The sequence below is a fragment of the Coregonus clupeaformis genome, chromosome 21 (assembly GCF_020615455.1).
Source record: "Coregonus clupeaformis isolate EN_2021a chromosome 21, ASM2061545v1, whole genome shotgun sequence".
Classification (NCBI taxonomy): domain Eukaryota; kingdom Metazoa; phylum Chordata; class Actinopteri; order Salmoniformes; family Salmonidae; genus Coregonus; species Coregonus clupeaformis.
The window spans coordinates 40,882,625-41,026,075 of NC_059212.1; the positions used below are offsets into that span (position 1 = coordinate 40,882,625).

At 45.4% G+C, this 143,451-nt stretch overlaps 4 protein-coding genes across 8 annotated transcripts; 1 reads left to right on the top strand and 3 right to left on the bottom strand.

Moving 5' to 3' along the window:
* Positions 1-9,194: 9,194 nt before the first annotated feature.
* On the bottom strand, positions 9,195-30,725 carry LOC121535636 (apoptotic chromatin condensation inducer in the nucleus-like). 4 transcript variants are annotated; one of them, XR_006657178.1, is made up of 15 exons: positions 30,207-30,725; positions 29,166-30,092; positions 28,420-28,572; positions 28,215-28,300; positions 15,198-15,255; positions 12,865-12,910; positions 12,534-12,670; positions 12,224-12,367; positions 11,798-11,987; positions 11,243-11,496; positions 10,897-11,004; positions 10,483-10,771; positions 10,289-10,389; positions 9,717-10,117; positions 9,195-9,549 (listed from the first exon to the last, which is right to left on the bottom strand). XR_006657178.1 is itself a non-coding variant. In XM_045205903.1 (15 exons), the coding sequence occupies exons 3-15, from the start codon at positions 29,931-29,933 to the stop codon at positions 9,815-9,817; spliced, it is 2,637 nt and encodes an 878-aa protein (XP_045061838.1). In that variant the 5' UTR covers positions 29,934-30,092; positions 30,207-30,440; positions 30,645-30,687; the 3' UTR covers positions 9,195-9,814. The 4 variants fall into 4 exon arrangements, 3 of the variants coding, with proteins under 3 accessions (XP_045061838.1, XP_045061837.1, XP_045061839.1); XM_045205903.1 differs by having other exon boundaries at positions 9,195-10,117; positions 30,207-30,440; positions 30,645-30,687; XM_045205902.1 differs by having other exon boundaries at positions 9,195-10,117.
* A 1,066-nt stretch (positions 30,726-31,791) lies between these two features.
* LOC123481532 (MAP7 domain-containing protein 1-like) lies at positions 31,792-35,312 on the bottom strand. Its single transcript, XM_045205905.1, has 5 exons — positions 35,154-35,312; positions 34,148-34,213; positions 33,769-33,880; positions 33,526-33,587; positions 31,792-33,310 (listed from the first exon to the last, which is right to left on the bottom strand). Exons 1-5 carry the CDS (start codon positions 35,289-35,291, stop codon positions 32,090-32,092), a joined length of 1,599 nt encoding a protein of 532 aa, XP_045061840.1. The 5' UTR covers positions 35,292-35,312; the 3' UTR covers positions 31,792-32,089.
* A 2,594-nt stretch (positions 35,313-37,906) lies between these two features.
* Positions 37,907-40,540, top strand: LOC121535639 (uncharacterized protein C14orf119 homolog). The gene is made up of 3 exons (XM_041842878.2): positions 37,907-38,057; positions 39,093-39,530; positions 39,671-40,540. Exons 1-3 carry the CDS (start codon positions 38,055-38,057, stop codon positions 39,842-39,844), a joined length of 615 nt encoding a protein of 204 aa, XP_041698812.1. The 5' UTR covers positions 37,907-38,054; the 3' UTR covers positions 39,845-40,540.
* Positions 40,541-103,553, bottom strand: LOC121535637 (putative leucine-rich repeat-containing protein DDB_G0290503). 2 transcript variants are annotated; one of them, XM_045205906.1, is made up of 82 exons: positions 103,445-103,553; positions 103,149-103,279; positions 102,697-102,726; positions 101,439-101,463; positions 101,243-101,311; positions 100,353-100,442; positions 100,152-100,220; positions 99,967-100,050; positions 99,586-99,672; positions 99,308-99,391; positions 99,061-99,135; positions 98,810-98,899; positions 98,647-98,733; positions 98,461-98,550; positions 98,254-98,343; positions 98,005-98,094; positions 97,716-97,778; positions 97,463-97,525; positions 97,212-97,280; positions 97,007-97,090; positions 96,803-96,889; positions 96,561-96,644; positions 96,359-96,427; positions 87,977-88,066; positions 87,804-87,869; positions 87,590-87,682; positions 85,783-85,872; positions 85,502-85,591; positions 85,288-85,350; positions 85,076-85,138; positions 84,898-84,966; positions 84,735-84,812; positions 84,543-84,629; positions 84,322-84,405; positions 84,037-84,105; positions 83,837-83,926; positions 83,578-83,667; positions 83,363-83,452; positions 80,051-80,140; positions 79,847-79,930; positions 79,627-79,689; positions 79,255-79,308; positions 79,077-79,145; positions 78,892-78,969; positions 68,728-68,814; positions 68,511-68,594; positions 68,226-68,294; positions 68,024-68,113; positions 67,788-67,877; positions 67,573-67,662; positions 60,178-60,267; positions 59,974-60,057; positions 59,761-59,823; positions 59,530-59,583; positions 59,352-59,420; positions 59,167-59,244; positions 52,959-53,045; positions 52,742-52,825; positions 52,457-52,525; positions 52,255-52,344; positions 51,996-52,085; positions 51,808-51,897; positions 47,487-47,576; positions 47,271-47,360; positions 45,888-45,950; positions 45,676-45,738; positions 45,498-45,566; positions 45,335-45,412; positions 45,149-45,235; positions 44,928-45,011; positions 44,643-44,711; positions 43,430-43,519; positions 43,171-43,260; positions 42,983-43,072; positions 42,515-42,604; positions 42,307-42,396; positions 42,108-42,170; positions 41,964-42,026; positions 41,729-41,875; positions 41,498-41,539; positions 41,368-41,403; positions 40,541-41,246 (listed from the first exon to the last, which is right to left on the bottom strand). In XM_045205906.1, the coding sequence occupies exons 1-82, from the start codon at positions 103,518-103,520 to the stop codon at positions 40,693-40,695; spliced, it is 6,942 nt and encodes a 2,313-aa protein (XP_045061841.1). In that variant the 5' UTR covers positions 103,521-103,553; the 3' UTR covers positions 40,541-40,692. The 2 variants fall into 2 exon arrangements, with proteins under 2 accessions (XP_045061841.1, XP_045061842.1); XM_045205907.1 differs by lacking the exons at positions 78,892-78,969; positions 79,077-79,145; positions 79,255-79,308; ... (7 more) ...; positions 84,322-84,405; positions 84,543-84,629.
* Positions 103,554-143,451: the final 39,898 nt, after the last annotated feature.

The window sequence follows — 143,451 nt, forward strand, 5'->3', positions numbered from 1 at the left end:
CGGGGTTGATCAGAGAAGTCACAGCACCACTTAAGATGACGACGCAGGGGGGTCATGAGGAGATCATTCAGTTTTATCTGATTGACTCTCCTGCGTATCCCGTGGTGCTGGGGCTTCCCTGGTTAAGCGCCCATGATCCTACCATTGCGTGGCAACAGAGGGCTCTTATGGAGTGGTCTGCCCAGTGTGTAGGGAGATGTCTAGGTGTTTCCTTAGGGGCGACCTCGGTAGAGAGTCCGAACCAAGTGCCCGCAATGCGCATTCCCCCTGAATATGAGGATTTAGCACTTGTGTTCAGCAAAACGAGGGCAACACGGCTACCACCTCATAGACAGGGGGATTGTGCGATAGATCTCCAAACAGGAGCGGCACTTCCGCGGAGCCGTGTGTATCCCCTGTCTCAAGAGGAGACAGCGGCTATGGAGACTTACATAGCCGAGTCCTTGGCACAGGGATACATACGGTCCTCCACTTCCCGGTTTCCTCGAGTTTCTTCTTTGTGAAGAAGAAGGACGGGGGTTTGCGCCCGTGTATTGATTACCGTAGTCTCAATCAGATCACGGTTAAGTACAGTTACCCTCTTCCACTGATTGCGACTATGACAGAATCATTACGCGGAGCGCGGTTCTTCACAAAGTTGGATCTCAGGAGCGCGTACAATCTGGTGCGCATTAGGGAGGGGGATAAATGGAAAACAGCATTTAGCACCACCTCGGGTCATTACGAGTATCTCGTCATGCCATACGGGTTAATGAATGCTCCTTCAGTCTTCCAATCCTTTGTTGACGAGATTTTCCGGGACATGCATGGGCAGGGTGTGGTAGTATACATCGACGACATCCTAGTGTACTCTTCTACGCGAGCCGAGCATGTAGCCCTGGTGCGCCGAGTGTTGAGGAGACTGTTGGAGCATGACTTGTATGTCAAGGCAGAGAAATGCTTGTTCTTCCAGGAGTCCGTCTCCTTTTTGGGTTATCGGTTGTCCGCGTCTGGTGTGAAGATAGAGGTTGACTGTGTGTCGGCCGTGCGTAATTGGCAAACTCCAACCACTGTAAAAGAGGTGCAGCAGTTTTTGGGTTTTGCTAATTACTACCGGAGGTTTATCCGGGGCTTTGGACAGGTTGCAGCTCCCATTACGTCCCTGCTAAAGGGGGGTCCGGTTCGCTTGCAGTGGTCAGCTGAGGCGGACAGGGCATTTGCCAAACTGAAAAACCTGTTCACCTCTGCTCCGGTGCTGGCGCATCCGGATCCCTCTTTACCATTCCAAGTAGAGGTAGACGCGTCCGAGGCCGGTATTGGGGCAGTCCTGTCGCAACGGTCCGGCACGCCACCTAAGCTCCGCCCCTGTGCGTTCTATTCTAAGAAGCTCAGCTCGGCGGAGCGTAATTATGACGTAGGGGACAGGGAGCTGTAGTCCAGGCCCTAAAGGTGTGGAGGCATTGGCTTGACGGGCTCAACACCCTTTCCTCATTCTGACTGACCACCGTAACCTGGAGTACCTCCGGGCAGCTAGGAGATTGAACCCTCGTCAGGCTAGGTGGAACATGTTCCTGACCCGGTTTGTTTTTAAGATCACATACATCCCAGGGTCCCAGAACGGTAAGGCAGACGCCCTGTCCCGGCGGTATGACACAGAGGAGAGGTCCATTGAGCCCACTCCCATACTGCCGGAGTCTTGTCTGGTGGCTCCAGTGGTGTGGGAGGTCGATGCGGAGATCGAGCGGGCACTGCGTACCGACCCTACTCCCCCCGAGTGTCCTGTGGGGCGGACGTACGTTCCGCTCGAGGTTCGTGATCACCTTATTTATTGGGCTCATACATCACCCTCCTCTGGACATCCAGGTATTGGCCGGACAGTGCACTGCCTTAGCGTGAAATACTGGTGGCCAACGTTAGCTAAGGATGTGAGGGTTTATGTCTCCTCCTGCTCGGTGTGCGCCACAACGACCATGGTCCCACCTCTCGGTGGATTTTGTGACCGACCTACCCCCCTCCCAGGGGAATAACACCATTTTGGTCGTTGTGGATCGGTTTTCCAAGGCCTGTCGTCTCCTCCCAATGCCGGGTCTCCCTACTGCCCTACAGACCGCTGAGGCCCTATTTACCCACGTGTTCCGGCACTATGGGGTCCCCGAGGATATTGTGTCTGACCGAGGTCCCCAGTTCACCTCCAGAGTCTGGGGGCGTTCATGGAACGCTTGGGGGTCTCGGTGAGCCTTACCTCGGGGTACCACCCAGAGAGCAATGGGCAGGTTGAACGAGTCAACCAGGATGTGTGTAGGTTTCTGAGGTCCTATTGCCAGGGCCGGCCGGAGGAGTTGTCTAGGTATATCCCCTGGGCAGAGATGGCCCAGAACTCTCTCCGCCACTCCTCCACCAATTTAACACCTTTCCAGTGTGTTTTAGGGTATCAGCCGGTCCTGGCACCATGGCACGAGAGCCAGATCGAGGCCCCTGCGGTGGATGAGTGGATTCGGCGCTCGGAGGAGACGTGGGACGCTGCCCATGTCCATCTGCAGCGGGCCATCCGTCGACAAAAGGCGGCGCCGATCGCCACCGCAGTGAGGGACCGGTGTACGCACCGGGAGATCGGAGTCTGGCTCTCGACTCAAAACCTGCCCCTCCGCCTGCCCTGCCGGGAAGCTGGGTCGGGCGGTTTGTGGGGCCCTTTAAAGTCCTGAGAAGATTGAACGAGGTGTGTTACAGGTTACAACTGCCTATTGATTACAAGAATATTAACCCCCTCGTTCCATGTGTCTCTTCTCAGGCCGGTGGTAGCTGGCCCACTCCAAGAAGATGAGATAGGAGAGAACCCTCCGCCCCCCTTTGGACATCGAGGGGGCCCCGGCGTACAGGGTCCGGACCATCTTGGACTCGAGGCGCCGGATGAGTGGTCTCCAGTATCTCGTGGAGTGGGAGGGGTACGGTCCGGAGGAACGGTGCTGGGTGCCTAGAAGGGACATCCTAGATCCATCCCTCCTGACTGAGTTCCACCGTGGGCATCCCACGCGCCCGGGTCCGCGTCCTCCTGGCCGTCCCCGAGGCCGGGGGTCGGCGCACGGCTGGAGCCGCGGCGTCAAGGGGGGTACTGTCACGGATTCTGCCGATGCTGCTCCTCCTCCTAGTTCGGGCAGGCTTCGGGCGTTCGTCGTCCCCGGAGTACTAGCTGCCACCGTTGAATGTTTCTATGTTTGATTGCTTTTGTCTGTCTATTACACCTGTGTCCGTTTGTGTCTGATTACGTGTTCTATAAGTTGCCTGTTTTGTATTGGTTAGGTTGTGTGTTGTTTTTCGCCTGTCCGTAGTGCTGAGTGTTTGTCTCTGTTTTGTTGTTTTATTGTTTTACGCATAGTTGCGTAATTGCTCGCCTCTGTTTTGTTTTGAGGCCGATCATTGTATCTTTGCCTTGTGGTTTCACAAGTAAACTTTGTTGGACTAAGCTTTGGTGTCCTGCGCCTGACTCCCACACCACATACACCTCAGCCTTGACAATAACACAAATAGAATTTACTGTACTTGTGCAGTTTTTCCCAAACCTCTCCTCCAGTACCCCCAACCATTGCACGTATTCAATGTATTCCAGAACCCACACAGGGTAAAGGCCCTTCTGTATCGAGTGAGTATATAGGCTACACATGGCTTCATTTTCAAACAGCCATGCCACATCCTGTACAAGCTCTGATACACCAAAAAACCTTGTCATTATCTATACTCAACACCACACATATTCATTCAAATACGCAGACACACTGACACAAATACGCTTGCACACAGAAACAAAGCCACCTACACTTGTTTGTATGATATTTGCTCTGTGTGCATATTGGTGGTGTGTAGCTGGACTCAATGGAAAACAGAAAGGGGAAAGAAAGATGGTATGTCTAATATTCACTCCTTTTTTTATCTTGCTTCATTTCTCTTGCAAGTCTTCTATTACATATTATATTAGTTTCAATGGAAAAAAAACTTTCCTCACTTATAGGTCTATAGTGTGTGTGTGTGTGTGTGTTTGTTTTACTATCCTTGTGGGTACCAGAAGTCTTCACAGGGATAGTAAAACAAGGAAAATTCGGACAAGTGGAGACAACAAACGTGTGTGTATGTGTGGCTTGTATTACTATCCTTGTGGGTACCGGAAATCCCCACAAGGATAGTAAAACAAGGAAAAATCTCCCTTGTGGGGACAAAGGCTATTTTAGGCTTAAGGTTTAGGGTTAGAATTAGGGTTAAGGGTTAGGTTTAGGAGTTAAGGGGTTAGGTTTAGGGGTTAAGGTTTAGGGATTAGGGAAAACAGAATGTTGAATGGAAATCAATTTTAGGTCCCCACAAGTATAGTAAAACAAACGTGTGTGTGTGTGTGAGACTGCATGTGTGTGTTCTTGCAGATGTGCTAATATTCCTATTTTTCTCCAATTCAATAACTTACCAACTGTTTGATTTCGAATCCTTTCTCTGTTTTCCTTTGTGGCACGGTATGTCTCTCTCCCACCAGTGATGAATCTGAACACAGCTATCATGGTATGGTTGAAACGGCTGCATTAATGTGCTATGCTATGTAAGTTATACTCTCTGTCTGCACTTTGACTAGGGTGTGGTGTTAGTTCTTTTTAGCCAAACAAAGTATTGTGTGAAAATAATACAGGTGGTAGGAACTTGAGTAATATGCTTTTTTATTTTTTTTTCTCATATGGCACAGTTTCCCAAACTGAGCAGGAAGAGACTTCCCAGCAGGAGCTGCTGAATCAGACTCGCCCTCCTTCCCTCCTCTCCCAAACCCCAGCCACCCTCGCTCTGACCCAGTCACATCCGTTAGGAAACCCCCCTGCTTTAATCTGGGCCTGGTCTGGACTACTGGCACTTTTAATCTGGCAACTAAATATGCACACAATGTTAGTCTAGACCACATGAGAGGGCAGTCTTTGACCTCATGCTGTTTCCGATTACCCAGATATCACTGTCTTTCAAGTTGTCTGCACCTTATTTCTGCATTGTCCTACAGGTCAAACTCTTGTCAGAAAAAGGACTAGAAGAAAACGAAAGCAAGAGCGAGAGCGAAAGAGAGACAGTTCTGAGCTGCCACATCAGAGGTAGCCTTTGAAAGTGGCGCCGGGGGCCCCCGTCAGGGTTGTTACTGTGAGCGCTGGTCTGGACTCTGGACACAAAGGACCATGTGGGCCTAAACCATGTTTTTATTGCCCAGTCATCAGCATGGATTAGCCTGGCTCAGCTCAGTTTCCAGGGAGGGCTAGATGGGCCTGTACTGATGAGTATACTCCCGAAAGAGGTGGGGAGAGGTTCTGCTACACCTAGCTACAACCAGAGAGCCATGCATTTGAGCTCCATCTTCCCACACCAGAAGATTGCTGTGTTCGGGAACCTAAATTGAGTCAGCCTATTGGCAACCTAGAGGGTGGAAATAGCCATGTATCCCTATCCTCCTTGGCTGTGTCCTGTAGAGCACTTAGCCTACATGGCCAGCGGACCTACGTCCTTGTCTTCTTCAGTCTCTCTTTCCACTTTCCACCAAACTCCCCCGGCCTCACGGTAACTATTGTCTCATACAAGATCGCAACAGATTCCAGGCCCACAGAACATCTACAAACCCCACACCCTCCATTTTGTACACCACGGTTCCATGGTTCCCCAACTGGCAGCCCGCAGGCTGAATTTGGCCCTCAGGTGGTTTTATTTGGCCCACCAAGTTTTTTTATTTTTATTGTTGGACATAATATACTAAAAACACCAGGAAATCAGCTCCAAGTGATTTTAATTTAAGAAATCTGTTTCCAAGTATTCCCACACATAGAGAGAAATGTGATCGTATACAAATGTAAGCAAGGTTTGAAATTATGTTTTAGTCAAACATATCTGTTTGGGCTTCTTGCGGTCAATTTGCTGTTTACAAATTATTTGTAATTATGTTCCAGCCCCCCGACCATCTGCTCAAGAAAAAAATTGGCCCACGGCTGAATCTAGTTGATGATCCCTTCCGTACAGTTACCCACACTCTCAACACTTCGCTCTACCTTCAACCTCAAACCTTTATTGCTACTCCCAAACACCTCATAATGGTAGGAACAGGCTCTCATCCTTCTGTCTTCACTCTGACACGTAAATGAGCACACATGGCTGTGTTGTTAATTGAGTAAAACACTATCCTGCTTGATAACCACTTAATTGAAAGATGTGTCAAACACAATTCTCTCATTTCTATAGTGGGTTTCTCCATGGAGTGAGCTGCTCACAGGCTGGCAGGAGTGTGCCGGCTGGGCCAGGGTGCCGGAAGCAGGAGGGTCGACCCAGTTCAGTTGAGCCGCCCTGAACAGAGTTGCATCAGGGCACAAAAATGTTCAGCTCAGCGACCAGAGAGCTGTAATTATAGAGGAGCTTTGCTGAGCTCGGCAGGAAGAACATCAAGGCCTGAGAGAAGTAGCAAGGGATGGGCCAGAGGAAGAGAGAGCACTTCACCATGCACAAAATACTAATGATAGAGAGGAGGAAGGGTGGGAAAGAGGAAAGTGAGATAGAGAGGGGGAATTGGGTGTGTGTAAGGGGGAGAGGTTGTTTTTTAACAACTTTAAAAACATGGTAAGTTTCCATTGCAGTCTCTCAATTAACTTAAAACTGCATTTAGCGGTAGATACTCACACAAACTAATTAGAATTTACTACAGCACTGCAGAGCAAAATGCATGTATTTTATTGGCTTGACAAAGCCATATAGCAGGGTTCTTCAATTCCGGTCCTGGAGGGCCGAAACACTTCTGTTTTTTATTTCTACCTGGTAGTTAATTGCACTCACCTGGTGTCCCAGGTCTGAATTAGCCCCTGATTAGAAGGAGAGGATGAAAAACAGAGGTGTTTCGGCCCTCCAGGACCGGAATTGAAGAACCCTGCCATATAGGGAAATGCTATTCTAACCATCACATATTCCTCATCTGACACTCTTTTTTTAGAGCCATTTGTTTCAGTAATAAAGTACAATTTAAATTCTCCCCCAAAGTGTATGCCAGAAAACATTTCCATTCAGCTTTCCTATTAATAACTCATGTTCATCAGCTCTTTAGTCTCTTCATCTAATTCACTCCATGGCCCTTCCTACAAATGCCTATTGTCCATCACTGACACCTTGTGGATCTCCAATATTACTGCAACTATTTTTTTGTTGTTGACTGGCCTTGGTTTACAGTAAACTCAGAAAAGAAAAACGTCCTCTCACTGTCAACTGCGTTTATTTTCAGCAAACTTAACATATATAAATATTTGTATGAACATAACAAGATTCAACAACTGAGACATAAACTGAACAAGTTCCACAGACATGTGACTAACATAAATGAAATAATGTGTCCCTGAACAAAGGGGGGGCATTAAGTACTGCAGTACATCTCCTCCTCATGGACCAGATTTGCCAGTTACTGCAGTGAGATGTTACCCCACTCTTCCACCAAGGCACCTGCAAGTTGTCCTCTGTAGCTCAGCTGGTAGAGCATGGCGCTTGTAACGCCAAGGTAGTGGGTTCGATCCCCGGGACCACCCATACACAAAAATGTATGCACGCATGACTGTAAGTCGCTTTGGATAAAAGAGTCTGCTAAATGGCATATTATTATATTATTAAGTTCCTGGACATTTCTGGGGGGAATGGTCGTAGCCCTCACCCTCCGATCCAACAGGTCCCAGACGTGCTCAATGGGATTGAGATCCGGGCTCTTCACTGGCCATGGCAGAACACTGACATTCCTGTCTTGCAGGAAATCACGCGCAGTATGGCTGGTGGCATTGTCATGCTGGAGGGTCATGTCAGGATGAGCCTGCAGGAAGGGTACCTACCGCATGAGGGAGGAGGATGTCTTCCCTGTAACGCACAGCGTTCAGATTGCCGGCAATAACAAGCTCAGCCCGATGACGCTGTGACACACCGCCCCAGACCATGACGGACCCTCCACCTCCAAATCCATCCCGCTCCAGAGTACAGGCCTCGGTGTAACGCTCGATCCTTCGACGATAAACGCAAATCCGACCATCAACCCTGGTGAGACAAAACCACGACTAGTCAGTGAAGAGCACTTTTAGCCAGTCCTGTCTGGTCCAGCGACGGTGGGTTTGTGCCCATAGGCGACGTTGTTGCCGGTGATGTCTGGTGAGGACCTGCCTTACAACAGGCCTAAAGCCCTCAGTCCAGCCTCTCAGCCTATTGTGGACAGTTTGAGCACTGATGGAGAGATTGTGCGTTCCTGGTGTAACTCGGGTAGTTGTTTCCATCCTATATCTGTCCCGCAGGTGTGATGTTCGGATGTACCGATCCTGTGCAGGTGTTGTTACACGTGGCCTGCCACTGGGAGGACGATCAGCTGTCCGTCCTGTCTCCTTGTAGTGCTGTTGTAGGCGTCTCACAGTACAGACATTGCAATTTATTGGCCATCTTACTTTTGGTGTTTTTCCAGTCAGTAGAAAGGCCTCTTTAGTGTCCTAAGTTTTCATAACTGTGACCTTAATTGCCTACCATCTGTAAGCTGTTAAGACCGTTCCACAGGTGCATGTTCATTAATTGCTTATGGTTCATTGAACAAGCATGGGAAACAGTGTTTAAACCATTTACAAATGAAGATCTGTGCAGTTATTTAGATTTTTACAAATTATCTTTGAAAGACAGGGTCCAGAAAAAGGGACGTAGCTCAGCTGGTAGAGCACGGCGCTTGTAACGCCAAGGTAGTGGGTTCGATCCCCGGGACCACCCATACACAAAAATGTATGCACTCATGACTGTAAGTCGCTTTGGATAAAAGCGTCTGCTAAATGGCATATTATTATTATTATTATTATTATTTATTTGCTGAGTTTATATGCTATTTTCAGCTTCATAGTAATAGATTACTAAGAAATCAATCAGTTACTGCAACATGAAATGTGTGAAATAGTTAAAAAATGGAATCCATTTAGCTCTATTTGTTTTGCTACAATGATTGAAAATAAATATGGCCATCTCCTACTGATAGAAGTCCTCTCTTGCAGAAAACAAGTGCAAAAGCTTTTTCAAAATTTTATTTGTACATTCACCACTTACAGGAGTAAACAAAAAAAGAAAAGCTTTAATAATGATTTTTAAAACTATTAAAACCATTTGTGTGGCGTTCTAATATGCACCCCTTCTCCAGCTTGCGTTGACCGTATAGGGAGAAGCCTATTGGGGGATTTGGGGGGGTTGACAAAGGATGCACAGAAAGAAGCATGTAGAAGATGAAGACATCAGAGGAGTGTGTGTCATTTCTAATCTCTTGCAGATAATATAGTCTCATCCCTCAAACTAAACAAAGACACAGGGGACAGAACACTGCACAACCCTGTCAGTCCTCCCTAGGACACAAGGCGGAGGACGGCGGACTGGGACAGCATGCAGCAATGACGAAGCACCCCACAGAAACCAGTTGTGGAACACACACAACACTGGGGAAGGCTAAAAACCGATGTGTGTGTATACACAGAACTCTACGTAGAGCACTTACGCTTCAGAGACACATGGGGGAGGGTTGGTTGCCTTACCGTCGATCTGCCAAGAATAGAATATAAAAAAAATGAATAAGAAAACACTCAGGCAAAATGAACACAAATAAAATCTCAAGACAGATAGCAGTCTGGGGGAAAACTAAACCATGGTCCCTATCTGTATGTGTGTCAGTGTGCGTTTAAAAAAAAAGTGACAGATAGTGACTACACCTGTTGGTCTACTGTAGGGTCTTATATTGTAATGAAGTAAATGTAGTGATGGGGAATGGGGGGTTATTTTAAGACAGTTCCAGCCACACCGATTCCCTCTAGCATCGTCTGTCACGAGGTGGGGTGTCACTGCGGCTGCGGGAGCGTCTGCCCCCCCCTGCACTGCTGCCCCGAGGTCTGCGGTAGCCACCTTCTCTGTGTTTGTCACTCTCTCCGTCTCTGCCCCGCTCTCTCTCTCTGTACCGCTCCCCCTCGCCTCTTTCTCCAGATGCGGCACTCCCGGCTTTCATCCTTTCTTTCCGCTCTTCCTCCCTTTTCTTCTCCACCTCCTCTTGCTGCGCTTTCCTCCTCTTCTCTCGCTCCTTCATCCTCTCCTGTCGAGCTGCTTCCTTCTGTGCAACCTGCCACAGAGACAGAACATGGGAGAATATCAGAGGTGTGGAATGTGAACAATTTAAATCAATACTTTCAACAAATGTAAGGAAGGACATGTGGACCCCATATCATCAATAAGAAATGAATGTATTATCTTGTTCACATAGTTGAGTTGTGCGTGTGTGTGTATAACCGACCTGCTCTTCTGTGAGGGGGAGCCAGTATATACAAGGGGCTGCTTTGGTTTTATTGAACAGGTCATCCAGCAGTTTGACAGGAGGTTCGTCTGCAGCTTTCTCTGAAGAAACAACACAAACACAAAGAGTAAACATACAGTTGACCCAACAGGGCACAGATCTAAACCCCCATCTCTCCATCACCAACTCCTCACCTTTCTTGTCCGTCTTCCTCTCCTTGCGTTTCCTCTCTCTGGAGCGGGATCGTCTGGGGCCCGCTTCCTCTCCAGTTTTTCCTGGACCAAAGTCCCGGACCTTGTCCCTGTCCCACTCCCTCTCAGCCCGGGACCTCTCCCTGCGCTCCATCTCACGTTCTCGCTCCGCCCACTGGTCTCGCTCGGGCAGGAGAGGGGGCAAGGCCACCCCTCGAACAGGCACCGCCGCAGCCCCCCGCTCACACACCCCAGCCCTCTCAGGGGGAGGCAGGCATCTGTGGAAGTCCAGCTAAACACACACACAGAGGAAAAGGAGTTACCATAAGGAACACCATAAGAACTGAAACATGAAAGAACTGGGGAACGATATCCATCATAGGTAGGGCAAAACCACGAGGACCCAGACACTCTTACCTCGTCTTGCTGACTGAAGTCCACACTGAGGAACTTGGGGTTGCTCTGAGGCCATTTCACCCCATGCAGGGCTGCACGTGTGGCCATTGACTCCTCTGCACTGGAGTACTGGAAGAGACAGGAGAGCAAGACAGGACATCCATTAGGGACAGTGAGGATTGCCTTAGATAAGACAGATAGTAGGGAGATATAGGAGCTGCTCTGGGCCGCATCTCAAATGACACCCTAATCCCCCCTATAGTCAAATACACTATCTTTGACCATAGTAGTGTACTATACGGAGAATAGGACGTCGGTTGAGACGCAGCACTGGATTCAGGATGACGGCCAACAGACAGAGACGTACTGTGACGTAGCAGTGAGATTTGATCTTGTCGATCCAGAAGCCGTCCTCGAGCACAGTGCCGGTCCTGCCGAGCAGCTCCTTCAGCTGGCCCAGGGTGAACGGCCGAACCAGGTTGGACACGTGGACGATGTTGGACATTTTGCCTCGTGGAGGAGAGGGCTGCTTGGCCGTGCGGACAGGGTCGTCTATGGTGATGGACACGCCAGACTTCTGCTGGCTGATGGAGCGACGGATCAATGTGTCACTGGGGGTCACTGAGGAGAGGAAAGGATAGAGATACATCAACCTGAACTCACTCAACATATCAAAGGGTAGAATGTAGCCCAGGGTTAGAGGTTTTGATCTGATCTGATAATTAAGCACACAGTCCCCTGTAGCACAGTTGGTAGAGCATGGCGCTTGCAATGCCAGGGTTGTGGGTTCGTTTCCCAAGGGGGGCCAGTATGAAAATGTATGCACTCACTAACTGTAAGTCGCTCTGGATAAGAGCGTCTGCTAAATGACTAAAATGTTTAAAATGTTAAGTTGCTCTTTAATTTTGGATCAATCTATTACCTGTTTTCATCTCCATGTCATGGCTGGGGGGAGAGGGGCATTGTGTCTCCATGGAGTCTCTCTGGAATGAGTCGTCCAACTTCTCCCCTCTGTCTCCTTTAAACTCCCCTCCATGCTCTCGGTCTTCCTCCTCATGTTCACTCCTCTTGGACTCCTTCTGTCCATTCTCCTGGGTCACTGACGGGACCACCTACATTACATTAGAGGTGGGTGGGGAAGAGGAGGCAGCGGCACACAGATGTTTTAATATGACATTCACAAATGCTAATACCTTTGGGTCAATTAAGAATGTTAGCCGTTATAGTAAATCCTACTGAATGCACCTTTATTAATGACTGCAGCAAAACCAATTTCCAGTAATACATTCCTACTACTTGAAACTAGATAAATGTACAGTCCACAGACCAGGTGAAGTTAAACTCTGACCTGTGTGACTGTGCGTCTGATCTTGAGGTCCTGCTCGCCCTGCTCCCTGTCCTCCTCCTCCACCCCAGAGAGGTGATCCTCCTCCCGGTGCAGATCCACCACCACCTCCTGGCCTGGACATGGCCTGATGTCTGGGATCAGAGACTGGGGAGAAACAGAATTAACAGATTAGGGGTGGAAGAAAAGGAAAAAAAGCATCAAGACTCAACAACAGATAGTAAAAGGTTTGTTAGTATTCATTATGAGAAGGTGTTTTAGATAAGTAATATGTACAACAGTATTTTTTGCAGCGTAATTGATCATGCTATACCTTCAGAGAGTCTGTGGTGATGCTCATGGATGATTTCTTGGCTGTGACTGCAGTGCTGGATCCCCACCTCCTCTTCCTCCCGGCCCCAGACTCTGTCTCGCCCTCTGCACTGACAGCACCTTGAGAGAGCTTGCTGCCTGGAACACAGAAGGGAATTGAACCATGGCCAAACGCATAATCGCAAGCACACACAGACAACGCACGACACCGCATCTATAACTGGCTCTCACTCACACACAGGCAAATTAAACGAAAAACCAAGACTACCTACTGGGCTGAAGAAAACAATCAACCAAAACAGGCATGAGCATTTAGAGGGAGGTATACTCACTGCTAAGGGAGATCCTACGGGCTGTGAATGCCTTTGGTGTCAAACTCTGGGAAAAAAAAGAAATAAACACACCCCAAAGTACAGAGGGGAAAGGTGAGAGGCAGAGATGGAGAGGTGCATGGACAGATTGAAGGGAAGACAGGACAAGAGAGAGTGGGTGGGTGCACAAGGGAAGAGAAACTAGGTGAGAGAGACTGCAGGTCACTTTCCACCTCAACATATGACAACCAGACAATGAATAGCACCGGAGTCATATTGAACCGCAATATATATGGCTCTCAATGGCACACTGTAGTGAGCATACTGTGGATTATATCTATGCTTGGTCTCAAAACAGTGTGTATGGCTTTAAGATATGTAACATTAATGACTGAAGCCCCAAATGTGTTTATGATTGGTGTAGAAAGGTGTTAGGGGAGCCGAAGTCTCATACACACAGAAAGACAGATAGATAGTAGCTTGATGGCAATACTGCAGTTGAAATTAATTTCACTTTCATAGAACATCTGAATAGTGTAGCTGGTAAACTAAGTGGCTGCCAGGATTACTGAGACATACAACAAGACTATGAAATATTTGGTGGTTTACAACCGTTTTCATTCAAAACTGCAGTAGCCATAAATATGTAAATTAATCCATTTGGATTTGACAATTATGTCGGAATCAATTCCCCCATTTTAGGCTAAGAGGAGGTAGTCGACAAACTATGCATTTCCTAATTATAGTTTTTTGATAGAAAATAACATTGAGAAAATGACTACTTATTCCCTGGTACCACTGACACCTGATCCTTACTGGGTTGGATATGGCCCAATCTTGACTGCATGTACTGTATCTAGGCAACAAGGGTCCAATCAAAGGAGGTTGTGAAGTTTGGGTGGATATCTGACAGCTGGTTGACAGGATGGGCTCTGTAGTTCAGTGGGGGCGGGGCTTGAGTGGCTTTTGAAAAGGTTTTGGAGTCAAGTCCTTAAGAGCTCAGGCATCAGTCCTTTCAGATCTTTGTCCAACTGAGGTTAAATGGAGATGGGATAATCAATGTTGAACAAGAGTCACTCCAAAAACTAGAAGGGGCGTAAGCATACACCCCTTTTCTCAGGGGCATCAGAAGACAGTCTGTTGGGTGACAGGTTGTAGCAGAAAAAGGGATCCAATTGGCAAATCCCTATTTCAGCCAACAATCTGACATGTTTGGTTGTGAGTCCAAAGAAATGCTAAAAACCATTGAGAATAATATAAAATGTCCGAGATCATGTCTTTGAAAAACAGCGATGAAGAGAAGCCCCAAGTTGGCCTCATGAGAGATTCATTCGGATCCCATTCTGAACAGTTGGAGAACAAAATCCAAAAATGTTATTTCTCAGAGAAACCGTTTAGTCCAGGAAAAAAAAGATTCACCAGTTAAACTGTCCATGCATGTCCATTAAGCAGTACATTCGTGTGTAGATGATGAGAAGACAAATGTACTGAAGCGACCCCATCGGAAGCCATCTACAGGCCTGTCGTTGAAGGGTTTGAAACAGTCTATAGAGTGTCTGCCTCTTCATCTCCACTCTGACCCCTCTGTGTGGTGAGATTGTACGTGGCCATACAGGTGTGTATGAACCAGTTGAGCCAGGTGTTGGTGACAGACAGACGAGATCAGTCATCCCAAACCCTCAGCCCATTAGTCCAATCAAGTGCCATCTCCGTGACAACGTGGCCTTTGTTGCCACAGCTGTCCCACTGCAGTGCAGACTCGGGGGGCCTATCTGTGGTATACCCAGGGCTCTTGGGGACATTGGAACAGGTGCAGCAGTAGTAGTGGCAGAAGTAGTATGCAGGTACCATTAGGGGCAATGGAAGAGGCATGAGCACCTTTATAACAAAGCAATCAATGGGGTTTTAAACATCAGCCACAGAAGGAGCATCTCCTCTGCTGGTTCTGTCTGAGACAGCATCAGCAAAGGTTTAAAAAAAATACACAGCTAATTATTATTTATTGTTTTACACCTTGCTCATATTTTTTTTTTAAGGTGCAATGTCACCAAATCAGTATCTTAATACTACATAAAAAAAATAACCTAAAAGCACTTAATTGCCTACAATGAGATAGGGGATATAAAGCAAAAGGAACATGAGAGACATTGTTAACTGGAGAATACGGAGCACTGATACGCTCAATAGCACCACCTAAAACTATGACCAAAAACAAACACCTCATCTCTCATTCCTCAACGAAGTGGTTAGTTTTGATGGCTGACAACTGGAGTGATGCCTCCTCACTGGTTGGCCAGTGACAGTCCAAGCCCTCTTTAGAGTCATAAAGTTCCAGTGTTCCTCAGTGGCCTTACCTCCTCACTGCTCTCAGGAGCCCTCTTAGGCTCAGCCATGGCAGCCTCATTCACCTCCCTATGAAAAAAAGAGAGAGAGAGCGAGAGCGAGACAGAGAGTGTGTGGTTCTGGTTAGTTGCAAAAAGGTATTCAGAACAATAGGGTCAAAAAAATATGCAATATGGGGATAGGATGTACAAGCAATATGGTAGTGTCCTGTCCAAAAAAAGAATGGCCTGCCTAACAGGGTGCTCCATACAGATTGGTGTAGAAGAGAAGAGGTGCAACATCTGCTGCAAATACTACATATGACCAAATAAGGCAGGAATCCCTCATTTGCAAATGTGCTTTTTAAGCATTTACTTCCATTAGAGAACAAACCTCATTTATAAAATATTAGGCGTTTGTTTTGTGCTTAATCAAATCCCAGAACTTGCTCTATTAGAATGTAATTATGCTTCTGTAAAAACTGAATTTGATATATGAAATTAGGTCTGCTAACAAAATGACAATAGATAAATGTGTATGCTTATTATTGCCATTCGCGCATTCTCTTTCCAATTCATGCAGATTCTGCAGTCACTTCGAAAAGCAAGGCATTTTGGAATATGCTATTCAAGCGCAATCCCTTTTCATTCATTCCGTCAAGGAGCGGCACAGTACAATGAGAGCGGTGACTGAACGCCCCCCCATACACCTCCCGTCCACCCCCACACTCATTCAACAGGACTCTTCTGCTTCGGATTAATAATCTAAGAGCGCAACATTTATCGCTACAAAATTGCAATGGGTTCTAAAAGAGCTGGACGACAAAACAATGTCGCTACAATGAAACACCGCAATTTGGGTGTTAATATAAAATCCCAGCACAACCACGAGCAGTCTCTTCTCTTCCTACCTCATGCTTTCCGGCTTTTAATCCCCCCGGACAGCATTTTTACAGAGCCCGGTAGATAGCCAAATATCTCAGCCCGATTAAACTATACAAGGAGACACGCGTTGCGATAAATTCGGCTGCTGGCGGATGCAATGCTTTGTCATCGGTTACAACCAAACCATACACGCAGCACAGCCATACTGAATTGAATGAAAAATGACAGGAAAAAGGACCCTCATCTTCTCAGCCACACCGGTTTCTAGGCAGGCGCATTAAACGCCTGACGGGAATTTTATTAACCTGTGATTCTTCCATTGACAACCCATTTAATAATAGGGGGTCAAGCACTGCATGTTTTAATGGTATTGTTCTTTTCCTGCTGTTTTATCTACAAATAGGGATGGTAAATCTTGCGAGGTTGACACTTGTATTCTCAGGTATTTTTCAGATTGGCTTTATGATGGAGTTATGCGTTTGGAATGGCAAACTTTATAAGCAGTATCCTGAATGCACATAGACACCACACAAAAGTTAGCAATCTTTTTTTAAGGTAATAATTTTATGTGGAGCATGGGTGGCCTGGAAATTAATGTGATTCATCTGGGTCATATCGGAAACCTGTAGCCACTAGCCAGTTATCACCCCATTTCAAATCATTTTACTAGGCTTGCTTGAATGATGAGCCAAGCAGACAATAACCGAAATGACCTTGAGTTGATGGTAACGTTCCTTCTAAACTGACTTGCCGGGTTCAGAAGAAATATCAGCCCATGGAGAGAAGCACAAGATTGAATTTAACTCAACTTTCTAGAATTTCCCCTGTTAGTTAACACTATCAACTTTTCCCTTTACTGTGGCAATTGTGATCGAATCAACGCAATATTAACCACTTTCAATGCAACATAGTGAAACAAAACAAACTATGCAAGAGATTTTGTTGTAGCCAGAACGCATCAGAGTAGGATTCTATTGCCCACGACTCAGCCACTACTCTACACAGACCGGTGCGGCATAACCAATCAGAGCTGCAATAGGCCTATATGCAAATAGACTATTGCCATATATGGATCTGTGCAATTTATTTTGAAATGGACTGTTTATAGCTGTGGTCGTGAGTAGATGTGCTTGTTTTGAGATCAAAGCAAGAGCTGCATGTAGCCACATATGCACATTTTGTTCATATCCTTTGCTAGTTAGAGTTATTAGCCCAGTTATACATAATTTGTAGTCAGAGATAGGGGAGTGATTGCTTCCTACAAGAGCACAAAACGTGTACATTTCTACACATCTTTGAAAAGCAAGTCAGTTCTATATCGTGGAGCTCCGCCCCATAGGGGAGCTCTGCTCCTATTGGTTTACCTACTGCCCTAAGGCAGCATCAGCCTGAGACAAAATTATACACACACCTGCAGCCAATAGGAGTACAGGTGTCCCTATAAGAGGGGATGCCTCCCCTCAATCAGCCTCCCTTTATCTTCAGCGACTGGACTAGACTGAAGAAGCCAAGAAGAGACGAAGAGAAGACTCAGGACGAGATACGACGTCAATTTTCCAGTTCATCGACGTCGTCCTAAATGAGCACACCAGGAAATGTTCCACCCTCAAAAGCTCTTTTCAGAGCTCAATGCCGCTGTTCCTCCATGGTGGCTCTGTTTCGTGTGTTTGGTTGCGCAGCACGCCAAGGATGGAATCAGCGATCCCCCTATTTGCGTCAGCTGCGCCCTCCTTTCTTTAAAGGAGAGGAAGCAGCGCTGGGCGTTTTTCAGGGAGGATATACCCTTGGAGGATGTGCTCTCAGTGCTAGCCTCAGCCTCTGAGGCATCATCTGAGGGCACCGACTCTGAGGATGACAGGAAGAATGGGGAAGAGATGGATATTCCAATGGAACAATCCGTTCCTCTGACCCAGACTTTCAAGACCCCCTTTCCAGTGGAGAGTGAGAGGTCTTGTAGCTCCCTGGGCGATGACGACACAGGCTCTGAGAGATCAGTAGCCCTGTCCTTCGCAGCGGCCTCTCTGCGCTCAGACTTTCCTGGGCTCATTGAACGGGCTGCCAAACGACTAGAGATAGCGCTGCCCCCCATTCCCCCCTCTGCGGAAGTGGATATGATGGAGGGCGGACCCTATTCTCGGCCGAGAAGGGCGGCAGAGCCATTGGCTCCAGCCATGCCCTATCTCAGCAAATACGTCGGGGGCTCATGGGAGGCACGTTTAGTGGCGCGTTCGCCAGCTAAAGCGTACTGCCCATTCACTAGAGTGGAAGGAAGTATCTAGTGCCGGGTTCGAGTCCCTGGCCCTCCTCCAAAAAAGCCACTTTGCCAACACAAAAAGACAGACTTACAGCGCAGCTGGCAGAGAAGTCCTTCACGTTGGGAGCCCAAGCTGTAGCAGCAGCTAACAATATTGCCCTCCTCGCAGCCTCTCTATCCCGTTTAACAACGGGTAGAACTGAGCTCACGAGTGAGGAGGTGGAAGAGGCGTCTAGAATATCTGCCGCTATTCTTCACCTAACTCAGGCGTCGGCTGTATGTGCGGGGAGGTCCATGGCCACTTCGGTGGTCACGAAGCGACACCTCTGGCTGTCTTTGACGGCCATGAAGGAGACCGACAGAGCGTCACTGCTCAACGCCCCCCTCTCTGACGACGGTCTCTTCGGAGTCGTCGTCAAAGAGGCGACGGAGCGTTTTGCAAAGATGGACGAGGAGAAGAAGCAGCTGGGAAGACACCTGCCATTGGCAGGGAAGTCTAGCCACACGCCACAAAAGCAGTCTACCTCCAACTCCCCCAGTAGAGCAGGATCTACAGCGAGGCGGCGTGCCAGGCGTCAGACGTCAGCCGCGAGCAGCAGGCGAGTGGGCCCCGCCCCCCCAGCAGCACCTGTGGCTACGACGATTCCGCCGGCGAGGGAGGTGATCACGACGTCGACCTGGCAGCACCCTAAGGGGGCGCACAAGAGACGACGTCAATGACGGAACGAGGGGGAGAGAATGGGAGCTGGCTCGGCGTGTAGAACGACTGAGCCCACTATTCCCCCCCACCCTTCTGTACAGGGTATGGAGGAGACTGTTTTAATGTGTTTAATAAAGAGTTGGCTCCCATTGACATTGTCACAAGAGAGCCCCTTTTCCATAACACGTCTGAGAACGTTCAGAGTACTTCACGCCCTATGTCTCTAATACCTAATAGAGACCTCTCGTCACAGACTCCTAGGAGTGCTGTAGTGAGTGTCTCACATAGCAGGCAGCAGTCTCCGCCAGATAATGGCATGATGACGCGACCGCTATCTGGGGATGGCGCTCTGTCTCAGGCTAACACCTCAGTCAGTGCAGCTCAGACCCGTGCTGCGTTCACGGAGGGCCGGAATACTAGAGTTACGGGTGTAACTAACGTATTGGCGCCCCCACTTCTCTCAGAACGCGCTGATGTTTCCTCTCCCTTTCATGGGAGGCCCGCCTTGGGCTGTTCCACCACCTCAGTGCTGGGGAACAGCGGCGGCAAGGGCCATCGAGGAATACAGGTCATTCCTACTGAACGTACCACAGCTTCGCGCTCGCCCGCTTTCTCTGCATTGCTGGGAGTGGCGGCGAAGCTGTACCCTCTCACGCTGGCTAGACCAGACGTTGCAGAAGGGTTATGCCATCCAATTCCATCGGACCCCGCCCCCATTCAGGGGAGTGGTGGAGATGGTGATGAAAACGCCTGAAAAAGTGGCCGCTCTGGTGTCAGAGATTACGGAACTTTTGGCAAAGGAGGCGGTCACAGTAGTTCCCAAGGAGCAAAGGAACAAAGGGCTATATTCGCCCTACTTCCTGGTGCCCAAAAAGACAGGGGGAACGAGGCCGATATTGGATTTACACATTCTCAACGAGAGCGTAACCAAACGGCCCTTCCGAATGCTCACGACAAAACGTCTGCTGGAATGTGTCCAGAAAGGAGACTTTTGTACAAGCATAGACCTAAAGGACGCGTACTTTCATGTGCCGGTGCAGCCGCGTCACAGAAAGTTTCTGCGATTTGCCTTTCAAGGGTGGCGTACGAATACACGAGGATGCCATTCGGGTACGCCCTGGCACCTCGCACGTTCTCCAAGTGTGTAGAGGCGGCATTGGAACCGTTGCGTCGTCAGGGAATAAGGCTACTAGCCTACCTAGACGACCTACTGGTTCTCGCCCCGTCAGCAGATCTGGCGTTCACTCACACGACACAGACAGTGATTCATCTCACGCGTCTGGGGTTCGCTGTGAATTGGAAAAAGAGCGCGCCCTGGCCCAGTCATCAGATTGTCTACCTGGGGATACAGCTAGACACTAATGATGAGGGCTCGAATTTCGGACCCTCGAAGGGTAGTCTTGTTGCTAGCCCTGAGAAAGTGTCTTCCAAATCAGCCGGTAACGGCGCTGTCAGTCATGTCACTCTTGGGTCTCATGTCGTCAGCCCATTTCGTGGTTCCGCTGGGACTCCTGCGCATGCGCAGGATGCAGCGATGGTTTGCCCAACTAAGACTAGACCCAGTGCGTCAACGTCATCGGTTGGTGGTGGTTCCTCTCTCGCTCAGCGCAGATCTGAACTATTGGAGAGACCCGCGCGTTCTCATGCACGGAGTCCCGATAGGCAAAGTGTCCTCCTTACATTCCAGTGTTTACAGATGCCTCTCTGACTGGATGGGGAGGGACATGTCAGACCCAAGCGATAGGAGGGGTGTGGCCTCTTTCGAGTCACCACATCAACCTCTTGGGAGTTGGAACCGGTTCGACTGGTTCTGACCCACTTCGCGTCTACCCTTCGGGGTCGTGATGTGCTGGTCTGGTCAGACAACCGGACCACAGTAGCCTACATAAATCGCCAGGGAGGAGTCAGGTCTCCTGCTCTCCACCGGTCGGCGGAGGAATTGTGGCTGTGGGCTCATGAGCACCTTCGCTCATTGAGAGCAGCACACATTCCGGGCTACTTGAACGTAGGAGCAGACCTCATGTCTCGAGGGGGTCCCCGAGACGACGAGTGGCGTCTGCATCAGGACATTGTTCTCCAAATTTGGGAACAGTTCGGGAGAGCCGAGGTGGACTTATTCGCGTCACGCGTGAACGCGCATTGTCCCCTATGGTTCTTTCTGAGGGAACAGGACGAACTGCCACTGGGAAGGGACGCGTTCGCGCCCCATCTGTGGCCGAGAGTTCTTCTGTATGCATTCCCTCCGATGTCCTGCATTCTCCCACTGTTAGCCAGGGTGAGATCAGTCGGGCTGTCAATAATATTGGTAGCCCCCGATCGCCCAGGGGCTCCATGGTTTGCGGAGATGAGTCAGATGTTGATTGCGCCACCTTGGCCAATTCCACATCAACCGGACGCGTTGTCTCAGGCGGGAGGCTCGATAAGGCGATTGCCCATAATCGGCCAACCACTGAAGGCTTGGCTCCTGAGAGGGACAGGCTAGAGCGCCGTGGGTTATCTGATTCAGTAATCAGGACCATACAGGGTTCACGTGCCAGTTCCACTTCCAGGGTGCAACGTTTTTTTCACAATGGTGCGTCACAGAGAATGTAGACCCCATGAACTGTCAGGTTGAGAGTGTTCTTTTGTGCAGTTTATGTTTGATAAGCAGCGATCGCCCGCCACCATTAAGGTGTTTGCAGCGGCGATTTCAGCTTGTCACGAGGGGTTTGGCAGAGACACCGTCTTCAGCCACCCTCTAGTGAAACGTTTCTTATTAGGAAAGCGGCGGCTTAGGCCAATGCCTAGAGCCACGCTTCCTCAGTGGAATTTGGCTTTGGTACTCAAAGCGCTCTGTGAGTCGCCGTTCGAGCCATTTAATCAAATACCCCTCAAGATGCTGTCTATGAAGACTGCACTGTTGCTCGCTTTGACTACTGCTAAGCGTGTTAGTGATTTGTGTGCTCTTTCGACGAGACCCGACTGCCTTGCCATTAATGGCGATTTGAGCAGAGCGGTGTTATGTCCTAACTCGGCATTTGTGCCGAAGGTTATTAAGAGCTCATATAGATCACAGACCGTGGAGCTGTGGGCTTTTTCTCCCCCTCCTCATGGGGAGAGGAAAGGCTCCATCGCCTGTGCCAAGTTCGCGCTTTGGCGTGTTACGTTGAGCGCACAGCAGCGATTAGGTCATCGCCTCAGCTGTTTGTGTGTCACGGTGCGGCTGCACTAGGTAGACCACTTTCAAAACAGCGTCTGTCTCATTGGCTTTGTGAAGGCATTGAGACAGCTTATGAGGCAGCGGGGCGACAATTGCCTCAGGGTATCAGAGCTCACTCCACTCGTGGAGTAGCAGCTTCTACTGCCCTTTTCAGAGGAACAGGGGTAGAGGATATATGTTGAGCGGCGTCATGGTCAACACAGTCTCCATTTATCCGTTTCTATCTCTTGGATATGTCTTCTAACTCTTTGGCTCAGTCTGTACTCAGCGTGGCTGAAGGGAGACTTTGAGATAGGAGGAGAGGAATGCAGGACTGTGGAGACAGGGTCTCTATCAGGTCCGCTTCTGATAGAAGGACATATTTTTTGCATGACTCCTGACTGACAGGTTCAGTACAGTAGAGGGCATGTATTGATCTGCCCACCAGTGATTCACTGGAGTGAGGCGGAATGATGGGGGATAATAGTAGTAACTTGGTTACGATACTATTATACCGGTCATGACAATTTGACAGAATGTGACGTCATCTATCTGCTTGTTCAGATTAGTATGAATCATGTTCTGGGATCTGCCCACTAATCTCTGGGTTTCCATTGATTGAGGCGGCCTACCGTGTACACAATGTAGAGTGACACTTTGTGTCATTCCATTAGTGGCCGGTATTGTTGTAACAGGATATTGAGGTATCATCTATCTGCTAGTACAGATTAGTATGGCCCGTATTCTGGTGATCTGCCCACTAGTCATTGGTGTTGCCATTGGACTAGGTGGGGCGGGTTTTTAACCGATGACGCAGTATATTGTGACACTTGTAGGGTGACAGTGGTTACAGTACTGCGGGAATTGGTTGCAGCCATTGCTAGGCCTGACCTTTTCATTTTGATGGGAAGTGTTGGGCTCGGCAGGGAGTACATTTTGGAGCGCTACGCTCCGCCTTAAACCAATAGGAGCAGAGCTCCCCTATGGGGCGGTGCTCCACGATATAGAACGATTAGTTACCGGAGTGTAACTCCAGTTCGATGAGTGGAGCGGAGCCCCATAGGACTTAAGGCCCTGCCGACCCTCTCTAGTCTCGCTGAAGATAAATATCTCGGGAGGCTGATTGAGGGGAGGCATCCCCTCTTATAGGGACACCTGTACTCCTATTGGCTGCAGGTGTGTGCATAATTTTGTCTCAGGCTGATGCTGCCTTAGGGCAGTGGGTAAACCAATAGGAGCAGAGCTCCCCTATGGGGCTCCGCTCCACTCATAGAACTGGAGTTACACTCCGGTAACTAATCGTTCAGTACAGTAGAAGGCATGTATTGATTTGCCCACCAGTGAATAACTGGGTTGAGGCGGAATGATGAGGGATAATAGTAGTAACCTTGGTTACGGTACTATTAGACCGGTCCTGACAATTTTGACGGAATGTGACGTCATCTATCTGCTTGTTCAGATTAGTATGAATCATGTTCTGGGATCTTCCCACTAATCTTTGGGGTTCCATTGATTGAGTGGGGCGGGCTACCGTGTGCACAATGTAGAGTGACACTTTGTGTCATTCCATTAGTGGCCGGTATTGTTGTAACATGATATTGAGGTATCATCTATCTGCTAGTACAGATTAGTATGGCCCGTATTCTGGTGATCTGCCCACTAGTCATTGGTGTTACTATTGGACTAGGTGGGGCGGGTTTGGACCGATGACACAGTATATTGTGACACTTTGTATTGTGATACAGTGGTTACAGTACTGCGGGACTTGGTTGCAGCCATTGCTAGGCCTGACCTTTTCATTTTGATGGGAAGTGTGGGGGGCTCGGCAGGGAGTACATTTTGGAGCGTTGCGCTCCGCCTTAAACCAATAGGAGCAGAGCTCCCCTATGGGGCGGAGCTCCACGATATAGAACGATAGTTACCGGAGTGTAACTCCAGTTCTATGAGTGGAGTGGTGCCCCATAGGACTTAAGGCCCTGCCGACCCTCTCTAGTCTCGCTGAAGATAAATATCTCGGGAGGCTGATTGAGGGGAAGCGTCCCCTCTTATAGGGACACCTGTACTCATTTTACATTTTAGTCATTTAGCAGATGCGATTATCCAGAGCGACTTACAGGAACAATTAGGGTTAAGTGCCTTGCTCAAGGGTATATCGACAGATTTTTCACCTAGTCGGCTCAGGGATTAGAACCAGCGACCTTTCGGTTACTGGCACAACGCTCTTAACCACTAAGCTACCTATTGGCTGCAGGTGTTTGCATAATTTTGTCTCAGGCTGATGCTGCCTTAGGGCAGTGGGTAAACCAATAGGAGCAGAGCTCCCCTATGGGGCTCCGCTCCACTCATAGAACTGGAGTTACACTCCGGTAACTATCGGTAAAGAGCTTTATTTTTGTCTTAAAAAGGGGCAGTGTTGTATTTTGAGACAGGCTTGAATAAGCTAAGTAGCCAATAGGCAGAGGGTAGCATAATTTGTCTGATTCTCTAACAATGGTATGGAAATACTAATACATTTTATTTGTAGTGGTTTCTTGCGTCAAACAACATTTTCAGTCACCTTGTCTGAAGGACATGTGGATAAACAGGTCAATGTCAAGCCCTGCATGTATTTTTTTTCAAAAGTCTCATGGAATGTAGGCCTACATTGAACACCACACATTGGCTGCTGCTGTAGGCTGAATGATAGAACAGCTATTTCCATGTTAAAATGTTATGGGATGCATTTTCTCCATTGTTTTTGATCACATATCACGTATATACACACACACAAACATATACAGTACCAGTCAAAAGTATGGACACACCTACTCATTCAAGTTCTTTTTTTTTTTTTTAAACTATTTTCTACATTGTAGAATAATAGTGAAGTCTTAAAAACTTAAATTGAAATAACACATAGAATCCTGTAGTAACCAAGAAAGTGTTAAACAAATCAAAATATTTTATATTTGAGATTCTTCAAATAGCCACCCTTTGCCTTGACAGCATTGCACACTATTGGCATTCTCTCAACTGGCTTCACCTGGCATGCTTTTCCAACAGTCTTCAAGGAGTTCCCACATATGCTGAGGGCTTGTTGGCTGCTTTTCCTTCACTCTGCTGTCCGACTCATCCCAAACCATCTCAATTTGGTTGAGGTCGGGGGATTGTGGAGGCCATGTCATCTGATGCAGCACTCAATCACTCTCCTTCTTGGTAAAATAGCCCTTACACAGCCTGAAGGTGTGTTGGGTCATTGTCCTGTTGAAAAGCAAATGATAGTCCCACTAAGCCCAAACCAGATGGGATGGCGTATCACTTCAGAATGCTGTGGTAGCCATGCTGGTTAAGTGTGCCTTGAATTCTAAATAAATCACAGACAGTGTCACCAGCAAAGCACCCCCACACCATAACACCACCTCCTCCATGCTTTACGGTGGGAAATACACATGCCGAGATAATCTGTTCACCCACACCGCGTCTCACAAAGCCACGGCGGTTGGAACCAAAAATCTCAAATTTGGAGACCAGACCAAAAGGACAAACTTCCACCGGTCTAATGTCTATTGCTCGTGTTTCTTGGCCCAAGCAGGTCTCTTCTTCTTATTGGTGTCCTTTAGTAGTGGTTTCTTTGCAGCAATTCGACCATAAAGGCCTGATTCACACAGTCCTCTCTGATCAGTTTATGTTAAGATCTGTCTGACTTTAACTCCGTGAAGCATTTATTTGGGCTGCCATTTCTGAGGCTGGTAACTCTAATGAACTTATCCTCTGCAGCAGAGGTAACTCTGGGTCTTCCTTTCCTGTGGCGGTCCTCATGAGAGCCAGTTTCATCATAGCGCTTGATGGTTTTTGCGACTACACTTGAAGAAACTTTCAAAGTCCTTGAAATATTCCGTATTGACTGACCTTCATGTCTTAAAGTAATGATGGACTGTATTTCTCTTCGCTTATTTGAGCTGTTCTTGGCATAATATGGACTTAGTCTTTTACCAAATAGGGCTATCTTCTGTATACCTTGTCACAGCACAACTGATTGGCTCAAACGCTTTAAGAAGGAAAGAAATTCCACAAATTAACTTTTAAGAAGGCACACCTGTTAATTTAAATGCATTCCAGGTGACTACCTCATGAAGCTGGTTGAGAGAATGCCAAGAGTGCGCAAAGCTGTCATCAAGGCAAAGGGTGGCTACTTTGAAGAATCTCAAATATAAAATATATTTGATTTGTTTAACACCTTTTTGGTTAATACATGATTCCATGTGTTATTTCATAGAATAACAGTGTAGACATCAAAACTATAATGTATTTTTTTTTTTGGTAAAAATAAAGAATAACCCTTGAATGAGTAGGTGTGTCCAAACTTTTGACTGGTAGTGTGTATATACACATATACAGTTGAAGTCGGAAGTTTACATACACCTTAGCCAAATACATTTAAGCTCAGTTTTTCACAATTCCTGACATTTAATCCTAGTAAAAATTCCCCGTCTTAGGTCAGTTAGGATCACCACTTTATTTTAAGAATGTGAAATGTCAGAAAAAGAGTAGAGTGATTTATTTCAGCTTTTATTTCTTTCATCACATTCCCAGTGGGTCAGAAGTTTACATACACTCAATTAGTATTTGGTAGCATTGCCTTTAAAATTGTTTAACTTGGGTCAAACGTTTCGAGTAGCCTTCCACAAGCTTCCCACAGTAAGTTGGGTGAATTTTGGCCCATTCCTCCTGACAGAGCTGGTGTAACAGTCAGGTTTGTAGGCCTCCTTGCTCGCACACACTTTTTCAGTTCTGCCCACAAATGTTCTATAGGATTGAGGTCAGGGCCACTCCAATACCTTGACTTTGTTGTCCTTAAACCATTTTGCCACAACTTTGGAAGTATGCTTGGGGTCATTGTCCATTTGGAAGACCCATTTGTGACCAAGCTTTAACTTCCTGACTGATGTCTTGAGATGTTGCTTCAATATTTCCACAAATGTCCTTCCTCACGATGCCATCTATTTTGTGAAGTGCACCAGTCCCTCCTGCAGCAAAGCACCCCCACAGCATGATGCTGCCACCCCCGTGCTTCATGGTTGGGATGGTGTTCTTCAGCTTGCAAGCCACCCCCTTTCTCCTCCAAACATAATGATGGTCATTATGGCCAAACAGTTCTATTTTTGTTCCATTAGACCAGGGGACATTTCTCCAAAAAGTACAATCTTTGTCCCCATGTGCAGTTGCAAACCGTAGTCTGGCTTTTTTAATGGTGGTTTTGGAGCAGTGGCTTCTTCCTTGCTGAGCGGCCTTTCAGGTTATGTCGATATAGGACTTGTTTTACTGTGGATATAGATACTTTTTTACCCGTTTCCTCCAGCATCTTCACAAGGTCCTTTGCACTTTTCGCACCAAAGTACGTTCATCTCTAGGAGACAGAACACGTCTCCTTCCTGAGCGGTAAGACGGCTGCGTGGTCCAAAGGTGTTTATACTTTCGTACTATTGTTTGTACAGATGAACGTGGTACCTTCAGGCATTTGGAAATTGCTCCCAAGGATGAACCAGACTTGTGGAGGTCTACAAATTTTTTTCTGAGGTCTTGGCTGATTTCTTTTGATTTTCCTATGATGTCAAGCAAAGAGGTACTGAGTTTGAAGGTAGGCCTTGAAATACATCCACAAGTACACCTCCAATTGACTCAAATTATGTCAATTAGCCTATCAGAAGCTTCTAAAGCCATTACATCATTTTCTGGAATTTTCCAAGCTGTTTAAAGGCACAGTCAACTTAGTGTATGTAAACTTCTGACCCACTGGAATTGTGATACAGTGAATTATAAGTGAAATAATCTGTCTGTAAACAATTGTTGGGAAAATTACTTGTGTCATGCACAAAGTAGATGTCCTAACCGACTTGCCTAAACTATAGTTTGTTAACAAGAAATTAGTGGAGTAGTTGAAAAACAAGTTTTAATTACTCCAACCTAAGTGTATGTAAACTTCCGACTTCAACTGTACATCTATACACATATACACACACGTGTGTGTCTTTTGCACCAATTCTGTAAACTGACCTTGTAGTGTCTGTCTTTACCTCCTCTCCCACGCTGTTTTTCTTCTGCCAATTGTCTTCTCCAGCAGGTATCCCAAGGAACGGCTTCTGATGGTCATAAAGTGGGTGGTGTCAGAGGGGAAGAACCATAAAAAAACAATAAAAATACACAGATATTTAGGAGATTTGTAGAGAATAAAGAGACTACAGTTTGAATCTCTGCTGACCTTTCTGTGTCTGGCTCCATCAATGGTTATGTCTTTCTCCTCCCCAGATACTCGCTTTTTGTGCTGTGGGGCTTTTGGGGCCTCAGTTGGATTCTCAGGTTGACTAACCGTTTCCTTATGCTGGGATATGGTGTTTGTCAAAGATTTCTCAGGCTAAGGGAGAGAGAGAACAAGTCAATTAATTGTATATTGGGCAAAATATCATAGACAACGTCTCGGCTTGTCTAATGGGCTATTGAGTAAGCAATGCAAAGAGCAAATACAGTACATGACAATGGACTTAATAATCATTTCATATTTCATAATTGTTTTGCTGCAAATTGTTTAACGTTCATTGTGTGCTTTACCAGCAAGAGCACACCTAGGCCTATACCCATGTACTTGCATATATATGTGCACAGGAAACCCCTTTGCCTCCATCTTTCACTACTACAGCAAAACATGTTATTAATAAATCAGAAACCTTTCTTGAAAACATCTTGAACATCTGGATTTGATCATTTGGACAAGTTGCCTTTGAACATGAATGAAATAACAGCTTCTGATCTCCAATGAACCATTGATTGTCACTAATTGGGTGGTCCTGTCAAACCTAGGCCCTGACAGAATGAAAAACAACCTAAAGAAATCTAAAGAAAGTCCAAGTACTAGGCTACATGGTTAATGAACATTACTATTCTCATATTGCTGTTGGATCACTGTCATTTCACTGATTGAGAGAGAAAGAACACCTATAGACCACTCACCCTTCTACCACTGGGAGTGGTGTGTGTTTTGCCCTGGGATGATGAGGACGAATCAGACGAACGTGAGGACGACGACCCAGAGTCAGAATCTGAGGAGTCACTAGATGAGGAAGCCCGTCTTCCCTGCTTTTCTTCTTTCTTTTGACTTCTCTCCCTTCCTTTTTCTACCTTGCCCTTCTCTGGTGGGGTTGAGGGAGGTAGCACAGCTCCCGCTGGAACCGAGGGGGCGTTTGTTTCTCTGGTCATCTCTCCCACCGCCTGTTTGTCGGTTTCCTCTTTATGTGCTTGGAGATGCTCCTCTGACGCCAGGCTCTTACCCTTTTCTTCTTCAGGACTCTTACCCATTGTGGCAATCACTGGGGTCTCCCTCTCTGGCCCTGTCGTCCCTGACGTGTTTGCTACAGAAACAAGGACCCCCTGTCTTGCAGGCTTCTTTGGTGCTGCTTGCCCAGCAGAAGGCTGGGGCCCCTGCGGTGTAACTTCCTGCTCTGGTTCCCCAGGTTTGCTGGGGGACTGGAGAGCTAAGGCCTGAGGATGGGGGCTTTCAGAGAATGTACGGGGCCTCTTGATGACCAGGGATGCTGAAGATGGGGATAGAACTAGGGGGTCTCTCAAGAAACGGAACTTCTTGAAGGAGGACTGTGGTGATAGAGACGTTGCTAGAGTTTGTGACAGGGGCGTACCAGATTCAGCTGGCTGGTTGTCTCTTGATGCTGTTTGGGGTAGGGATGGCACTTTGGGCTCCCCACCCTCCTCTGTTGCCGCCATCTTACCTGCTCCTGTGGAGAGGGGAGGAGTACGCAGGGGGGTAAGACCAATCTCACGACTACGCTTCCATGGAGGAAGATGACTAGCCCTCTCTCTTTCAGCCACCTTAGCCCTTTCCTTCTCCTGTTCCAAAGCCCTCTCCTTCTCTCTCTGCAGGACCTTCTCCTGTTCCAAAGCTCTCTCCCTCTCCTCTTTCTCTCTCTCTCTCTGCAGGACCTTCTCCTGTTCCAAAGCTCTCTCCCTCTCCTCTTTCTCTTTCTCTCTCTGCAGGACCTTCTCCTGTTCCAAAGCTCTCTCCCTCTCTTCTTTCTCCCTCTGCAGGACCTTCTCCTGTTCCAAAGCTCTCTCCAGGACCTCCTCCTGTTCCAAAGCTCTCTCCCTCTCCTCTCTCTCTCTCTGCAGGACCTTCTCCTGTTCCAAAGCTCTCTCTCTCTCCTCCTTCGCTCTCTGCAGGACCTTCTCCTGTTCCAAAGCTCTCTCCCTCTCCTCTTTCTCTCTCTGCAGGACCTTATCCTGTTCCAAAGCTCTCTCTCTCTCCTCCTTCTCTCTCTGCAGGACCTTCTCCTGTTCCAAAGCTCTCTCCCTCTCCTCTTTCGCTCTCTGCAGGACCTTATCCTGTTCCAAAGCTCTCTCCCTCTCCTCTTTCTCTCTCTGCAGGACCTTCTCCTGTTCCAAAGCTCTCTCCCTCTCCTCTTTCACTCTCTGCAGGACCTTCTCCTGTTCCAAAGCTCTCTCCTTCTCTCTCTGCAGGACCTTCTCCTGTTCCAAAGCTCTCTCCCTCTCCTCTTTCTCTCTCTGCAGGACCTTCTCCTGTTCCAAAGCTCTCTCCCTCTCCTCTTTCTCTCTCTGCAGGACCTTCTCCTGTTCCAAAGCTCTCTCCCTCTCCTCTTTCACTCTCTGCAGGACCTTCTCCTGTTCCAAAGCTCTCCCCCTCTCTTCTTTCGCTCTCTGCAGGACCTTCTCCTGTTCCAAAGCTCTCCCCCTCTCTTCTTTCTCTCTCTGCAGGACCTTCTCCTGTTCCAAAGCTCTCTCCTTCTCTCTCTGCAGGACCTTATCCTGTTCCAAAGCTCTCTCCCTCTCCTCTTTCACTCTCTGCAGGACCTTCTCCTGTTCCAAAGCTCTCCCCCTCTCTTCTTTCGCTCTCTGCAGGACCTTCTCCTGTTCCAAAGCTCTCCCCCTCTCTTCTTTCTCCCTCTGCAGGACCCTCTCCTGTTCCAAAGCTCTCTCCTTCTCTCTCTGCAGGACCTTCTCCTGTTCCAAAGCTCTCTCCCTCTCCTCCTTCTCTCTCTGCAGGACCTTCTCCTGTTCCAAAGCTCTCTCCCTCTCCTCTTTCTCTCTCTGCAGGACCTTCTCCTGTTCCAAAGCTCTCTCCCTCTCCTCATTCTCTCTCTGCAGGACCTTCTCCTGTTCCAAAGCTCTCCCCCTCTCTTCTTTCGCTCTCTGCAGGACCTTCTCCTGTTCCAAAGCTCTCCCCCTCTCTTCTTTCTCCCTCTGCAGGACCCTCTCCTGTTCCAAAGCTCTCTCCTTCTCTCTCTGCAGGACCTTCTCCTGTTCCAAAGCTCTCTCCCTCTCCTCCTTCTCTCTCTGCAGGACCTTCTCCTGTTCCAAAGCTCTCTCCCTCTCCTCTTTCTCTCTCTGCAGGACCTTCTCCTGTTCCAAAGCTCTCTCCCTCTCCTCCTCTCTCTGCAGGACCTTCTCCTGTTCCAAAGCTCTCTCCCTCTCCTCTTTCGCTCTCTGCAGGACCTTCTCCTGTTCCAAAGCTCTCTCCCTCTCCTCATTCTCTCTCTGCAGGACCTTCTCCTGTTCCAAGGCTATCTCCTTGTTCTCTCTCTCATGTTCCAAAGCTTTTTCCCTCTCCTCTCTTTCTTTCTCCATGGCTCTTTCTTTCTCAAGGGCTTTCGCACGTTCAATTATTTCTTGCTTCAAAGCCCTCGCCTTCTCCTCCCTCTCTTTCTCCCTCTCCTCCCGTTCCAAAGCTTTCTGCCGCTCTAGCTCCAAAGCTTTCTCCCTCTCCAACAGTTCTCGCTCCAAGGATTTCTCCCTTTCCTGCCTCTCTCGCTCCAAAGCTTTCTCCCTTTCCACCCGCTCCAGAGCCCTTTCCCTCTCCTCCCTCTCTTGCTCCAAAGCTCGCTCTCGTTCCATGGCTCTCTGCTTTTCTAACTGCATAGCCTTCTCTCTAACAAGCTCCAGGGCTTTCTCTCTTGCCATAGCCTTCTCTCCCTCTTCCCTCTCTTTCTCCAAAGCCTCTCAGTCTCCTCCCTTTCTGCCTCCAAAGCCTTTTCCCTTTCCTTCCTTTCTGCCTCCAAAGCCTTCTCCCTCCCTCGCTCCAAAGCTCTTTCCCTATTTTGCTCCACGGCACGCTGTTGCTCAAATATTCTCTGCCTCTCCAGTTTTTCCTGCTCTACAGCTCTAAGTCTGTCTTGCTCAAGGGCTTTTTCTCTTTCCCTCTCTGCCTGCAGCTCCTTTTCCTTGTTTTCTTGTTGCCATGCAGCATCTCGCTCTTCCATAATAGTGGGCCTAAGCACACTCACAGGAACTTCACTGTGGGGGAGATGGCCTCCAAGGACTCCCTGGTTGGTTACTGTAACCTGTCTGGGGAAGGGCAAACTGGCTGCAGCATTGGTTGTGTGGGTGATGGCAGACACTATGCCCTCTTGAGGACCTCTACCAGAAGACATTGTTGCAGTTGCAGCATTGTTGTCCTGTCTCTCTGCATCCCCACGTCCATGCCACCCAACTCCAGAGAAAGCCCCCTCTGATGCCATCTTGCGTGCCAGCAGGGTCAGTGGGCCAGGCTTGCGCTCTGCATTGCTTTGTGGCTCTGGGCTGCTACTACGACTGCCACTGCTAGAGGAGCCAGAGCTGGAGGTACTGGAAGTACACTGCCTAGCTGGGGGCTCACCTGGACTAGGGGGGCTTTGTTTAGGTGTATCAGGCAGTGGGAATGATAACTCTGGGGGAGGGGAGGGAGGAGGGGTAGGCTGTCGAAGCTGCGGAGACAACAGGGGGGGAATGTGCTGTGGGTGTTGGTGGGATCCTCCAGACCTCGCTCTTGCTAATTGGCCTCTTGGTGGCTCTACTAGATTCCTCCTCCTGGCACCGCTATCCCAGTCCTCATCAGCGCCGTCATCATCGCCATCTGCTGGGACTTGACTAAAGGTTGGGACTCTCTCCGGTCGCTGCTCGCCACCAGCAACACGCACAGCCAGAGAGGCAACGGCAGCAGGGGCAGAGGTAGGCGAGGTAGGAGCAGGTGGACCAGACACATGGCCATCTCTGGACATGTGCCCCTCTCCATCGCTTGCTGGGCCTGCTAGTCCCTCTCCCTCGGAGGGGCCAAGAAGCTTGAGCTGGTCAACCAACACGGGTGCGACATCCTGATGAGGACAGAAAGGGTGTTGAGATTGAGTTTGTTGCAGGACTATGCCAGAGTTTCTCCCATGCAAGCAATTGTTCAAGCATTCATTAAACTGCATGCAAGATCACGTCAATCATGCAAGATTCTCATACATGCAAGCTTTTCTCACACATGCAAGTTGTACAACAGGAGACTTAAAAAACGAAAGTATACAGCGATTAGTCTGCAACTAACCGGGTCTGGGGCAGCACAGGCAGAGCTGTTATTGTCCTGTGTGTGGTCCTCTTGGTCTGTATCTGGAAAAACATAGTAGTGATATGTAAGAGGGGAAAGTAACCTGAGCAAGAGATGAGTAGTTGATCTGATTTGATACACAAACAAAGCTTTCTCAGTAAAGGCATGGAGCTGGCATGGAAACTACTCAAGCTTAAACTCCAAGCCAATATGTACAGGTGAGGGGGGGCACTGCCAACTTACCATCATCTTCGACTGCTTCCCGGGCCTCTCTCTCCAGACGCTGCCTCAAGAGCTCCTGCTGTTTCGCCAAATACTGCTTTATGAAGCTGTTCTGGCTCATCTCTTCACCAATCTGAAATACACAGACTAATAAAATCCTTGCCCATAACCATCATCTTGAAGAAGTAATCAGAGAAACTGCCAAATATCTACACAAGGAGACGATTTAAATATGTTATGGTTCATTGGAAGAAAAAAAATTTTTTAAATAAGGAAGAAAGTCACAATATATACTCCCAACAATTGAATGGGTAAACCTAACCAATGTTTCTGCAACGCAGTGCATTCTTCATGGTGCTAAAACATGATCCTTGCTATGCAACATCTTGATAGGTCTTACCTGGGAGTTTGGCTGCAGTCCTATGTGATGGTGTGAAGTTCTCTGGAGGTTCTCCAGCATGAGAGCCTGTCACAAACATAAGAAATGATGACAAATAGAAAACACAGTAAACAACCTTTTACACCCTAAATAATTAGTCATTGTTGTATTGCATCTGATAGTCATGTTGTTGAGTTAGCTCCACGATGTGCTCAGAGGAAAGCACTCACATGGCAGACAGGCATGTGTGAACCAGTATCTGGGCCAAGGAGGAGCCGATGAATATCGTCCTCCTCGGCCCAGATACTGGTCATACTGGTTCAACAGGCATGCAACAGTCACTGTTCTGCAAAACATCAAAGTCAAGATCAAAGTTTCATAGTCGTAGAAGAAGCGTAGACTGGCCGATATAATAGGCTACACATTTCTTTATGATACATTTAAAAACAGCGTGTTTGTTAGCTGTTGCATCTCACGCTACTTGCAATTCACTTGGATGGCTAACATTACATCTTCTAATTATACAATTAAACAAGGCACAAAACCATTTAACTTTTTACTATTCATTAATTATTTGGTTTACTACGCTTCCCCAACGCGTACTTGTTTAAAGTACAGTAAATAGTAAGTTACCTTGCAGGCGCGTCCACGTTGTATAACCCCCCCCCAACACACACACACTTGTGCACATCAACAAAGCGATGACGCTGCCGCGGTTGATAAAACTAGTTATCACCAGCAATAGCTACCTACCAGACGTGTCTCACATAAACAACACACGTCCATTTAAACTTTGGTTAACAATTTATTTATCAAACGAGCAATTTAAAATGGTACAACATAGCACAAAGCTTCCAACGACGACAAAACATCAACACCACATAAAGTAAGCAGCACACATATTTTTTTTCACAAACTAGTCAAGAACTCCGGCCTGCAAGACAAGCATCCGCCAGTCTCTACTAGCCAACACCGAGGTTTAGCGACTGCATGTTATAAATGGTCTCAAATACTTAACGAAACGTACCCCTTTGAGTCTCTTAATGAGAGCATTTTTCTGTCCGCTTTTAGGAAGCCCGCGCTCCTCTAAAGCAGCTTTCAAATCCGCCACGCGAAGAGATTGTAGGGGCCTCCCGTCCAGCTTAACGTCTTCGAGGTCCGCCATTTTCCCCTTTCCACTCGTTCGCGTCAGCAACGCCTTCCTTCTACTAACGTCAGAGTAGACAACTTCCGGTAAAAGTGTAAACGGAATCATTGGTTGTATTACAAATTCTTAGATTTTATTAAAATAAGACACATAAATTAGATGGTGGATTGTTATCCATACAAGCTATTCACTGTGAACATGCAGAAATAAGATACCTAAACATTCTTTTGAAAATGTCCTTTCCCAGATTGTTATTTGTGCCAACAGGGGGAACTCTTTCACATGTCCAAATAATCTGTGGGTCGTGTCAAGGGAGATGGGTCTGAACACAGACAGAAGGGGTAACCATAATTATATTTGGTCTGACTGTGATCAGAGTCAGGAGAAACCAGAGAGAAAGAGGAAGAGAGAGGCCCAACTCAGCGGAAAATCTGTCTCCCTCCAGCAGCTGGCTATTTTTCGTTGTTTCCCACAGCAAGCAAGGAGTTTTTGTATGGAGGTCACCGAGTTATCCTGTTAACTTTTGTGCCGAATCCACTGCGGTGTTTCAGGTACAACGTTTATGGTCATGTTGTAGAAGTGTGTAGGAGGGCGTTTCCAAGATGGGGAAGTGTGCAGGAGAACATGGGACAGAGGATTGTGTAGTTTCGGTGGTTTAGTTGGAAGGGGGTTTTATTATTATTATTTTATTTTTTATGAAATAGTGGTATAGGTGTAGGGTTAGTTGGTGGTGCAATTTTTTCCTTTTCCCACTTTTTTATTTTTGTATCACAAAATGTAACGTGATTGAACACACACTACCGCACAGTAGGTGGAGGCAAACAAACAAAATGTGCGAACGCCATGATACCAATGAAGAAGAAGAATACAGCGCCAGCACAGATAGAACAATGAGACAGATATTTCACTGGATGTATACATTTGAAACATCCGGTTGGCGTTTGCACTCACTACCAAATATGGTAGTGAGAGGAAGCCCAGTGGCCAGTAGTGGGAGTAGATGGATTATGGCCGACATTCTGATAATTTACTCATTGGTGAAACATTTGATCTCAATACAGTTTACTGTTCCAAAAACTGCAATCTGTTAGGAACAGAGTGGACAACGTTTTGTAGGCTTTAGCCTTTGCCAAAGTTTCAAAAAATGGTGTTGTTTAGGAGTGCAAAGGCGAATTGAGTTACTGCACACGTGCACTTCAAAGTAGGCGTTCCCCAACGGAAATATGCAAAATTATGATAGAACGCGCCAATAGAAAGATGGCGGAAGTGGATGATGAAGTGAATTCTGAATCTAATGGCGGTAGAATCAAGGAGAATTTAATATTGTCCAAAAGAATGGAAAACGGAGTAAAGTAGAGTACAGTGAAGAGAAAAAAATATATATATATATAAATATAATGTCAATTCGTATATTGTAGGAGTAAGGTTTGTAAATGAGGAGCAGCTGATAGAATTACCAGTCTTGAGGAATCCATTTGAGATAGTGCTGGGTAGAGTGAAGGCTGTGAGGATCACGAGAGGCGGGCTTGTTTAGATTTTTTGTGCTTCTGAGGATCAGACGAAACGTGTGTTGCATTTCAACCGATTTGATACGTTTTAAGTGTCGTGTGTGTCTCTTAGGAACAGGGCACCCCTCAAGGGGGTTATATCTGGAGTCTCGTGGGAAGTAGATGTTGAAGAGATTAAAAATATTCCTGGAGTGATTGATGCACGTCGGATGAATAGTGTGGTGAATGAAGAAAACGTGAAGAGTCTATCTGTTCTTTTATTTTTTTTATATGGAGTCTCTCCCTACTCAAGCGCAGTTAGGGTATATTAACTACAGAGTCAGAGCATTTATCCCAATACCAATGCAGTGTGATCATTGTAAAGTGTTTGGTCATGTTTCAAGGGTTTGCAGAAGGGAGAAGCCGAGATGTCCAAGTTGTGGAAAATATCCTATTATGTGTTATAAAAGTGATGAAAATGTGACATGTTGCAATTGTGGTGGGAACCATGAAGCCACATCTTTCTAATGCCCCACAAGAGTGAAAGAGAATGAGGTGGTCAAAGGCAGGGCTATCCAGAGCATATCATATGCAGCAGCTGTTAAAAGGGTTAAGGGTTTGAATGGTGCACTTGAAGAGTCCATGGTGGTGGATAGGCCTTCACTGTATGGGTTGCCTTTCACCAGCAGGATCCTGACATTGTAAAGGTTAAGAAGGTGGACTTTATGGCCTTTATAGCTATGGTGATAAATGGCACTGCCAAGGTGGAGAGAAGGTCCAGGAAGAAATAAATCATTGTGGAGGTGGCGGAGCGGTTCCTGGGGCTGAAAGATTTCTCGGCGAAGGAATATTGTCACAAGCCATACCACCCTCTCAGGCCCTAGAGCCTGAGAAGGGTGATATGGAGAATTGAAAGAAGGATTGTTTTGTCAATGTACTATTTTTATTTGGGTGGATTAAGTTAGTTTCCCTATCACATATGGATTTTCTTTTTACCTTGTTTCGGTTTCAACACGTCCAGTTGGTGGCGGCAATACACCTTTTTGGGTTGTAGTCCGCCATAAAACCCACCGAAGAAGAAGAACGCGCCAATAGGATCTCGCTAGCTCGTTCATGGCTCTGCCCACCTTCTTGCTTGTTCTGCCCGTTATGGCTCATATGTTCCCATTTGAAACGACAGGCTGTGGTCTATCTTGGTTTAGTTATAAATATATTTGGTGCCAGTGCTGCTCGGCTCAGTTGGAGGTTTCAACATGTTGAAAATAAGAAGAACGTGACTTGTAAAAAACGGTGCATGGTGAGGAATAATGTGTTTTAGATATCTGAGCATGTCTGGTGGTAATTTTCCATATCAAACGTTACCGGCGTTCGGTACACAACTAACTAGCCACCATACAAAGAAGGAAGTGCCATTACTGTCTAAGTTAGCTACTGTTGTGGTCGAAGCAGATAGAATAAACACAAAGAACTGGTTACGATAGCCAGCTATCTATATGACATGATCGAAGAGGGATGTCCAAGTTCGGTGGTAACTAGCCCTTCATCATGACTATCAGTTCCATTACATTACACATACAAGTAATTGGACGAAGGCGTCTTCTGTGGGGTGGGGGGTTGTTTAGAGTCGCGTCGCTTGTGGTACGGTTTTGGAAGCATAAGGATCTTTCATATCGGCCAGAAATAATATTCCAAAAACAAAAGGTAAAATTGATACACCTTTTATAGGGTTCCCACACGGCCATATTTCCATGTTACAGAGCTTGCTTACGGAAGACGGAGTGGACTACCAGTGCTAATTAGCTGTCTGCATCTCAAACACCTGTGTGCGGAACACAGACGCCACAAACATGTTGTCCCTTGAAAAATAGTCGGCTGCAGCTGTGTTAAAACAGTGTATGGCACAGGAGGTTGGTGGTACCTTAATTGGGGAGGACGGGCTCGTGGTAATGACATTCCATTTGCTCTGTTCTAACCGTTATTATGACCTGCCCTCCCCTGAGCAGCCTCCTGTGGTGTACAGTAAGTGTGTATTTTGCATTTGTGAAAGAGGGATTTATGTTTCTAGAATGTAGCGCAATTGAGAATCGATTCACGTTTAGATGTATTTGGCTGTTTTGCCTTCCAGAGCCAATTTTCCCTTTAAACAGAACATGTAAGGTCCTTGGACTAAGGATTAATGTTAGGCTCCTTTAGTCCAACATTGGGCTAGGTGGTAACTAACATATCCTGATCCTGTAACTATTAGGCTAGCTATTTGGACATCTCATCTGTTTATGTAAACATGACATGAGACATTTATTTACCATATCTTTATTATTCTGTTTTTCCAAAGATGTCCTGGTTCTTCCATGTCAATCAAGGCTCAAACCAGCAGCCCCCTGGCATGATGCCCCCAGCTGCTGGCACCCTGTCCAGCAACACACACTATCCCAACATCAGTAGCAACACACTGGATACAGCTAACACTGCTGGACAGGGTTGGCTCTGCGCACAGTCCAGTTCGTCTTCACCCAGCCAGGCAGACTTTCCGTCAGTACCACAGGGTTTAGTGCCTCCCAGCTTGGAGAACCTATCTTGTACCTCTCTGAACTCAGCGGCAGGCAGAGAGCCCCTGCCACTCTCCTATGTAACTCTTCAGGAGCAGCGTTGTGTATTGAGCTGGTTCCTGAGCTGGGGCACTGCCCAGAGGGAACGGTTTCTGCAGGACCTGTTGGGGAAAGCTGTGCCAGGGAAAGTGTGTACCCTCCTCGAGTCGCTCAATACGCTACAGGTACAACCCATCTTGCTATTACAATTATGTAATGGTTTGTCCTCCAGATACCAGTTACTCCAGTTACTAGTAATGTAACAGTCATGTTGATCTCATTTGCACTGAAACCCTCACCACCATCTGTTCCTTTCTGATTCTAGGTTAAGGACAGCCCACCAAATATCTTTGAGTGCCAACTGCGCCTCTGGACCCAATGGTTTGAGTCATGGAGTGAGGAGGAGAGGAACAGTTTCCTGCACATTCTAGAAGAGAGGGACCCGATCTTTGTTGCCCACTTCTACAGAGGTGTAGCTGGGACAGCAGGCAGGGATTGAGGGATACGGGAGAAGAGGGTGTAGAATGGATAGACAATGCGTGGGTGGTAGACAGATAGAAACAAGTCAAGTTGGAGTGGTACATGGGGAAGCATATGTGTGGAGACAGTGAAGAACGGGGGGGTGGTTAAGAGCGTTGGGCCGGTAACTGAAAGGTCGCTGGTTCGAATCCCCGAGCCAACTAGGTGAAAATTTTTGATGTGCCCCTAGGTGAAAAATGTCGATGTGCCCTTGAGCTAGGCACTTAACCCTAATTGCTCCTGTAAGTCGCTCTGGATAAGAGCGTCTGCTAAATGACTAAAATATAAATGTAAAATCATTTTTTCTGGCTAGGGCTGAGATGAATCTAGTAAAGTATGAGAAAGCCCTTATAGTATTGATACATATTCTGTTGATGACATACTTGTGGGTAGTACAGGAGAAGACATGGACTGAATAAGGTGAACATATTCATTTAATTCTCAATTACCAAACTAATGGATAGATGTAATATCCTTATTGATCAACCCTTTGCTCTTCTCTCAGTGCAGTTACACCACAGCTGTGTTCAGGTAAAATGGAGTGAGTGTAGACTAGAGGTAGATAAATAAGTGTGAGAGACCAGGGCCAATTCTGTTACCAGTGGGAATGCTTATACTTCTGTAATGATCTTGAGCAGTTTTCTACAATGCCAGAAATAAAATGCTATTTCATAGATCAGGTGCCATATTTTATTTGTTGAATGATTGAAAATGCATAATTGAAATAACATAATCTTGAATCAACACCACAGAAATGATTACATTTTTAAAGATGATTCTACGTGAAGATTTTATACTGAAATTAATTTGATGTCAAATGCAATATCTCTACTGTATCCATGACACTGAGCCAACACGAGTTAAGACAATCGGAGCATCCTCATCATTAGTCTCCAGACAGGTATTGAAGAATGGATATAGTTTATCCGTGAATCTATTGCCTGTGAATGTATGGAGAAGAGACCTGGTATCTGCATTGTAGAAAGAGACCTCTCCCTTCTTGTAGTCCAATAGTATTCCAAACTTCTGGGGGAGTGCAGACAGCTGAATGTCAAGTGGACGAGCTGCAAGGGCTTTGAGCGCACCTTGTTTCGTCAAGATCATGGTCCAGTAGCCATCTGCTGGTTTTAGTTTCAGCTGCCCCTTCCTATTAGCTGATCCGCTGGCAACTCCGATGTTGTAACATGTCTTCCCAGCCACTTCAACCTCCCAGTAATTTCTCCCCCTGTTAAACCCAGTCTTTCCAAGAGCAGCAAGAGACAAGTCATACCGCCCTGGATTGTTGGGGACATTACGTCGCTGTTGTGCTACAGACATTTCTGTCTCATCCAGTGACAGAATGATTTTAGGATGGGCTGTGTCCGGGTCTAAGGCCACCTTAGCTGTGGGTAGAGAGGAATGGATATAGTAATAGTCTACTGCACAGAGCCAGACATTCATGCAATATGCTTCACACATGTACATCCATTCAATGTTGATATGTCAATTATCTTCCAGACTTACAGCTATGGACAATCGTTTCTGGATCGACCTGAAGATCTAAGAGAAGAGTGCAACCCAAAGACATTGTATTAATTCACAATAAAAGCCTTGACATGTTTTTGTCTGACAAAGGTAAAAAGACACATCTTACCTTGTAAATTCATCTTGAGTTTGTCATTCTCGTCTTGCAAACCTTTATAGAGTGAAAGGAGGGGCGAGAGAGAAATAGCTTGAGACAACAAACGAGACAACTCACGAGACAACTCCTCAAAATTATTTGCAGTATTGAAGGCTATTGTTGAACTCTTTTACATGTTCAGTGTTTGGTTTACATTATAATCACTGTCCTATTGATTGGTCGCTGATAATACGAATATCTCACTCTTATTTATCCCCTGTAGTCTGGCATTGTCATCCTTGCTGTCTCTGAGTTGCTGCTGCAGTCTATTGAAGGCTGCCTCCTTCTCTCGCAATTGCTGCTGCAGTTTAAGCAAGTCCTCTTGGTTTTGATCGTTTTGTCGCTGTACCTCTGGGTGATACATGTTGTTCAGTACACCACATTCAGCAAATCATTTACATCTATTGAAACTGTTAACGAAGTACAATGAAAATCTCACCATTGCACCTGTGCTGGATTTCATCACATTCCATTTTCATTTCCTTCTGTAATTTCTCCAGCTCTAAAAAGAGATGAAAGAGAGAAGTTCAAATATTTCCCCCCAAGATGACCAGAAAGGCTTTCAGGGACCTGTGTGTCACACCTCTATTTCTGGAGTCCAGTCTTGAATTCAGCTTCTCCTTGGCTTTAAGTTGTTTCTGTAGCTCTGGGTTGAAGGAAAGCAAAATGAATCATAATGACTATAGACAGAACGACTCCCCAAACCCTTGTATTTTTAACACTATTCAATGTGATATTTTGATGATTATACATAAGTGGAACATGAGACAAAATAGACAAACCAGAGATTTCTGCTGCAGTTTCATCTTTGGCTTTTGAAGCTTCCGTTCGTATGGCTTTCATTTCTTTCTGGAGTTCAATGATCTTCAGAACTGAAAGAACAGAACAAAAAGGCACTGTGTAATTCAATACTAACATCAAACACTGGTATTCAACTTTTTATAAGATTATAAATGTTGAATGACTTCTAAAAATGACTCGTCAACATACTCTGTTCTGCATTTTTGGCATCCACAGCTCTCAGTTGTGTAGCATTGTCTTCAAGCTGCTTGCTCTTCTGCTTCAGTAGACTCTGTAGCTCTGAGGAGGAAAGACATTTATATATCTTACCATTTATACTCTACCCTGTGTTAAATAAAGGTAGACTGCGAAATGAAGTTGCCACGAGCAGCACAAGAGATGTTGAGATGAGCGAGATGCAACGCTTCGTTCTCACACATTATCTGCGCCTGTGCTCGGTTTCGCTTCACGCTGTTCACAGCGTTGTAGCCAGGACACCAAAACAGCGGAGAAGTTAAGCCTTACGCTTCAACGCTTTTAGTTGTTGTGGAAATGTACTTTCTGCATCAACGTCATATCGCTGAGTCTACCGCTAAAATAGCATCCACTTCAACTCAATTCTTTATTTGCGTCAACCCAACAAGACGATCAATAGTGTTTTAAGGAAGCCCAATTTACCTTCGATCTTGTCAGCACTTGTCTGTTTGAGCTCTGATAATGTTCTCTCTAACTCTGTCACTTTGTTACGAAGTCCCATGATCTCTGCAACTGAAAAAGAAAAGCACGCCACTCTGGATGAAGCATTCAGAAACCGTAGAAATTATTGACTTGTAGATAAACTCCTGGAAACATGCTTGACAACTTACTGAGTTGTGGAATTCTACTGCCTGTTTCTTTCAGCTCCTCTTTCTTTTCATTCAGCTGGTCTCTCGTCTCCTGTAGTTGATTCTCTAGCTCTATGAGACACAAACATTATTTCAAATGTTCTCCTCTTTCCACCACAACGTTTTCTATTACACGGTATGCCTACAAAAAGCTCTTAGTGGTGAATATAAGGATAATAAACTCTCCAGCGTGACTTTAAGACTATTACTGAGGATAAAGAAAAATTACAATAGCACTCACCAGCAATCTTGCCCTCAGATGTCTGATTGAACTCTAATTCTTGCCTCTGTAATCTTGTGACTTGATTTTGGAGTGCAATGATCTGCAGAACTAAATGAGCAGGGGGATGCAGGATGTCACAACATTCAACAATTGTTACCTTCATAATTCTCCCAATTTAAAAGGGATAATTCACCCTGAAATGAAATGTGATGTACTACATCATCATGGTATGGTTCTCGTCATTAGAGATACAGAGAGCTCCAAAAGTATGTACAGTGACACGTTTTGTGGTTGTTTTGGCTCTGTACTCCAGAACTTTGGATTTGGAATGAAACAATGACTATGAGGTTAAAGTACAAACTGTCAGCTTTAAGTTGTGGGTATTTTCATCCATATCTGGTGAACCATTTAAAAATTACATCACTTTCTGTACATAGTCCCCCCATTTTAGGGGACCAAAAGTATTTGGACAAATTCACTTATGTGTATTAAAGTAGTGAAAAGTTTTGTATTTGGTCCCATATTCCTAGCACGCAATGATTACATCAAGCTTGTGACTCTACAAACTTGTTGGATGCATTTGAGGTTTGTTTTGGTTGTGTTTCAGATTATTTTGTGCCCAACAGAAATTAATTAATTAATTAATGTATTGTGTTATTTTGGAGTTGCTTTTATTGTAAATAAGAATATAATATGTCTCGAAACACTTTTACATTAATGTGGATGCTACCATGATTATGGATAATCCTAAATGAATCAAGAAAGTTACAGAGGCATACGAGAGACACACGAGACTACCACGTTGAACATGGTGAAAATATACACTCCTTAATTGATAGTGCAGTTTGTTTCTGCGATTTTACAGCTAGCTAGATACTTCACATGCTGATATTGACATTGGTATTATTGTGTGTAACTACGTTTGCTAGCTAGCTACATAGCTAGCTAACTAGCAAGCTTGAACAGAGCGAGAGAGCACTGGATTGTGAGTTTTGTAGTCAATTTAGCTGTAAAAGATTTCAACGATTTTCAGATGTTGCTCCCAATCTTGACAAAGTGAAAAATGTGTAAACAAAAAACATTTGTTCTCGCATATTAGAGTTATTTAACATCGTAAATCATAAGAATTAGTGGTTTTAGGAGGATAATTCCTTTAACGAACCTAAGTAAAGTAGAATATCCAAATCACGATAGCAGCCAACCCAGAAATCATCAGGCTTTTCAAACTCACTTTGTTTACAGTTTCCATTGTTCTTCTCCTCGATTGTGGCAATCAATTCATCCAGTTCATTCTCAAGCGCTGTGGACAAGAATAATTGAAGAGCTTGAATGTTACAAGCATAATGGGATTGGAAAACTCCATGAATGGGCAAAATCCAGTGTATTTCCATCACACCATCCTATATGTCTACCAGTGAAGGACTATCCCTTTGAGGAAACATGATAACTATTTGTATTGGTCTTATGTGCTGAACACACAGTGACTCCTATGTTCTTCAGAACGCCTGCTACTCACCAGCAATCTGGTCAAAGTTTGTCCCATTGCTAACTCCTTTCTGCAGGTTCAAGATCTCATTCTGTATTGCTATGATCCTTAGAACTGCAACAAACAAACACCTTAACAATTTGAGGAATATCATATACAGAGAAATACTGAGCAGGCTGGGCCTAAATGGTAAAAGCTGTCTGTTCAACTGAAAACAGACTCTATAATGGCAAAGGCTAAATAAAACTCACCATTCTCTGGTTGAGGAGCATTATCCTCCAGTTCCTGTGTTTTCTTTGCCAGTTCTTTGATCTTCTCATCCAGCAACTTCTGGAGCTCTGAAAGACGAGGAAAAATCATGACGGGATCAACGCTAACATATCTTTAGAAACAAACATGATTTGCTATGAATAATGAGCGGCAACAGGGATACTCACCATTGATCTTAGCTGCAGAAGTCACAGTTCTCTTCTTTAGATCGTCTACCTCATTAGTCAGCGTCCATACCTCAAGAACTGACAGAACACATTGAAATGAGCTGAGTAACGAGACTACTCGACTCATTCATCTGTGAGCACTGATGTACATTTATCCACTCACCAAGTTTGTCGTTGTATCCAGTTACATTGTCCAGTTTATTCAGTGAAGCACCAAGCTTATCTTGCAGACCTGTGAGAGACCAATACAAATCAGCTTTTAACTAAGTTCTATTCAATAGGGTTCTATTATGTCGATCCCTCAGTGTCATCAGCAAAAAGTAGAGAGAGGTGAAGCTCACTGTCATATCTGTCCTGGAGTCCAGAGCACTGTGCATCCTTATCGCCCAGCCTCTTCTCCAGGTCTGGTTTGAGAAAATAATATTAGACTGATGAGATGTGTGCTTCTGTTTCTTTACCTGTAGTTGTGATTCAAGCAGCTATGCTCACCAAGTGTCTAGTTACACAAACTGGTGAACCAGACTAATATCAGAAGAACCTGATCTTGGCTTACCTTTGTTCTGGGCCTGACATCTGGCGCTATCTTCCTCTCTGGCCTGTAGTTGTTCCTGAAGCGCTGTAATTCAAGTACTAACGTTAGCATATTGCTACATATAATCGGTACATCATAATGACTATACATGCAACATTTCCCTCAAATCCATTTATTTTTAACATTATTCAACATGTGAGATTTTGATAATTATACACACAGTTGAAGTTGGAAGTTTATTTACACCTTAGCCAAATACATTTAAATTCAGTTTTTCACAATTCCTGACATTTAATCCTAGTAATAATTCCCTGTCTTAGGTCAGGTAGGATCACCACTTTATTTTAAGAACGTGAAATGTCAGAATAATGGTAGAGAGAATGATTTATTTCAGCTTTTATTTCTTTCATCACATTCCCAGTGGGTCAGAAGTTTACATACACTCAATTAGTATTTGGTAGCATTGCCTTTAAATTGTTTAACTTGGGTCAAACGTTTTGGGTAGCCTTCCACAAGCATCCCACAATAAGTTGGCCCATTCCTCCTGACAGAGCTGGTGTAACTGAGTCAGGTTTGTAGGCCTCCTTGCTCGCACACACTTTTTCAGTTCTGCCCACACATTTTCTATAGGGTTGAGGTCAGGGCTTTGTGATGGCCACTCCAATACCTTGACTTTGTTGTCCTTAAGCCATTTTGGCACAACTTTGGAAGTATGCTTGGGGTCATTGTCCATTTGGAAGACCCATTTGCGACCAAGCTTTAACTTCCTGACTGATGTCTTGAGATGTTGCTTCAATATATCCACATAATTTTCTTTCCTCATAATGCCATCTATTTTGTGAAGTGCACCAGTCCCTCCTGCAGCAAAGCACCCCCACAGCATGATGCTGCCACCCCCGTGCTTCACGGTTGGGATGGTGTTCTTCTTTTTGCAAGTCCCCCTTTTTTCCTCCAAACATAACGATGGTCATTATGGGCAAACATTTATCCAAAAAGGAAGATCTTTGTCCCCATGTGCAGTTGCAAACCTTAGTCTGGATTTTTTTATGGCGGTTTTGGAGCAGTGGCTTCTTCCTTGCTGTGCGGCCTTTCAGGTTATGTTGATATAGGACTAGTTTTACTGTGGATATAGATACTTTTGTACCTGTTTGCTGTTGTTCTGGGACTGGAATTGTGATACAGTGAATTATAAGTGAAATAATCTGTCTGTAAACAATTGTTGGAAAAATTACTTGTGTCATGCACAAAGTAGATGTCCTAACCGACTTGCCAAAACTATAGTTTGTTAACAAGACATTTGTGGAGTGGTTGAAAAATGTGTTTTAATGAGTTTTAGTGACTCCAACCTAAGTGTATGTAAACTTCCGACTTCAACTGTAAATGGAACATGAGACATAGACAAACCAGAGATGTCTTGTGCGGTTTCATCTTTAGTTTTTGAACCTTCCATCCGTATCTCATTCATTTGTTTCTGCAGTTCAATAATCTTCAGAACTGAAAGAACAGAACAGAACAGAAAGTCACTGTGTAATTTCATACTAACATCAAATACTGGTATTTAACTTTTTAGAAGATTATAAATGTTTAATTATTATTTTATAAATACTCTTGTCAACATACTTTGTTCTGCGTTTTTGGCATCCACAGCCCTCAGGTGTGTAGTGTTGTCTTCAAGCTGTTTTCTCTTCTCCTTCAGTAGACTCTGTATATCTGAGGAGGAAAGACATTTATTTACAGTGCATTCAGAAAGTATTAAGACCCTTTGACTTTTCCCACATTTTGTTATGTTACAGCCTTCTAAAATTGATTAAATAGTTTTTACCCTCATCTACACACACAATACCCCATAATGACAAAGCAAAAACAGGTTTTTAGAAATGTTTGCAAATGTATTAAAAATAAAAAACGGAAATATCACATTTACATAAGTATTCAGACCATTTACTCAGTACTTTGTTGAAGCACCTTTGGCAGCGATTACAGTCTTCTTGGGTATGACGCTACAAGCTTGGCACACCTGTATTTGGGGAGTTTCTCCCTTTCTTCTCTGTAGATCCACTCAAGCTCTGTCAGGTCTGATGGGGAGCGTCCTGCACAGCTATATTCAGGTCTCTCCAGAGATGTTCGATCATGTTCAAGTCCGGGCTCTGGTTGGGCCACTCAAGGACATTCAGAGACTTGTCCCGAAGCCACTCCTGCGTTGTCTTGACCGTGTGCTTAGGGTCGTTGTCCTATTGGAAGGTGCGTTGATGAGCAGGTTTTCATCAAGGATCTCTCTGTACTTTGCTCCGTTCATCTTTCCCTCGATCCTGACTAGTCTCCCAGTCCCTGCCGCTTAAAAACATACCCACAGCATGATGCTGCCACCACCAAGCTTTACCGTAGGGATGGTGCCACTGTGACGAATTGAAAATCTTAGAGTTTCCATCAACCTCGCTCGCACTGCGTGCAATGTAGATACCAAAGACCACCACAGTTTGCATGCAGAGTAGCGTGTGCAACTATTCACTTCAGAAAAAGGTGTGATATAAATAAGTTTCCTTTCATTATGTGTTGTCGAATTCATAAAAATATTTGCTGCCATTGCATTAAGGTTGGCAATACGAGAGGTCTTCAGACTCACCATTTTTGTATTATTTTCCTTGAAAGAACAACTAGTGAGTTTTGAGTGCTTCTCCCCTATTTGGAAAGTTGGTCTGGCTGCTCTTCAGTCTGAGAGAGATATTCTGAGAGCAGGTTTGTGTCGCCTTCCTTTGTACATTATAAACTGTTTAAAACTGTATAACACAATTGTGTCTTTTGAAAACGGGTTCATATATCTTAAAGTCAATAGCGAATGTGACTATGTATATATTTATGTTGCCGTTAATGTATTTAAAGCCTATTTCGGCAAGTTAACCAAGTTTTTGTTGGCTTAGCTAGCCATGTTAATGACGCGCTAACTAGCACCGTCAGTCACCGTCACTGTAATGTCACACTAGCTATTGCTAGCAGGTAATTTATTGAAATATTAAGTGAATGTTTATTTTCTTACTACCTTAAAAAGTTTGTATAAAAACGGTTGTACTTGTGCTCTGTATTTATGGCTTGATGTCACATCACATTGAGGGCATGTATTATTACTGTTGCTCCTATCTAAAATATATCTCGTGTCCTACCTAAACAGTGAATGTGTAGCTGTGACTGTCCTGTCAATCCCTGTCATCACGGTTTGATATCTTTTACTGCAGATAAAATCCAAGTCAACCTGAAGTGTGGGTGTCTGTGTGTCTTTCTTCTGGGTGACTACAGTGGGGGAAAAAAGTATTCAGTCAGCCACCAATTGTGCAAGTTCTCCCACTTAGAAAGATGAGAGAGGCCTGTAATTTTCATCATAGGTACACGTCAACTATGACAGACAAATTGAGAAAAAAAATCTAGAAAATCACATTGTAGGATTTTTAATGAATTTATTTGCAAATTATGGTGGAAAATAAGTATTTGGTCATCTACAAACAAGCAAGATTTCTGGCTCTCACAGACCTGTAACTTCTTCTTTAAGAGGCTCCTCTGTCCTCCACTCGTTACCTGTATTAATGGCACCTGTTTGAACTTGTTATCAGTATAAAAGACACCTGTCCACAACCTCAAACAGTCACACTCCAAACTCCACTATGGCCAAGACCAAAGAGCTGTCAAAGGACACCAGAAACAAAATTGTAGACCTGCACCAGGCTGGGAAGACTGAATCTGCAATAGGTAAGCAGCTTGGTTTGAAGAAATCAACTGTGGGAGCAATTATTAGGAAATGGAAGACATACAAGACCACTGATAATCTCCCTCGATCTGGGGCTCCACACAAGATCTCACCCCGTGGGGTCAAAATGATCACAAGAACGGTGAGCAAAAATCCCAGAACCACACGGGGGGACCTAGTGAATGACCTGCAGAGAGCTGGGACCAAAGTAACAAAGCCTACCATCAGTAACACACTACGCCGCCAGGGACTCAAATCCTGCAGTGCCAGACGTGTCCCCCTGCTTAAGCCAGTACATGTCCAGGCCCGTCTGAAGTTTGCTAGAGTGCATTTGGAGGATCCAGAAGAGGATTGGGAGAATGTCATATGGTCAGATGAAACCAAAATAGAACTTTTTGGTAAAAACTCAACTCGTCGTGTTTGGAGGACAAAGAATGCTGAGTTGCATCCAAAGAACACCATACCTACTGTGAAGCATGGGGGTGGAAACATCATGCTTTGGGGCTGTTTTTCTGCAAAGGGACCAGGACGACTGATCCGTGTAAAGGAAAGAATGAATGGGGCCATGTATCGTGAGATTTTGAGTGAAAACCTCCTTCCATCAGCAAGGGCATTGAAGATGAAACGTGGCTGGGTCTTTCAGCATGACAATGATCCCAAACACACCGCCCGGGCAACGAAGGAGTGGCTTCGTAAGAAGCATTTCAAGGTCCTGGAGTGGCCTAGCCAGTCTCCAGATCTCAACCCCATAGAACATCTTTGGAGGGAGTTGAAAGTCCGTGTTGCCCAGCGACAGCCCCAAAACATCACTGCTCCAGAGGAGATCTGCATGGAGGAATGGGCCAAAATACCAGCAACAGTGTGTGAAAACCTTGTGAAGACTTACAGAAAACGTTTGACCTGTGTCATTGCCAACAAAGGGTATATGACAAAGTATTGGGAAACTTTTGTTATTGACCAAATACTTATTTTCCACCATAATTTGCAAATAAATTCATTAAAAATCCTACAATGTGATTTTTTGGATTTTTTTTTCTCATTTTGTCTGTCATAGTTGACGTGTACCTATGATGAAAATTACAGCCCTCTCTCATCTTTTTAAGTGGGAGAACTTGCACAATTGGTGGCTGACTAAATACTTTTTTCCCCACTGTATATGAAGTTGGTTACACCAGGTTTTTCCAGACGTGACGCTTGACATTCAAGCCTAAGAGTTCAATTTTGGTTCCATCAGACCAGAGAATCTTGTTTCTCATGGTCTGAGAGTCCTTTAGGTGCCTTTTGGCAAATTCCAAGCAGGCTGTCATGTGTCTTTTACTGAGGAGTGGCTTCCGTCTGGCCACTCTTCCATAAAGGCCTGTTTGGTGAAGTGCTGCAGAGATGGTTGTCCTTCTGGAAGGTTCTCTATCTCCACAGAGGAAATCTGGAGCTCTGTCAGAGTGACCATTGGGTTCTTGGTCACCTCCCTGACCAAGGCCCTTCTCCCCCGATTGCTCAGTTTGGCCAGGTGGCCAGCTCTATGAAGAGTCTTGGTGGTTCCAAACTTCTTCCATTTAAGAATGATGGAGGCCACTGTGTTCTTGGGGACCTTCAATGCTGCAGAAATGTTTGGGTACCATTCCCCAGATCTTTGCATCAACACAATCCTGTCTCAGAGCTCTATGGACAATTCCTTTGACCTCATGGCTTGGTCTTTGCTCTGACATGCACTGTCAACTGTGGGTCCTTATATAGACAGTTGTGTGCCTTTCCAAATCATGTCCAATCAACTGAATTTACCACAGGTGGACTCCAATCAAGTTGTAGAAACATCTGAAGGATGCTTAATGGAAACAGGATGCACCTGAGGTCAATTTTGAGTCTCATAGCAAAGGGTCTGAATACTTATGTAAATGAGGTATTTCTGTTTTTTATTAGTAAGAAATTAGCAAAAATGTCTAAACCTGTTTTTGCTTTGTCATTATGGTGTAATGTCTGTCGATTGATGAGGATTTTTAGTTATTTAATCAATTTTAGAATAAGGCTGTAACATAACAAAATGTGAAAAAGTCAAGGGGTCTGAATACTTTCCAAATGCACTGTACATTTTATATCTTACCAATTACAATGTCCCCTGTGTTAAGATAGCGTCCACTTTAAACTCAATTTTGTATTTGCATCAACCCAACAAGACTTTCAATAGTATTTGAATGAAGCCCAAATTACCTTCGATCTTGTCAGCACTTGTCTGTTTGAGCTCTGATAATGTTCTCTCTAACTCTGTCACTTTGTTACGAAGTCCCATGATCTCTGCAACTGAAAAAGAAAAGCACGCCACTCTGGATGAAGCATTCAGAAACCGTAGAAATTATTGACTTGTAGATAAACTCCTGGAAACATGCTTGACAACTTACTGAGTTGTGGAATTCTACTGCCTGTTTCTTTCAGCTCCTCTTTCTTTTCATTCAGCTGGTCTCTCGTCTCCTGTAGTTGATTCTCTAGCTCTATGAGACACAAACATTATTTCAAATGTTCTCCTCTTTCCACCACAAAGTTTTCTATTACACGGTATGCCTACAAAAAGCTCTTAGTGGTGAATATAAGGATAATAAACTCTCCAGCGTGACTTTAAGACTATTACTGAGGATAAAGAAAAATTACAATAGCACTCACCAGCAATCTTGCCCTCAGATGTCTGATTGAACTCTAATTCTTGCCTCTGTAATCTTGTGACTTGATTTTGGAGTGCAATGATCTGCAAAACTAAATGAGCAGGGGGATGCAGGATGTCACAACATTCAACATTTGAAGTAAAGTAGAATATCCAAATCACGATAGCAGCCAACCCAGAAATGATTAGGCTTTTCAAACTCACTTTGTTTACAGTTTCCATTGTTCTTCTCCTCGATTGTGGCAATCAATTCATCCAGTTCATTCTCAAGCGCTGTGGACAAGAATAATTGAAGAGCTTGAATGTTACAAGCATAATGGGATTGTAAAACTCCATGAATGGGCAAAATCCAGTGTATTTCCATCACACCATCCTATATGTCTACCAGTGAAGGACTATCCCTTTGAGGAAACATGATAACTATTTGTATTGGTCTTACGTGCTGAACACACAGTGACTCCTATGTTCTTCAGAACGCCTGCTACTCACCAGCAATCTGGTCAAAGTTTGTCCCGTTGGTAAATCCTTTCTGCAGGTTCAAGATCTCATTCTGTATTGCAATGATCCTTAGAACTGAAAAAAAAAACTAAACAGTTTGAGGAATATCATATACAGAGAAATACTGAGCAGGCTGGGCCTAAATGGTAAAAGCTGTCTGTTCAACTGAAAACAGACTCTATAATGGCAAAGGCTAAATAAAACTCACCATTCTCTGGTTGAGGAGCATTATCCTCCAGTTCCTGTGTTTTCTTTGCCAGTTCTTTGATCTTCTCATCCAGCAACTTCTGGAGCTCTGAAAGACGAGGAAAAACCATGACGGGATCAAGGCTAACATATCTAGAACTTTAGAAACAAACATTGTTATAGTGCAGACACTATATAAATTAACTGCAGTATAGTATTATTACTATTCATGGGGGCATGGTTATTATGGACATTGGTGTTGACCGTGACCTTTATCCTCCTGTTATGTCATCACCCAGAGTTGGCTCAGTATTCAACGGGACACTACCTAATGTTGAGTTGGGTATTTAGCTCTTCTGTATTCTACTGTTTGTACAGGGCTGTACCCCTTTATTTTGTAGTTTACAAGTAAAGGCAATGAACATTGAAACGCATGTGGATAATCCTTGTAAAGATACCACATCTTTTTGGCGACGAGAATAAAACTTTGAGGTCAGCTTGCACGTGACGCTGCGCTAGCTAAGAAACAGTGAGTTAGCCAGTTAGCTTTTTTTTTTGAGCGACGGAGAGCTGGAGCCGCCGGATGGAATCGCCGATGGTGAGAATCGCTAACGAGAATCAAGGACAAGTTGGCGTTACAATGGCAATGTTTGGGACTATCAATTTGTTTTTGGAAGAGAACAAGAACTGGACAGAATATGTGGAAAGAACACTTTTTCTTGGCAAATGGAATTACAGAGGAGACTAAACAGCGCTCTATTCTCTTGAGTGTGTGTGGAGCTAAAATTTACAAGCTAATGAGAAATTTGGCTACACCAGGGAGGACAGCTACACCACAGAGGACGGGACAAGTTCCTTTTGTTGATCTAGTTGCTCTCCTTCAGACTCACCACAATCCAAAGCATTCAGTGATCGTCCAGAGGTTCAAGTTTAATTGCCATTTTCGGAAAACAGGTCAGTCTGTACCTCAACTCTCTGAACATTGTGAGTTTGGGACTGTGTAAGAGGACATGCTCCATGCCAGATTAGTCTGTGGCATTAATGAGGACAGCATACAGCGCTGTTTGCTGGGGGAAGCCACACTGACTTTCAAGAGAGCATCGGACATATCTCAAGGGATGGAGATGGCAGCTAGCAATGCTATAGATATTCAAAAGGCCAACAGTGGAAGTTGTGCAGTGCATCAGGTGACAAAAGAGGCAGCAGGAAAAAAGGGAAAAGCAGTGGAATGTTTTAGATGTGGGGGGAACACATTATGCAAACAACTGTAAGTTCAAGGACAACGTCTGTCACAATTGCAACAAAAAGGGGCATTTAGCCTAAAAGTGCAGGGTTGCTTAGAGCAAGCCAGAGGGTGGGCAGACTCGGAGGGGCAAGTTCAAATCAAAGAAGCCGCAGCCAGCAGCGCACCACCTAGAGAGTACAGAAGAAGAGGAAGAGGATTGTTCCTACAACATTTTTAATGTGAGTGAGCAGTGCGAGGAGCCATTATATGCTACAGTGGAGGTAGATGGAAAAGAGTTGAGGATGGAGGTTGAAACAGGGGCCTCTGCATCTGTCATCAGTGAGGAGACCTACAGAAAGACCTGGGACTCAAAACAGGCTCCTGCCATCACATCGGCAGGGATCAGACTGCGTACGTACACTGGAGAGACCATACCATTGCTGGGGGCTCTAGAGGTGGACATTTCAGCCAGGAAGCCAGGAAGCGAGAGCACGGCTCCTGGTGGTGAAAGGGAATGGGCCTAGTTTACTAGGGCGTGACTGACTCAACAAAATACAACTGAACTGGGGTGAGATAAAACACACACAAGTGACTGTGGATGTCATTCAAAAGTACCCTGAAGGTTTTCAGAGATGAACTGGGCACGCTGCAGTGTACTGCAGTTAAGCTGTTTGTGGATCCTCAAGCAGAGCCTTGTTTTTTCAAGCCCAGGACAGTGCCATACGCCATGAAAAAGAAAGTGGAGGATGAGTTGGAGCGGATGCAAGAAACAAACATCATTATGCCCATTCAGTTCTCTTGCTGGGCAGCTCCAATAATTCCCGTTCTGAAGAGTGACGGCACGGTGCGTATATGCGGGGGCTACAAACTCACCATCAACAACGTTTTCAAAGCTGGACATGAGCCACGCCTACCAACAGCTCCTCCTGGACGAGGATTCAAAAGAGTATGTTACAGTCAATACTCACAAAGGCTTGTTCAAATACAACCGCTTGGTTTTCAGGTTGGCGTCCAGTCTGGCCATTTTCCAGAGGACAATGGACAATCTGTTGCAGGGGATCCCTCATGTAGCAATGTACCTGGACGACATCCTGGTTACAGGGGAGACGGAGGAGGAGCACCGCCGCAATCTGGACCAGGCGTTAAAGAGACTCTCTGATGAAGGGCTGCGTCTGAATGTATTCCGTCAAAACAGCTGTGGGTCGTAGTGCAGAAGTTGAAACACCACAGGGAACAGTCTCGGAGGAACAGGGGCATTCAGTGGCTCCAGGAGAGGGTGATGGACTGTCTCTTACAAACACCTGACCCACTCCTGTGCCCTCAGACCCTAGTGGGACACCAGGAATACTGCGCAGATCACAGCGTAGTCACAAGGCTCCTGACAGACTGACTCTATAGTTGAGACTAGGAGACTCATGGTGTTAATTTTTGAACAGTAGACATACAGTCGTGGTCAAAAGTTTTGAGAATGACACAAATACTAATTTTCACAAAGTCTGCTGCCTCAGTTTTGATGATGGCAATTTGCATATACTCCAGAATGTCATGAAGAGGGATCAGATGAATTGCAATGAATTGCAAAGTCCCTCTTTGCCATGAAAATTAACTTAATCCCCCAAAAACATTTCCACTGTATTTCAGCCCTGCCACAAAAGGACCAGCTGACATCATGTCAGTGATTCTCTCGTTAACACGGGTGAGAGTGTTGACGAGGACAAGGCTGGAGATCACTCTGTCATGCTGATTTAGTAAGAAACACGTGCCATCATCATTGCTTTGCACAAAAAGGGCTTCACAGGCAAGGATATTGCTGCTAGTAAGATTGCACCTAAATCAACCATTTATCGGATCATCAAGAACTTCAAGGAGAGAGGTTCAATTGTTGTGAAGAAGGCGTCAGGGCGCCCAAGAAAGTCCAGCAAGCGTCAGGACTGTCTCCTAAAGTTGATTCAGCTGCGGGATCGGGGCACCACCAGTGCAGAGCTTGCTCACGAATGGCAGCAGGCAGGTGCGAGTGCATCTGCACGCACAGTGAGGCAAAGACTTATGGAGGATGGCCTGGTTCAAGAAGGGCAGCAAAGAAGCCCCTTCTTTCCAGGAAAAACGTCAGGGACAGACTGATATTCTGCAAAAGGTACAGGGATTGGACTACTGAGGACTTGGGTAAAGTCATTTTCTCTGATGAATCCCCTTTCCGATTGTTTGGGGCATCCGGAAAACACCTTGTCCAGAGAAGACAAGGTGAGCGCTACCATCAGTCCTGTGTCATGCCAACAGTAAAGCATCCTGAGACCATTCATGTGTGGGGTTGCTTCTCAGCCAAGGGAGTGGGCTCACTCACAATTTTGCCTAAGAACACAGCCATGAATAAAGAATGGTACCAACACATCCTCCGAGAGCAACTTCTCCCAACCATCCAAGAACAGTTTGGTGACGACCAATGCCTTTTCTAGCATGATGGAGCACCTTGCCATAAGACAAAAGTGATAACTAAGTGGCTCAGGGAACAAAACATCAACATTTTGGGTCCATGGCCAGGAAACACCCCAGACCTTAATCCCATTGAGAACTTGTGGTCGATCCTCAAGAGGCGGGTGGACAAACAAAAACCCACAAATTCTGACAAACTCCAAGCATTGATTATGCAAGAATGGGCTGCCATCAGTCAGGATGTGGCCCAGAAGTTAATTGACAGCATGCCAGGGCGGATTGCAGAGGTCTTGAAAAAGAAGGGTCAACACTGCAAATATTGACTCTTTGCATAAACTTAATGTAATTGTCAATAAAAGCCTTTGATACTTATGGAATGCTTGTAATTATACATCAGTATACCATAGTAACATCTGACAAAAATATCTCATAACACTGAAGCAGCGAACTTTGTGAAGACCAATACTTGTGTCATTCTCAAAACTTTTGACCACGACTGTAGTTGAAAGAAAAATATCTGTGGTCTTTGTTTGTTTACAGTTGCAGTAACACTAGTACAAGTTCTAAAGTATTGTGAAGAAAAGAAGAGGAAACACTGTTGTTGTTTAGTTGTTGTCTTGTATACTTAATGTATTTTCTTCACAGGGGGATTGAAATGAAGGGGGGAGAAGTGTTATAGTGTGGAACTACAGTTGAAGTCGGCAGTTTATATACACTTAGGTTGGAGTCATTAAAACTCGTTTTTCAACCACTCCACAAATGTCTTGTTAACAAACTATAGTTTTGGCAAGCCGGTTAGGACATCTAATTTGTGCATGACACAAGTCATTTTTCCAACAATTGTTTACAGACAGATTATTTCACTTGTAATTCACTGTATCACAATTCCAGTGGGTCAGAAGTTTACATACACTAAGTTGACTGTGCCTTTAAACAGCTTGGAAAATTCCAGAAAATGATGTCATGGCTTTAGAAGCTTCTGATAGGCTAATTGACATCATTTGAGTCAATTGGAGGTGTACCTGTGGATGTATTTCAAGGCCTACCTTCAAACTCTGTGCCTCTTTGCTTGACATCATGAGAAAATCAAAAGAAATCAGACAAGACCTCAGAAAAAAATGGTAGACCTCCACAAGTCTGGTTCATCCTTGGGAGCAATTTCCAAACGCCTGAAGGTACCGTGCCACGTTCGTCTGTACAAACAATAGTATGCAAGTATAAACACCATGGGACCACGCAGCCGTCATAGGACCTTGTGAAGATGCTGGAGGAAACAGGTACAAAAGTATCTATATCCACAGTAAAATTAGTCCTATATTGACATAACCTGAAAGGCCGCACAGCAAGGAAGAAGCCACTGCTCCAAAACCGCCATAAAAAAGCCAGACTATGGCTTGCAACCTCACATGGGGACAAAGATCGTACCTTCTGGAGAAATGTCCTCTGGTCTGAAAATAGAACTGTTTGGCCATAATGACCATCGTTATGTTTGGAGGAAAAAGGGGGCTGCTTGCAAGCCGAAGAACACCATCCCAACTGTGAAGCACGGGGGTGGCAGCATCATGCTGTGGGGGTGCTTTGCTGCAGGAGGGACTGGTGCACTTCACAAAATAGATGGCATCATGAGGAAGGAAAATGATGTGGATATATTGAAGCAACATGTCAAGACATCAGTCAGGAAGTTAAAGCTTGGTCGCAAATGGGTCTTACAAATGGACAATGACCCCAAGCATACTTCCAAAGTTGTGGCAAAATGGCTTAAGGACAACAAAGTCAAGGTATTGGAGTGGCCATCACAAAGCCCTGACCTCAATCCTATACAAAATGTGTGGGCAGAACTGAAAAAGCGTGTGCGAGCAAGGAGGCCTACAAACCTGACTCAGTTACACCAGCTCTGTCAGGAGGAATGTGCCAAAATTCACCCAACTTATTGTGGGAAGCTTGTGGAAGGCTACCTGAAACGTTTGACCCAAGTTAAACAATTTAAAGGCAATGCTACCAAATACTAACTGAGTGTATGTAAACTTCTGACCCACTGGGAATGTGATGAAATAAATAAAAGCTGAAATAAGTCACTCTCTACTATTATTCTGACATTTCACATTCGTAAAATAAAGTGGTGATCCTAACTGACTTAAGACAGGGAATTTTTACTAGGATTAAATGTCAGGAATTGTGAAAAACTGAGTTTAAATGTATTTGGCTAAGGTGTATGTAAACTTCCGACTTCAACTGTATATGAATAATTCTTACTGAATAGGTGGTGTACTTAACTGCAGTATAGTATTATTACTATTCATGGGAGCATGGTTATTATGGACATTGGTGTTGACTGTGACCTTTACCCTCATGTGATGTCATCACCAAGAGTTGGCTCAGTATTCAAAGGGACACTACCTAATGTTGAGTTGGGTTTTTCGCTCTCCTGCTTTCTACCGTTTGTACAGGGCTGTACCCCTTTATTTTGTAGTTTACAAGTAAAGGCAAAAAACATTGAAACGCATGTGGATAATACTTGTAATGTTACCACAAACATGATTTGCTATGAATAATGAGCGGCAACAGGGATACTCACCATTGATCTTAGCTGCGGAAGTCACAGTTCTCTTCTTTAGATCATCTACCTCATTAGTCAGCGTCCATACCTCAAGAACTGACAGAACACATTGAAATGAGCGGAGTAGTTTTCTGAATCAGAAAAATAAACAAGACTACTCAACTCATTCATCTGTGAGCACTGATGTACATTTATCCACTCACCGAGTTTGTCGTTGTATCCAGTTACATTGTCCAGTTTATTCATTGCAGCACCAAGCTTATCTTGCAGACCTGTGAGAGACCAATACAAATCAGCTTTTAACTAGGTTCTATTGAATAGGGTTCTATTATTTCGATCACTCAGTGTCATCAGCAAAAGGTAGAGAGGGGTGGAGCTCACCGTCATGTCTGTCCTGGATATGTGCATCCTTATCGCCCAGCCTCTTCTCCAGGTCTGGTTTGAGAAAGAAATATTATCCAGAGCGACTTACAGTTAGTGAGTGCATACATTTTTCATACTGGACCCCCGTGGGAATTGAACCCACAACCCTGGCGTTGCAAGCGCCATGCTCTACCAACTGAGCTACAGGAGGGCTGTATATAATATCAGAAGAACCTGATCTTGGCTTACCTTTGTTCTGGGCCTGACATCTGGCGCTCTCTTCCTCTCTGGCCTGTAGTTGTTCCTGAAGCGCTGTAATTCAAGCACTAATGTTAGCATATTGCTACATATATTCGTTACATCATGATGACTATACATAACAATTTCAATTTTCTAACACTATTCAACCTGTGATATTTTGATGATTATACATAAGTGGAACATGAGACAAAATAGACAAACCAGAGATTTCTGCTGCAGTTTCATCTTTTGAAGCTTCAATCCGTATCTCATTCATTTGTTTCTGGAGTTCAATGATCTTCAGAACTGAAAGAACAGAACAAAAAGGCACTGTGTAATTCAATACTAACATCATATAATGGTATTCGACTTTTTAGAAGATTATAAATGTTTAATGACTTCTAATAACTACTCTTGTTAACATACTCTGTTCTGCATTTTTGGCATCCACAGCCCTCAGTTGTGTAGTGTTGTCTTCAAGCTGCTTGCTCTTCTGCTTCAGTAGACTCTGTAGATCTGAGGAGGAAAGACCCCTTCACCTTTTACACAATTTGTGACGTTACAGCCTTATTCAAAACTCTACACACAATACCCCATAATGACAAAGCAAAAACAGGTTTTTAGAAATGTTTGCAAATATATATTTTTAAAACTGAAATATTACATTTACATAAGTATTCAGACCTTTTACTCAGTACTTTGTTGAAGCACCTTCGGCAGCGATTACAGCCTCGAGTCTTCTTGGGTATGACGCTACAAGCTTGGCACACCTGTATTTGGGGAGTTTCTCTTTTTCTTCTCTGCAGATCCTCTCAAGCTCTTTCAGGTTGGATGCGGAGCGTCGCTGCACAGCTATTTTCAGGTCTCTCCAGAGATGTTAGATCGGGTTTAAGTCCGGGCTCTGGCTGGGCCACTCAAGGACATTCAGGGACTTGTCCCGAAGCCACTCCTGCGTTGTCTTGGCTGTGTGCTTAGGGTTGTTGTCCTGTTGGAAGGTGAATCTTTGCTCCAGTCTGAGGTCCTGAGCGCTGTGGAGCAGGTTTTCTTCAAGGATCTCTCTGTACTTTGATCTGTTCATCTTTCCCTCGATCCTGACTAGTCTCCCAGTCCCTGCCGCTTAGAAACATCCCCACAGCATGATAATGCCACCACCATGCTTTTTCCGTAGGGATGGTTTCGGCCAGGTGATGAGCGGTACCTGGTTTCCTCCAGAGATGGCACTTGGCATTCAGGCCAAATAGGTCAATCTTGGTTTCATCAGTCCAGAGAATCTTGTTTCTCATCGTCTGAGAGTCCTTTAGGTGCCTATTGGCAAACTCCAAGTGGGCTGTGTTGTGACTTTTACTGAGGAGTGGCTTCCGTCTGGCCACTCTACCTTAAAGGCGTGATTGGTGGAGTGCTATAGAGATGGTTGTCCTTCTGGAAGGTTCGTCCATCTCCACAAACGAACTCTGGAGCTCTGTCAGAGTGACTATGGGTTCTTGCTCACCTCCCTGACCAAGGCCCTTCTCCCCCGATTGCTCAGTTTGGTCCGGCGGCCAGCTCTTGGAAGAGTCTTTGTGGTTCCAAACTTCTTCCATTTAAGAATGATGGAGGCCACTGTGTTCTTGGGGACCTTAAATGCTGCAGAAATGTTTTTGTACCCTTCCCCAGGGTTTAGAACACCTACTCATTCAAAGGATTTTCTTTATTTTTGCTATTTTATACATTGTAGAATAATAGTGAAGACATCAAAACTATGAAATAACACATGTGGAATCATGTAGTACCCAAAACAGTGTTAAACAAATCTTAATATATTTTATATTTGAGATTCTTCAAATAGCCACCCTTTGCCTTGATGACAGCTTTGCAAACTCTTGGCATTCTCTCAACCAACTTCACCTGGAATGCATTTCCAACAGTCTTGAAGGAGTTCCCACATATGATGAGCACTGGTTGGCTGCTTTTCCTTCACTCTCCGATCCGACTCATCACAAACCATCTCAATTTGGTTGAGGTCGGTGGATTGTGGAGGCCGGGTCATCTGATGCAGCACTCCATCACTCTCCTTCTTGGTAAAATAGCTCTTACACAGGCTGGAGGAGTGTTGGGTCATTGTCTTGATGAAAAAAAAATTATAGCCCAAACCAGATGGGATGGCGTATCGCTGCAGAATGCTGTGGTAGCTATGCTGGTTAAGTGTGCCTTGAATTCTAAATAAATCACAGACAGTGTCCCCAGCAAAGCACCCCCACACCAGCTAAGCACCCCACACCATAACACCTCCTCTTCCATGCTTTACGGTGGGAAATACACATGCGGTTGGAACCAAAAATCTCAAATTTGGACTCCAGACCAAAGGACAAATTTCCACCGGTCTAATGTCCATTGCTCGTGTTTCTTGGCCCAAGCAAGTCTCTTCTTCTTATTGGTGTCCTTTAGTAGGGGCATTCCAAGATGGCGAAGTAGTGCAGTCCTGTTTCTGTCGTGTGTCTGTAAATAGCCTGTAAATACCTTGTTTTTTTGTATTTTTCGTACCTATTTCCCTATCAGACTTTTCATCCATCTACAAAATATACTTTCCTGCAACCCGCCTCACTCAATGTGGAACAGACTCTATTATTGACTTACCTTTTATCTAGAATCTCCAGAATCTCCAGTGAAACTAGCTAGCCAGCTAGCCAGCTAACGATCTACCTGCTATTAGCCTTAGCTAGCGGTGTTTCACCCAGAACATTGGATTTTCTTCTGCGGGATTAATTTTAATCACTGGACATTGATCACCGGATATTCGGCCAGTCTGCACAGCGCGTTATCGACCCAGAACATATCAATTTTCCGCTGGAATCACTGAATCACTGGACCTTTAACTCCGGATTCGTCGCTACCAGCTAGCTACAACAAAACGGACGCTGTGGTCTGGCTAATTATCCTGAGCTAGGCCCATCTCCCGGCTATCTACCTCTCTGTCAACCGGACGGGACCACCTAGTATTGACACGGAGCCCCGCCGATCCTACACGACTGGTCTGCCGACGAAATCGTCTGATGTGGTTACGACGTTAACCACGAAGATTCCATCCATCTGCTAGCCCTGGCCCGCTAGCTGTAGCCTCTTACTCACTAGTACTTCACCACCGGACCTTATGATAACTCAGCTATACAGCTGATATCTGCTGGACTGTTCCTTTTTACGGTACTACATCCTGTTTATGTTTAGCCTCAGCCCAAACATGGTTAGTTTATTGTTGTTTCGGTTATTTCTAATTGTACTATATCACTGCAGACCCCCCAGCCTAGCTAAACTTGCCTTAGATAGCTCCTTTGCACCTCCCCCAATACACGCGGAGACCGACTCAATTTATGCCTCTAGAGATACCTCCAGCGATGCTATCTCTTTCATCGTTACCCAACGCTTAGGTTTACCTCCACTTTACTCATATCCTTCCATATCCTTGTCTGTACATAATGCCCTGAATCTTTTCTATAACACCCGGAAATCTGCCCCCTTTATTCTATGTACCCAACGCACTAGAAGACCAGTTCTTAAAGCCTTTAGCCGTATCCTTATTCTAGTCCTCCTCTGTTCCTCTGGTGATGTAGAGGCTAACCCAGGCCCTGCAGCCCTCAGTATCACTCCTACTCCCCAGGCGCTATCATTTGATGACTTCTGTAATCGCAAAAGTATTGGTTTCTTGCACATAAATATCAGAAGTCTACTTCCTAAGTTTGAGTTATTCACTGCGTTAGCACACTCTGCCAACCCCATCCCCAACTATAACATTTTCCGTCTAGATAGAACTGCCAAAGGGGGTGGAGTTGCAATCTACTGTAGAGATAGCCTGCAGAGCTCTATCATACTATCCAGGTCTGTGCCCAAACAGTTTGAGCTTCTACTTCTAAAAATCCACCTTTCCAGAAATAAGTCTCTCACTGTTGCCGCTTGCTACAGACCCCCTCAGCCCCCAGCTGTGCCCTGGACACCATATGTGAATTGATTGCCCCCATTTATCCTCAGAGTTTGTACTGCTTGGTGACCTAAATTGGGATATGCGTAATACCCCAGCCATCCTACAATCCAAGCTAGATGCCCTCAACCTCACGCAAATTATCAACGAACCTACCAGGTACAACCCAAAATCCGTAAACATGGGTACCCTCATAGATATCATCCTGACTAACATACCCTCTAAATACACCTCAGCTGTCTTCAACCAGGATCTCAGCGATCACTGCCTTATTGCCTGCGTCCGTAACGGGTCCGCGGTCAAACGACCACCCCTCATCACTGTCAAACGCTCCCTAAAACACTTTAGCGAGGAGGCCTTCCTAATTGACCTGGCCCAGGTATCCTGGATGGATATAGATCTCATTCCGTCAGTAGAGGATGCCTGGTTGTTCCTTAAAAGTAATTTCCTCTCAATCTTAAATAAACATGCCCCATTCAAAAATACAGAACTAAGAACCGATATAGCCCCTGGTTCTCCTCAGACTTGACTGCCCTTGACCAGCACAAAAACATCCTGTGGCGTACAGCATTAGCATCAAATAGCCCCGCGATATGCAACTTTTCAGGGAAGTTAGGAACCAATATACACAAGCAGTCAGGAAAGCAAAGGCTAACTTTTTCAAACAGAAATTTGCATCCTGTAGCACTAACTCCAAAAAGTTTTGGGACACTGTAAAGTCCATGGAGAATAAGAGCACTTCCTCCCAGCTGCCCACTGCACTGAGGCTAGGAAACACTATCACCACCGATAAATCTACAATAATCGAGAATTTCAACAAGCATTTTGCTACAGCTGGCCATGCTTTCCATCTGGCTACCACTAACCCGGCCACCAACTCTGCACCCTCTGCTGCAACTTGCCCATGCCCCCCGCTTCTCCTTCACACAAATTCAGACAGCTGATGTTTTGAAAGCGCTGCAAAATCTGGACCCCCTACAAATCAGCTGGGCTAGACAATCTGGACCCTTTCTTTCTAAAACTAGCCGCTGAAATTGTCGCTAACCCTATTACTAGTCTGTTTAACCTCTCTTTCATAACGTCTGAGATCCCCAGAGATTGGAAAGCTGCCGCGGTCATCCCCCTCTTCAAAGGGGGGTGACACTCTAGATCCAAACTGCTACAGACCTATATCCATCCTGCCCTGCCTTTCGAAAGTATTCGAAAGCCAAGTTAACAAACAGATCATCGACCATTTCGAATACCACCGTACCTTCTCCGCTATGCAATCCGGTTTTCGAGCTGGTCACGGGTGCACTTCAGCCACGCTCAAGGTCCTAAACGATATTATAACCGCGATTGATAATAGACAGTACTGTGCAGCCGTCTTCATCGACCTGGCCAAGGCTTTCGACTCTGTCAACCACCGCATTCTTATTGGCAGACTAAATAGCCTTGGTTTCTCAAATGACTGCCTCGCCTGGTTCACCAACTACTTCTCAGATAGAGTTCAGTGTGTCAAATCGGAGGGCCTGTTGTCTGGACCTATGGCAGTCTCTATGGGGGTGCCACAGGGTTCAATTCTTGGGCCGACGCTTTTCTCCGTGTATATCAATGATGTCGCTCTTGCTGCTGGTGACTCTCTGATCCACCTCTACGCAGAGCGACACCATTTTGTATACATCTGGCCCTTCATTGGACACTGTGTTAACAAACCTCCAAACGAGCTTCAATGCCATACAACAATCCTTCAGTAGCCTCCAACTGCTCTTAAACACTAGTAAAACTAAATGCATGCTTTTCAATCGAACGCTGCTGGCACCCGCCCACCCGACTAGAATCACCACTCTCGACGGGTCTGACCTAGAGTATGTGGACAACTACAAATACCTAGGTGTCTGGTTAGACTGTAAACTCAACTTCCAGACTCACATAAAGAATCTCCAATCCAAAGTTAAATCTAGAATCGGCTTCCTATTTCGCAATAAAGCCTCCTTCACTCATGCTGCCAAACATGCCCTCGTAAAACTGACTATCCTACCGATCCTTGACTTCGGCGATGTAATTTACAAAATAGCCTCCAACACTCTACTCAGCAAATTGGATGTAGTCTATCACAGTGCCATCCGTTTTGTCTCCAAAGCCCCATACACTACCCACCACTGTGACCTGTACGCTCTTGTTGGCTGGTCCTCACTACATGTTCGTGCCGTCAAACCCACTGGCTCCAGGCCATCTATAAATCACTGCTAGGCAAATCCCCGCCTTATCTTAGCTCATTGGTCACCATAGCAGCACCCACCCGTAGTCTACGCTCCAGCAGGTATATCTCACTGGTCATTCCCAAAGCCAACACCTCCTTTGGCCGCCATTCCTTCCAGTTCTCTGCTGCCAATGACTGGAACGAATTGCAAAAATCTCTGAAGCTGGAGACTCTTATCTCCCTTAATAACTTTAAGCATCAGTTGTCAGAGCACCTTACCGATCACTGCACCTGTACACAGCCCATCCGAAATTAGCCCACCCAACTACCTCATCCCTATATTGTTATTTATTTTGCTCATTTGCACCCCAGCATCTCTATTTGCACATAATCTCTTGCACATATAGCATTCCAGTGTTAATACTATTGTAATTATTCTGCACTATAGCCTATTTATTGCCTTACCTCCATAACTTGCTACATTTGCACACACTGTATATATATTTTCTGTTGTATTTTCTGACTTTATGTTTTTTTTTTACCCCATATGTAACTCTGTTGTTTTTATTGCACTACTTTGCTTTATCTTGGCCAGGTCGCAGTTGTAAATGAGAACCTGTTCTCAACTGGCTTACCTGGTTAAATAAAGGTGAAATAAAAAAAAATAAAAATAAAAATAGTAGTGGTTTCTTTGCAGCAATTCAACCATAAAGGCATGATTCACACAGTCTCCTCTGAACAGTTGATGTTGAGATGTGTCTGTTACTTGAACTGTGTGAAGCATTTATTTGGGCTGCAATTTCTGAGGCTGGTAACTCTAATGAACTTATCCTCTGCAGCAGAGGTAACTCTGGGTCTTCCTTTCCTGTGGCGGTCCTCATGAGAGCCAGTTTCATCATAGCGCTTGATGGCATTTGCGACTGCACTTAAAGACATTTTCAAAGTTCTTGAAATGTTCGGTATTGACTGACCTTCATGTCTTAAAGTAATGATGGACTGTTATTTGTCTTTGCTTATTTGAGCTGTTCTTGGCATAATATGGACTTGGTCTTTTACCAAATAGGGCTACCTTGTCACAACACAACTGATTGGCTCAAATGCATTAAGAAGGAAATAAATTCCACAAATTAACTTTTAAGAAGGCACACCTGTTAATTGAAATGCATTCCAGGTGACTACCTCATGAAGCTGGTTAAGAGAATGCCAATAGTGTGCAAAGCTGTCATCAAGGCAAAGAGTGGCTATTTGAAGAATCTCAAATATAAAATATACTTTTTTGGTTACTACATGATTCCATATCTGTTATTTCATAGTTTTGATGTCTTCACTATTATTCTAGAATGTAGAAAATAGTACAAATAAAGAAAAACCCTTGAATGAGTAGCTGTTCTAAAACTTTTGACCGGTAGTGTAGACAGGTGTGTGCCTTTCCAAATCATGTCCAATCAATTGACTTTACCACAGGTGGACTCCAATCAAGTTGTAGAAACATCTCAAGGATGACCAATGGAAACAGGATGCACCTGAGGTCAATTTTGAGTCTCATAGGTGCCTGAATACTTTCCGACTGCACTGTATCTTACCAATTATAATCTCCCCTGTGTTAAAATAGCGTCCACTTTAAACAAAATGTTTTATTTGCATCAACGCAACAAGACTTTCAATAGTATTTCAATGAAGCACAATTTACCTTCGATCTTGTCAGCACTTGTCTGTTTGAGCTCTGATAATGTTCTCTCTAACTCTGTCACTTTGTTACGAAGTCCCATGATCTCTGCAGCTAAAAAAGAAAAGCACGCCACTCTGGATGAAGCATTCAGAAATAGATGTCAGTGTCCAAAAAATGTAGAAATTATTGACTTCTAGATTCTAGATAAACTCCTGGAAACATGCTTGACAACTTACTGAGTTGTGGAATTCTACTGCCTGTTTCTTTCAGCTCCTCTTTCTTTTCATTCAGCTGGTCTCTCGTCTCCTGTAGTTGATTCTCTAGCTCTATGAGACACAAACATTATTTCAAATGTTCTCCTCTTTCGGTATGCCTACAAAAAGCTCTTAGTGGTGAATATAAGGATAATAAACTCTCCAGCGTGACTTTAAGACTATTACTGAGGATAAAGAAAAATTACAATAGCACTCACCAGCAATCTTGCCCTCAGATGTCTGAATGAACTCTAATTCTTGCCTCTGTAATCTTGTGACTTGATTTTGGAGTGCAATGATCTGCAAAACTAAATGAGCAGGGGGATGCAGGATGTCACAACATTCAACATTTGAAGTAAAGTAGAATATCCAAATCACGATAGCAGCCAACCCAGAAATGATTAGGCTTTTCAAACTCACTTTGTTTACAGTTTCCATTGTTCTTCTCCTCGATTGTGGCAATCAATTCATCCAGTTCATTCTCAAGCGCTGTGGACAAGAATAATTGAAGAGCTTGAATGTTACAAGCATAATGGGATTGTAAAACTCCATGAATGGGCAAAATCCAGTGTATTTCCATCACACCATCCTATATGTCTACCAGTGAAGGACTATCCCTTTGAGGAAACATGATAACTATTTGTATTGGTCTTACGTGCTGAACACACAGTGACTCCTATGTTCTTCAGAACGCCTGCTACTCACCAGCAATCTGGTCAAAGTTTGTCCCGTTGGTAAATCCTTTCTGCAGGTTCAAGATCTCATTCTGTATTGCAATGATCCTTAGAACTGAAAAAAAAAACTAAACAGTTTGAGGAATATCATATACAGAGAAATACTGAGCAGGCTGGGCCTAAATGGTAAAAGCTGTCTGTTCAACTGAAAACAGACTCTATAATGGCAAAGGCTAAATAAAACTCACCATTCTCTGGTTGAGGAGCATTATCCTCCAGTTCCTGTGTTTTCTTTGCCAGTTCTTTGATCTTCTCATCCAGCAACTTCTGGAGCTCTGAAAGACGAGGAAAAACCATGATGGGATCAAGGCTAACATATCTAGAACTTTAGAAACAAACATTGTTATAGTGCAGACAGGGGCGGTGTGTTCATTAGGGCGATATGGGCGACGCACTGCCAAACGGGAAAAGGAAGGGATTTTTTTTCTAATCAATTATATCACGGCAACAGTAGTTATCAGTGTTCTAATCTAGACGTCTGATCTGCCACTAAATGTCCAATCAGGCTAAAGTCGTGCTTCAAATGGCCCGCCCCTTTTGGGGCGATTTCAGTCAGGTTGAAAATCGCCCCAGAAGTATCTCATAGACTCTCATGTAAAATCTTTTTTTTTCAAATATCAGAGCTTTCAATACAATCTCTAATGGGTTTCTGAGGGCTTGCACTTACGCGCTTTCGTCATACGTAACATAACCATGAACGTAACTAAGAAAAGAGCGGGTAGCAGCGTCAATCAATTCACGTACTACTATCAAGATGGCTAGCCTTCAGTGCAACTCGATTGTCTCTTTGAAAGAAGTTCACATCAAAGACCATTCAAAACGAGCTACTGGAGTGTATGCTAGCGGTCATGAGGGAATATATTGTGGAGGAGGTGAAGTCGGCGAACTTCGTAGCTATCCAAGCTGACCGAGACCACGGACGTTTCTACACAGACACAGCTGGTGCTTGTGCTGAGGTACATAGATAGCAACCACAAAGTGCAGGAGCGCTTTTTTGAGTTCCTTCCCATCTCGGAATCAACCTCAGTCTCAATCGCCAGTGTGCTTTTGGAGAGACTGAACGGTCTTTTTGCCGACGACGAGAAAGTCAAACTGTGGTGCACTGGCACTGTACCAGGTTCTCATGAGCTACAACCTCCAGGAGACGTTCTCTGAGACTGTGACTCTGTTGAACATCCTCATAACTACTCCCATGACAACAGCTGAAGCTGAGAGATGTTTCTCAACTTTGACACGAGTTAAGACATTCCTGCGAAATTCAATGGGCCAGGAACGTCTGAATGCACTGGCCATGCTTTCCATGGAGAGGGAACTAGTCCTCAGCATGCCTGATTTCAATGAGAAAGTCATTGACCGCTTTGCTGCATTGAAAGAGAGAAGAGAACAGTTTCAGTACAAGTAATGTAGCCTCTCTCTCTCTTTGTCCCTCCCTGTCTGTCTCTTTAACACACACACGCCCAAATAAGTTCACAGTTGATGTTGTTTAAAATAGTTATTTTTCATTTTTAAAAAAGTAATAAAAAAAAAAAAAATCTGTTCATGTTCATTTTTACAAATCTATACAATTGGCCAGAATATGGTTGTTCATATTTACAAATCTATACAATTGGCCAGAATATGGTTGTTCATTTTTACAAAGCCATACAGATAGCTGTGTTTACCTTTTCTTGAAATTATTTTCAAATTCTGTTTTCAGGCAAAATGTCTATCACTGTTCATTTTCACAAATCTATACAAGAGGGCAGAATATGGAAGTCTATAAAAATTTCTTATTACCAATAACTTGCATCAATGTTTTCAGTAGCCTCTATCAAAAGCTCCTGCTTGCTTGTTGTGAATTATGCTCAGGTGCACATATTTCCAATTCAACCATGAGGCAAAAAATGTGGTAAAAGCTCTTGTTGATCCTGCAATCTGAACTAATACCAAGATGCTGTATTTTCAGCTGATATTTCATTTGTTTATGGAAATGCATATTGTTTATGCAGTGTTGAGGAATGTGAAAGAACACCCTTGATTATTTTTACTGTGATAACTTATTTTGCTTTTGTAAGCCAACACTTTTGAGATCAGTCAATAAATGCTTCTGGCATTGACTTATATGCTGCCCCTGTCTTCATGTTGTTGCTGGACATATCTTTTTTAAAATGTGTGTAGGTCACCTAAATCATCAGAAAAATTGCCCCCCCTGAGAATTTTTTCAGGAGCCGCCACTGAGTGCAGACACTATATAAATTAACTGCAGTATAGTATTATTACTATTCATGGGAGCATGGTTATTATGGACATTGGTGTTGATCGTGACCTTTATCCTCCTGTTATGTCATCACCCAGAGTTGGCTCAGTATTCAACGGGACACTACCTAATGTTGAGTTGGGTATTTAGCTCTTCTGTATTCTACTGTTTGTACAGGGCTGTACCCCTTTATTTTGTAGTTTACAAGTAAAGGCAATGAACATTGAAACGCATGTGGATAATCCTTGTAAAGATACCACATCTTTTTGGCGACGAGGATAAAACTTTGAGGTCAGCTTGCACATGACGCTGCACTAGCTAAGAAACAGTGAGTTTGCTTTTTTTTTTGAGCGACGGAGAGCTGGAGCTGCCGGATGGAATCGCCGATGGTGAGAATCGCTAACGAGAATCAAGGACAAGTTGGCGTTACTGTCACGCCCTGGCTCTGGGGACACTGTTATGTTGAGCCAGGGTGTGTAGATTTCTGTGTTGTAGGTCTAGTTGTTTCTTTTCTATGTTGCCAGTGTGGTTCTCAATCAGAGGCAACGAGTGTCAGCTGTGGCTGGTTGTCTCTGATTGGGAACCACATTTAAACAGGCTGTTTTCCCACAATAGTTGTGGGATCTTGTTCTAGTTGGTTTGTGTTAGACCGTTGACTGTCACGTTATCGTTTGTTGTTGTTTTGATCGTGTATCACTATAATAAATATGTTCGCATTCAACGCTGCGCCTTGGTCCTCCTCTCTTACCGACGATCGTGACAGAAGATCCCACCAGAACTGGACCAAGCAGCGGGTCCAGGAGCCATCGCCAGGGAAATCCCTAGCGGATATCCAGCGCCTCCTCGACTGGGTCAAGCCGGGTGAGGAAGAGAGGGGCTTGACGTGGAAGCAGAAGGGCGAAAGGCTGGCGAGAAGTATGGAGACCTGGTCCACGGGTAGGAGTGAAGCCCATACATTTTTTAGGGGGGGCTAACGCCGTGGACGACGGGCCAGCAGGAGACCGCGACAGAGCGGCCCAGCGGGTTGGCAGAGGAGGCCGCCAGGTTACGGGGGCCACTGGTCGAAGAGGGGATGGAAGGTGTAGAGGCACGGCGAAGGGTACTGGGGTGTGTTACCAGTCCGGTCCGGCCCGTTCCAGATCCCTGCGTAGGGCCAGTGGTGTGTGTCCCCAGTACGGTCCGGCCTGTTCCTGCTCCCCGCACCAGGCCAATGGTGCGAGTCTCCAGCCCGGTCCGGCCCGCTCCTGCTCCCCGCACCAAGCCTATGGTGCGTGTCGCCAGCCCGGCCCGGCCTGCTCCTGCACCCTGCACCAAGCCAATGGTGCGCATCGCCAGCCCGGTCCGGCCCGCTCCTGCTCCCCACACTAAGCCAGTGGTGTGCGTCGTCAGCCCGGCACGGCCCGTGCCTGTTCCCCGCACCAGGCCAATGGTGCGAGTCTCCAGCCCGGTCCGGCCCGCTCCTGCTCCCCGCACCAAGCCTATGGTGCACGTCGCCAGCCCGGCCCGGCCTGCTCCTGCACCCTGCACCAAGCCAATGGTGCGCATCGCCAGCCCGGTCCGGCCCGCTCCTGCTCCCCACACTAAGCCAGTGGTGTGCGTCGTCAGCCCGGCACGGCCCGTGCCTGTTCCCCACACCAAGCCAGTGATGCGCATCGCCAGCCCGGTCCGGCCCGCTCCTGCTCCCCACACCAAGCCAGTGGTGTGCGTCGTCAGCCCGGCACGGCCCGTGCCTGTTCCCCACACCAAGCCAGTGGTGTGCGTCGTCAGCCCGGCACGGCCCGTGCCTGTTCCCCACACCAAGCCAGTGGTGTGCGTCGTCAGTCCGGCACGTCCCGTGCCTGTTCCACCGGTGCCTGGTCCGGCACCGGTCAGATGCTTCACGCCGGAGCTAGAGCAATCCGCTCCACCAATGTGCAGTCCAGCTCCGGCCAGCGGGGCCAGACCGGACCAGGGGTACTTTGGGGGGTTGGAGAGGGAGCGGGGATCAGGTCCGGAGCCGGATCCACCGCCTAGGCGGAGTGCCCACCCGGTCCCTCCCCTGTGGTATTTGGTTGGCGCGGTCGGAGTCCGCGCCTTTAGGGGGGGGTACTGTCACGCCCTGGCTCTGGGGACACTGTTATGTTGAGCCAGGGTGTGTAGATTTCTGTGTTGTAGGTCTAGTTGTTTCTTTTCTATGTTGCCAGTGTGGTTCTCAATCAGAGGCAACGAGTGTCAGCTGTGGCTGGTTGTCTCTGATTGGGAACCACATTTAAACAGGCTGTTTTCCCACAATAGTTGTGGGATCTTGTTCTAGTTGGTTTGTGTTAGACCGTTGACTGTCACGTTATCGTTTGTTGTTGTTTTGATCGTGTATCACTATAATAAATATGTTCGCATTCAACGCTGCGCCTTGGTCCTCCTCTCTTACCGACGATCGTGACAGTTACAATGGCAATGTTTGGGACTATCAATTCGTTTTTGGAAGAGAACAAGAACTGGACAGAATATGTGGAAAGGGTGGGACACTTTTTCTTGGCAAATGGAATTACAGAGGAGACTAAACAGCGCTCTATTCTCTTGAGTGTGTGTGGGGCTAAAACTTACAAGCTAATGAGAAATTTGGCTACACCAGGGAGGACAGCTACACCACAGAGGACGGGACAAGTTCCTTTTGTTGATCTAGTTGCTCTCCTTCAGACTCACCACAATCCAAAGCATTCAGTGATCGTCCAGAGGTTCAAGTTGAATTGCCATTTTCGGAAAACAGGTCAGTCTGTTCATCAACTCTCTGAACATTGTGAGTTTGGGACTGTGTTAGCGGACATGCTCCGTGACAGATTAGTCTGTGGCATTAATGAGGACAGCATACAGCGCTGTTTGCTGGGGGAAGCCACACTGACTTTCAAGAGAGCATCGGACATATCTCAAGGGATGGAGATGGCAGCTAGCAATGCTATAGATATTCAAAAGGCCAACAGTGGAAGTTGTGCAGTGCATCAGGTGACAAAAGAGGCAGCAGGAAAAAAGGGAAAAGCAGTGGAATGTTTTAGATGTGGGGGAACACATTATGCAAACAACTGTAAGTTCAAGGACAACGTCTGTCACAATTGCAACAAAAAGGGGCATTTAGCCTAAAAGTGCAGGGTTGCTTAGAGCAAGCCAGAGGGTGGGCAGACTCGGAGGGGCAAGTTCAAATCAAAGAAGCCGCAGCCAGCAGCGCACCACCTAGAGAGCACAGAAGAAGAGGAAGAGGATTGTTCCTACAACATTTTTAATGTGAGTGAGCAGTGCGAGGAGCCATTATATGCTACAGTGGAGGTAGATGGAAAATAGTTGAGGATGGAGGTTGAAACAGGGGCCTCTGCATCTGTCATCAGTGAGGAGACCTACAGAAAGACCTGGGACTCAAAACAGGCTCCTGCCATCACATCGGCAGGGATCAGACTGCGTACGTACACTGGAGAGACCATACCATTGCTGGGGGCTCTAGAGGTGGACATTTCAGCCAGGAAGCCAGGAAGCGAGAGCACGGCTCCTGGTGGTGAAAGGGAATGGGCCTAGTTTACTAGGGCGTGACTGACTCAACAAAATACAACTGAACTGGGGTGAGATAAAACACACACAAGTGACTGTGGATGTCATTCAAAAGTACCCTGAAGGTTTTCAGAGATGAATTGGGCACGCTGCAGTGTACTGCAGTTAAGCTGTTTGTGGATCCTCAAGCAGAGCCTTGTTTTTTCAAGCCCAGGACAGTGCCATACGCCATGAAAAAGAAAGTGGAGGATGAGTTGGAGCGGATGCAAGAAACAAACATCATTACGCCCATTCAGTTCTCTTGCTGGGCAGCTCCAATAATTCCCGTTCTGAAGAGTGACGGCACGGTGCGTATATGCGGGGGCTACAAACTCACCATCAACAACATTTTCAAAGCTGGACATGAGCCACGCCTACCAACAGCTCCTCCTGGACGAGGATTCAAAAGAGTATGTTACAGTCAATACTCACAAAGGCTTGTTCAAATACAACCGCTTGGTTTTCAGGTTGGCGTCCAGTCTGGCCATTTTCCAGAGGACAATGGACAATCTGTTGCAGGGGATCCCTCATGTAGCAATGTACCTGGACGACATCCTGGTTACAGGGGAGACGGAGGAGGAGCACCTCCGCAATCTGGACCAGGCGTTAAAGAGACTCTCTGATGAAGGGCTGCGTCTAAATGTATTCCGGCAAAACAGCTGTGGGTCGTAGTGCAGAAGTTGAAACACCACAGGGAACAGTCTCGGAGGAACAGGGGCATTCAGTGGCTCCAGGAGAGGGTGATGGACTGTCTCTTACAAACACCTGACCCACTCCTGTGCCCTCAGACCCTAGTGGGACACCAGGAATACTGCGCAGATCACAGCGTAGTCACAAGTCTCCTGACAGACTGACTCTATAGTTGAGACTAGGAGACTCATGGTGTTAATTTTTGAACAGTAGACATACAGTCGTGGTCAAAAGTTTTGAGAATGACACAGATACTAATTTTCACTAAGTCTGCTGCCTCAGTTTTGATGATGGCAATTTGCATATACTCCAGAATGTCATGAAGAGGGATCAGATGAATTGCAATGAATTGCAAAGTCCCTCTTTGCCATGAAAATTAACTTAATCCCCCAAAAACATTTCCACTGTATTTCAGCCCTGCCACAAAAGGACCAGCTGACATCATGTCAGTGATTCTCTCATTAACACGGGTGAGAGTGTTGACGAGGACAAGGCTGGAGATCACTCTGTCATGCTGATTTAGTAAGAAACACGTGCCGTCATCATTGCTTTGCACAAAAAGGGCTTCACAGGCAAGGATATTGCTGCTAGTAAGATTGCACCTAAATCAACCATTTATCGGATCATCAAGAACTTCAAGGAGAGAGGTTCAATTGTTGTGAAGAAGGCGTCAGGGCGCCCAAGAAAGTCCAGCAAGCGTCAGGACCGTCTCCTAAAGTTGATTCAGCTGCGGGATCGGGGCACCACCAGTGCAGAGCTTGCTCAGGAATGGCAGCAGGCAGGTGCGAGTGCATCTGCACGCACAGTGAGGCGAAGACTTATGGAGGATGGCCTGGTTCAAGAAGGGCAGCAAAGAAGCCCCTTCTTTCCAGGAAAAACGTCAGGGACAGACTGATATTCTGCAAAAGGTACAGGGATTGGACTACTGAGGACTGGGGTAAAGTCATTTTCTCTGATGAATCCCCTTTCCGATTGTTTGGGGCATCCGGAAAACACCTTGTCCAGAGAAGACAAGGTGAGCGCTACCATCAGTCCTGTGTCATGCCAACAGTAAAGCATCCTGAGACCATTCATGTGTGGGGTTGCTTCTCAGCCAAGGGAGTGGGCTCACTCACAATTTTGCCTAAGAACACAGCCATGAATAAAGAATAGTACCAACACATCCTCTGAGAGCAACTTCTCCCAACCATCCAAGAACAGTTTGGTGACGACCAATGCCTTTTCCAGCATGATGGAGCACCTTGCCATAAGACAAAAGTGATAACTAAGTGGCTCAGGGAACAAAACATCAACATTTTGGGTCCATGGCCAGGAAACTCCCCAGACCTTAATCCCATTGAGAACTTGTGGTCGATCCTCAAGAGGCGGGTGGACAAACAAAAACCCACAAATTCTGACAAACTCCAAGCATTGATTATGCAAGAATGGGCTGCCATCAGTCAGGATGTGGCCCAGAAGTTAATTGACAGCATGCCAGGGCGGATTGCAGAGGTCTTGAAAAAGAAGGGTCAACACTGCAAATATTGACTCTTTGCATAAACTTAATGTAATTGTAAATAAAAGCATTTGATACTTATGGAATGCTTGAAATTATACATCAGTATACCATAGTAACATCTGACAAAAATATCTCATAACACTGAAGCAGCGAACTTTGTGAAGACCAATACTTGTGTCATTCTCAAAACTTTTGACCACGACTGTAGTTGAAAGAAAAATATCTGTGGTCTTTGTTTGTTTACAGTTGCAGTAACACTAGTACAAGTTCTAAAGTATTGTGAAGAAAAGAAGAGGAAACACTGTTGTTGTTTAGTTGTTGTCTTGTATACTTAATGTATTTTCTTCACAGGGGGATTGAAATGAAGGGGGGAGAAGTGTTATAGTGTGGAACTACAGTTGAAGTTGGAAGTTTATATACACTTAGGTTGGAGTCATTAAAACTCGTTTTTCAACCACTCCACAAATGTCTTGTTAACAAACTATAGTTTTGGCAAGCCGGTTAGGACATCTAATTTGTGCATGACACAAGTAATTTTTCCAACAATTGTTTACAGACAGATTATTTCACTTGTAATTCACTGTATCACAACTCCAGTGGGTCAGAAGTTTACATACACTAAGTTGACTGTGCCTTTAAACAGCTTGGAAAATTCCAGAAAATGATGTCATGGCTTTAGAAGCTTCTGATAGGCCAATTGACATCATTTGAGTCAATTGGAGGTGTACCTGTGGATGTATTTCAAGGCCTACCTTCAAACTCTGTGCCTCTTTGCTTGACATCATGGGAAAATCAAAAGAAATCAGACAAGACCTCAGAAAAAAATGGTAGACCTCCACAAGTCTGGTTCATCCTTGGGAGCAATTTCCAAACGCCTGAAGGTACCGTGCCACGTTCGTCTGTACAAACAATAGTACGCAAGTATAAACACCATGGGACCACGCAGCCGTCATACCGCTCAGGAAGGAGACACGTTCTGTCTCCTAGAGATGAACGTAATTTGGTGCAAAATTTGCAAATCAATCCCAGAACAACAGCAAAGGACCTTGTGAAGATGCTGGAGGAAACAGGTACTAAAGTATCTATATCCACAGTAAAATGAGTCCTATATTGACATAACCTGAAAGGCTGCACAGCAAGGAAGAAGCCACTGCTCCAAAACCGCCATAAAAAAGCCAGACTATGGCTTACAACTGCACATGGGGACAAAGATCGTACTTTCTGGAGAAATGTCCTCTGGTCTGATGAAACAAAAATAGAACTGTTTGGCCATAATGACCATCGTTATGTTTGGAGGAGAAAGGGGGCTGCTTGCAAGCCGAAGAACACCATCCCAACTGTGAAGCACGGGGGTGGCAGCATCATGCTGTGGGGGTGCTTTGCTGCAGGAGGGACTGGTGCACTTCACAAAATAGATGGCATCATGAGGAAGGAAAATGATGTGGATATATTGAAGCAACATGTCAAGACATCAGTCAGGAAGTTAAAGCTTGGTCGCAAATAGGTCTTAAAAATGGACAATGACCCCAAGCATACTTTCAAAGTTGTGGCAAAATGGCTTAAGGACAACAAAGCCAAGGTATTGGAGTGGCCATCACAAAGCCCTGACCTCAATCCTATACAAAATTTGTGGGCAGAACTGAAAAAGCGTGTGCGAGCAAGGAGGCCTACAAACCTGACTCAGTTACACCAGCTCTGTCAGGAGGAATGTGCCAAAATTCACCCAACTTATTGTGGGAAGCTTGTGGAAGGCTACCCGAAACGTTTGACCCAAGTTAAACAATTTAAAGGCAATGCTACCAAATACTAATTGAGTGTATGTAAACTTCTGACCCACTGGGAATGTGATGAAATAAATAAAAGCTGAAATAAGTCACTCTCTACTATTATTCTGACATTTCACATTCGTAAAATAACGTGGTGATCCTAACTGACTTAAGACAGGGAATTTTTACTAGGATTAAATGTCAGGAATTGTGAAAAACTGAGTTTAAATGTATTTGGCTAAGGTGTATGTAAACTTCCAACTTCAACTGTATATGAATAATTCTTACTGAATAGGTGGTGGACTTAACTGCAGTATAGTATTATTACTATTCATGGGAGCATGGTTATTATGGACATTGGTGTTGACTGTGACCTTTACCCTCCTGTGATGTCATCACCAAGAGTTGGCTCAGTATTCAAAGGGACACTACCTAATGTTGAGTTGGGTTTTTCGCTCTCCTGTTTTCTACCGTTTGTACAGGGCTGTACCCCTTTATTTTGTAGTTTACAAGTAAAGGCAAAAAACATTGAAACGCATGTGGATAATACTTGTAATGTTACCACAAACATGATTTGCTATGAATAATGAGCGGCAACAGGGATACTCACCATTGATCTTAGCTGCGGAAGTCACAGTTCTCTTCTTTAGATCATCTACCTCATTAGTCAGCGTCCATACCTCAAGAACTGACAGAACACATTGAAATGAGCGGAGTAGTTTTCTGAATCAGAAAAATAAACAAGACTACTCAACTCATTCATCTGTGAGCACTGATGTACATTTATCCACTCACCGAGTTTGTCGTTGTATCCAGTTACATTGTCCAGTTTATTCATTGCAGCACCAAGCTTATCTTGCAGACCTGTGAGAGACCAATACAAATCAGCTTTTAACTAGGTTCTATTGAATAGGGTTCTATTATTTCGATCACTCAGTGTCATCAGCAAAAGGTAGAGAGGGGTGAAGCTCACTGTCATATCTGTCCTGGATATGTGCATCCTTATCGCCCAGCCTCTTCTCCAGGTCTGGTTTGAGAAAGAAATATTAGACTGATGAGATGTGTGCTTCTGTTTCTTTACCTGTAGTTGTGATTCAAGCAGCTATGCTCACCAAGCGTCTAGTTACACAAACTGGTGAACCAGACTAATATTACATTTTTACATTTTAGTCATTTAGCAGACACTCTTATCCAGAGCGACTTACAGTTAGTGAGTGCATACATTTTTCATACTGGACCCCCGTGGGAATTGAACCCACAACCCTGGCGTTGCAAGCGCCATGCTCTACCAACTGAGCTACAGGAGGGCTGTATATAATATCAGAAGAACCTGATCTTGGCTTACCTTTGTTCTGGGCCTGACATCTGGCGCTCTCTTCCTCTCTGGCCTGTAGTTGTTCCTGAAGCGCTGTAATTCAAGCACTAATGTTAGCATATTGCTACATATATTCGTTACATCATGATGACTATACATAACAATTTCTCAAAACCCATTTTTAACACTATTCAACCTGTGATATTTTGATGATTATACATAAGTGGAACATGAGACAAAATAGACAAACCAGAGATTTCTGCTGCAGTTTCATCTTTTGAAGCTTCAATCCGTATCTCATTCATTTGTTTCTGGAGTTCAATGATCTTCAGAACTGAAAGAACAGAACAAAAAGGCACTGTGTAATTCAACACTAACATCATATAATGGTATTCGACTTTTTAGAAGATTATAAATGTTTAATGACTTCTAATAACTACTCTTGTTAACATACTCTGTTCTGCATTTTTGGCATCCACAGCCCTCAGTTGTGTAGTGTTGTCTTCAAGCTGCTTGCTCTTCTGCTTCAGTAGACTCTGTAGATCTGAGGAGGAAAGACCCCTTCACCTTTTACACAATTTGTGACGTTACAGCCTTATTCAAAAACTCTACACACAATACCCCATAATGACAAAGCAAAAACAGGTTTTTAGAAATGTTTGCAAATATATATTTTTAAAACTGAAATATTACATTTACATAAGTATTCAGACCTTTTACTCAGTACTTTGTTGAAGCACCTTCGGCAGCGATTACAGCCTCGAGTCTTCTTGGGTATGACGCTACAAGCTTGGCACACCTGTATTTGGGGAGTTTCTCTTTTTCTTCTCTGCAGATCCTCTCAAGCTCTTTCAGGTTGGATGCGGAGCGTCGCTGCACAGCTATTTTCAGGTCTCTCCAGAGATGTTAGATCGGGTTTAAGTCCGGGCTCTGGCTGGGCCACTCAAGGACATTCAGGGACTTGTCCCGAAGCCACTCCTGCGTTGTCTTGGCTGTGTGCTTAGGGTTGTTGTCCTGTTGGAAGGTAAACCTTTGCTCCAGTCTGAGGTCCTGAGCGCTGTGGAGCAGGTTTTCATCAAGGATCTCTCTGTACTTTGATCTGTTCATCTTTCCCTTGATCCTGACTAGTCTCCCAGTCCCTGCCGCTTAGAAACATCCCCACAGCATGATAATGCCACCACCATGCTTTTTCCGTAGGGATGGTTTCGGCCAGGTGATGAGCGGTACCTGGTTTCCTCCAGAGATGGCACTTGGCATTCAGGCCAAATAGGTCAATCTTGGTTTCATCAGTCCAGAGAATCTTGTTTCTCATTGTCTGAGAGTCCTTTAGGTGCCTATTGGCAAACTCCAAGTGGGCTGTGTTGTGACTTTTACTGAGGAGTGGCTTCCGTCTGGCCACTCTACCTTAAAGGCGTGATTGGTGGAGTGCTATAGAGATGGTTGTCCTTCTGGAAGGTTCGCCCATCTCCACAAAGGAACTCTGGAGCTCTTACAGAGTGACTATGGGTTCTTGGTCACCTCCCTGACCAAGGCCCTTCTCCCCCGATTGCTCAATTTGGTCCGGCGGCCAGCTCTTGGAAGAGTCTTTGTGGTTCCAAACTTCTTCCATTTAAGAATGATGGTGGCCACTGTGTTCTTGGGGACCTTAAATGCTGCAGAAATGTTTTTGTACCCTTCCCCTGATCTGTTCCTCGACACAATCCTGTCTCGGAACTCTACGGACAATTACTTCGACCTGAAGGCTTGGTTTTCGCTCTGACATGCACTGTCAACTGTTGGTCCTTATATACACTACCGGTCAAAATGTTTAGAACACCTACTCATTCAAGGGATTTTCTTTATTTTTGCTATTTTCTACATTGTAGAATAATAGTGAATACATCAAAACTGTGAAATAACACATGTGGAATAATGTAGTACCCAAAACAGTGTTAAACAAATCTTAATATATTTTATATTTGAGATTCTTCAAATAGCCACCCTTTGCCTTGATGACAGCTTTGCAAACTCTCGGCATTCTCTCAACCAACTTCACCTGGAATGCATTTCCAACAGTCTTGAAGGAGTTCCCACATATGATGAGCACTGGTTGGCTGCTTTTCCTTCACTCTCCGATCCGACTCATCACAAACCATCTCAATTTGGTTGAGGTCGGGGGATTGTGGAGGCCGGGTCATCTGATGCAGCACTCCATCACTCTCCTTCTTGGTAAAATAGCTCTTACACAGGCTGGAGGAGTGTTGGGTCATTGTCTTGATGAAAAAAAAATTATAGCCCAAACCAGATGGGATGGCGTATCGCTGCAGAATGCTGTGGTAGCTATGCTGGTTAAGTGTGCCTTGAATTCTAAATAAATCACAGACAGTGTCCCCAGCAAAGCACCCCCACACCAGCTAAGCACCCCCACACAATAACACCCCCTCTTCCATGCTTTACGGTGGGAAATACACATGCGGTTGGAACCAAAAATCTCAAATTTGGACTCCAGACCAAAGGACAAATTTCCACCGGTCTAATGTCCATTGCTCGTGTTTCTTGGCCCAAGCAAGTCTCTTCTTCTTATTGGTGTCCTTTAGTAGTGGTTTCTTTGCAGCAATTCAACCATAAAGGCATGATTCACACAGTCTCCTCTGAACAGTTGATGTTGAGATGTGTCTGTTACTTGAACTGTGTGAAGCATTTATTTGGGCTGCAATTTCTGAGGCTGGTAACTCTAATGAACTTATCCTCTGCAGCAGAGGTAACTCTGGGTCTTCCTTTCCTGTGGCGGTCCTCATGAGAGCCAGTTTCATCATAGCGCTTGATGGCATTTGCGACTGCACTTAAAGACATTTTCAAAGTTCTTGAAATGTTCGGTATTGACTGACCCTCATGTCTTAAAGTAATGATGGACTGTTATTTGTCTTTGCTTATTTGAGCTGTTCTTGGCATAATATGGACTTGGTCTTTTACCAAATAGGGCTACCTTGTCACAACACAACTGATTGGCTCAAATGCATTAAGAAGGAAATAAATTCCACAAATTAACTTTTAAGAAGGCACACCTGTTAATTGAAATGCATTCCAGGTGACTACCTCATGAAGCTGGCTAAGAGAATGCCAATAGTGTGCAAAGCTGTCATCAAGGCTATTTGAAGAATCTCAAATATAAAATATACTTTTTTGGTTACTACATGATTCCATATCTGTTATTTCATAGTTTTGATGTCTTCACTATTATTCTAGAATGTAGAAAATAGTACAAATAAAGAAAAACCCTTGAATGAGTAGCTGTTCTAAAACTTTTGACCGGTAGTGTAGACAGGTGTGTGCCTTTCCAAATCATGTCCAATCAATTGACTTTACCACAGGTGGACTCCAATCAAGTTGTAGAAACATCTCAAGGATGATCGATGGAAACAGGATGCACCTGAGGTTAATTTTGAGTCTCATAGGAAAGGGTCTAAATAGTTATGTAAATCAGGTGGTTATGTTTTTTATTTTGAATACATTTGAAAAAAAATCTTTTTTTTTTTTTTTCTCTTTGTCATTATGGGGTATTGTGTGTAGATTGATGAGGAATGTTTTGTATTGAATCAATTTTAGAATAAGGCTGCAACGTAACAAAATGTGGAAAAAGTGAAGGGGTCTGAATACTTTCCGACTGCACTGTATCTTACCAATTATAATCTCCCCTGTGTTAAGATAGCGTCCACTTTAAACAAAATGTTTTATTTGAATCAACGCAACAAGACTTTCAATAGTATTTCAATGAAGCACAAATTACCTTCGATCTTGTCAGCACTTGTCTGTTTGAGCTCTGATAATGTTCTCTCTAACTCTGTCACTTTGTTACGAAGTCCCATGATCTCTGCAGCTAAAAAAGAAAAGCACGCCACTCTGGATGAAGCATTCAGAAATAGATGTCAGTTTCCAAAAAATGTAGAAATTATTGACTTCTAGATTCTAGATAAACTCCTGGAAACATTCTTGACAACTTACTGAGTTGTGGAATTCTACTGCCTGTTTCTTTCAGCTCCTCTTTCTTTTCATTCAGCTGGTCTCTCGTCTCCTGTAGTTGATTCTCTAGCTCTATGAGACACAAACATTATTTCAAATGTTCTCCTCTTTCCACCACAACGTTTTCTATTACACGGTATGCCTACAAAAAGCTCTTAGTGGTGAATATAAGGATAATAAACTCTCCAGCGTGACTTTAAGACTATTACTGAGGATAAAGAAAAATTACAATAGCACTCACCAGCAATCTTGGCCTCAGATGTCTGAATGAACTCTAATTCTTGCCTCTGTAATCTTGTGACTTGATTTTGGAGTGAAATTATCTGCAGAACTAAATGAGCAGGGAGATGCAGGATGTCACAACATTCAACATTAAGTAAAGTAGAATATTCATCTCATGATAGCAGCCAACCCAGAAATGATTAGGCTTTTCAAACTCACTTTGTTTACAGTTTCCATTGTTCTTCTCCTCGATTGTGGCAATCAATTCATCCAGTTCATTCTCAAGCGCTGTGGACAAGAATAATTGAAGAGCTTGAATGTTACAAGCATAATTGGATTGGAAAACTCCATGAATGGGCAAAATCCAGTGTATTTCCATCACACCATCCTATATGTCTACCAGTGAAGGACTATCCCTTTGAGGAAACATGATAACTATTTGTATTGGTCTTACGTGCTGAACACACAGTGACTCCTATGTTCTTCAGAACGCCTGCTACTCACCAGCAATCTGGTCAAAGTTTGTCCCATTGCTAACTCCTTTCTGCAGGTTCAATATCTCATTCTGTATTGCTATGATCCTTAGAACTGCAACAAACAAACACCTTAACAATTTGAGGAATATCATATACAGAGAAATACTGAGCAGGCTGGGCCTAAATGATAAAAGCTGTCTATTCAACTGAAAACAGACTCTATAATGGCAAAGGCTAAATAAAACTCACCATTCTCTGGTTGAGGAGCGTTATCCTCCAATTCCTGTGTTTTCTTTGCCAGTTCTTTGGTCTTCTCATCCAGCAACTTCTGGAGCTCTGAAAGACGAGGAAAAATCATGACGGGATCAACGCCAACATATCTAGGTCTTTAGAAACAAACATGATTTGCTATGAATAAGGAGCGGCAACAGGGATACTCACCATTGATCTTAGCTGCAGAAGTCACAGTTCTCTTCTTAAGATCGTCTACCTCATTAGTCAGCGTCCATACCTCAAGAACTGACAGAACACATTGAAATGAGCTGAGTAACGAGACTACTCGACTCATTCATCTGTGAGCACTGATGTACATTTATCCACTCACCGAGTTTGTCGTTGTATCCAGTTACATTGTCCAGTTTATTCATTGCAGCACCAAGCTTATCTTGCAGACCTGTGAGAGACCAATACAAATCAGCTTTTAACTAGGTTCTATTGAATAGGGTTCTATTATGTCGATCACTCAGTGTCATCAGCAAAAGGTAGAGAGGGGTGAAGCTCACTGTCATATCTGTCCTGGAGTCCAGAGCACTGTGCATCCTTATCGCCCAGCCTCTTCTCCAGGTCTGGTTTGAGAAAAAAATATTAGACTGATGAGATGTGTGCTTCTGTTTCTTTACCTGTAGTTGTGATTCAAGCAGCTATGCTCACCAAGCGTCTAGTTACACAAACTGGTGAGCCAGACTAATATCAGAAGAACCTGATCTTGGCTTACCTTTGTTCTGGGCCTGACATCTGGCGCTCTCTTCCTCTCTGGCCTCTAGTTGTTCCTGAAGCGCTGTAATTCAAGCACTAATGTTAACATATTGTTACATATATTAGGTACATATTCAAAGAGTGTATGAGACATATTTCAATAGGTTCATGATATCTTAAATAATCAACAAAATTGTGATATATCTATTATGCTTGATAAAGTCCAAACACACCATTAACATCAGCAGCAGTTTCATTGAATTGCTGAGATGCAGCATTTTGTATGTCTCTGAGTTTCCATTGTAGATGAAGAATTTGCATAACTACGAGTACAAAAAAAGGAAAGAGTTGTGAGTTACAGTATTTTAAAGTGGCACTAAATAAATAAACTGTATCATGGAACTTTTAGATAAGTCTTTGTTCTGTTGAGAACCAGGTAAAAAAATAATTTAAGCAGCATGTCCACTATATTAAAACAGTTGTTGGCTATTTCAGGTTATTATAGTGTACTCACTCAGGTCAGAATCGTTGCTGTCTTTCTTCTTCAGTCTTTTTATATTCTCCTCAAGCTGCCTCTCCCTTTCCTTGAGCTGTGTTGTCAGCTCTGAGAGATGGAATTTAAAAGGTCATATCACAACCTGAGAAATCTGACTTCATCATAATTAATTACACTTTGGGCTCTTTTCAATCTGTATCGCTAAATCAATACAGATTGCGCGCTAGAAATCTAAAGGTAATTTCTGGTTGAGCCGACAGATGCAGCATTTACCATGAATGCTAACGCGGAACATTGCTTTTAAATTTCAATCAAGCTGTAACGCTGAATTTTCACAATACGGATTGAATAGAGCCCTTTATTTATATATACAGTGAGGGAAAAAAGTATTTGATCCCCTGCTGATTTTGTATGTTTGCCCACTGACAAAGAAATTATCAGTCTATAATTTTAATGGTAGGTTTATTTGAACAGTGAGAGACAGAAAAACACAGATTTCTGGCTCCCAGGTGTCTTTTATACAGGTAACGAGCTGAGATTAGGAGCACACTCTTAAAGGGAGTGCTCCTAATCTCAGTTTGTTACCTGTATAAAAACACCTGTCCACAGAAGCAATCAATCAGATTCCAAACTCTCCACCATGGCCAAGACCAAAGAGCTCTCCAAGGATGTCAGGGACAAGATTGTAGACCTACACAAGGCTGGAATGGGCTACAAGACCATCGCCAAGCAGCTTGGTGAGAAGGTGACAACAGTTGGTGCGATTATTTGCAAATGGAAGAAACACAAAATAACTGTCAATCTCCCTTGGCCTGGGGCTCCATGCTAGATCTCACCTTGTGGAGTTACAAAGATCATGAGAACGGTGAGGAATCAGCCCAGAACTACACGGGAGGATCATGTCAATGATCTCAAGGCAGCTGGGACCATAGTCACCAAGAAAACAATTGGTAACACACTACGCCGTGAAGGACTGAAATCCTGCAGCGCCTGCAAGGTCCCCCTGCTCAAGAAAGCACATATACAGGCCCGTCTGAGGTTTGCCAATGAACATCTGAATGATTCAGAGGAGAACTGGGTGAAAGTGTTGTGGTCCCAAGAACACCATCCCCACCGTCAAACATGGAGGTGGAAACGTTAGGCTTGGGGGGGGTTTCTGCTAAGGGGACAGGACAACTTCACCGCATCAAAGGGACGATGGACAGGGCCATGTACCGTCAAATCTTGGGTGAGAACCTCCTTCCCTCAGCCAGGGCATTGAAAATGGGTCGTGGATGGGTATTCCAGCATGACAATGACCCAAAACACACGGCCAAGGCAACAAAGGAGTGGCTCAAGAAGAAGCACATTAAGGTCCTGGAGTGGCCTAGCCAGTCTCCAGACCTTAATCCCATAGAAAATCTGTGGAGGGAGCTGAAGGTTCGAGTTGCCAAACGTCAGGCTCGAAACCTTAATGACTTGGAGAAGATCTGCAAAGAGGAGTGGGACAAAATCCATCCTGAGATGTGTGCAAACCTGGTGGCCAACTACAAGAAACGTCTGACCTCTGTGATTGCCAACAAGGGTTTTGCCACCAAGTACTAAGTCATGTTTTGCAGAGGGGTCAAATACTTATTTCCTACATTAAAATGCAAATCAATTAATAACATTTTTGACATGCGTTTTTCTGGGTTTTTTGGTTGTTATTCTGTCTCTCACTGTTCAAATAAACCTACCATTAAAATTATAGACTGATCATGTCTTTGTCAGTGGGCAAACATACAAAATCAGCAGGGGATCAAATACTTTTTTCCCTCACTGTATGACACAGTTTTAATGATATTACCAGTGATCTTGGCTTCAGGATTTGATTCTTTTAGCTCTGCTATTCTCTTTTCTATTTCACTTATTTGATTCTCAAGGTTTGACATTTTTGGACCTGAAATGAAAAATGAGATATAAATTAATTCTGGGTAACTGTCAGACATTACAAATAAAAAATGTTTGTCTCCTGAAGGAAACTGTGTCAGGGGGACGGATCCACTTAGTCTGTTCATCACCCTTTCCACTCTGCTCAATCAGCTTGGCCAACTGCTTCTTCTTTTCCTCCAACTGCTTCTCGAGCCCTACCAGAGATATGAAAAGGAAAAGGACCACCTGATAAACGAATACTTTTACGTAAAAGAGAAGTAACTTGAATCACATAAAAATTGTGAATAGAGATGTCACTTACGAATGATCTGTGCTGCGGTAGACTGACTGAGGGCTGACAGCATTCTCTGTAGGTTGACCACCTCACTCTTTAATGTGGTTATCGTTAGAACTAAAACGTAGATGGAGAAGGAGATGAAAGACAGACAATCAATAAAGGTGTTGAGCTCCCATAATTTCATCTTGCCTGGAGTAAACATGACAAGCGCTACCATCACACCCACTGGGCACACCATTTCATTTCAACATGGAGAATTGGGTAATATTTTGTAGATACGTTGATCAATGAGATTCCAACCTATTTCACCCACTCAAAAAAGACTGCCAAAAGTTTATTGAATTACCAATGTGTTATCACTATGCTTTCAACCATCTAAAAGCACAACCAAATTCCAATGGAAAGTCAATGTTGGATTTTTGGTTTAGATGTCACCTGAATGTGTTATCACTGCTCTTTCAACCATTTAAAAGCACAAAAAAGTTCAAATGGCAATACAATGTCAGATATTTTGTTTATAACAACTTAATGTGTTATCACTGTTGTTAATCTAGTAGCACAACCAAATGACCTGTTTAGCAGTTAATATTACATTAATGTACATGTTGCAAATGATCAATGCCGTTTCAGATTCTGTACAGATTATTATAGCAAATGTGAAGATTTCCACAGACCTGTGACCCTAAACATGCACTCATTTTATGATTACATAAGAATACATGTATTGTTACAGTAACCTCAAAATGTGGCCATGGATGTCTTACTCATTTTAAAGTTGAATAAATACTGCTACATACAGTACATCAGTTTTAGGGTATTTACTGTCTTACAAAAGTAATATTGAATTGTGTTTAGTTGACAACGCAACCAAATATCAACATTAAAAAAATATGTATCTACTGCTTGGATAGTTAGATCTGAGCCCCTGGCTTAATCCTATTATTTTATTTCTTTAACTTGTATTTTTGGTTGAGATGGAGATGTGAATTCAACATATCATTTGTTAACTTGTTGACAAGTTAATAGGCTATTTACCATATTGCAAAAGTGATATTGAATTGTGTTTGTTTGTCAACGCAACCAAATATCAACATTTGAAGGAGACGTTTCTGCTGCTTGGATAGCTCCATCTGTGCCACTGAGTCTGGCTTTAATTCCAGTTTGTTTACAAAATAATAATTGATATGTTGGATTCATGTCTCAATTTCAACCAAGCAACTGTGCACTGCCTCATGGGTCTCCCGGTCACGAAACAGCCTGGGATCGAACCTGGGTCTGTAGTGCCTTAGACCACTGCACCACTCGGGAGGCCCCCAGAGAAACTTACAGTAGTGAGTACATACATTTTCATACTAGTCCCCCGTGGGAATCAAACGCATAACCCTCGCATTGCAAGTGCCATGCTCTACCAACTGAGCTACATCATCACATCATCACAAACCACTTGATTCCTCAATGTACTCAATTACTGTATTGTGCATTGTTTATCTTCATGGTGATTGAAAGTACAAAACAGTAATGTACATTTACATTAGGTGGTTTGTAGGATGGTAAATGAATACTGTGGTTGTTTTCCATGTTATTTGATCAAGAACAATATTTAATGGGATGAGGATGTCTTGTGTTTTTGCTCATAACTTTGCACCTTTTGATGTAAATGTTTGAGGACAGTTTTTTTCTTCTTTCTGGATTCCATTAGAATGACAATCACAGAGAAAGGGACAGGGCAACAACTCTTACAATTCCAACTATTGAATCCTGCAAGATACTGTTCTTAATTATACAACTACGTTTTTTGCCAAAGTGGAGATGCTGAAAAAAAAAGTTTGCCGTCACTACAGACATCTACATTGGTCCGCTAATCCCAGTAAAGGCCCAGTGCACTACGTTTGTAAAGAATTTTTTTTTATATACAGTTGAAGTCAGAGGTTTACATACACCTTAGCCAAATACATTTAAACTCAGTTTTTTCACAATTCCTGACATTTAATCCAAGTAAAGATTCCCTGTCTTAGGTCAGTTAGGATCACCACTTTATTTTAAGAATGTGAAATGTCAGAATAATAGTAGAGAGAATTATTTATGTCACGATCGTCGAAAGGATTGGACCAATGCGCAGCGTGGAATGCGAACATACTTTATTATTATATTCACCACACGAACAAAAACAACAAAACGATACGTGAAGTCCTTGGGTACATACACAAACCAACACGGAACAAGATCCCACAAAACACAAGTGCCAAACGGCTGCCTAAGTATGGTTCCCAATCAGAGACAACAAGCAACAGCTGATTCACGTTGCCTCTGATTGAGGACCACCCCGGCCAACATAGAAACACATGAACTAGAAACTGAAACAATGAACACAAAACATAGACTCTACACACCCTGGCTCAACATAAAAGAGTCCCTAGAGCCAGGGCGTGACAATTTATTTAAGCTTTTATTTCTTTCATCACATTCCCAGTGGGTCAGAAGATTACATACACTCAATTAGTATTTGGTAGCATTGCCTTTAAATTGTTTAACTTGGGTCAAACGTTTCGGGTAGCCTTCCACAAGCTTCCCACAATAAGTTGGGTGAATTTTGGCACATTCCTCCTGACAGAGCTGGTGTAACTGAGTCAGGTTTGTAGGCCTCTTTGCTCGCACACGCTTTTTCAGTTCTGCCCACAAATTTTGTATAGGATTGAGGTCAGGGCTTTGTGATGGCCACTCCAATACCTTGACTTTGTTGTCCTTAAGCCATTTTGCCACAACTTTGGAAATATGCTTGGGGTCATTGTCCATTTGAAAGACCCATTTGCGACCAAGCTTTAACTTCCTTGCTGATGTCTTGACATGTTGCTTCAATATATCCACATCATTTTCCTTCCTCATGGCGTCATCTATTTTGTGAAGTGCACCAGTCCCTCCTGCAGCAAAGCGCCCCCAAAGCATGATGCTGCCACCCCCGTGCTTCACGGTTGGGATGGTGTTCTTCGGCTTGCAAGCAACCCCCTTTTTCCTCCAAACATAACGACGGTCATTTTGGCCAAACAGTTCTATTTTTGTTTCATCAGACCAGAGGACATTTCTCCACAAAGTACGATCTTTGTCCCCATGTGCAGTTGCAAACTGTAGTCTGGCTTTTTTATGGCTGTTTTGGAGCAGTGGTTTCTTCCTTGCTGAGCGGCCTTTCAGGTTATGTCGATACAGGACTCATTTTACTGTGGATGGATTTCCTCCAGCATCTTCACAAGGTCCTTTGCTGTTGTTCTGGGATTTATTTGCACTTTTCGCACCAAAGTACGTTAATCTCTAGGAGACAGATCGCGTCTCCTTCCTGAGCGGTATGACGGCTGCGTGGTCCCATGGTGTTTATACTTGCGTACTATTGTTTGTACAGATGAACGTGGTACCTTCAGGCGTTTGGAAATTGCTCCCAAGGATGAACCAGACTTGTGGAGGTCTACAATTATTCTTCTTCTGATGTCTTGGCTGATTTCTTTTGATTTTCCCATGATGTCAAGCAAAGAGGCACTGAGTTTGAAAGTAGGCCTTGAAATACATCTACAGGTACACCTACAATTGACTCAAATGATGTCAATTAGCCTATCAGAAGCTTCTAAAGCCATGACATCATTTTCTGGAATTTTCCAAGCTGTTTAAAGGCACAGTCAACTTAGTGTATGTAAACTTCTGACCCACTGGAATTGTGATACAGTGAATTATAAGTGAAATAATCTGTCTGTAAACTATTTTTGGAAAAATACTTGTGATATCCTAACCGACTTGCCAAAATTATAGTTTGTTAACAAGAAATTTGTGGAGTGGTAGAAAAACGAGTTTTAATGACTCCAACCTAAGTGTATGTAAACTTCCAACTTCAACTGTATATACAGTGGGGGAAAAAAGTATTTAGTCAGCCACCAATTGTGCAAGTTCTCCCACTTAAAAAGATGAGAGAGGCCTGTCATTTTCATCATAGGTACACGTCAACTATGACAGACAAAATGAGAATATTTTTTCCAGAAAATCACATTGTAGGATTTGTAATGAATTTATTTGCAAATTATGGTGGAAAATAAGTATTTGGTCAATAACAAAAGTTTCTCAATAATTTGTTATATACCCTTTGTTGGCAATGACACAGGTCAAACGTTTTCTGTAAGTCTTCACAAGGTTTTCACACACTGTTGCTGGTATTTTGGCCCATTCCTCCATGCAGATCTCCTCTAGAGCAGTGATGTTTTGGGGCTGTCGCTGGGCAACACAGACTTTCAACTCCCTCCAAAGATTTTCTATGGGGTTGAGATCTGGAGACTGGCTAGGCCACTCCAGGACCTTGAAATGCTTCTTACGAAGCCACTCCTTAGTTGCCCGGGCGGTGTGTTTGGGATCATTGTCATGCTGAAAGACCCAGCCACGTTTCATCTTCAATGCCCTTGCTGATGGAAGGAGGTTTTCACTCAAAATCTCACGATACATGGCCCCATTCATTCTTTCCTTTACACGGATCAGTTGTCCTGGTCCCTTTGCAGAAAAAACAGCCCCAAAGCATGATGTTTCCACCCCCATGCTTCACAGTAGGTATGGTGTTCTTTGGATGCAACTCAGCATTCTTTGTCCTCCAAACACGACGAGTTGAGTTTTTACCAAAAAGTTATATTTTGGTTTCATATGACCATATGACATTCTCCCAATCCTCTTCTGGATCCTCCAAATGCACTCTAGCAAACTTCAGACGGGCCTGGACATGTACTGGCTTAAGCAGGGGGACACGTCTGGCACTGCAGGATTTGAGTCCCTGGCGGCGTAGTGTGTTACTGATGGTAGGCTTTGTTACTTTGGTCCCAGCTCTCTGCAGGTCATTCACTAGGTCCCCCCGTGTGGTTCTGAGATTTTTGCTCACCGTTCTTGTGATCATTTTGACCCCACGGGGTGAGATCTTGCGTGGAGCCCCAGATCTAGGGAGATTATCAGTGGTCTTGTATGTCTTCCATTTCCTAATACTTGCTCCCACAGCTGATTTCTTCAAACCAAGCTGCTTACCTATTGCAGATTCAGTCTTCCCAGCCTGGTGCAGGTCTACAATTTTGTTTCTGGCGTCCTTTGACAGCTCTTTGGTCTTGGCCATAGTGGAGTTTGGAGTGTGACTGTTTGAGGTTGTGGACAGGTGTCTTTTATACTGATAACAAGTTCAAACAGGTGCCATTAATACAGGTAACGAGTGGAGGACAGAGGAGCCTCTTAAAGAAGAAGTTACAGGTCTGTGAGAGCCAGAAATCTTGCTTGTTTGTAGGTGACCAAATACTTATTTTCCACCATAATTTGCAAATAAATTCATTCAAAATCCTACAATGTGATTTTCTGGATTTTTTTTCATGAATTTGTCTGTCATAGTTGACGTGTACCTATGATGAAAATTACAGGCCTCTCTCATCTTTTTAAGTGGGAGAACTTGCACAATTGGTGGCTGACTAAATACTTTTTTTCCCAACTGTACACTGCTCAAAAAAATATAGGTAACACTTAAACAACACAATGTAACTCCAAGTCAATCACACTTCTGTGAAATCAAACTGTCCACTTAGGAAGCAACACTGATTGACAATAAATGTCACATGCTGTTGTGCAAATGGAATAGACAACAGGTGGAAATTATAAGCAATTAGCAAGACACTCCCAATAAAGGACTGGTTTTGCAGGTGGTGACCACAGACCACATCTCAGTTCCTATGCTTCCTGGCTGATGTTTTGGTCACTTTTGAATGCTGGTGGTGCTTTCACTCTAGTGGTAGCATGAGACGGAGTCTACAACCAACACAAGTGGCTCAGGTAGTGCAGCTCATCCAGGATGGCACATCAATGCGAGCTGTGGCAAGAAGGTTTGCTGTGTCTGTCAGCGTAGTGTCCAGAGCATGGAGGCGCTACCAGGGGACAGGCCAGTACATAAGGAGACGTGGAGGAGGCCGTAGGAGGGCAACAACCCAGCAGCAGGACTGCTACCTCCGCCTTTGTGCAAGGAGGAGCAGGAGGAGCACTGCCAGAGCCCTGCAAAATGACCTCCAGCAGGCCACAAATGTGCATGTGTCTGCTCAAACGGTCAGAAACAGACTACATGAGGGTGGTATGAGGGCCCGACGTCCACAGGTGGGGGTAGTTTTACAGCCCAACACCGTGCAGGACGTTTGGCATTTGCCAGAGAACACCAAGATTGGCAAATTCGCCACTGGCGCCCTGTGCTCTTCACAGATGAAAGCAGGTTCACACTGAGCACGTGACAGACGTGACAGAGTCTGGAGACGCCGTGGAGAACGTTCTGCTGCCTGCAACATCCTCCAGCATGACCGGTTTGGCGGTGGGTCAGTCATGGTGTGGGGTGGCATTTCTTTGGGGGGCCGCACAGCCCTCCATGTGCTCGCCAGAGGTAGCCTGACTGCCATTAGGTACTGAGATGAGATCCTCAGACCCCTTGTGAGACCATATGATGGTGCGGTTGGCCCTGGGTTCCTCCTAATGCAAGACAATGCTAGACCTCATGTGGCTGGAGTGTGTCAGCAGTTCCTGCAAGAGAAAGGCATTGATGCTATGGACTGGCCCGCCCGTTCCCCAGACCTGAATCCAATTGAGCACATCTGGGACATCATGTCTCGCTCCATCCACCAATGCCACGTTGCACCACAAACTGTCCAGGAGTTGGCGGATGCTTTAGTCCAGGTCTGGGAGGAGATCCCTCAGGAGACCATCCGCCACCTCATCAGGAGCATGCCCAGGCGTTGTAGGGAGGTCATACAGGCACATGGAGGCCACACACACTACTGAGCCTCATTTTGACTTGTTTTAAGGACATTACATCAAAGTTGGATCAGCCTGTAGTGTGGTTTTCCACTTTAATTTTGAGGGTGACTCCAAATCCAGTCCAATCTTGAAGGAGTTCCCACATATGCTGAGCACTTGTTGGAACTCCTTCACTCTGCTGTCCGACTCATCCCAAACCATCCCAACTGGGTTGAGGTCGGGGGATTGTGAAGGCCAGGTCATCTGATGCAGCACTCCATCACTCTCCTTCTTGGTAAAATAGCCCTTACACAGGCTGGAGGTGTGTTGGGTCATTGTCCTGTTGAGAAACAAATTATAGTCCCACTAAGCCCAAACCAGATGGGATGGCGTATCGCTGCAGAATTCTGTGGTAGCCATGCTGGTTAAGTGTTAAATTGAATTCTAAATAAATCAAAGGCAGTGTTACCAGCAAAGCACCCCCACACCATAACACCTCCTCCTCCATGCTTTACGGTGGGAATTATACATGCGGAGATCATCCGTTCACCAACACCACGTATCAAAAAGACACGGCGGTTGGAACCAAAAATGTCAAATTTGGACTCCAGACCAAAGGACAAATTTCCACCGTTCTAATGTCCATTGCTCGTGTTTCTTGGCCCAAGCAGGTCTCTTCTTCTTATTGGTGTCCTTTAGTAGTGGTTTCTTTGCAGCAATTCAACCATGAAGGCCTAATTCACACAGTCCCCTCTGAACAGTTGATGTTGAGCTGTGTCTGTGACTTGAACTCTGTGAAGCATTTATTTGGGCTGCAATTTCTGAGGCTGGTAACTCTAATGAACTTATCCTCTGCAGCAGAGGTAACTCTGGGTCTTCCTTTCCTGTGGCGGTCCTCATGAGAGCCAGTTTCATCATAGCGCTTGATGGCATTTGCGACTGCACTTAAAGACATTTTCAAAGTTCTTGAAATGTTCGGTATTGACTGACCTTCATGTCTTAAAGTAATGATGGACTGTTATTTGTCTTTGCTTATTTGAGCTGTTCTTGGCATAATATGGACTTGGTCTTTTACCAAATAGGGCTACCTTGTCACAACAAAACTGATTGCCTCAAATGCATTAAGAAGGAAAGAAATTCCACAAATTAACTTTTAAGAAGGCACAACTGTTAATTGAAATGCATTCCAGGTGACTACCTCATGAAGCTGGTTGAGAGAATGCCAAGAGTGTGCAAAGCTGTCATCAAGGCAAAGGGTGGATGTTTGAAGAATCTCAAATATAAAATATATTTTGATTTGTTTAACACTTTTTTGGTTACTACATGATTCCATATGTGTTATTTTATAGTTTTCATGTCTTCACTATTATTCTACAATGTTAAAAATTATTTAAAAAATAAAGAAAAACCCTTGAATGAGTAGGTGTGTCAAAACTTTTGACTGGTATATACTGTATATATATATTTGTATCATTATTAATTTTCAGGGGGTGCTGTAGCACCCTCAGCACCCCTACTTCCTGCGGCTATGATTCCAGGTCACAATAAATTAACAAATGACATTGAAACAACGTTGAATTAATCAGTTTGTGCCCAGTGGGATATTCAGCTTTCCTGTCCATCCTATTGTCATAAACTCACCCAGTTTTGAGCCGTCATCGGCCTTGTCCTCCATTTCAGCAGTCAGGTCATTCAGCTCTTTCTGTAGCACTGTGCAAAAGATGCACAACAGAGTTACAGATGTAGTTGAATAATGTATGTCTCATAGGTAGTTTTACACTCAAATAATCAAAGTATTTCTCTAAAATGACCTTGTAATCAATGAAATGCTTCTTTCACTCACCTGCAATCTGGTCAATGTTGCTCTGAGTAGCCACTCCTTTCTGGAACTCCCATATCAGATTCTGCACCTCAATTATTCTCAGAACTGAAAAAGGACAACAACATTTTAAACAACCTGACTCGATCGAATTAACCTAAAATGTCGAATTTGTCTCATTTGTAATTCAACAGTGTATTCTTTATTATAATTGCATTGCATTACATGTGATCTCTCAGGATGGGTTAAATCAGTGGAAAACTCACTCCTTTGTCCGTTGGAACTTTTTTCCTGCAGTTCGTTGCTCTTCGTTTTTAATTCTCGGTTCTTCTGCTCCAGTTGCTTCTGCAGCTCTGAGAGACAGACACAGTTAAAATATAACAAATTAAACCATGTCAGTTTTTCTTTACAGAACAACCCTTCTGCAGAGCATGGAATAATGAGGGGAAAGCACTGGCAGTGACACTCACCATCGATCTTGCCAGCTGCCTCTGGAGACATGATTTGAGTCCTCAGCCACTTCACTTCATCATTCAGAGCCACGATACTTAGAACTGTTAGAACCAAAAGGATATACTATTACTGTACAGTAAGCTACTGTCAACTGTTCTCTATGTAGAAAACACATTGTACATATTGTATATTAGAAGAAACTGTCCAACTGGCCTCACTCACCCAGTTTGGAGTTGCCTGAATTTTGACTGTTAAGTAAGTTTATCTTGTCCTCTAATTCACCCTTCACCCCTGTGAGAGGCACACACAAAACAGGCAAAGGATCATAAAGGGAGTTTCAACATCTCAGAATGTCATCACAATGTATGAGAACTAGTTTATTTTAAATGTTAAATGTTGAGGACATGGTAAATGAAACATATTTCCAGGTAGAATGTTATGGCTTTAGTGATAGGAAGAAGACATAGTCTCACGGTCATATTTGTTCTCGAGACTGAAACACGTTGCATTATTCTCCTTCAGCTGTTTCTGCAGGTCTGTTTTAAAAGGAAGGAGCGTAATCTTTCAGACATTCTTGTCAAATGAACACAACAATCAAATAAAATATGAAATGTAGAACTGTGGGTTTTACATGTAAAGTAACGATTAGAGCAGCCTAGCGTTCTAGGCCTGTCATTAAACATGGCTGGTGGTAAACAAGACAGGAACAGAGGATGTGGTCTTTACCTTTGTTTTCAGCCTGAACTCTGGTAATCTCATCCTCTTTGTCCTGAACTTGTTGCAGAAGTGCTAGAGTTCAAACAGTTCATTTTGATACATATTAGAGCATCATACTACACACAAACCAATGAGGTTGCATTCACAGGAGGGTGCATTACATTTTACATTTTACATTTTAATAATTTAGCAGACGCTCCTATCCAGAGCGACTTACAGTTAGTGAGTGCATACATTTTTCATTCACAGGAGGGTGCATTCACAGGAACATTGGAGATAATGACAATAAAGATCTCACCAGTGATCTGGGAGGATGTTGTCTGCATCTCCTGTGTGGTTTGTATCTGTAAGTCTCTCTGCTCCCTCATTATAGAAATTATCTTCATAACTGGACAGAGAGAAAGAAAATGAGAAAAGTAACAGGCTGGGATTATTTTAGTCTGTATCCCTTCTTCAAATCAAATTTCATAAATTGTTCTAAATAACTATTGTATTATCTGGATAGTTTGATATGATCACAAATATCACATTTTGATGCTTCACTCACTCAGCTGCATGCTAGCCTCATCCTCCCCCTTCAGTTGTTCCTTCCAGGCTTCTTGTTGTTTTTCCTTGTTGTTCAAATTCTTCTGCAGCTCTAAAAAAAAAAACACACAATGCTTTTGACATTCTTCCAATCATGCAACATTTAGTGCAAAAGAGTTCACAGTCAGTGGTGAAACCATGAACAATTACAAGTAAGATTGGCATGTACCTGCATGTTGGGCATCGGTCTTCTTTTGTAGGTTTGATATTTGTATGTATAGGTTATTTATTGCATTCTGCAACGCCAGAATCTCCTCAGCTGAAATAATCAATAACAGAGCAGTTTGTAGGACATGCAGAGACACTAGATCGTACTGCAGCATATCTCATTGTGTAGAGAGACTTGTCCACTTACTTAGTTCAGTGTTAGTGTTGTTGTCAGGCAGTTGTAATATCTTGTTTATAAGTTGCTGGTTCATCTCCTTCAGTTGCCTCTGTAGATCTAATTTATAAAAGCAATTTAGCTTGTTCGGGGGGGGGGGGGGGTAATTCTGTCTATAAAATAACTATTTAGTCACCTGTCATTTTAGTTTTGGATTCCTCTGTGAGCTCTGAGATCCTTCTCTGTAGCTCTGTAACCTCACTCTCCAATGTGATCATCATCACCACTGAAAAGCCAAGAGAGACAACTTGGCTATGTATTCTGGAAGACATTCTCCAATGATATTCTCAGTATGTGTGCTATCTTGTGTGAGTAGGTGTCTGTTTGCCGTGCAAATGTTTATTTTCAGGTGAATCAGTTTCAGTAATCCAACCCAAACAAACTGACCTATTTTGGAGTCATCACTCCCTTTGGAGTTGCCCTCTAGTTCATTGATTTTGGCCTCCAGTTGTCTCTGTAGAACTGGACACAACAATAGTACAATTATTGATAAATACAACATTTGCAGGCACCAGGCTTTTGGAAAAGGAAGAAGGAAAGTATTCTATGGTAAAGGGATGCAGTGTATTGGAAAAATACAAAACTGAACATTTATAACATTTATAAATCTTGAGTAGTTTAGATTATACTGTACCAGTGATTTGGGTTAAAGTCTCCTGACTGTGTTTTGTTTTCTCTACCTCCCAGATCTGGGTCTGCAGTTCAATGATCTCAAGAACTAAAAAACAACAAACATCATTGTCACGTGAAATTACACATGCATGCTTAAAAAGTACAAAACTGAAGATAACTGCATTTTGCTATCCTGCATTTTTTGTGAGAAACTGGACTGAAAATGATTCCATGATTCTGAACCATTCACCACTACTGAACAGTAACATGAACACTGAAATAACAGGTTTCTTCTCTTACTACGTTGAGCGCTGCGACTGTTCTTTTCAAGTTGTTCTGTTTTAAACTGCAATTGTTTGTTCTTTTCCTCCAGCTGGCTCAGTAGGTCTAAAAGACAAATAAACATCCTTCATAAAGAACCAGTAAGGTAGTTGTTAACATTGTTATTTTAACACAGTTTAGAACAGTACAAAAATCATTACCTTGATTTGATAGACCACATTGAAATTGGCTTTTTTTTCACTAGGTTTCATAGCACTTTAGATTATGTGGGGATAACTCACTGCAGCAAATTATACATTGTAACAAATGTTGAACAGAGTGGAGTTGAAGAGTGTCTATGTAATTTTTGGAAACATGGTTATGGTCATGGAGAGAAGGTATAATAAACAACATTCTTACCAGTGATCTTGGTGGAAGTTGAGGTGTTTGTGTCCTTCTTCTGTAGTTCGTTCACTTCATAGGTAAGAGCTGTGATCCTCAGAACTGTAATGAGAAAAATAAGAAAATTAAATAAATATGAGTGACAGGGTTTCTACCTGTAATCTATCATTTATGGCAATACCAATCAAGTCAGCTCCACTCACCCAGGTTTCCATTGTCATTCGACATCTGTTCCAGTAGACTCATCTTATCCTCCAACTGAGCTTGCAGTTCTGTTAGATATATTATATTGTTTCAAGCATTACCCGTATTTTACCATAGTACAGTTGTTCTATAAGAAGTTGTTTGACATATCCCCCCTTATGATTAAAATATAAGAGTTGTAGTGGTGAGGTAATACTTACTGGCAATTTGATTTGATGTTTCCAGACCGCAGGATGTCGACTTCAGTCTCAACTGTCTCACTGTGAACTTCAGTCTAAACACTTCCTGTTCTAAAAGGAATAATAAAGAGTTTTAGAGACATTTAATTGGTCGCCACACTGGACATTGAATATTTGGTCTTAGATGCTGAGTTAAATTAAAGACTATTGGTCGCATACACAGTTTTGCAGATATTATCGCAGATGCAGCGAAATCATGGCTGGCTCTAGCCTTTTGGGGGCCCTAAGTGGACCCCCCTTGACGGCAGAGATAAAACATATTTGCGTTTTAAAGTTAATTACCTGCAATTCTACACATTTTGCCATGACATCTTTATGCCATGTTAATGATATCTGAGTGAGAGTGACAAAAAAAATCAATGGGGGCCCTCTGAAGGTCAGGACCTCTGGGCACGTGCCCAGCATGCCCGGTCGGTATTCGGCCATGATCACTACAAGTTTAGATAGCTGGCTAGACTAACTTATAAATCTAAAAATTGTTAGCTGACATGGGTAATTGAGTGACTGTCAGTGATTGACATTACAAGTAAATTGAGACCCTGACTAGTTGCTAAACATTTTTTAATAAATGTTTTTTGGGGTCGCTTATGTCGCTTATGCCTCAGCGAAATGCTTAAGTTTCTAGCTCCAACAATGCAGCAATATCAAGCAATACAATAACAATACACAACTAAGACATATTAGAACGAGCAATGTCAGAGTCCGAAATAATAATACTAGAAACGTTCTGAGCAAATAATGTAAGTAATAATACAAAAAAATACAAAATACTGCAAAGTTGGCTAGGAGCTAGAAAAAGGGTGACCGCGCTGTCAGCGACATGTATGACCAGCAGCAATACAACAGCTCACCCAGTTGAATGGTGTGGCTGGTTTTCTCCTGCAATTGTCTGTCTGTGTGCTCCAGTTGCTCTTTCAGACCTGAGAACACAGTTGTGTTAAAATAACATAGGTTCAATATAATCATTTGTCACATCACAGCATCTTATGATACAAGTATAAAAATAGATTTTACATGAAGAAGTGTTTGCAAAAGCAAGGTACTCACCCTCACAGCTGTTCACAACAGTGCACTGTAAAGAAAAATGTAAGTTGACTCAACATTTTAAAAAAATTAAGGCAACCAGCTGCCACACCATTTCTAGTTTGCTCAACTTTGGGGCAGGAATGTTTTACTAACATACAGGTAACTGCCAAAATAAAGGAAACACCAACATAAAGTGTCTTAATAGGGCGTTGGGCCACCACGAGCCAGAGCAGCTTCCATAATTTTGTGTTTTGTTGACGGTGGTGGAAAATGCTGTCTCAGGCGCCGCTCCAGAATCTCCCATAAGTGTTCAGTTGGATTGAGCTCTGGTGACTAAGATGGCCATGGCATATGGTTTACATTGTTTTCATGTTCATCAAACCATTCAGTGACCACTCATTCCCTGTGGATGGGGGCATTGTCATCCTATGGGGGCATTGCCATGGAAGCCAAAATAATCGCCTGCCCAGCAGGGGGGGCTGAATTTTTTATTGCGCTACAGAAGGCTATATCGGTCTGCTAATACAGGACTAGTAAAGGCCCAGTGCATTACTTTTGTGAAAAAATAATTTTGCCCGCACTGCAGACGACTATATCAGTCCGCTAAATACAGGACTGGTAAAGGCCCAGTGCACTACTTTAGTGGGAAAAAAATTGTTTCAAAAATACATATTGTTTTTATTAATCTTTTGTTTTTATTCTGATTTTTCAGGGGGTGCTGCAGCACCCTCAGCACCCCTACTTCCTGCGGCTATGGTTACCGGTACATTCCTGAGTTAGGAAAATGTGTTGTTTAAATGTGTTGTTTAACTTAAATATGAAAATGTATCATCAGCTGAACTATACATTTTAAGTTGGATGAACTATAATATCAACTTTTGCTCAACTATGTAAATTATTTTGATATTGACATGAATGTTGTAAAGTTGTTCTTTTGTTTGAGTATATGAATGTTTGACTCCTTTCTAGTTTCATTCATGATCCAATTAATGAACCAGACAGGTTCTTTTAAATATACGTCCTTGACTAACCACAGACCATATAAACAGGTACAACAATCTCACTAATGGGGAGAACAAATCCACTTCCTTTTTTGCTATATCTGTTGTAATGCATCAGATTATAAACTGCTCCCTGACAAGTAAATTGAAGAAAATAAAGTAAAATACAACTTGCCGAAGACATGTATTTTAAGCCAACACAGTATTTTAAGTAAAACTCGTTGTGTAATCAACTTAGTTATTTGTGTTGCAAAGGCAAAGTTCGTACAAGTTCTTACCTGACCAAGGGAGCCATTTGGTAGAGTGATCTGAAGGTATGAAAAATAAGAGGAAAAACAGAACATTATTCTAACACCCAAATTCTAAACTAATCACATTTGAACAGTATTATCCACCAAGTGGAAACCAGACAAAACTGTATGGACAAACAACTGTCATATGCTACAAGAGAGGGACCAAGCATGGTTAAAAAAGATTTGTGTATTTTGGAGGCAGAATGCATAAGGCTCTTATGTAACAGTGTTGCTTCCTTCCCTCTCCTCGCCCCAACCTGGGCTTGAACCAGGGACCTCCTGAAAACATTAACAACTGCCTTCTCATGTGGTATCGTTACCTATCGCTCCAAAAAAACTAACAAAAATCAAGGTCTCAGTGCGAATGACATCACCAATTGAAATATTACTAGTGTGCACCGTTAACTTGCTAGCCATTTCACACCGATTACACTTACATTGTGCTTCCGGAGGATTGCGTCTACATCTATTACATGACTTCCTGGCCCCTGTAAGACCACAGTGGGATCTACATTCTTTAAGTCTCTCTGGGTGCGAGGTTGCAAAGCATGGCCACCTTCATGAGGGACTGACAAACAAAACACATTAGTGTTCAATGACTGTCCATAACCATTTAAACGACACATAGAAATTGATATATTGTATTCTATTGCTATTATCCAGTAGTACAATATCTCTCTATGCTGTGAAAAAACCCTGACGCAATACATTTTCAAACTCAGATGTGTCTCACCATGTCTACTTAAAGAATCCTGAAGGAGACAGGGGAGAAGGAGGCCAATTAAAGTTGTCTGTATTCTTGCCATCATTCTGTCAGACAGACTTGTGCTTGTCCCACAGTCGTCTAGCTTTTATAAAGCTGGCTGCTCCCAATGTTTGTTAAAGTTTCTCAATACTCTTCTAAAGACCTCCCCCGGGGGGGTGTAATTTCTACCTATTTCCAAATCAAGAAAGCAGAGAACTTGACAACCAGCCTAGAATCGAGCAAATAGTCTTATCAGCAAATAGTCTTGTTGACGGGAAACAGGAATCTATTCAAAGTTCATAGAACTGATATGTTCTATTAACCAACCAATGGGTATCGGTCTGGAAGCGTCCACACATTCCTCTGGACAAGGGCCATGGATATACAGTAAATTAAGGACTTTATCATTTATGGGAAGGGGCACTGCTGGCACTGGACGATTATGGACAAACAATCACGGTTTATTAATTGTATACTGAACAAAAGTAGAAACACAACATGTCAAGTGTTGGTCCCATGTTTCATGAGCTGAACTAAAAGATCCCAGAAAGCTTATTTCTCTCAAATGTTGTGTACAAATTGGTTTATATCTCTGTCAGTGAGAATTTCTCCATTGCCAAGACAATCCATCCACCTGACAGGTGTGGCATATCAAGAAGCTGATTAAACAGCATTGCATAGGTGCACCTTGTGCTGGGGACAATAAAAGGCCACTCTAAAATTTGCAGTTTTGTCACATAGCACATTGCCACAGATGTCTCAAGTTTTGAGGGAGTGTGCAATTGGCATGCTGAATGCAGGAATGTCCACCAGAGCTGTTCCCAGAGAATGTAATGTACATTTCTCTACCATAACGTCGTTTTAGAGAATTCGGCAGTACGTTAAACTGTTCTCATAACCGCAGACCACGTGTATGGCGTCGTGTGGGCGAGCGGTTTGCTGATGTCAACATTGTGAACAGAGTGCCCTATGGTGGCAGTGGGGTCATGGTATGGGCAGGCATAAGCTACGGACAACGAACACAATTGCATTTTATCTATGGCAATTTTCAAATGAGGCCCATTGTCGTGCCATTCATCCGCCGCCATCACCTCATGTTTCATCATAATAATGCACGGCCCCATGTCGCAAGGATCTGTACACAATTCCTGGAAGCTGAAAATGTCCCAGTTCTTCCATGGCCTGCATACTCACCAGACATGTCACCGATTGAGCGTGTTTGGGATGCTCTGGATCGACGTTGTATGACAGCGTGTTCCAGTTCCCGCCAATATCCAGCAACTTTGCACAGCCATTGAAGAGGATTGCTCACAATCAACAGACTGATCAACTCTATGCGAAGGAGATGTGTTGCGCTGCATGAGCCAAATGGTGGTCACACCAGAAACTGACTGGTTTTCTGATCCATGCCCCTACCTTTTTTTTAAGGTATCTGTGACCAACAGATACAGTGGGGAGAACAAGTATTTGATACACTGCCGATTTTGCAGGTTTTCCTACTTATAAAGCATGTAGAGGTCTGTCATTTTTATCATAGGTACACTTCAACTGTCAGAGACGGAATCTAAAACAAAAATCCAGAAAATCACATTGTATGATTTTTAAGTAATTAATTTGCATTTTAATGCATGACATACAGTGAGGAAAAAAAGTATTTGATCCCCTGCTGATTTTGTATTTGCCCACTGACAAAGAAATTATCTGTCACGTTGTACTTGTGGAGGTGGTGGTGAAGTCAGGCGCAGGACACAGCGGATAAGTCAAACAGCTTTACTTGACTGAATACACAAATACAGAAAATAAATGGCCTCAAAACACAGGAGGCGAAAACCTACGCGCAACGCGTAAAACACTAAAGCACAACATAAACCAACAGACAAACGACAGGCGGACAACAACACACAACTCCAAAACATAACACAGGGAAACTTATAAGTGACATAATCAGGACAGAATACGAAACAGGTGCACTAAACTAGACATGACCAAACGAACATCGAAAACATCAAACGGTGGCAGCTAGTACTCCGGGGACGACGAACGCCGAAGCCTGCCCGAACAAGGAGGAGGAGCAGCCTCGGCGGTATTCGTGACAGTACCCCCCTGTTGACGCGCGGCTCCAGCCGTGCGCCGACCCCGGCCTCGGGGACGGCCAGGAGGACGCGGAGCAGGGCGCGTGGGATGGTTTCGGTGGAACTCCGTCAGGAGGGAGGGATCTAAGATATCCCTCCTAGGCACCCAGCACCGTTCCTCCGGACCGTACCCCTCCCACTCCACGAGATATTGTAGACCCCCCATCCGACGTCTCGAATCCACGATGGACCTGACTGAGTACGCCGGAGCCCCCTCGATGTCCAGTGGGGGCGGAGGAGTCTCTCTTATCTCACAGTCCTGGAGTGGACCAGCTACCACCGGCCTGAGGAGAGACACATGGAACGAGGGGTTAATGCGATAATCATTAGGCAGTTGTAACTTGTAGCATACCTCGTTCAATCTCCTCAGGATTTTAAATGGCCCCACAAACCGCCGACCCAGCTTCCGGCAGGGCAGGCGAAGGGGCAGGTTTCGAGTCGAGAGCCAGACTCGATCTCCAGGTGCGTACACTGGACCCTCACTGCGGTGGAGATTGGCACTCGCCTTCTGTCTACGGATAGCCCGCTGCAGATGGACGTGTGCAGCGTTCCACGTCTACTCCGAGCGCCGAAACCACTCATCCACCGCAGGAGCCTCGATCTGGCTCTGATGCCATGGTGCCAGAACCGGCTGATACCCTAACACACATTGGAAAGGGGTCAGGTTAGTAGAGGAGTGGCGAAGAGAGTTCTGGGCAATCTCTGCCCAAGGGATATAACCCGACCACTCCTCCTGCCGGTCCTGGCAATACGATCTCAGAAACCTGCCCCCATCCTGGTTCACTCTCTCCACCTGCCCATTACTCTCAGGGTGAAAACCCGAGGTAAGGCTAACCGAGACCCCCAACCGTTCCATGAACGCCCTCCAGACTCTAGAGGTGAATTGGGGACCTCGATCTGACACTATATCCTCGGGAACCCCGTAGTGCCGGAAGACGTGGGTAAACAAAGCCTCTGCGGTCTGTAGGGCAGTAGGGAGACCCGGCATTGGGATGAGACGACAGGCCTTAGAGAACCGATCCACAATGACCAGAATGGTGGTATTCCCCTGGGAGGGAGGTAGGTCAGTGACAAAGTCTACCGAGAGGTGAGACCACGGCTGTTGTGGAACGGGCAGGGGCTGTAACTTCCCCCTGGGCAGGTGTCTAGGCGCCTTACACTGGGCGCACACTGAGCAGGAGGAGACATAAACCCTCACGTCCCTAGCCAATGTTGGCCACCAGTACTTTACACTAAGGCAGTGCACTGTCCGGCCAATACCTGGATGTCCAGAGGAGGGCGACGTGTGAGCCCAATATATCAGACGATCACGGATCTCGAGCGGCACGTACGTCCGCCCCACTGGACACTCCGGAGGAGTAGGGTCGGTGCGTAACGCCCGCTCGATTTCCGCATCGATCTCCCACACCACCGGTGCCACCAGACAAGACTCCGGCAGTATGGGTGTGGGCTCAATGGACCTCTCCTCTGTGTCATGCCGCCGGGACAGTGCGTCTGCCTTACCGTTCTGGGACCCTGGGATGTACGTAAGCTTAAAGACAAACCGGGTCAGAAACATGTTCCACCTAGCCTGACGAGGGTTCAGTCTCCTAGCTGCCCGGATGTACTCCAGGTTACGATGGTCAGTCAGAATGAGAAAAGGGTGTTGAGCCCCCTCAAGCCAATGCCTCCACACCTTTAGGGCCTGAACTACGGCTAGCAGCTCCCTGTCCCCTACGTCATAATTTCGTTCCGCCGGGCTGAGCTTTTTTGAATAAAAAGCGCAGGGCCGGAGTTTAGGAGGCGTGCCTGAGCGTTGAGACAATACTGCCCCAATACCGGCCTCTGACGCGTCCACCTCCACTTGGAACGCTAAAGCGGGGTCCGGATGCGCCAGCACCGGAGCCGAGGTGAACAGGTTCTTCAGTTTATTAAACGCCCTGTCTGCCTCAGCCGACCACTGCAAACGCACCGGGCCCCCCTTCAGCAGGGACGTGATGGGAAATGCCACCTGTCCAAAACCCCGGATAAACCTCCGGTAGTAATTGGCAAAACCCCAAAACCGTTGCACCTCTTTAACAGTGGTTGGAGTCTGCCAATTACGCACGGCTGACACACGGTCAACCTCCATCTCCACCCCTGACGCGGACAACCGATAACCCAAAAAGGAGATGGACTGGAAAAACAGACATTTCTCTGCCTTGGCATACAAGTCATGCTCCAACAGCCTACCCAACACTCGGCGTACCAGGGCTACATGCTCGGCTCGTGTAGATGAGTACACTAGAATGTCGTCAATGTACACGAACACACCCTGCCCATGCAAGTCCCGGAAGATCTCGTCCACAAAGGATTGGAAGACTGAAGGAGCATTCATTAACCCATATGGCATGACGAGATACTCATAATGACCCGAGGTGGTACTAAATGCTGTCTTCCATTCATCTCCCTCCCTAATGCGCACCAAGTTGTAAGCGCTCCTGAGATCCAGTTTTGTGAAGAAACGCGCTCCGCGTAATGATTCCGTCATACTCGCAATCAGAGGCAGAGGATAACGGTATTTAACTGTGATCTGATTGAGAATACGGTAATCAATACACGGGCGCAAACCTCCATCCTTTTTCTTCACAAAAAAGAAACTCGAGGACACAGGGGAAGTGGAGGACCGTATGTATCCCTGTCTCAGAGACTCGGCTATGTATGTCTCCATAGCCACCGTCTCCTCTTGAGACAAGGGATACACATGGCTCCGCGGAAGTGCCGCACCTGCCAGGAGATCTATCGCACAATCTCCCCGTCTATGAGGTGGCAAACGCGTCGCCCTAGTCTTACTGAACACGAGTGCCAAATCCTCATACTCGGGGGGAATGTGCATTGCGGGCACTTGGTTCGGACTCTCCACCGTGGTCGCCCCTACGGAAACACCTAAACATCGCCCGACACACTGGTTAGACCACTCCTTGAGAGCCCTCTGTTGCCACGAAATGGTGGGATTATGGGCGATTAACCAAGGAAGCCCCAGTACCACGGGATACGCAGGAGAGTCGATCAGATTCAACTGAATAATCTCTTCATGACCTCCCTGCATCCTCATCTTAAGTGGCGCTGTGACCTCCCTAATCAACCCAGATCCCAACGGACGACTATCTAGGGCATGGATAGGGAAAGGCACATCTACTGGTCGGAGGGGAATCCCTAACTTAACACCAAAATTACGATCAATGAAATTCCCAGCTGCGCTTGAATCGACTAGTGCCTTATGCTGGGACTGAGATGCAACCTGAGGAAATACTACAGGTATACAAAAGTGAACAACAGAGAGCTCTGGGTGAGGTGGGCGCCTACTCACCTGGAATGACCCCCCAGTGCGCGACCTGCTGCCTCGAACCCCTGGAGACCCTCCCCAGCACCTAGCCGCAATGTGTCCTCTACGACCACAGTTGGTGCAGGGGACGGCCTCCCTCGGTATCTCCCTCCTCCTCTCTCTAGCGCCAGCACCCCCGAGCTCCATAGGGCTCGGCTCGGAGGTGCTGGAGGATGGAATGGACGGCCCCAACTCTGGACGTCCGCGGGTGGCCAGCAGGGTATCCAGACGGATTGACATGTCCACCAGCTGGTCGAAGGTGAGATTGGTGTCCCTGCAGGCCAACTCTTGTCGAACGTCCTCACGCAGGCTACACCGATAGTGGTCGATGAGGGCCCTCTCATTCCACCCCGCATCCACCGCTAGAGTCCGGAAGTCCAGGGCAAACTCCTGGGCGCTCCTCTTCCCCTGTCGAAGGTGGAACAGATGCTCTCCCACCGCTTTACCCTCAGGGGGATGATCGAACACAGCCCTGAAACGGCGGGAGAACTCTGCGTAGCTGATGGTGGCGGCATCTATTCCCCTCCATTCGGCGTTGGCCCACTCCAACGCCTTGCCGGAGAGACAGGAGATGAGGGCGGAAACGCTCTCGTATCCCGAGGGCACCGGATGTATGGTAGCCAGGTAGAGCTCCACTTGAAGGAGGAACCCCTGACACCCGGCTGCGGTGCCATCATATGCCCTCGGGAGCGAGAGCCGAATGCCACTGGACTCCGGAGCTGGTATGGTGGGGCTGGCAGATGGTGGTGGTAAGGTAGGAGGAGGTGTGGACAAACCTCCTCTCTCCCATCGGCGCAGGGTGTCCATGACCTCCTGCATGGCGGACCCAAGTTGCTGGATTCTGGCGTCCTGGAAGCTGACCCGATATTCCAGCGACTCGGTTCCCGCCACTGCTCCTGCTGACTCCATAGTAATAGGTGTGTTGTTCTGTCACGTTGTACTTGTGGAGGTGGTGGTGAAGTCAGGCGCAGGACACAGCGGATAAGTCAAACAGCTTTACTTGACTGAATACACAAATACAGAAAATAAATGGCCTCAAAACACAGGAGGCGAAAACCTACGCGCAACGCGTAAAACACTAAAGCACAACATAAACCAACAGACAAACGACAGGCGGACAACAACACACAACTCCAAAACATAACACAGGGAAACTTATAAGTGACATAATCAGGACAGAATACGAAACAGGTGCACTAAACTAGACATGACCAAACAAACATCGAAAACATCAAACGGTGGCAGCTAGTACTCCGGGGATGACGAACGCCGAAGCCTGCCCGAACAAGGAGGAGGAGCAGCCTCGGCGGTATTCGTGACATTATCAGTCTATCATTTTAATGGTAGGTTAATTTGAACAGTGAGAGACAGAATAACAACAAAAAAATCCACAAAAACGTACGTCAAAAATGTTATAAATTGATTTGCATTTTAATGAGGGAAATAAGTATTTGACCCCTCTGCAAAACATGACTTAGTACTTGGTGGCAAAACCCTTGTTGGCAGTCACAGAGGTCAGACGTTTCTTGTAGTTGGCCACCAGGTTTGCAGACATCTCAGGTGGGATTTTGTCCCACTCCTCTTTGCAGATCTTCTCCAAGTCATTAAGGTTTTGAGCCTGACGTTTGGCAACTCGAACCTTCAGCTCCCTCCACAGATTTTCTATGGGATTAAGGTCTGGAGACTGGCTAGGCCACTCCAGGACCTTAATGTGCTTCTTCTTGAGCCAGTCCTTTGTTGCCTTGGCCGTGTGTTTTGGGTCATTGTCATGCTGGAATACCCATCCACGACCAATTTTCAATGCCCTGGCTGAGGGAAGGAGGTTCTCACCCAAGATTTGACGGTATATGGCCCCGTCCATCGTCCCTTTGATGCGGTGAAGTTGTCCTGTCCCCTTAGCAGAAAAACACCCCCAAAGCATAATGTTTCCACCTCCATGTTTGACGGTGGCGATGGTGTTCTTGCGGTCATAGGCAGCATTCCTCCTCCTCCAAACACGGCGAGTTGAGTTGATGCCAAAGAGCTCGGTTTTGGTCTCATCTGACCACAAGACTTTCACCAAGTTCTCCTCTGAATCATTCAGATGTTCATTGGCAAACTTCAGACGGCCCTGTATATGTGCTTTCTTGAGCAGGGGGACCTTGCGGGCGCTGCAGGATTTCAGTCCTTCACGGCATAGTGTGTTACCAATTGTTTTCTTGGTGACTATGGTCCCATCTGCCTTGAGATCATTGACAAGATCCTCCCGTGTAGTTCTGGGCTGATTCCTCACCGTTCTCATGATCATTGCAACTCCACGAGGTGAGATCTTGCATGGAGCCCCAGGCCGAGGGAGATTGACAGTTATTTTGTGTTTCTTCCATTTGCGAATAATCGCACCAACTGTTGTCACCTTCTCACCAAGCTGCTTGGCGGTGGTCTTGTAGCCCATTCCAGTCTTGTGTAGGTCTACAATCTTGTCCCTGACATCCTTGGAGAGCTCTTTGGTCTTGGCCATGGTGGAGAGTTTGGAATCTGATTGATTGATTGCATCTGTGGACAGGTTTCTTTTATACAGGTACAAAACTGAGATTAGGAGCACTCCCTTTAAGAGTGTGCTCCTAATCTCAGCTCGTTACCTGTATAAAAGACACCTGGGAGCCAGAAATCTTTCTGATTGAGAGGGGGTCAAATACTTATTTCCGTCATTAAAATGCAAATCAATTTATAACATTTTTGACATACGTTTTTCTGGATTTTGTTGTTGTTATTCTGTCTCTCACTGTTCAAATAAACCTACCATTAAAATTATAGACTGATAATTTCTTTGTCAGTGGGCAAACCTATAAAATCAGCAGGGGATCAAATACTTTTTTCCCTCACTGTAAGTATTTGATACATCAGAAAAGCAGAACTTAATATTTGGTACAGAAACCTTTGTTTGCAATTACAGAGATCATACGTTTCCTGTACGTCTTGACCAGGTTTGCACACACTGCAGCAGGGATTTTGGCCCACTCCTCCATACAGACCTTCTCCAGATCCTTCAGGTTTCGGGGCTGTCGCTGGGCAATACTTCCAGCTCCCTCCAAAGATTTTTCTATTGGGTTCAGGTCTGGAGACTGGTTAGACTCCTTAGTTGCCCTGGCTGTGTGTTTCGGGTCGTTGTCATGCTGGAAGACCCAGCGACAACCCATCTTCAATGCTCTTACTGAGGGAAGGAGGTTGTTGGCCAAGATCTCGCGATACATGGCCCCATCCATCCTCCCCTCAATACGGTGCAGTCGTCCTGTCCCCTTTGCAGAAAAGCATCCCCAAAGAATTATGTTTCCACCTCCATGCTTCACGGTTGGGATGGTGTTCTTGGGGTTGTATTCATCCTTCTTCTTCCTCCAAACACGGCGAGTGGAGTTTAGACCAAAAAGCTCAATTTTTGTCTCAACAGACCACATGACCTTCTCCCATTCCTCCTCTGGATCATCCAGATGGTCATTGGCAAACTTCAGACGGGCCTGGACATGCGCTGGCTTGAGCAGGGGGACCTTGCGTGCACTGCAGGATTTTAATCCATGACGGCGTAGTGTGTTACTAATGGTTTTCTTTGAGACTGTGGTCCCAGCTCTCTTCAGGTCATTGACCAGGTCCTGCCGTGTAGTTCTGGGCTGATCCCTCACCTTCCTCATGATCATTGATGCCCCACAAGGTGAGATCTTGCATGGAGCCCCAGACCGAGGGTGATTGACCGTCATCTTGAACTTCTTCCATTTTCTAATAATTGCGCCAACAGTTGTTTCCTTCTCACCAAGCTGCTTGCCTATTGTCCTGTAGCCCATCCCAGCCTTGTGCAGGTCTACGATGTTATCCCTGATGTCCTTACACAGCTCTCTGGTCTTGGCCATTGTGGAGAGGTTGGAGTCTGTTTGATTGAGTGTGTGGACAGGTGTCTTTTATACAGGTAACGAGTTCAAACAGGTGCAGTTAATACAGGTAATGAGTGGAGAACAGGAGGGCTTCTTAAAGAAAAACTAACAGGTCTGTGAGAGCTGGAATTCTTACTGGTTGGTAGGTGATCAAATACTTATGTCATGCAATAAAATGCAAATTAATTACTTAAAAATCATACAATGTGATTTTCTGGATTTTCTGGATTCCATCTCTCACAGTTGAAGTGTACCTATGATAAAAATTACAGACCTCTACATGCTTTGTAAGTAGGAAAACCTGCAAAATCGGCAGTGTATCAAATAATTGTTCTCCCCACTGTACATATCTGCGTTCCCAGTCATGTTAAATCCATAGATTAGGGCCTAATAAATGTATTTTAATTGACTGATTTCCCAATATGAACTGTAACTCTGTAAAATCTTTGAAATTGTTGCATGTAGTGTTTATATTTTTGTTCAGTATAGTTGGATCTGTTTTCACAGAAGTATGATTGGTAGCAGAGAGATTAAAATAATGAATGGCTTAGATAAGATTGCTTTAGCTGGAGTCAGAGTGATATCATGGAGATACAAACTTAACAAACTGTGACACTGGATTGACATCAAATGGTGAAAAGTTTAGATGATGATGAAGATTATGCATAGGTTATAGAGGAACACAGCCCACTAAAACTTGTATGACCTTTTCAACAGAAATATGGAGAAGTAAGACTTACAAAACAATTCTTGCCAACTGTAACCTTGGATTGACATCAAAAGGTGAGATGTTCAGATGATGATGAATATGATTCACTGTCATAGAGGAACACAGTCCAATTCTATGACCTTTTCTAAATAAATATGGAGAAGTAAAACTTACAAAAATGTCTTGCACAAGAAGAATACTGCAGAAAAAGGCACACCCAATACCAGCTAAATTAGTGTGTATCATGTGGCCAACACCCTTATTTGCCATGATAAACAGTAGATAACCAGTGTAGTTAAGGCACGTATCCTCTAAACAGCTACAAGGGTAATACACTACAGCTAACCCAGTGCTGCTCAGAGAGGGAAATATTAACAAGTCCTCTATTTTCACCATTACAGGTATTAACAAAAAAAAAGTTAATTTCAGTTCACTATTTACAGCACGTGTTCTCTCATTCTACTAACAACTCAGTGTAAGCACCAAAATCAAATCAGTTTGGAAACTGAATGAAAAAATGCTGGTCACTTGTACTGTGGAGTAGCCCATGGCTAGTTGAGCCACTACCATGGGTAAGCCTTGCACACAACACTTGTTGTGGTATTGTGGACTTTATATTGTAAATGTGTACTAATAGATTAATAATTTAATAATGTCTAGTATGATGTATTGTTTTATTTATGATGTAGGCCAGGGATATCAAACTCATTCCATGGAGAGCCTAGTGTCTGCTGGTTTTTGGTTTTTCCTTTCAATTAAGACCTAGACAACCAGGTGAGGGGAGTTCCTTAGTAATTAGTGACCTTAATTCATCAATCAAATATAAGGGAGGAGCGAAAACCCGCAGACACTCGGCCCTCTGTGGAATGAGTTTGACATATGTGATGTAGGTGTCACGGTTTCGGCCGAGGCTGCTCCTTCTCCTTGTTCGGGCAGGCTTCGGCGGCGGTCGTCGTCTCCGGAGTACTAGCTGCCACCGTTCTATGTTTCTATGTTTGATTGGTTTTGTCTGTGTTGCTACACCTGTTCCTTATTAGTGTTTATTAGGTGTCCTATTTAGTTCTCTTGAGTTTGGTCAGGTGTTGTGTGTAATTGTTTCCGTATCACGTTGTGTGCTAGTTCGACATTTTCTGTTCTCTCTGTATTTTGTGTTTTGAGAGAGAGTTCCGCACTTTGTGCGCCTTAGCATACTTTACTGTTGTGCGTAAAGTTCGCCTGTAGCCTGTTGCCGTGTTTGGCTCATTTTGGACTTTACTAAAGACGCTGTTCGTAATCTCTGTGTGTCCTGCGCCTGATTCTACACCACCTCTACACTCAACCCTGACATAATTACACACCGATCATGGAATCAGCAGGAGCTACCGCACCCAGTGAAATTATCGAGGAGCGTCTTCGTGGACAGGAGGACAGGATCAATCAAATCGGACACGCTCTGGATAGAGTTATGAACACCCTCCATCGATGGGAGACCAGCGGGGTACCCACGCCTCCACCTACCACACCATCACCATCGATCAGTCCGCCTGTCCAACTTCCGGAACCCAGTGGGATTCGGCTCTCGCTCCCGAGGGCGTACGACGGCACCGCTGCCGGGTGTCAAGGGTTCCTGCTGCAAGTGGAACTCTACCTCGCCACCGTACACCCGGCACCCTCGGGACACGAGAGCGTTTCCGCCTCATCTCCTGTCTCACCGGCAAGGCGTTGGAGTGGGCCAACGCCGAATGGAGGAGAATAGACGCCGCCACTATGACCTATGCGGAGTTCTCCCGCCCTTCCGTGCAGTGTTTGACCATCCACCAGAGGGGAAGGCGGCGGGGAGCGTCTATTCTACCTCCGGCAGGGGATGAGGAGCGCTCAGGAGTTTGCACTGGAGTTCCGGACTCTAGCGGCAGATGCAGGGTGGAATGAGCGGGCCCTCATAGATCACATCCGCTGCAGTCTCCGGGAGGACGTCCAGCGAGAGTTGGCGTGTAGGGATACCACGCTTTCGTTTGACCAATTGGTTGACATGGCCATTCGGCTGGACACCCTGCTCGCCACTCGCGGGCGTCCCGAGTGGGGGTCGCCCATTCCACCCTCCAGCGCCTCCGAGCCGAGTCCTATGGAGCTCGGAGGTGCTGGCGCTAGAGAACAGAGGAGAAGGAGCCCGAGGGGGGCCGTCCCCTGCACCAACTGTGGCCGTGGAGGGCACACCGCGGCTAGGTGCTGGGGAGGGTCTCCTGGTGGAAGAGAAGGCATGCCACGCATTGGGGAGTCCTCCCAGGTGAGTAGGCGCCCCACTTACCCAGAGCTTTCTGTCGTACACATAACTATACCTGTTTGTTTTCCACAGGTTGCACCTCGTTCCCAGCATAAGGCGCTAGTAGATTCAGGCGCTGGGAATTTTGTAGATCGTAAATTCTGTGTAGAGTTAGGGATCCCTCTTCTTTCGGTCAATAATCCTTTCCCAGTACATGCCCTAGATAGCCGTCCGTTAGGATCCGGGTTGATTAGGGAGGTCACAGTGCCACTTAGGATGGAGACGCAGGGGGGTCATGAGGAGACGATTCAACTCTATCTGATCGACTCTCCTGCGTATCCGGTGGTACTGGGGCTTCCCTGGTTGATTACCCATGATCCTACTATTTCGTGGCGAGAGAAGGCTCTTAAGGGGTGGTCTGCCCAGTGTGAGGGGCTATGTCTGGGTGTTTCCGTAGGGGCGACCTCGGTGGAGAGTCCAAACCAAATGCCCGCACTGCACATTCCCTCCGAGTATGAGGATTTAGCACTCGTGTTTAGCAAGACGAGAGCGGCGCGGTTGCCGCCTCATAGACAGGGGGATTGTGCGATAGACCTCCAGGCAGGAGCTGCGCTCCCGCGGAGCCATGTGTATCCTTTGTCACAAGAGGAGAAGAGGGCGATGGAGACATACATTGCCGAGTCTCTGAGACAGGGATACATACGGCCCTCCACTTCGCCCGCGTCCTCGAGCTTCTTTTTTGTGAAGAAGAAGGATGGAGGTTTGCGCCCGTGTATTGATTACCGCGGTCTCAATCAGATTACTGTAAAATATAGTTATCCACTCCCTCTGATTGCGACTATGACGGAGTCATTACACGGGGCACGGTTCTTCACAAAATTGGACCTCAGGAGCGCATATAACTTGGTGCGCATTAGAGAGGGCGATGAATGGAAGACAGCATTTAGTACTACCTCCGGTCATTACGAGTATCTCGTCATGCCATACGGGTTAATGAATGCTCCATCAGTCTTCCAATCCTTTGTAGATGAGATTTTCCGGGACATGCAGGGGCAGGGAGTAGTCGTGTACATAGATGATATTCTGGTGTACAGTTCTATCCGAGCCACAAATGTAGCCCTGGTGCGCCGAGTGTTGAGGAGGTTGTTGGAGCATTACCTGTATGTCAAGGCAGAGAAATGTCTGTTCTTCCAGGAGTCGGTCTCCTTTTTGGGTTATCAGTTGTCTGCGTCAGGGGTGAAGATGGAGGTTGACCGTGTGTCAGTGTCACGGTTCCCTCAGACAGAACCCAGAAGCAGACCAGGACAAGGAGAGTTGAACGAAGGTGAGGGTTTATTACAGATTCAAAAAAGGTGCAGGATAATCCAGGGAACAGAGCGGGCGGCGTGGATGAGTTGTTGAGGGTGCAGTTGTTGGTCCAATGATGGCTCGGCAGCCGCCGACCATCAGGCAGAGGTAGGGTGAGGTTCCGGACGAGTGACTGGAGATGGAACAAAACGGAGGTAAGTCAACAATAAACCAACAAGGTACAAAACAACAAAACTAACGCTAGAAGCTCTAGGACTGATACTCAGATAAACCTACTGTTCATGGCTAACGATCCGGCAGGAACTGGATGTTGTGGCCAGAGCCTAAGAAGGGTGATGATCAGGACCAGGTGTGCAGATTGCTGATGGGATGCAGGTGCGGAAAACAAGAGAGCTCCCCGGAGCGTTCCCGAACCCTCGGGAAACTGGAGATCACGAACAGGAAAAACTAGTCACCAGACAGGACCCGACTCAGACTGCCGGGATCGTTACAGTACCCCCCTCCGACGAACGCCACCGGGCGGACCTCCCGGAGCGCCAGGATGGAGGCGGTAGAAATCACTGATGAGGTCAGCATCTAGGACCTGTCGCCGCGGAATCCAACTCCTCTCTTCAGGACCATACCCCTCCCAGTCCACGAGATACTGGAAACCCCGGCCCCGCCGTCTGGAATCCATGATGCGACGCACCGTGTAGGCAGGACCACCTCCGATCATCCGAGGAGGAGGAGGAGGAGGCGGAGGAGGCAACAGAGGACTGAGGAAGACAGGCTTGAGGCAGGAGACATGAAAGGTGGGATGGACTCTGAGCGTCCTCGGTAGTTTGAGTCGAACTGCCACTGGATTGATCACCTTCTCCACCACAAACGGACCAATGAACTTCGGTAACAACTTCCTAGACTCAGTCCGTAAAGGAAGATCCCGTGTGGCCAACCAGACCCTATCTCCGATGGTGTAGGTGGGAGCGGGGATCCGGCGACGATTCGCCTGGAGCTGATACCGGTCCGAAACTCTAAGGAGTGCCTTTCTGGCCCGATGCCAGGTCCGGTGGCAACGACGAATATGGGCCTGAACAGAAGGCACTGAGAGCTCCTTCTCCTGAGAAGGGAACAAGGGAGGTTGGTAGCCATACAGGCACTGGAAGGGAGACATCCCAGTGGCAGATGTAGGGAGAGTATTGTGGGCATACTCAACCCAAGGCAACTGAGAGACCCAGGAGGTGGGGTTGGAAGAGACCAGACAGCGTAGCGTGGATTCCATCTTCTGGTTGGCTCTCTCCGCCTGACCATTGGATTGGGGTGAAAACCAGATGTGAGACTGACTGTAGCTCCAATGGCCAAACAGAAGGACTTCCAGACAGCAGAGGTAAACTGAGGGCCACGGTCGGAAACGATATCACTGGGCAAACCGTGGACCCTGAAAACCTCCCTAACCAGGATCTCGGACGTCTCCGAGGCAGAGGGAAGCTTGGCAATTGGCACAAAGTGGGCGAACTTGCTGAATCTGTCCACGATAGTCAGAACGACCGTGTTCCCCTCAGAAGCGGGCAACCCAGTGACGAAGTCCAGGGCCAGATGCGACCATGGTCGCCGGGGAATAGGAAGGGGGTGAAGTAGTCCAGAGCTGGGCCGATTGGTACTCTTATTCTGCGCACACACTGGACAGGCAGCAACAAAACCCCGAGTATCCTCGGCCATGGCAGGCCACCAAAAACGTCTGCGAAGAAACGCCATAGTCCGAGCCACGCCAGGGTGACAAGCCATCTTACTGGCGTGGGACCATTTGAGGACAGCAGGACGAACCGACTCAGGCACAAACAACCGACCGGGTGGACCGTTACCGGGACCGGGCTGAGTCCGAAGGGCCGCCAGCACCTCCTCCTCAATCTTCCACATAACTGCTCCCACGACGCAGTTCCGGGGGAGGATTGTCTCGGTCTTGGACCCACTCTCCTCCGTCTTGGAGAACATCCGGGACAAGGCGTCCGCCTTGCCGTTCTTAGATCCAGGTCGGAACGTCAGGGCAAACTTGAATCGTCCGAAAAACAACGCCCACCTGGCCTGGACGGGAGTTGAGACGTTTAGCCGATTGCACGTAAGCAAGATTCTTGTGGTCAGTCCAGACAATAAACGGTTGCTCCGCCCCTCCAACCAGTGGCGCCACTCCTCCAAGGCAAGTTTCACCGCGAGAAGCTCCCGGTTACCCACATCGTAATTCCTCTCCGCAGGCGAAAGGCGACGAGAGTAGTAGGCGCAGGGATGGAGTTTACTGTCCGTGGAGCATCGCTGCGACAGGATGGCGCCAACTCCCACATCAGACGCGTCCACTTCAACGACGAACTGACGGGCCGTGTCCGGTTGAGAGAGAATCGGTGCGTTGGTGAATCGCCTCTTCAAATCCAGAAACGCTCGATCCGCCTCCGGATTCCACTTGAAGGTCCTGATACTGGAAGTCAAGGCAGTTAATGGAGCGGCCACACGGCTGTAATCCCGGATGAATCTGCGGTAGAAATTCGCAAACCCCAAAAATCTCTGGAGCTGCAATCTCGTACCGGGCTGGGCCCATTCCAGAACCGCTCTAACCTTCTCCTGGTCCATCCTAATCTCTCCCCTGGAGATGATGTACCCGAGAAAGGATGTCGTGTGGGCGTGAAACTTCGCACTTCTCGGCCTTCACGAACAGGCGATTCTCCAACAATCGCTGCAGAACCTGCCGGACATGCTGGACGTGGTCGGAAGGTTCCTTCGAGAAGATCAGAATGTCATCCAGGTAAACAAACACAAAGAGACCGATCATATCTCTCAGGACGTCGTTCACCATACTCTGGAATACCGCTGGAGCATTGGTCAGTCCAAACGGCATCACCTGATACTCGAAGTGACCCATCGGTGTATTGAAACCCGTCAACCACTCGTCCCCCTCTCTGATCCGGACCAGGTGATACGCATTGCGTAGGTCTAGCTTGGTGAACACCGTAGCACCCTGTAAGGAGTCGAAGGCAGAACTCATCAAGGGCAGGGGGATACTTGTTCTTGACCGTGATGTCATTCAACCCCCGATAATCAATACACGGTCGAAGAGAGCCATCCTTCTTACCCACAAAGAAGAATCCTGCCCCCAGGGGTGATGACGAGGGACGAACGAGACCAGCAGCTAGGGACTCCTTGATGTAGGTCTCCAACGCCTCACGTTCAGGTCGGGAGATACTGTATAACCTTCCCTTGGGGTAGACAGCTCCAGGAACCAGGTTGATGGCACAATCATATGGTCGGTGGGGAGGGAGTGACAGAGCCTTCTGCTTACTGAAAACTTCCCCAAATCGTGATATGTCTCGGGAACCAGGGACAAATCTGGGGGTTTAGCCTCAATCACCTGACTGGGAACCGAATGGGGGCAGGCAGTCCTGAGACAGTTAGCATGACAATCAAGGCTCCAACTCGTTACCTTGCCCGTCACCCAATCGAACGTGGGATTGTGTTCCTTCAGCCAGGGGTATCCAAGGACCAGAGGAACATGGGAAGACGGCAGAATGAAGAATGAAATCATCTCAGAATGATTCCCGACAACCGCATCTTAACCGGTTCAGTCCTCATCGTGATACGTGCCAGACTACTGCCGTTCAGAGTGGTCGCTTCAATGGCTTCCGGCAATTGCTCCTTGGAAAGCCCCAGCTGTTCCACCAACTCGGCATCAAGAAAGCTTCCATCGGCACCTGAATCGATAAAAGCGTTAAGCGCTAAGCTCTGATTCCTGTTCACAAGGGTAGCCGGAAACGGGGTCTGACAGAGGTACTGAGAGGTTGAAACTGGCTCGCTAAAAGTCCTCCCAACTTTAGCGAGCCGGGCAGTTTGACGACCGCCGGGAACAAGTGGAGATGTAATGTCCCGAGCTACCACAGTAGAGGCAGCAGTTGGTCTTACGTCTATGTTGACGCTCCTCCTTGGTTAACCCGTGCCGCCCCCACTTGCATGGGTTCAGAATCGGGAGAGAGGACCTCTCCACTAATCCATTGTGGTGGAGAATGATCGACGTGTTCTGGTCCACCACCCGACCCGACTGGGAACTGAGAAGCTGATCGATTGGACGGACCCCATTGCTTCTCCCTCCTTCGCTCTCGGACTCGATTATCCACCCGAATAGACAAGGCTACCAAGCTGTCCAGGTCACTAGGCTCCGGATAGGAGATCAACTCATCCTTGAGCTGCTCCGACAGACCCTGGTAAAAGGCCGCTTGCAGAGACTCCTCGTTCCACCCACTCTCCACCGCCAACGTCTTGAACTCGATCACGAAGTCGGCCACGCTGCGAAGTTCCTTGGTGAAGCGAAAACAGGCGCCTAGCTGCGTCCCTCCTCGGACGGAATGGTCGAAGAGCTTCCTCATCTCGGCCGTGAACCCCTGGTATGAATCCATGCAGGGGTCTTGTCGTTCCCAAACGGCTGAAGCCCACTCCAGCGCTCGACCACGCAGCAACGCAATCACAAAGGCTATCCTAGCCTTGTCTGTGGCATAAGAGTAGGGCTGTAGATCGAACACTAATCCACACTGCATAAGGAAGGAACGGCATCTTCCCAGCTCCCCCTCATATCTATCCGGCGTCGGAACCTCGGGCTCACGGAAGGACACAGCTCCAGAAGCGGCAGGCGAGATGGGTGAAACCGGTAGTGGATCCTCCACCGGAAACTTGCGTTGGTTCTGGACCTCCGTCAGACCGGTAGAAAGGTTCCGAACTGACAACGCGATCTCCTGTAGTACCGTGCTATGATGGCCCAACATCTTCTCCTGATGGGTAATGGCATGGCGAACAGAGTCCAGGTCCGCTGGGTTCATTACTGGCCGGATCGTTCTGTCACGGTTCCCTCAGACAGAACCCAGAAGCAGACCAGGACAAGGAGAGTTGAACGAAGGTGAGGGTTTATTACAGATTCAAAAAAGGTGCAGGATAATCCAGGGAACAGAGCGGGCGGCGTGGATGAGTTGTTGAGGGTGCAGTTGTTGGTCCAATGATGGCTCGGCAGCCGCCGACCATCAGGCAGAGGTAGGGTGAGGGTTCCGGACGAGTGACTGGAGATGGAACAAAAACGGAGGTAAGTCAACAATAAACCAACAAGGTACAAAACAACAAAACTAACGCTAGAAGCTCTAGGACTGATACTCAGATAAACCTACTGTTCATGGCTAACGATCCGGCAGGAACTGGATGTTTGGCCAGAGCCTAAGAAGGGTGATGATCAGGACCAGGTGTGCAGATTGCTGATGGGATGCAGGTGCGGAAAACAAGAGAGCTCCCCGGAGCGTTCCCGAACCCTCGGGAAACTGGAGATCACGAACAGGAAAAACTAGTCACCAGACAGGACCCGACTCAGACTGCCGGGATCGTTACAGTCAGCCGTGCGTAATTGGCAAACCCCAACCACGGTTAAAGAGGTGCAGCGGTTCTTGGGTTTTGCGAATTACTACCGGAGATTTATCCGGGGTTTTGGACAGGTGGCAGCTCCCATAACGTCCCTTCTGAAGGGGGGTCCGGTGCGCTTGCGGTGGTCAGCTGAGGCGGACAGGGCCTTTGGGAGACTGAAGGACCTGTTTACCTCGGCTCCGGTGCTGGCGCACCCGGATCCCGCTTTACCATTCCAAGTGGAGGTGGACGCGTCTGAAGCCGGTATCGGGGCCGTTCTCTCACAACGGTCCGGCACACCACCTAAACTCCGCCCCTGTGCTTTTTATTAGAAGAAGCTCAGTCCGGCGGAGCGTAATTATGACGTGGGGGACAGGGAGTTGTTAGCCGTGGTACAAGCCCTAAAGGTGTGGAGGCATTGGCTTGAGGGGGCTCAACACCCTTTTCTCATTTTGACTGACCACCGTAACCTGGAATACATTCGGGCAGCTAGGAGACTGAATCCTCGCCAGGCTCGGTGGACTATGTTTCTAGCCCGGTTCGTGTTTAAGATCACTTACATCCCTGGGTCCCAGAACGGGAAGGCAGATGCCCTGTCTCGGCGGTATGACACGGAGGAGAGGTCCGTGAGAGCCCACTCCCATACTACCTAAGTCTTGTCTGGTTGCACCGGTGGTATGGGGAGGTCGATACGGAGATCGAGCGGGCGTTGCGCACCGACCCTAGCCCTCCACAGTGTCCGGTGGGTCGGACGTACGTCCCCGCTCGAGGTCCGGGATCGACTCCTTTATTGAGCTCACACGTCACCCTCCTCTGGGCATCCAGGTATTGGCCGGACAGTGCACTGCCTTAGCACAAAGTACTGGTGGCCAACGTTAGCCAGGGATGTGAGGATTTATGTCTCCTCCTGCTCGGTGTGTGCCCAGTGTAAGGCGCCCAGACAATTGCCCAGGGGTAAGTTACAACCCCTGCCCGTTCCACAACGACCCTGGTCTCACCTCTCGGTGGATTTTGTTACAGACCTTCCCCCCTCCCAGGGGAATACCACCATCCTGGTCGTTGTGGATCGGTTCTCGAAGGCCTGCCGTCTCCTTCCCATGCCGGGTCTTCCCACTGCCCTACAGACCGCTGAGGCTCTATTTACCCACGTCTTCCGGCATTACGGGGTACCCGAGGATATAGTGTCTGATCGAGGCCCCCAGTTTACCTCCAGAGTTTGGAGAGCGTTTATGGAACGGTTGGGGGTTTCGGTGAGCCTTACCTCGGGGTTACCACCCGGAGAGTAATGGGCAGGTCGAACGTGTCAACCAGGATGTGGGTAGGTTTCTGAGGTCGTATTGCCAGGGCCGGCCGGAGGAGTGGGCGAGATATGTTCCCTGGGCAGAGATGGCACAGAACTCTCTCCGCCACTCCTCCACTAAACTAACCCCTTTCCAGTGTGTGTTGGGGTACCAGCCGGTTCTGGCACCTTGGCATGAGAGCCAGATCGAGGCCCCTGCGGTGGATGAGTGGGTGCGGCACTCGGAGGAGACGTGGAACGCTGCACACGTCCACCTGCAGCGGGCCATCCGTCGACATAAGACGAGCGCCGATCTCCACCGCAGTGAGGGGCCAGTGTACGCACCTGGAGATCGAGTCTGGCTCTCGACCAGAAACCTGCCCCTCCGCCTGCCCTGCCGGAAGCTGGGTCGGCGGTTTGTGGGGCCGTTTAAAGTCCTGAGGAGATTGAACGAGGTGTGTTACAGGTTACAACTGCCCATTGATTACAAGAATATTAACCACTCGTTCCATGTGTCTCTCCTCAGGACGGTGGTAGCTGGTCCACTCCAGGACTATGAGATAGAGGAGACTCCTCCGCCCCCCTTGGACATCGAGGGGGCTCCGGCGTACACTGTTCGGTCCATCCTAGATTCGAGACGCCGGATGGGGGGTCTCCAATATCTCGTGGAGTGGGAGGGGTACGGCCCGGAGGAGCGGTGCTGGGTGCCGAGGAGGGACATCCTAGACCCGTCTCTGCTGACCGAGTTCCATCGTGGTCATCCCACGCGCCCTGCTCCGCGTCTTCCTGGTCGTCCCCGAGGCCGGGGTCGGCGCACGGCTGGAGCCGCGCGTCAAGGGGGGGGTACTGTCACGGTTTCGGCCGAGGCTGCTCCTTCTCCTTGTTCGGGCAGGCTTCAGCGGTCGTCGTCTCCGGAGTACTAGCTGCCACCGTTCTATGTTTCTATGTTTGATTGGTTTTGTCTGTGTTGCTACACCTGTTCCTTATTAGTGTTTATTAGGTGTCCTATTTAGTTCTCTTGAGTTTGGTCAGGTGTTGTGTGTAATTGTTTCCGTGTCACGTTGTGTGCTAGTTTGACATTTTCTGTTCTCTCTGTATTTTGTGTTTTGAGAGAGAGTTCCGCACTTTGTGCGCCTTAGCATACTTTACTGTTGTGCGTAAAGTTCGCCTGTAGCCTGTTGCCGTGTTTGGCTCATTTTGGACTTTACTAAAGACGCTGTTCGTAACCTCTGTGTGTCCTGCGCCTGATTCTACACCACCTCTACACTCAACCCTGACAGTAGGCTGCTGTGATGTAATTCAATCAATCAATCAATTTTATTTTATATAGCCCTTCTTACATCAGCTAATATCTCGAAGTGCTGTACAGAAACCCAGCCTAAAACCCCAAACAGCTAGTAATGCAGGTGTAGAAGCACGGTGGCTAGGAAAAACTCCCTAGAAAGGTGAAAACCTAGGAAGAAACCTAGAGAGGAACCAGGCTATGAGGGGTGGCCAGTCCTCTTCTGGCTGTGCCGGGTGAAGATTATAACAGAACCATGCCAAGATGTTCAAAAATGTTCATAAGTGACAAGCATGGTCAAATAATAATCAGGAATAAATCTCAGTTGGCTTTTCATAGCCGATCATTAAGAGTTGAAAACAGCAGGTCTGGGACAGGTAGGGGTTCCATAACCGCAGGCAGAACAGTTGAAACTGGAATAGCAGCAAGGCCAGGCGGACTGGGGACAGCAAGGAGTCACCACGGCCGGTAGTCCCGACGTATGGTCCTAGGGCTCAGGTCTCTCAGTTGGCTTTTCATAGCCGATCATTAAGAGTTGAAAACAGCAGGTCTGGGACAGGTAGGGGTTTCGTAACCGCAGGCAGAACAGTTGAAACTGGAATAGCAGCAAGGCCAGGCGGACTGGGGACAGCAAGGTGTCATCATGCCCGGTAGTCCTGACGTATGGTCCTAGGGCTCAGGTTCTCAGAGAGAAAGAGAGAACGAGAGAATTAGAGAGAGCATACTTAAATTCACACAGGACACTGGATAAGACAGGAGAAGTACTCCAGGTATAACCAACTAACCCCAGCCCCCCGACACATAAACTACTGCAGCATAAATACTGGAGGCTGAGACAGGAGCGGTCCGGAGACACTGTGGCCCCATCCGAAGAAACCCCGGACAGGGCCAAACAGGAAGGATATAACCCCACCCACTCTGCCAAAGCACAGCCCCCGCACCACTAGAGGGATATCCTCAACCACCAACTTACAATCCTGAGACAAGGCCGAGTATAGCCCACAGAGGTCTCCACCACAGCACAAACCAAGGGGGGGCGCCAACCCAGACAGGAAGATCACGTCAGTAACTCAACCCACTCAAGTGACGCACCCCTCCCAGGGACGGCATGAAAGAGCACCAGCAAGCCAGTGACTCAGCCCCTGCAACAGGGTTAGAGGCAGAGAACCCCAGTGGAGAGGGGAACCGGCCCGGCAGAGACAGCAAGGGCTGTTCGTTGCTCCAGAGCCTTTCCGTTCACCTTCACACTCCTGGGCCAGACTACACTCAATCATATGACCTACTGAAGAGATAAGTCTTCAGTAAAGACTTAAAGGTTGAGACCGAGTCTGCGTCTCTCACATGGGTAGGCAGACTGTTCCATAAAAAATGGAGATCTATAGGAGAAAGCCCTGCCTCCCGCTGTTTGCTTAGAAATTCTAGGGACAATTAGGAGGCCTGCGTCTTGTGACCGTAGCGTACGTATTGGTATGTACGGCAGGACCAACTCGGAAAGATAGGTAGGAGCAAGCCCATGTAACGCTTTATAGGTTAACAGTAAAACCTTGAAATCAGCCCTTGCCTTAACAGGAAGCCAGTGTAGGGAAGCTAGCACTGGAGTAATATGATCAAATTTCTTGGTTCTAGTCAGGATTCTAGCAGCCGTATTTAGCACTAACTGAAGTTTATTTAGTGCTTTATCCGGGTAGCCGGAAAATAGAGCATTGCAGTAGTCTAACCTAGAAGTAACAAATGCATGGATTAATTTTTCTGCATCATTTTGGACAGAAAATTTCTGATTTTTGCAATGTTACGTAGATGGAAAAAAGCTGTCCTTGAAACAGTCTTGATATGTTCGTCAAAAGAGAGATCAGGGTCAAGAGTAACGCCGAGGTCCTTCACAGTTTTATTTGAGACGACTTTACAACCATCAAGATGAATTGTCAGATTTAACAGAAGATCTCTTTGTTTCTTGGGACCTAGAACAAGCATCTCTGTTTTGTCCGAGTTTAAAAGTAAAAAGTTTTCAGCCATCCACTTCCTTATGTCTGAAACACAGGCTTCTAGCGAGGGCAATTTTGGGGCTTCACCATGTTTCATTGAAATGTACAGCTGTGTGTCATCCGCATAGCAGTGAAAGTTAACATTATGTTTTCGAATAACATCCCCAAGAGGTAAAATATATAGTGAAAACAATAGTGGTCCTAAAACGGAACCTTGAGGAACACCGAAATGTACAGTTGATTTGTCGGAGGACAGACCATTCACAGAGACAAACTGATATCTTTCCGACAGGTAAGATCTAAACCAGGCCAGAACTTGTCCGTGTAGACCAATTTGGGTTTCCAGTCTCTCCAAAAGAATGTGGTGATCGATGGTGTCAAAGGCAGCACTAAGGTCTAGTAGCACGAGGACAGATGCAGAGCCTCGGTCTGACGCCATTAAAAGGTCATTTACCACCTTCACAAGTGCAGTCTCAGTGCTATGATGGGGTCTAAAACCAGACTGAAGCATTTCGTATACATTGTTTGTCTTCAGAAAGGCAGTGAAGTTGCTGCGCAACAGCTTTTTCTAAAATTTTTGAGAGGAATGGAAGATTCGATATAGGCCGATAGTTTTTTATATTTTCCGGGTCAAGGTTTGGCTTTTTCAAGAGAGGCTTTATCACTGCCACTTTTAGTGAGTTTGGTACACATCCGGTGGATAGAGAGCTGTTTATTATGTTCAACATAGGAGGGCCAAGCACAGGAAGCAGCTCCTTCAGCAGTTTAGTAGGAATAGGATCCAGTATGCAGCTTGAAGGTTTAGAGGCCATGATTATTTTCATCATTGTGTCAAGAGATATAGTACTAAAACACTTAAGTGTCTCTCCCGATCCCAGGCCCTCGCAGAGCTGTGCAGATCCAGGACAGCTAAGCCCTGGAGGAATACGCAGATTCAAAGAGGAGTCCGTAATTTGCTTTCTAATGGTCATGATCTTTTCCTCAAAGAAGTTCATGAATTTATTACTGCTGAAGTGAAAGCCATCCTCTCTTGGGGAATGCTGCTTTTTAGTTAGCTTTGCAACAGTATCAAAAAGAAATTTTGGATTATTCTTATTTTCCTCGATTAAGTTGGAAAAGTAGGATGATCGAGCAGCAGTGAGGGCTCTTCGGTACTGCACGGTACTGTCTTTCCAAGCTAGTCGGAAGACTTCCAGTTTGGTGTGGCGCCATTTCCGTTCCAATTTCCTGGAAGCTTGCTTCAAAGCTCGGGTATTTTCTGTATACCAGGGAGCTAGTTTCTTATGACAAATGTTTTTCGCTTTTTAGGGGTGCAACTGCATCTAGGGTATTGCGCAAGGTTAAATTGAGTTCCTCAGTTAAGTGGTTAACTGATTTTTGTCCTCTGACGTCCTTGGGTAGGCAGAAGGAGTCTGGAAGGGCATCAAGGAATTTTTGTGTTGTCTGAGAATTTATAGCACGACTTTTGATGCTCCTTGGTTGGGGTCTGAGCAGATTATTTGTTGCGATTGCAAACGTAATAAAATGGTGGTCCGATAGTCCAGGATTTTGTGGAAAAACATTAAGATCTACAACATTTATTCCATGGGACAAAACTAGGTCCAGAGTATGACTGTGGCAGTGAGTAGGTCCAGAGACATGTTGGACAAAACCCACTGAGTCGATGATGGCTCCGAAAGACTTTTGGAGTGGGTCTGTGGACTTCTCCATGTGAATATTAAAATCACCAAAAATTAGAATATGATCTGCTATGACTACAAGGTCTGATAGGAATTCAGGAAACTCAGAGAGGAACGCTGTATATGGCCCAGGAGGCCTGTAAACAGTAGCTATAAAAGTGATTGAGTAGGCTGCATAGATTTCATGACTAGAAGCTCAAAAGATGAAAACGCCATTTTTTTTTTGTAAATTGAAATTTGCTATCGTAAATGTTAGCAACACCTCCGCCTTTGCGGGATGCACGGGGAATATGGTCACTAGTGTAACCAGGAGGTGAGGCCTCATTTAACACAGCAAATTCATCAGGCTTAAGCCATGTTTCAGTCAGGCCAATCACATCAAGATTATGATCAGTGATTAGTTCATTGACTATGACTGCCTTTGAAGTGAGGGATCTAACATTAAGTAACCCTATTTTTGAGATGTGAGGTATCACGATCTCTTTCAATAATGGCAGGAATGGAGGAGGTCTTTATCCTAATAAGATTGCTAGGGTGAACACCGCCATGTTTAGTTTTGCCCAACCTAGGTCGAGGCACAGACACAGTCTCAATGGGTATGGCTGAGCTGACTACACTGACTATGCTATTGGCAGACTCCACTAAGCTGGCAGGTTGGCTAACAGCCTGCTGCCTGGCCTGCACCCTATTTCACTGTGGGGCTAGAGGAGTTAGAGCCCTATCTATGTTGGTAGATAAGAGGAGAGCACCCCTCCAGCTAGGATGGAGTCCGTCACTCCTCAGCAGGTCAGGCTTGGTCCTGTTTGTGGGTGAGTCCCAGAAAGAGGGCCAATTATCCACAAATGTTATCTTTTGGGAGGGGCAGAAAACAGTTTTCAACCAGCGATTGAGTGCTGAGACTCTGCTGTAGAGCTCGTCACTTCCCCTAACTGGGAGGGGGCCAGAGACAATTACTCGATGCCGACACATAATTGTTTTAACCCTGTTTGGACCCCAGGAAGAGTCGGGGATCCTATACTATACTAAATACTGGGGATCCTATACTAAATACTAAATAATAATAAGGGGAACAAAACAATACAAGATGCTATCTAGTCTATTCCAACAGCACGCTATAGTCCACGCACAGGAGGCTGCTGAGGAGAGGACGGCTCATAATAATGGCCGGAACGGAGCAAATGGAATGGCATCATGATGTATTTGATACCATTCCTCCTATTCCGCTCCATCCATTATCACCAGCCTGTGTTTGTGCGCATCCACAATAGAGGAAAGTATATCGTTCTACAGCCTACACCTGTCAATCAACTGATCAAAGCATTCTACTGCACGCTGTAGGCCTATTAATAAGGTGGTAACGCAGACCATTTAAATCAAATCACATAACATTTTATTGGTGGCATACACATCTTTAGCAGATATTATTGCGGATGTAGCGAAATGCTTGTGTTTAAAACTCCAACGGTGCAGTAATATCTAACAATACACAACACAACACACAAATCTAAAAAGTAAAAGAATGGAATTAAGAAATATACAAATATTAGGACAATGTTGGAGTCCGGAGTATAAATATATATATACAGTATATGTGATGGGATATATAGACAATATGGACAGTATATGGATAGAATATGTAGTATATCTGAAGAATAGTATATGTAATAGTTAAATAGGATAGGGCTTGACTAGAATACAGTATATACACATGAAGTGGGTAATACAATATGTAAACATTATTAAAGTGACCAGTGTTCCATGACTATGTACATAGGGCAGCAGCCTCTAAGGTGCATGGTAGTAACCGGATTTTAGCCAGCTAGTGACAGTGACTAAATTCCAGTGCAGGGTAGAGTGCTAATTTAAAAAAAGTAAATGTTTTTTATTAGGATCCTCATTAGCTGTGGCGATTGCAGCAGCTACTCTTCCTGGGTTCCACATGACATGATACTGAATATAAATAAACAAGAACAGCTTATTAAGGACAGAACTACATGCAATTAAAGTATATGTGTCAGTGTGTGTGTCAGCGCTGTGTGTAAGTTGACTATGCAAACAATTTGAAATGTTCAACACATTAATGCTTCTTCTAAAAACAAAAAGTGATGCAGTCAGTCACTTCTTTACTTTTAGGACATGCATATAATTGATATTAGCCCTCTGATTACAGTAAAGAGCAAGACAATAACCGCTTCAACGTCCTGTTTTGAATGCTTCATGCCGAATTAACTGAACAAAGACTACCGCGAAATACTTGCTTACGAGCCGTAAAATAGTAACACAAGAGGAATAAAATAAAATACACAAGAATGGAGCTATACATTGCCTTCGGAAAGTATTCAGATCCCTTGACTTTTCCACATTTTGTGAGGTTACAGTCTTATTCTAAAATGTATTACATTGTTTTTTTCCCTCATCAATCTACATACAATACCCCATAATGACAAAGAAAAAACAGGTTTTTAGAAATGTTTGTTAATTTATTAAAAATAAAACACTGAAATATCACATTTACATAAGTGTTCAGGCCCTTTACTCAGTACTTTGTTGAAGCACCTTTGGCAGCGATTACAGTCTCGAGTCTTCTTGGGTATTATGCTACAAGCTTGGCACACCTATATTTGGGGAGTTTCTCCCATTCCTCTCTGCATATCCTCTCAAGCTCTGTCAGGTTGGATGGGCAGCGTTGCTGCACAGCTATTTTCAGGTCTCTCCAGAGATGTTAGATCGGGTTCAAGTCCGGGCTCTGGCTCGGCCAGTCAAGGACATTCAGAGACTTGTCCCGAAGCCTCTCCTGCGTTGTCTTGGCTGTGTAATTAGGGTCGTTGTCCTGTTGGAAGATGAACCTTCACCCCAGTCTGAGGTCCTGAGCGCTCTGGAGCAGGTTTTCATCAAGGATCTCTCTGTACTTTGCTCCATTCATCTTTCCCTTGATCCTGACTAGACTCCCAGTCCCTGCCACTGAAAAACATCCCCACAGCATGATGCTGCCACCACCATGCTTCACCGTAGGGATGGTGCCAGGTTTCCTCCAGACGTGACGCTTGGCATTCAGGCCAAATAGTTCAATCTTGGTTTCATCAGACCAGAGAATCTTGTTTCTCATGGTCAGAGTCCTTTAGGTGCCTTTTGGCAAACTCGAAGCGGGCTGTCATGTGCCTTTTACTGAGGAGTGGCTTCCGTCAGGCCACTACCATAAAGGCCTGATTGGTGGAGTGCTACAGACATGGTTGTCCTTCTGGAAGGTTCTCCTATCTCCGCAGAGGAACTCTAGAGCTCTGTCAGAGTGACCATCGGGTTCTTGGTAACCTCCTCGACCATGGCCCTTCTCCCCCAATTGCTCAGATTGGCCGGGCGGCCAGCTCTAGGAAGAGTCTTGGTGGTTCCAAACTTCTTCCATTTAAGAATGATGGAAGCCACTGTGTTCTTGGGGACCTTCAATGCTACAGATATGTTTTAGTACCCTTCCCCAGATCTGTGCCTCGACACAATCCTGTCTCAGACTCTACGGACAATTCCTTCGACCTGATGGCTTGGTTTTTGCTCTGACATGCACTGTCAACTGTGGGACCTTATATTGACAGGTGTGTGCCTTTCAAAATCATGTCCAATCAACAGAATTGACCACAGGTGGACTCCAATCAAGTTGTAGAAACAGCTCAAGGATGATCAATGGAAACAGGTTGCACCTGAGCTCAATTTCGAGGGGGTCTGAAGGGTCTGAAAACGTATGTAAATAAGGTATTTCTGTTTTCGCTTTGTCATTATGGGGTATTGTGTGTAGATTGATGAGGAAAATAAATATATTTAATCAATTTTAGAACAAGGCTGTAGTGTAACATAATGTGGCAAAAAGTGAAGGGGTCTGAATACTTTCCGAATGCACTGTATCTCACATTATGTGCGCAGTGTGATAGTTTTCTTGCTCTTTCTTAGCAGATAATGACAACATGACAATAACAGTAGCTGTAGATGATGTAATGAAAAGTTGTTCGGTGGTTGGTAATGGAGGACATCAGGTGGATCCATGAGTGTTTTGCAGAACCCAGAAGATAGCCTTATTTGGTAAAAGACCAAGTCCATATTATGGCAAGAACAGCTCAAATAAGCAAAGAGAAATGACAGCCCATCATTACTTTAAGACATGAAGGTCAGTCAATACGGAACATTTCAAGAACTTTGAAAATGTCTTTAAGTGCAGTTGTAAAAACCATCAAGCGCTATGATGAAACTGGCTGTCATGAGGACCACCACAGGAATGGTAGACCCAGAGTTAGCTCTGCTGCTGCGGATAAGTTCATTAGAGTTACCGGCCTCAGAAATTGCAGCCCAAATAAATGCTCCACGGAGTTCAAGTAACAGACACATCTCAACATCAACTGTTCAGAGGAGACTGTGTGAATCAGGCCTTCGTGGTTGAATTGCTGCAATGAAACCACTACTAAAGGACACCAATAAGAAGAAAATACTTGCTTGGGCCAAGAAACACGAGCAATGGACATTAGACGTGTGGAAATGTGTCCTTTGGTCTGGAGTCCAAATTTGAGATTTTTGGTTCCAACCGCCGTGTCTTTGTGAGATGTGGTATGGGTGAACATATGATCTTCGAATGGATATTTCCCACCGTAAAGCATAGAGGAGGAGGAGTTATGGTGTGGGGGTGTTTTGCTGGTGACACTGTCTGTGATTTATTTAGGATTCAAGGCACACTTAACCAGCATGGCTACCACAGCATTCTGCAGTGATACGCTATCTTAGTCAGGCTATTGTTCGTCAAATCCAGATTAAATACAGGTCTTCATGTGTATCAAATCTATAGGCGATTGTGGGCTAAATCAATGACAAACAACTGAAATGTTCAGGCTTCATCGTGATCTGTGATCAAAACAGGCTGGGCTGTTTTCGCTTTCCGTTTAGGCTGAGGTTACGCGTAAAAACGCAACTGCACTGAAATGAATAGCCTGATTCAATGCGATTCTCTTGAATAAAAAACAGTTTATCTGTTAAGCTGTTTGGTCTATGGATAGACCCATACCGATTCTATCTTTTTGGTATTTTGCTGTAGGCATAGCCTACCACTAATATTCTAAATAGCGGAGCATTTAATAAAACAACCACATTTTCCTGTGATGTTGAGGCTTAGCAAGACCTTCGATAGGCTAGTAGACTATGCAGAAATAATTGTGGAGTTAATCATTGTTATAGCCTAGATCGCTTTATATAATCTGGACCGTTGTTTTTTCTAAGGCTAAGCAAACAAGGGGTAGCATATGCTTTTTGCCCATCTCTATAACAAGGGTTAGGCCTATATCCTCACATACGCCCCTCAATTCAAGCCCTGCTTTTAACCATAAGACATCTCCACAGAAATGTATAGCCTAAGGATTGCATGGTGACAGTCATTGTGTCTGTTAAACTGGTAAACTGGGAACTCTGGGGAAAAAACGAGGTCAAATCATGACATCAGTGATTTTCAGGTCAGAGAAAGATGCTAGAGTTTATGAATTGGAATTCTTTTTTTTCCGAGTTCCCAGTTAACTTGAACGCACGGAAGTCGGAAGTCAGAGATTGCCGAGTTCCGAGTTGTTTTTAATGCGCCACTAGAGACCTAGGCTACCTCTTATTTCTGAATAGGGCTACCTCCAACAAAGAAGCTCTTGTGTCAGTATTGATTTGAGAAATAGGCATATCTACACAGTAACGGTGGCTGGCTGCAAATCAACTAGCCTAATCATTTTTGTACTGAGGTTATATGCCTATTTTAGCTAAATCAACAATTTAAATTGATTCGATTACTCTGGCAATGAAAAATAAACATTTTTAAATAATGTACATGTAGATGTCATGTAGATGTTTGTAAGACGTTCATGGTGAGATCTTTAATAATAAACTAAGCAGACACTTAAACTAACGTGACGTGCAAGTGTCGCGTATATACGACGTGAAAGCATGATGTACACGTAGATGTCATGTAGACGTTTTTAAGGCGTTCATATCTTTCATAATACACTTACAAGCAAACTGATACGTGACATGTCAGTTCCACGTTACACGACGTGAACACTACGTCTACATGACGGGTATGTTTCACGTGACATGAAGGTGATGGAAACGCATCGGCAGTTTGATGCCTTAGAAACAAACTTGTTTCCAATGACAGTGTTGATTCATGGCAGTATTTTATGGCGCTAGGAAGACGTTAGGTGACTTGGTGAGAGGTATCAGTAGCTTCACGAGGCTTAATTCTGGCATGAATCACCCCCCATACACACATGCACATCCCTCCGGCCCTCCCCACCATTCACTCACTCAGCAACAGTCTGCCTCACTGCTTGACAGTCAGCAGCAGGTCACAGTGAAATATATATTTTTCAAGAGAAATGCCATGGCGGCGCAACTTAGAAATAGCCCAAAAACCCACAACCCACGACCAAAACATTTTCTCCCGCGACATCGTTTTCAAAGTAGCCCGATTTTTCAGGAAACCGCAAACATGGAAATTAGACAACACTCTTCATATGTGTAGTTTCGTGGAAAAAGTTGTATGTGTCAACTGTAGGGGTGCCCATGTAGCTGGGGATCGGAGGTGTCCGGTGCGAGAGAGGCAGGTTGAGGTGGCCAGGGTCAGAGTAGTGCAGAAGATTTCGTATGCTGGGCAGTGAAGAAAGTAGAGGAGGGTGGATCAAGGGTGAGGGATTCTGAGAGGATCCCTGTGAATAGTAGATCTGTGCCAGAACAGAGGGATAGGCCAATGAGTGATATTGTCAATAAGATTGGCTTCTTAGCGGTCATAGCAATGGTTATCAATTGTACTGCAGAGATGGAACATACAGTGGCTTGTGAAAGTATTCACCCCCCTTGGCATTTTTCCTATTTTGTTGCCTTACAACCTGGAATTAAAATGGATTTTTGGGGGGTTTGTATCATTTGATTTACACAACGTGCCTACCACTTTGAAGATGCAAAATATTTTTGGGGGTGAAACAAACCAGAAATAAGACAAAAAAACAGAAAACTTGAGCGTGCGTAACTATTCACCCCCCCAAAGTCAATACTTTGTAGAGCCACCTTTTGCAGCAATTACAGCTGCAAGTCTCTTGGAGTATGTCTCTATAAGCTTGGCACATCTAGCCACTGGGATTTTTGCCCATTCTTCGAGGCAAAACTGCTCCAGCTCCTTCAAGTTGGATGGGTTCCGCTGGTATACAGCAATCTTTAAGTCATACCACAGATTCTCAATTGGATTGAGGTCTGGGCTTTGACTAGGCCATTCCAAGACATTTAAATGTTTCCCCTTAAATCACTTGAGTGTCGCTTTAGAAGTATGCATAGGGTCATTGTCCTGCTGGAAGGTGAACCTCCGTCCCAGTCTCAAATCTCTGGAAGACTGAAACAGGTTTCCCTCAAGAATTTCTATGTATTTAGCGCCATCCATCATTCCTTCAATTCTGACCAGTTTCCCAATCCCTGCCGATGGTGTTCTCGGGGTGATGAGAGGTGTTGGGTTTGCACCAGACATAGCGTTTTCCTTGATGGCCAAAAAGCTCAATTTTAGTCTCATCTGACCAGAGTACCTTCTTCCATATGTTTGGGGTGTCTCCCACATGCCTTTTGGTGAACACCAAACGTGTTTGCTTATATTTTCTTTAAGCAATGGCTTTTTTCTGGCCACTCTTCCATAAAGCCCAGCTCTGTTGAGTGTACGGCTTAAAGTGGTCCTATGGACAGATACTCCTATCTCCGTGTGGAGCTTTGCAGCTCCTTCAGGGTTATCTTTGGTTTCTTTGTTGCCTCTCTGATTAATGCCCTCCTTGCCTGGGCCATGAGTTTTGGTGGGCGGCCCTCTCTTGGCAGGTTTGTTGTGGTGCCATATTCTTTCTATTTTTTAATAATGGATTTAATGGTGCTCCGTGGGATGTTCAAAGTTTCTGATATTTTTTTATAACCCAACCCTGATCTGTACTTCTCCACAACTTTGTCCCTGACCTGTTTGGAGAGCTCCTTGGTCTTCATGGTGCCGCTTGCTTGGTGGTGCCCCTTGCTTAGTGGTGTTGCAGACTCTGGGGCCTTTCAGAACAGATGTATATCTACTGAGATCATGTGACAGATCATGTGACACTTAGATTACACACAGGTTGAATTTATTTAACTATGTGTGACTTCTGAAGTTCATTGGTTGCACCAGATCTTATTTAGGGGCTTCATAGCAAAGGGGGTGAATACATATGCACGCACCACTTTTCCGTTATTTATTTTTTAGAATTCTTTGAAACAAGTAATTTTTTTCATTTCACTACACCAATATGGACAATTTTGTGTATGTCCATTACATGAAATCCAAATAAAAATCTATTTCTATTACAGGTTGTAATGCAACAAAATAGGAAAAACACCAAGGGGGATGAATACTTTTGCAAGGCACTGTAAAATCCTTGTGGGAAGTTAGTTGAATCAAGAGGAATTCAGCCATGGCATTCAACATTATTTTGGTTTAGCTGTTAGCATAACTAGCTAGCTACTTCTGTATCTATACAAGTTATGTTTTTGCTGTTATCTAAAGAAACGCCTGGGAATGTGTTTATGGTTTAACTTTCTGTACGTTTTTCTTCAAAATGGTCATTCAAAGCTGAGACCGCACTACCCAAGATGGAGTCCACACTGACTGAACAAAGCACGGGCTCACAGCGTGTTGTGTGTTTTGCTTTAAAGGGTCCGTGCAGAAACACGTGCGGTTAAAAGGGTCCATGGGGTGAAGAGATGGAGATGCGATGAATGGCGTCCAAAAGATTAAGGCCATTAAAAATGTCACATTTTACATTTCAAGGGGGGATTAATGTGGGATTAAAACCCTTGACACAATCTGCAACAAATACGAGGAGCTAGGCATTATATATTTAAGCAATAAGGCCCTAGGGGGTGTGGTATATGGCCAATATACCACGGCTAAGGGCTGTTTGTAGGCACGACGCAACTGAGATTGCTAGGACACAGCCCTTAGCCATGGTATACTGGCCATATATCACAAACCCCCGAGGTAGCTTATTGCTATTATAAACTGGTTACCAACATAGTTAGAGCAGTAAAAAATAATGTTTTGTCACACCCATTGTATACGATCTGAATACCACATCTTTCAGCCAATCAGCATTCAGGGCTCGAACCACCCAGTTTATAATGTGAGCTATATAACCAGTCAGTCAAATGCATGTGATCTAGTTGCTTTGATTATCAGAACGTGCCATTGGACTTCTGTTAAGTATGCTTTCATGAACATGTGTTCATCTAAAATTTGAATTAGCTGATACGGAATTTGAAGTGGCTTTAATCATGGCCAACTGTACAGGTTAGCATAGGGCAAAATTGTACAGGTTATCTAATGTGAAAAACAAAGAGGCATTTCATCACATGCAACTACACTACCGGTCAAAAGTTTTAGAACACCTACTCATTCAATGGTTTTTCTTTATTTTTACTATTTTCTACATTGTAGAATAATAGTGAAGACATCAATACTATGAAATAACACATATGGAATCATGTAGTAACCAAAAAAGCGTTATAAAATCAAAATATATTTTATATTTGAGATTCTTCAAATAGCCACCCTTTGCATTGATGACAGCTTTGCACACTCTTGGCATTCTCTCAACCAGCTTCACCTGGAATGCTTTTCCAACAGTCTTGAAGGAGTTCCCACATATGCTGAGCACTTGTTGGCTGCTTTTCCTTCACTCTGCGGTCCGACTCATCCCAAACCATCTAAATTTGGTTGAGATCGGGGGATTGTGGAGGCCAGGTCAACTGATGCAGCACCCCATCACTCTCCTTCTTGGTAAAATAGCCCTTACACAGCCTGGAGGTGTGTTGGGTCATTGTCTTGTTGAAAAACAAATGATAGTCCCACTAAGCCCAAACCAGATGGGATGGCGTATCGCTGCAGAATGCTGTGGTAGCCATGCTGGTTAAGAGTGCCTTGAATTCTAAATAAATCACAGTGTCACCAGCAAAGCACCCCCACACCATAACACCTCCTCCTCCATGCTTTACGGTGGGAAATACACATGTGGAGATCATCCGTTCACCCATACCGCGTCTCACAAAGACATGGCGGTTGGAACCAAAAATCTCAAATTTGGACTCCAGAACAAAGGACAAGTTTCTTTGCAACAATTCAACCATGAAGGCCTGATTCACACAGTCTCCTTTGAACAGTTGATGTTGAGATGTGTCTGTTACTTGAACTCTGTGAAGCATTTATTTGGGCTTCAATTTATGAGGCTGGTAACTCTATCCTCTGCAGCAGAGGTAACTCTGGGTCTTCCATTCCTGTGGTGGTCCTCATGAGAGCCAGTTTCATCATAGCGCTTGATGGCATTCGCGACTGCACTTAAAGACATTTTCAAAGTTCTTGAAATGTTCCGTATTGACTGACCTTCATGTCTTAAAGTAATGATGGACTGTCGTTTCTCTTTGCTTATTTGAGCTGTTCTTGCCATAATATGGACTTTGTCTTTTACCAAATAAGGCTATCTTCTGGGTTCGAATGTTCGCAAGCATGGACCCAATATGTCTAGACTCTGGGCTACTATTGTCTAGTAGCAGACTGTCCCCACCCCACACCCTGGGGTAGAGGCACTGAGGCAGGGGCGGATTTGGGCCATTTTTTAGTTGGATGGGCTGGTCAAAATTGACATGTACAATAATATTTGTTTTATCTAAAAATAAAACAATTAAAAAGGTGACATGGCTGGTGGCCCATGGGCCTGTTCAGATATTATTTTTGTGCAATTTCTCTGTTATACATTTACATTTTACATTTTAGTCATTTAGCAGACGCTCTTATCCAGAGCGACTTACAGGAGCAATTAGGGTTAAGTGCCTTGCTCAAGGGCACATTTACGTCATTTAGCAGACGCTCTTATCCAGAGCGACTCACAAATTGGTGCATTCACCCTATAGCCAGTGGGATAACCACTTTACAATTTTTTTTGGGGGGGTGGGGGTACTCATACTTATACTCATCTATACTGAACAAAAATATAAACCCAACATGTAAAGTGTTGGTCCCATGTTTCATGAGCTTAAATAAAAGATCGCAGACATTTTCCTTATGCACAAAAATATTATTTTTCTCAAATTTTGTGCAGAGATTTTGTGACATCCCTGTTAGTGAGCATTTATCCTTTGCCAAGATAATCCATCCACCTGACAGGTGTGGCATATCAAGAAGCTGATTAAACAGCATGTTCATTACACAGGTGCACCTTGTGCTGGTGACAAGAAAAGGCCACTCTAAAATGTGCAGTATGTCCAACTGGCCTCACAACCGCAGACCATGTGTAACCATGTCAGCCCAGGACCTACACATCCGGCTTCTTCACCTGCGTGATCATCTGAGACCAGCCACCTGGACAGCTGATGAAACTGTGGGTTTGCATAACCAAATAATTTCTGCACAAACTGTCAGAAATCATCTCAGGGAAGCTCATCTGCGTGCTCGTCGTCCTCAACAGAGTCTTGAACTGACTGCAGTTTGGGGTCGTAACCGACTTCAGTGGGCAAATGCTCACCTTCGATGGCCACTGGCACCCTGGAGAAATGTGCTCTTCATGGATTAATCCCGGTTTCAACTGTACCGGGCAGATGGCAGACAGCGTGTATGGCATCGTGTGGGAGCGAGCGGTTTGCTGATGTCAACGTTGTGAACAGAGTGCCCCATGGTTGCCTTGATAAGTTCCTTTCCTGAGGATGGCTCACCCCTCACAGTTCTGGGTGACTTCAACCTCCCTACGTCTACCTTTGACTCATTTCTCTCTGCCTCCTTCTTTCCACTCCTCTCCTCTTTTGACCTCACCCTCTCACCGTCCCCCCCTACTCACAAGGCAGGCAATACGCTTGACCTCATCTTTACTAGATGCTGTTCTTCTACTAATCTCACTGCAACTCCCCTCCATGTCTCCGACCACTACTTTATATCCTTTTCTCTCTCGCTCTCCTCCAACAATACTCACTCTGCCACTACTCAGATGGTAATGCGTCGTCGCAACCTTCGCTCTCTCTCTCCCGCTACTCTCTCCTCTTCCATCCTATCATCTCTTCCCTCTGCTCAATCCTTCTCCCTCCAATCTCCTGATTCTGCCTCCTCAACCCTCCTCTCCTCCCTTTCTGCATCCTTAGACTCTCTATGTCCCCTATCCTCCCGGCCGGCTCGGTCCTCCCCTCCTGCTCCGTGGCTTGATGACTCATTGCGAGCTCACAGAACAGGGCTCCGGGCAGCCGAGCGGAAATGCAGGAAAATTAGACTCCCTGCGGACCTGGCATCTTTTCACTCCCTCCTCTCTACATTTTCTTCATCTGTTTCTGCTGCTAAAGCCACTTTCTACCACTCTAAATTCCAAGCATCTGCCTCTAACCCTAGGAAGCTCTTTGCCACCTTCTCCTCCCTGCTGAATCCTCCTCCCCCTCCCCTCCCCTCCTCCCTCTCTGTGGATGACTTCGTCAACCATTTTGAAAAGAAGGTTGACGACATCCGATCCTCGTTTGTTAAGTCAAATGACACTGCTGGTCCTGCTCACACTGCCCTACCCTATGCTTTGACTTCTTTCTCCCCTCTCTCTCCAGATAAAATCTTGCGACTTGTGATGGCCAGCCACCCAACAACCTGCCCGCTTGACCCTATCCCCTCCTCTCTTCTCCAGACCATCTCCGGTGACCTTCTCCCTTACCTCACCTCGATCATCAACTCATCCTTGACCGCTGGCTATGTCCCTTCCGTCTTCAAGAGAGCGAGAGTTGCACCCCTTCTCAAAAAACCAACACTCGATCCCTCTGATGTCAACAACTACAGACCAGTATCCCTTCTTTCTTTTCTCTCCAAAACTCTTGAGCGTGCCGTCTTTAGCCAACTCTCTTGCTATTTCTCTCAGAATGACCTTCTTGATCCAAACCAGTCAGGTTTCAAGACTGGTCATTCAACTGAGACTGCTCTTCTCTGTGTCACGGAGGCTCTCCGCACTGCTAAAGCTAACTCTCTCTCCTCTGCTCTTGTCCTTCTAGACCTGTCTGCTACCTTTGATACTGTGAACCATCAGATCCTCCTCTCCACCCTCTCTGAGCTGGGCATCTCCGGCGCGGCTCACTCTTGGATTGCGTCCTACCTGACCGGTCGCTCCTACCAAGTGGCGTGGTGAGAAGCTGTCTCCGCACCACGTGCTCTCACCACTGGTGTCCCCCAGGGCTCAGTTCTAGGCCCTCTCCTATTCTCGCTATACACCAAGTCACTTGGCTCTGTCATATCCTCACATGGCCTCTCCTATCATTGCTACGCTGACGACACACAACTAATCTTCTCCTTTCCCCCTTCTGATAACCAGGTGGCGAATCGCATCTCTGCATGTCTGGCAGACATATCAGTATGGATGACGGATCACCACCTCAAGCTGAACCTTGGCAAGACGGAGCTGCTCTTCCTCCCGGGGAAGGACTGCCTGTTCCATGATCTCGCCATCACGGTTGACAACTCCGTTGTGTCCTCCTCCCAGAGTGCGAAGAGCCTTGGCGTGACCCTGGACAACACCCTGTCGTTCTCCGCTAACATCAAGGCGGTGACCCGATCCTGTAGGTTCATGCTCTACAACATTCGGAGAGTACAACCCTGCCTTACACAGGAAGCGGCACAGGTCCTACTCCAGGCACTTGTCATCTCCCGTCTGGATTACTGCAACTCGCTGTTGGCTGGGCTCCCTGCCTGTGCCATTAAACCCCTACAACTCATCCAGAATGCCGCAGCCCGTCTGGTGTTCAACCTTCCCAAGTTCTCTCACGTCACCCCACTCCTCCGCACACTCCACTGGCTTCCAGTTGAAGCTCGCATCTGCTACAAGACCATGGTGCTTGCCTACGGAGCTGTGAGGGGAACGGCACCTCCGTACCTTCAGGCTCTGATCAGTCCCTACACCCAAACGAGGGCATTGCGTTCATCCAACTCTGGCCTGCTGGCTCCCCTTCCTCTGCGGAAGCATAGTTCCCGCTCAGCCCAGTCAAAACTGTTCGCTGCTCTGGCACCCCAATGGTGGAACAAGCTCCCTCACGACGCCAGGACAGCGGAGTCACTCACCACCTTCCGGAGACATTTGAAACCCCACCTCTTTAAGGAATACCTGGGATAGGATAAAGTCATCCTTCTACCCCCCCCCCCCTTACCCCCAAAAAAAGATACATTGTAAAGTGGTTATCCCACTGGCTATAAGGTGAATGCACCTATTTGTAAGTCGCTCTGGATAAGAGCGTCTGCTAAATGACGTAAATGTAAATGTAAATGTATAAATAACTGTAGTCATCAAAAGTAGCACAGATCTCGAACATATCACTCACTCTACTACATCATCCATCTTGAACTATAAATTGTACCTTCCTGTATTATACTTATGCTAAAATGTTTATTCTATTCTACTGAGCCATTTACTTTATGTTCGTATTCTTATATTTTCTTGTTTCTTATTGTTGTTGCATTATCGACAAGGAACCTGCTAGTAAGCATTTTGTTGGACAGTGTTTACCATGTGTATCCCGTACATAGGACTAATAAAGCTTGAAACTAGAATCATCCTCCCTCTCCAAGTTAATTTATTAAAGGTAGACTCAGCGAAATGACGTTGCCACGGGCAGCACCGCAGAAATTGAGATGAGCGAGATGCAAGACATCGCTCTCACACAGTCACACACAGTATCTGCGCATGTACACGGGTTTGCT

What these genes read in the sequence shown, in the direction of transcription:
- LOC121535636 (XM_045205902.1), bottom strand. Translation starts at nt 29,933, where the DNA reads ATGGCGGCAACAGAGGAGGGTGGGGAGCCCAAAGTGCCATCCCTACCC. An exon ending in CCACTCCCAGTGGTAGAAGG is followed by an intron (nt 28,573 to 29,165) that starts GTGAGTGGTCTA and finishes TCTCTCCCTTAG; the next exon opens with CCTGAGAAATCTTTGACAAA. An exon ending in AATCTCACTGCTACGTCACA is followed by an intron (nt 11,005 to 11,242) that starts GTACGTCTCTGT and finishes TGTCTCTTCCAG; the next exon opens with TACTCCAGTGCAGAGGAGTC.
- LOC123481532 (XM_045205905.1), bottom strand. Translation starts at nt 35,291, where the DNA reads ATGGCGGACCTCGAAGACGTTAAGCTGGACGGGAGGCCCCTACAATCT. An exon ending in GACTGCAGCCAAACTCCCAG is followed by an intron (nt 33,881 to 34,147) that starts GTAAGACCTATC and finishes TGTGTATTTCAG; the next exon opens with ATTGGTGAAGAGATGAGCCA. An exon ending in CCTGTGCTGCCCCAGACCCG is followed by an intron (nt 33,311 to 33,525) that starts GTTAGTTGCAGA and finishes TGTCCTCATCAG; the next exon opens with GATGTCGCACCCGTGTTGGT.
- LOC121535639 (XM_041842878.2), top strand. An exon ending in AGTCGCTCAATACGCTACAG is followed by an intron (nt 39,531 to 39,670) that starts GTACAACCCATC and finishes TTCTGATTCTAG; the next exon opens with GTTAAGGACAGCCCACCAAA.
- LOC121535637 (XM_045205906.1), bottom strand. Translation starts at nt 103,520, where the DNA reads ATGATGGCAAGAATACAGACAACTTTAATTGGCCTCCTTCTCCCCTGT. An exon ending in CAATCCTCCGGAAGCACAAT is followed by an intron (nt 102,727 to 103,148) that starts GTAAGTGTAATC and finishes TCATACCTTCAG; the next exon opens with ATCACTCTACCAAATGGCTC. An exon ending in TGGATACAACGACAAACTCG is followed by an intron (nt 78,970 to 79,076) that starts GTGAGTGGATAA and finishes GTGTTCTGTCAG; the next exon opens with TTCTTGAGGTATGGACGCTG.